Here is a 123,779-nt window from a genome sequence, read left to right as displayed (position 1 = left end):
TCGTCAATTTGCGATTGGTTGGCGCTAATTAGGCAGCCAGGCGTTGAATTTTGTGATTTGAGGGTTCTCTCCTCGAAGGTTGAGACAATCGTTTTGTTAAATGCATTTAAGTGACACATAGGTGCTTTGTTTTATGGCTTAGTTGGTCACCCAAATTGTTGTAATTGGTATATGGGATGTATTAGAACATAAATACGATATAGGTACATACTTTCATTTGCTTTTTAGAAATTAATTTTAGGAATTAGTTAATAATCAATTTAGTAAAATATTTGTATTCTTCATTATAAAATGGTTTCAAATCCTTAAGCACTTAATTATAATGTGATTGTACATCCATTTAGATGGAATGCAACACTTAAATAAATAGGAAGATCAAATCAGTTCATAAATAAATTTGAACTGAATAATTCTTTTAATTTTCTCACTGCTCTAAGGAAATTTCTTAAAATTTTCTCATCAATTTTCTCATACATTCAAATTCCTGCCCATCATCCACTCGTTCAACTCATTCCCATCTCGATAATCTAGTTCATCGGCAAGTTGTTTGCCAATAACTCGAGAAATTACTTGGATTTGGACTTCGTGCAGTTTGCATAGCCCCGATTTGCAGGCTCTCCAGCAGATCTGCCGTGGATCCAATCCCATCGAGTCCAAGCGAAACGAATGACATCGGGTTGATGTACTCTTAAATACAGGCACAATTTTAATTGCTATATTATGGTCGACAACGTTTGACAACATTGCAAGACATGACAAACCGAAAAGCAGCGGATAAAAACAAACATTTTTTCACGATGATTACCAATCCAATCCGCCACAAATCCCGAAGCAGCCTAAGAAATATGGCAAATAAAATAAATGCTTAATTATGGCCCACGATTTGGGGTCTACGTCTCCTGGTTTTTTTCTCTGAGCAGAGCGTTGGCGTCGCGGCAGGTGGAAAAAATAACGCAAGTCAACATGCCACACTCGACACACGGCTGAAGTCGCCTTTGTGGCATTCCAAATGCACATACAGTCACGTACTACAGTGTATCTGCCGCAGCATTTGGCAATTCGACGAAGCGCCGCAAATTGAACAGCAATGCGTTACAATTTTCAGCTCTGATTTGGTGGCATTTCCAAGGAGGGTACATTCAATATGGCTGAAAGCGGAGGGATTTTACTTCGTTTTTCCAAACCACTTTTCATGATAAAAATATCCCAAAACAATATTATAAAAACTGGCGACCTGAAGTCCTTAGCAGCTATAGCTCTGAGTTTTAACTATAATATATAGTAATGTATAAATAAATAGATAAATAAATATGTACTTTTTTGGGTCTGCTTTTTTGGATTATTCCAAAAGCATTTCAAAAACACAAAAAACAAAATTTTTTTTAAATATATTAATCATATTCTTATATGAAACCCATGCAGATAAAGTTAGTTTCTAATTCTTATTGCATCCATTTTTCATGTTACAGTAGAAAGTTTGTGTTGAGAAAGTAACTACCAAAATTATGCCAAATCGAACCTTTTTGAAAGAAAGCAACGCCAATCAATCGAAATATATTTTATAATATAATGCTTTCATTTAGGTTTTCTTTGCCTGGTGATTAAATACACCAAAAAAGGGTTGTATATTGAAGGCTTGTTTCACGTTTACACTACTTGATTAATTAAGTTGTCCTGTGACGCCTTGGACCTCTCCTGGGACGCATTGGTTTGGCGTCCACTAAGGTTGCCGTGCCGAGAAGAGCGATCACCACCAGCCAGATCAGCTTCATGATGAAGAATGTTCATTCTTTCTAAATACCAAAATAGTTAGAAAGGCATAAAACCCATGGAAATAGATTTGCAATGCATTCTTAAGCTAATGCCATAGCTGTGAAATATCAAAGTAAATTAAAAGGCCATTGTGAATATCGTCAGTAATAAGGGTATCCGATTTTTGTTATATTTTTTTTCGCCATTTCCAACATTTTTGTGTGATATGCAACATTTTTCGGTTGATTTCTCTGCTAGTTATCGCCTCGAAAATTTTTATTTTTTGTACGCTGTCGTAGTAATTGCACACAAAATTTTCATTTTGTTTGCTCTCTTGTCGTCCCCTCTCGCTCCCACTCGTTGCCCAGCAGGTGTTAATTTTTTGGTTAGCTATAGTTTAGATTCGCAGCTTTTTTTTGTTTGGTCTGGCTAAAATGTGGCTTACTTTTACCCAGAGCGCTTGGCCACTCAATCAATTCCCACTCACAAAAGTGAAAAGTCAAAACGCGACTCGAATGCGGCGTTTTTGCTGCTTTTGTTGGTTATGCGCATGCGCGCATGTAACAGCTGCAGGTAAGCAGACCAAGCAATTACCTACTAACTCATATTTACCGTTAGACATTTAGTACATGCATTAACTTGGCCAAAAGTAGTTGAAGTGCTCCTGCCGCCGCGGCTAAAGCAAAAGCTATAGCTATTTCTGGTGTACATTTGCGACATCGGCCAAACAAAATAAAACAAAGCAATGGAAAAAGTTTGGTACACTGGGAAAAACTAGTATCTTTAATTATGGTCGTTTGGGTGTTACATTTCACTTAGTATCAAAATGTATACCTTATTCGAAAATTTTAAAATTTCTTTCAACGTTCTTTAGGAATGGAAAAAATTAAATAATTTAGTTTCTCCGCCAAGAAAATCTGTAAGATCAATTGAGCATTTTTGTTAAATTTAGATATGCAAAAAAAAACTTTAATTTTAAATATATAAAATATAATATTATTATCCAATATCCAATAAAATATTGTATTAAATTATTATCCAATATCCAGTTACAACAAATTAAAGTATAGGTTCATTTGAAAAATCGTAAATTTTAAAGAAAGATTCCCTTCTTAATTTAAATTAATTTTTTCATATTGATTTATTTCTTATTGTTAAAATGAAGTGTAAAGTTTTACTTTTGATATTTTGTTTTATGTGTACCCTAAGCGATCGTTTGGCAAACACACAACAACAATGGCTGGCAGTCAACAGCAAACTTTGACTTTTGTCTCATTGTTTCATATTTATTAGAGTCCCGGCTGAAACCTTACAACTCAACAAGCCAGCGACGCGTGCATCTTTCCAAAATTGTTGTGGGAATTGGCTTTGGCTTTAGTTTTTGGCTACTGTGGCTGCCGATGTTGCTCTTTTAATGGTTATCCTTTTATGCGGCTTGAGCTTACGCAACCAAAACGGCAGCGATTGTGGCTGCGGTAATTGAAAATTACATTCGAGGAGCTCCGCTGTGCCAGGGCATCCCAACGCATTCAATTACCGGCAATTTATATTAATTTATTTGAAGGCAATGCGAATAAAACACGATTTTTCTGGAGACTGGTTAACTCGGAGTCCATGTGAAATGTGCGTGTGTGTGGCTAAAAGGAAAATAAGAGAGAAATATACGGCTAATTGCCATCGCACATTGAACTTTAAAGTGAATCAGCAACTGGACAGCAAATTTTTCTCTGTTCGATAGTTTGCTTCAATCCCACAGTGCGTATGGGCAATAAAATATACCTTTAAGTAGCCATCATCACCTGCCCATTTGACACTTTGTCGGGAAATTATTAGGTGTAAAATGCAACGATCATACTTTGCTTACGATAAATATGTTTAAGGAGAGATTATGGACTTTGAATTTGCGTAATCTATTAGCTTAAGTGAAACTGCAAACAGATTTTTCTGCCTTTAACAAGTTTTTAGTTTCTGTTATACAAAAGTAACAAGGAATGGATAGTTTTTCTTTATAATAGTATTTTTTGTGAGATGCTAGATTTATCAAGAATTCGGTAAATAATGATAAATAAATGAATAACGATTTAAATAAATGAAAAGTGCACTGGTTTGATTAATTTATAACTTGTAAACATACTCGCTTATATATATGTTTTCACTTATTAATTAATAATTTAAATAATTTTTATTGTTGCTATTTTATTTCATAGGCTTGCACTTAAACGAATTTTTATTACAAATCATTAAAAATGTTACGAAAAATAGTTTTAACACCAATCAATATTACCCATATTATTGCACAGTTTATACATTGGATACAATTTTGTATTCAATTGTTGAGAAAATAATTTGTCTAAAGTGATATTTAAATGTCTTGTTATCCTCAGAAAATGCAGGATAACCCCTGTCAGCTTCGATTTGCTATTCTTCATTATTCAATCGCATCCAACCGTCATCGCCGTCAGCTTTGATTATGCATTCCGTGATATAACTGGCGTAGAGGCATAATCTGAAAAGCCTTTCAACGGTAACAAATAATATTCACTTGGATTCGGTGCGGTAACAGCCGGAGCAGCAATTGCACCCGCCCCTTCTGGTTCCTCCACCCCCCGCCCCGCGACTTCTGCCGCGGGTCTTGAGCTTCGGCCGCTGCCGTTGACATAATAAATAGCTGAAGAAATTAATTAAATGCAAATTGCCAAATCACATAATCATATCATATGGCAGCTGGGACAGTCGGGCGACACTCAAACTCTCGAGTGTGGAGCAAGACGCGGAAAAAGGCGAGAGTGCCAAGTCTTGTTGGTGGCGCGGCAATTTTCCAATTGATTTTCTCGCAGCTCTAATTGTATCATTGACTAATCAAAATATTTACACTTTGCATTCACAGGTCCGCCGTGGTAATTGTTAAATATTTTAATTTCACTCCGAATTGCCACTGCCATTTTCACACATCGAGTGGGGTTGAGGAAATCGGGCGGCGCGTTTTTCCCATGACGACGACTTCCTTGGACTTTCAGTTTCTTTGCCCGCCCAAAACGAGTGTCTCATTAATTAGGCGCCAATTGAATGTGTCTCCGTCTCTGTCGCTCCGCCACTTCCTACAGTGAAAAGCGCTTTTCCCGAGGGGGAGGAAGAAGGGGTAGTACCAGCGCAAAGTAGGTTAAATACTTTTACCTTATTCCGTAGCCGGCTAATTGCTGTCATTTTTGGCGTAGTTTTGTTTTTCCTGCTGCTGCAGCCGATGCTGCCACAGAGATGCAACAAATTAACAACTTTTCAAGCTCGCCCGAACCGGATATTATGAAATTTTCCAGTTTCGAGTGCCATATCGAGATTATAAAATGGCTAAATTTATGCAACCGCCTGGGGGCCTGGATGGCAGGACCAAGAAAACCGGCTGCAGATCCCCTAATCAAGTTGTCAGCTCGGACATACATATTTCTGCTTTGCCCCGCTCAAATATATTCCGTTTTATTAGTTTATTTATGAGCTTGCCACCGCAGGGACAACGCCCGCGATCTCAATGTTAAGTTGAAGTGCAAGTGCCACTTGAACGGGGCCCACTGTGCGGCTACGTAATGCAGACATTACGTATACGTCACGCCCTATCCGAAAGGAGAAAATCATAAACACTTTCACAGAGCCCCTCAATGGGGTGGTGCTGGTGCAAGCCGATTGCCTCACCAATTAGTTAATGACCGAATATGTATGCCAAAAAGAAAGAAACCCAGCGCAATCAATTGGAATGGAATGGACTGAACGTAGCAGTAGTTTAATTAGCATACAATAAAACAGGCAAATGCATATGAAAGTTACCAGAGTTGGGATAAATAAATCAAATAGGAACTGAGCAATTAACCAAGAAATAAATCACATACATTAGCAATGCTGCTCGCCAAGAACACGACCCAAATTAATTAGATGCCATATCCATTTTCAACTAACTTTTGCCTTTCCCAATCGAAAGAGATTATATTCCAGCCATCCCAGTCAAGCATAAAAGTGAATGTACAAGATACAAATTTGTGGGCAATAAATGCACACAGTAAATAAAAATCAAACTATACAAATGTAAAATGCTAAAACACAACAAATACAATTTAAAGTGTTTGGAGTGGTTTTGGCAACAAAGTTTCGCAATCTACGGCAAGTGTGCGTGCCACAAATAAAAGCTGCAGCAATAATGGAATAATAAATCAGCATAAATATGCATCAGAGAAATGGCGTGGAAAGCGAAAACGATAACAGAAATCAAAATGCAATTCGCATTTCCTTCCGTTTTTTTCGAGTTTACCTGCGCTTGGCTTTTGCCATGGAAACGCATTTGGAAATTTGGAGCAATTAAATAGCAAAACATTTACACTTGACTGTCTTCCTGAATGTTGGGAATATCCATCTGAAAGCGAACCCAATCCCACCCGTTGTGGGCGACACGAATTAACCTACAATGTAGGAAAAAAAAGGTAACTTCAAAGGCGGCAAACGATTTAGATTGGGATCAAGACGCCGAGACTCTGGCTGCTCTATTTTGGCACCCGGAAGATATTTCAAAAATGCCACAGATACCCGCCGCTTTTTATTGCAGCCTCAATTATGGTGTTCAGTGTGTGGAATTCTTTTGTTGCTCTTTTTGTCTTTATGGCCAAATTGTGATCACTTTTTTATGGCCAAGTTATTGGCAAAAGACGTGGCGAATGAAAAGTGAAAGAAGCTTACCTAATAACAAGTGCAGGGTTTGCTCTTGGCTCAACTAATATTAGTTACGTGCACAGAAACAAAACAACTCTAACTATTTATATTGTAAGTAAAAGGAGAATAAATTATTTCTACACAAAATAAACCATTCAAATTGCATCTTAAGTCGTAAACTGCACCCTGTACTTAAATAACCTGTAAAAAGGTTCCATTAAACATTATTAACTAGACAAACTTGCACAAAAAAAAAAATAGTTTTAATATTGATCGCGATAAAATTTGGACTTTATAAAAATTTTTGTTTTTTAAAAATTGTTTTTTTTAAGTCAGAATAGTCAAAAATAGTTTTGTCTAATTCAGAAATTATAAATTAAATTAAACTGTGTTACACAATTTCACCTAATTTGATTGTTTCTTTAAATTTTATATTAAAAAAAAAGTATTTTATTAAAAAATGATATCTTGCTAAAAAGGAATCTTATGGTTACCTTAAAAGAAATTTGAAACAATATATATTAATATTATTATATATATTATGGATGGCAATGTTTTACATTAAAAACTTTAAGCACTTGTTTTTCTAAATTTTTATTTATTTATTTTATTTTTTTTACAAAGAAAAATTAAACAAAATCTTTTCTCTGTGTAAATCGGGTATCAGACTCTTAAGCACTTACTTTGGCCTGCTGAAACGTTTTCGGACATTTACTCTAGCCTGGCCTCACTTAGGTTGGTCAGGAACTCACGGCGATTTGCCTCAATGGTTTGCTGCTGCCAATTTGCATGGCTTAGACTGCTATTGACCAGTGGCCTGGGCGGTGGTAAGCTGGCCTCCGTCTCCTCGACTTGAGGAGCCTTCTCGGCATTGTTGGTTTTGGCCCGATTGTATTTTGAACTTTCGGTTTTCTTGGGTTCTGCAGTGGCGGTGGCCTTGGTGGTTTCTTGATCCGCTGGCAGTTGAAAGGGAACTATGGGAAACTGCTGGGGTATTAAATTCTGAACCGGACGACCCTTAGCTGGGGCCTTGCCCTGGATCACATCGAGCACCGCTGGGTTCAGTACATCCTTGGTCACATCGATGTGGTTCAGATCGAGTCCGTGCTGCTCCTTCAGCTGTTGGGCCACATGATCTGCCACATGGGAGACGCTCACGTTGAGATGGCTCTTGGGATCCCAGGTGACATTCGAAGGGGATTCTGATTTGCTTCTTTCCACAAGGATATCGGGTCTTTCGGTGGGCCAAACTGCTTTCACCCTCTCATCCCCCGCTTTGAAAATTTCAATCTGGGCAGAGTAGCCCCCATCCTCATCCGCTTTATATTTGGTGACCTCAATGCGTCCATCGGGCCTTGCATACCCGTAGCTTCCCTGGATGATGCCATTCACGAAGCGTTTTTCTTCTCGGAACTGAGAGTTCTGTGTCTGCGGATCATCGACCTCGTAGCCAAAGGCATATGTGTTGGGACCTATTAATAATTTGAAGCATTTATTGTGAGGTCTAATCTATTACACAATATTTATTATGGCCTACCGTAGGGCTCGTGCAGAAAATAGTTGCTAACTTTGGCTTTTACACTCTCATTTTTAGCAGCTGTCTTGTTATATACTTCACTTTGTGCTGGCAATGGACTGGCCAACGCGGCGTATACTTTTGTGGCAAATACGAAAATCAGCTGATAAAGAAAAATGGATAGCATACATTAAGGCGTTAAGTTGGTTTAGTGGAAAGCTTATTAAGCTGAAATCGGGAAAACTATGTGCTGTTTATGCAAGGCTCTAAAAAAATATGGAAATAAGTACATTACAAGTATAAAAGTGTTGGTTTTAATTTGAAGAAAAATTGTATTTCTTTTCAATTTTACCAAAACATTTGACTTTATTGATAAAACTCGGTATTTAGATAAAAGTTACAGAAATTTTAAGAACTAAAATATTAATATTATCATTGTTCTTACAAAAGTAATTTATAATTCTTTGAAAAATGGGTTCGACAGAGTAATTTCTGTATTTCCTATTCAGATAAAAATTTGCTCGACCAATATTACCTCAAAAAATAATTGTAATCGACCAAACAAAATGTTTTAAAGTAATAAATGTTTATATTTTTTTTCTTAAAGGCTTAAAAGTATTTCTGCAATTTCAACTAAATTCAAATTTGCTGAAAATGATATATTACTGTATACTAAATTTTGTTTCGCAACTGTTAATAAAATAAAGCAATATATTAATTATGTAACTAAAAACCTGTTGACCTAATCCTATACACGAATGACCATAAATATATGACTTTATGAGCACTCTTTATGGGCTCTGTTAATAAAAATTGCTCAACATTTCGAACAACAATAAGAATTTATTGTTAACTTCATCAGCGGTAACTCAGAAAACTAAACTCAATTTTTAAATTGAACTCAAAGATTGTGTTTATGTCTTTATTAACAAGTAATAAGAAGTTTATGTTTGTTTATTTCAACTCTAAAATGAACGTACTATTAATCATTTTTTTTGCACATTCCTAAGTAGTGAACTAATGTGAAATACATAATTATTTTGTGAGTTGTCACAAAATACAAAAACTTACAAAGAACCAAAACAAATTTGACGAACTTCCCATGCTGAATTTTAATTATTTTCGCCTATAGATAAATATAATTTATTTCGATTTCAATTTTTTGACCGGCGAGTTGTGCGTACTTTCGATGGCGAAGACAGACTGAAGAACCGAGAACCCAAAACGAAATGGAGAGGCCCTCGAAGTGGGTGCGAATCCCCATTAGGAATACTTTGCCGGAATGCTAAGTAATTTTCTTATTCGTTTCTGCTTGGCATAATAAGAGTAATAATTATTACTCCTTCATGCTAATATTCGCGACCTTCGCTGTAAAACCAACCCAAGAAAGAGGAGTACATCTCATACATTTTTTTTAAATATGATTTTTTATTTATTTTTTTTTTTAGTTTTTTTCTTTCTATTTCCATAATAACGTTTTCGCATTTCGTTTGCTGTTTGCTGCTGTTTCTGTTGTTGTTTTTGCATACAAATGTTTATGGGGAATATATAGTACATAAGTGTAAGACTCAAATGAACTTTTGAGACGTGAGAGACATGTGAGAGTTTGTTTTCTTTCGTTTATCCTCCTAATTGAGTACAATGTTTATTTTTTTGTTGTATTTTTTTCGTTTGTTTTTCACTTAGTTTTGTTTGTTTATAATTAAGCTGCATAATTGTTTATAAATACACAATAAATGTGAAAAATACTAAATGCAAAAAATGAAACTAGATACAAAGGTGTCAGACTGAGAGTGAGTAAGTGAGTGAGAGATATCAAAATACAGAGAGAGAGAGGGAGAGAGATAGTGAGTCGGTGAGTGAGTGAGACGGGTGAGAGTGGAAGAAAGAGGCGGAATGAGGTCACGAGGATAACAGCGGGGAATTCTAGAGTACTAGCTACTAATGCACAATGACCGGCCCATCACCGGCAATCTTTTGCCCTCCAAGGACATTTTTCTACAGAGCCTGTCAAACTGTCCGCACATCCCGCAATGGCACACAAGTTAGCACGCCCACCTTTGCTCTCAATGGGGCGTGGCAGTTTAAGGATGCTGGCCACAGTTTGACAGCCATCACAAAGGCTTCTAAAGAAGATAGTGTAGAAAGGGAAAATATAGCATAGAGCAGAGACAGTCATAAATATATTACAAAAGTATAGCTTGGGAAACTGAAAGAACTAGGCATATAAATAAAGTTCTATGTACAGAGTGAGGAGATGTCCTAAGAGAAGCCTTTGTGTGATCCTTGAAGGGGATTTCTCGGGGCACTGCGTGCAAAAGTTTGCCAGGAAAATCGGTTCTGGTTAATCGTACATACATATATACAAACAAATATATAACATATATAGTGTGGAAAAACTTGTCACTCCAATTCCGATTGTTATCCTTAATGGTTTCATCATCCGCGATCAAGTCATTCCGAGTGCCAAGTCGATATGAATTTCTGTTCTGTTTTCTGTTCGTTTTTCCTTCGTCCTTATGCCATGCCAGGATCAGCCGGGTGCCGGGACACGCCCCCTAAGGCGGTCCCGTGTCTACTAAACTCTTAGCTACGCTTACTTACAAAAGAATTTTCATTTTCGTTGTTTGCTTGTTTGTTTGATTATTTTTTTTTTGTGGTTTTTTGTTCGTTTTTCTGTTTGTTGTTCCTATGATGTTTCTGTTGTGGTTGTGGATGGATGAGAGCGAGAGGGAGAGCACCTTGGTGACTAAGTCAGGCTCCCGCTTTTTAGTAGTGGTGCAGCAGGGGGGCGTGGGCCAGCACGGGGGCGGCATGCAGCACGGGCGCATGGGCGATGATCTTGGTGGGGGCGGTCTTGTGGACCACGGCATTGAATCCGTTGTGATCGTCGGCGGTGTAGTCAACGGTGCGCACCGAACCATCGGGCTCCACCAGGGAGTACTGGCCTGGATGGGGATAAAAACGTAGGTGGCTCAATAAATTATAAAAGTTACTTAGTTCAATTTTTCTGATCAAAAAATAAATAACATGCTTTGCATTAAATTTAAATATCTGTTAAGAAAGTGTTTTGTTTATTACCAACAAAAATGCATGGTTTTTTTTATCAATTTCAGAAAAATATACTTTTTTTGCTGAACGTAAAGTGTTAATTTACTTTGCTGATAAACTTAACACTGTTGGGTGGTTTTTACGCATTTAAATGTCTTAATTATGATTAAATTTGGACTGCAAAATATGTGTTTTAAGGAATTAAAATAAACCTCATGTTTTGGAAACTAGTATTTTCTTTTTTTATAAAATATTTATCATGCAGTTTATCAATGTTGTTGCCTACATATTTTAATAAGGATCATCAAAATAGGAACTGATTATTAAACCTTTAACTGAAATAAATTTACCTAAACGATTAAAAAACACTTTAAATTTCAAAACTAAAATAGATTAAATATTTTTTTGAAGTCAAGTTCGTGGCCTAAGTCTTTTATTTGGAAGTAACAACGAGGGATATTAATAAACCATCTAAATTGAACCAAAGCGTGAAATCAAAACCAACTAGCATTTATTAAAGTTCGTTGCCTAAGTCTTTTTGTGTCAGTATAAATATTCAAGTTCGTTGCCTAAGTCTTTTGTATTAATTTTCAAAATGACATTTCTTAAGTTTTTTGCCTAAGTCTTTTGTTTTATCTAGATGAATTTTAGCATTTTTCAGAATTTTGAAAACAGTTAGAACCCTGATTTAATTGTGTAATTGTTAACTGCGTTTGCAGTTCTCACTCACCCTTCACAACATCACCGTCGCGCTCCTCGGCCTGCGATTTGATGTCGCCGGTGTGGGGATCCTTGATGCCGTAGTTGAAGGAGTACTTGGGATAGGCCACCGGCTCGGCGTGGACGGCATGGACGGCGTGCGACAGGATGGGCGCGTGGTGCACCAGCGCAGGGGCGTAGTGGCCCAGCTCGATGGGGACGGCCTGAGCGGCGGCGAACAGCAGAGCGATGGCAACAAAGTACTAGAGAGTGGAGAAGTGAGCATCAGGATCGGGGATTCACTAGGGTTTTATCTATTTTTTTTGTTCTGACTGGGGACAGGGTTCGAGCACACACCTTCATTTTGTTTAGCGAGCACGAACGGCAAACGGACACACGGCGCGAACACGTAGCAAAAAAGGACGAAGGACGACTGGACGCTGATTCCTGTGGAGGAGGCTGTGAGGAGATCTCGAGTGACTGAGGACCGTTAAGAGCACGAAATCGTTAGCTGAACTGATGTCTGCAACGATGACCAAAAGTATTTATATACGCGTCGGCCGACGACGACTGCAACCCGACCAAAGACGACTGGAACGAACGAGCGATGGCGGTGCAGCTGTGCCACCGGTGGGTTGGGGTGGGTGGTGGTGGTGGTGGTGCTGCTGCTGCTGCTGTTGCTGGTTGCCAGATGCCAGTGGTACCCTACCACGCATGTGCCACAACAATGATCCCCAGTTCCCCCCCACCAAACTCTTCGCATAGGTGCGGCATTTGTTTCTCGGCCTGAGAAGGCGTTCGGTGACTTAGTTTCACTGACTGTTTGTCTGCCTCTCGCTGCAATTGAAAGCGACACTTTTGCATTGGCTCTAATGATCTAAGCTCTTTATTTATTGATTTGCCGACATAATTGCGATCGCTTCGGGTCCGCACAACTTGGCCGAAAAATATTATTACCATATATGTGGCAATCAAACGGGGCGTCGTTATAATTACCACGCCAACACCAACGAGACACGATGAAAAAAAAAGCCAACTTGCGTAGTTTTCATGCCACGCAATTTGTTGCCTGACATTTTTGCGCCCGATTTCAGTTTGTTATTTTCATGATCTGGAGAACTGTAAGCGGAATTTCGATGTTGGCAAATAGTTTGACTTGGCTAAGCAAATCTAACGCGGCTCAATCAATTTTTTCCGAAGCATGTGACAAATGTTTGTCGCCAAGATTGAGAGAAATGATAAATATTAGATGGAATTTGGATAAGAGATTGTTGGGGAATGCATATAAATATTGTAGCAAAAATGGTTTCGAAATATTTTTTTAAAAGTTTTTACGGCATTTTTATTCATGAGAATTTGTCGGCAAAGTTTTAAGAAATATTAAATATGGAATGGTATTTACTTAGAGAGCTTGTTAGTAAATGCAGAATATGGTCGATTTATATTTTATCATAACAACTGCCTTCAGACAGCAGCAAGAAATTATGTATTTGCTAACACTGCAGTTTTATTTATAAAACTAAATGAAGAGTTCTCAGAATAAAATTTAAGGTAAAGATTTACATGATAAAAATTGTGATGGATTGTTTTTGAATTAAATGAAATACTTAATTTATCTTTCATATCCATTTGTAAAGAATTTTCAGTACTATATTTTTACCGTATTTAATAAGAAATCTGTAAAGAAGTTCCCTAAATTGTTCAAAGGTTTTTCATACTGCACTTTTCAACATAATTGAACTGAAGAGTATAGCTTCAAGTCCTCCTCAACTTCTCATTCCATGCTTGCTTAACTTTTAAAAATCAGTTTTTTTGACACTTTTTCAGGCAACACCCACAACAAACAGCAACCGCTCTGGCATGACATATCAGAAAATTATGATTGTATCTTATAAAACACACACAAGTGGCCATTAAACGGAGACAAACAGCCGAGGGATGAGGAGTGTAAAGGGGCGACTGAGCAAACGATGGGAAAAAAGCTCAATGTTCGTTTGCTGGGTGCAAAAAAGCTGGCCGAAAAAAAAAAAAAAAAAAAACAAAAACAAAAATCGAGACAAACCAACAGATACTTAGATCGCACTATAAGAGATCACTTTGGCCTGGGCCTGGCCATTAGCATGGAAAGCGGAGACAAAGACACAGAATCGACTTACATAAAACGGCTTTAAAGGCGACACATTTACACGGCTGGCCGAAAATCGCTCGAAACAATTGCCAACAAAAAAGAGTCCGGGCCAAACAAGTTGGCCACGTCACGATCGCACTTTGACAGAGTCAGGAGTTTGCAGGGGTTCGGCTTAGATGGCTGGATGGCTAGATGGTAAGTTGGTAAGTTGGTAAGTTGGTTAGTTGGTCACTGGACAAGACAGTTGGAAAATCGCAATGACTACGACAAGCTTTGTCTTTGTCTGGATCGCCGGTTGCGCAATGGTCCCGCCAAGCGACATTGCTTGATCGATCGAATTGTTTTGCATGCGTTAATTGCACTTGTCCACGCATATCCCCCTCCCCGTCAGCCTATAACCCCCGCCCGTCCCTCTGCGTTTCCACTGAAATCCATATTAGATTTATTATACTTACGGCTCCGTCTGTCGATAACTAGAACAAGCATTTTATCTTGATTTATGTCCGCCGATCTGGCAGTTTGTTTGCCTATGTTTGGACAATGGTTTGATGTGGGCGGGGCCGTGGAGGGTAATGGCTCCATTGAACATTTAAACGCACTTTGCATGGGTCTCGGATAACTGAGCTGTGTTTTTTTGGGTATATTCGGTTTTCTAATCTTACAAAATAATACGAAATTTAATGGAAATATTTTAAGTTAAAAGAAGGGTTTTTTAAATTGACACTAGGGAATCATTAGTTTCAAATAATGCTCTTTATACCCTTGCAGAGGGTATTATAATTTCAGTCAAAAGTTTGCAACGCAGTGAAGGAGACATTTCCGACCCTATAAAGTATATATATTCTTGATCAGCATCACCAGGAGAGTCGATCTAGCCATGTCCGTCTGTCCGTCTGTCCGTCCGTCTGTCCGTCCGTCTGTCCGTCTGTCCGTCTGTCCGTCCGTTTCTACGCAAACTAGTCCCTCAGTTTTAAAGCTATCTGCTTGAAACTTTCCCAAAAGTTGTATTTCTATTGCAGGTAGTATATAAGTCGGAACGAGCCGGATCGGGCCACTATATCATATAGCTGCCATATAACTGAACGATCGGAAAAGCCATAACTTTGGTGTTTTTAAAGTTAGGAAGTTGGGATTTTCTATGGGTTTTATTTTTGGCTAATCAATCCGACCTACCAAATTTCATAAGGATCGGACGACTATATCCTATAGCCGCCATATAACTGATTGATCGGAAAAGCCATAACTTTGGTGTTTTTAAAGTTAGGAAGTTGGGATTTTCTATGGGTTTTATTTTTGGCTAATCAATCCGACCTACCAAATTTCATAAGGATCGGCCGACTATATCTTATAGCTGCCATATAACTGAACGATTGGAAATGACATAACTTTGGTGTTTTTAAAGTTAGGAAGTTGGGACATTTTATGAGTATTAAGAATACATCATATGAATAATTTTGGACAATATAATTTATAAAATATTCTGCAAGGGTATATCAACTTCGGCTCCGCCCGAAGTTAGCTTTCCTTTCTTGTTTTACATTCATATCTTATTGAACCTTAGTACAAAATTAACTTTTGTATACAAATTATTTACTTGCCTTATAAATTTAGTTTAAATTTACTTAAGATCTCCCCCTAATAGTCATCGATTAGTCGACCCATTTGACTTGATTACCTTTTTCTTAAATTTACCCCTTGGCTTAAATGACTTGACAGTTATAGATTTGTGGCTTGATTTATGCAGTAGGCAAAGCGATTTTTTGTTTCATTCGTGATTGAAACCTGAAGGTCTTTCGGCTGGGCATTATCTATAACTGGACAATGGGTTCAATTAGAAAGTGAGTGCAGTGCACATTCCACGCAATGTAATTCAAGGCGTTGCACAACGCTGCGTATGCGTAACGTGCCATATCCGGTAGCTGAGTTCCACAAAGATCACATCCGGTGGATATTACATAATCCCGGCACTTCCGAGACCCTTGGGTCATCCAATTACACCTTGGTATCGTATGGCTTTGGCTAATTAAACCATTTCGATCGGGGGATTCTTGCACGTTTGAAACAGACGCATGCTAACCATGTTTAGTGAGTTTTTGGTCTTTCATTCTATGCCGCAAATGGGGAAGAGGGGAGGGGGGTTTCTGCAACGGGGGTCATTAGTGGACCATAAGTTGGCTGTCAATTAGCCCGATCCGGTTGAAGCCGTCAGCCCAATTTTGTCGCCGGCTCAATTGTGAGATTACCGACGCCAAGTTGGTCAGGCTGCCTGGCATTTCAGCATTATTACCGCATCGCTGCCACAACCAGACGTCGTTTGATCCACTTTCGAGTCTGCAGGTCTACAGGTCTGCAGCTCTGCTCTCTGCATTTCGCACATTTAATGCGATTTTGCGCATTTGCGCGTTTGAAATTAAGCGAGTGACGAAATGGAACCACCAGCCAGACCAAAGTGGATCACGCATACTGGGGGAAAATAGATTTTCCGAGCTTGCAACAAACTTGCCTGTCCATCGGCCCGCTTGATTGAGTCCATGCGAAAATGAAAATCAAAATGAAAAAGAAAACGAGATCGAAATTGAATCAAAGCCGGAGCAGGAGTCGGGCTCCAATGGAGTCCACGTCGGACGCACACGCTTCACCGGCCTGGCCGATATGTGTATATTCACTTGACGTTGATGTTGATGTCGTGGTTGCGTAAAAATCGCCCCCTTGCCCCCCTTAACCCCCTTAACCCCCATGAACCAGCGACATAAGCTCGCCAGATATTTCAATTAGCGTTTTATTTAAATTTCTTACTCTTTCGGCACAGGAGTTTCGGCATTATGCAAAGCTATCCCATTGGAAGCGCCATCACCGTAAGATTTACTATTCTTTCAATGATAAATAATAATATTTTTTAATAATAATAATAATAAAGATAAGAGTTAGTTCATCTATAATTTTTGTTTAATCTTTACGACATACTTCACTGAAAAGTAAATTATTTTGAAAGTCATTTTAATGCCCATTAAATACTTAAATAAAAATAGAATTAGTCTTTAAAAAGGCCAAGGGTTCCAAAATAAGAAACTGTATGTTTTAGTATTTGATGTGGTTTAATTTGGTTTTATCACAATATAGGACATATATTTTATTAATTCATAATACTCTTTAAGTTGTTGTGAGATGCTCATCTAGTAATCCTCGCTGCTGGACTCCTCCTGCTGACTGTGAGCATCGGCTTCGACATATCCTTCCTCGCTGCTGCCCTCGTACTCCTGGTGGTCCCCGTCCTCTTCTCCCTCCTCCCCCTCTTCGTCCTTTTCCCCCTTGCCACCGCCCGCGTCGTAATCCTCGTGCACTTTGTACTGCCCATTTCCCTGGTGAGGAGCTCCATGAGGCGCCTCCTCCTCCTGCTCCTCCTCCTCCTCTTCCTCCCCCGCCGTTCCTTGGGCCTCGGAGCTGTCGTGCCTCACCTGGTTGTCCACCGTACCGCCACCCGCATCCCCCTCCGCTCCATGGCCGTGCAGAGTTTTCACACCGTTCGTAATCACCTCCGCTTGAAAGCCGTTGGCATCGTCGGCCGTGTATTTAACCACACGCAAGGTGCCATCCGGATCGACTACGCTGCGTGGAGGTTATTGAATAAAAATAAATAAAATTAATTCAAAGTGGGAATTAATGCATATGCATAGGTGTGTAATTGGTGTTAAGTTGGTAGTTATTAATAGTCAATTTAAGCAAGTCATACAATAACTTGTTGAAAACATGAAAGTGGTGAAGTGGGAGACCTTATTTAAATCTAAATATATCCATTAAAGTTGTAAAATATTGCATTTTTGACGATGTAACTTTAATTAGTTTTTTACAACTTTTTTTATTGGCGATCTTTCTGTTTCTTATTTTAATGCTTTGCCGGTGTGAGGTCAAGAGTTTTATAGTATTACACTCCCCTTCCCACGTTGCAGATGTATTTAATAGTTTGCCCCAAAGACGGTTGCCAAATAAAGAAATTAAATTTAATACTTTCGGTTTTCAGATGGTACAAAACCCTTGACCTCAATATGTTTGTATATTCTTAATAAAATAACTAATTATCAATAATTATCAATAGCTTAAATATAGGTGAAATACCCACAAGTTACAGTTGTCTTTGTTTATAGCTTCGCGTTTTAATAAACCAAAACTTAACCGGTTAGAAAACCAAAAAATATGTTATATACTTTAAAAGCATTTTGTATTTCACCAATCTTTGAAATCAGATTGAAAATTTTGTTGTTTATTTAAATTATTTTGGGATCTATTATTTTTATTATATTTGTATATTAAGTATACTACTTTAATGAAATTAGCAAAATGTTTCCATATGTTTATTCCCATTATTTTCAGTGGAAGCAGTGCGCTCTCCCCAGTATCTGCTATTAAGTGGTATTAAAGTGCCCCCGATGCCATATCCATTTCAGCTCAGTGTGACGCTAATGAATGCGTTGACAAGTTGTCCCCAGCCCGGCACCCCTCATCCGATCCGATCCCATCCTATCCCAACCACTCCAACGTTGGAAACTCACCTGTAGACGCCGCGCACCTCGTCGCCAAATCGCGTCTCCTTGCGATTCTGCAGCACGCGCGACTTGCCATCCTCGACGCCATAGGCGAAGCTGTACTCGGGCCGGGCCACATAGTCCACGTTTGTGGTGCCTCCCTCGTGGACGGTGACCAGGTGCTCCGGTCCCGCCACCGGACCCTCGAATCTCGTGTAGGAATAGCCGACCGCTGCGCATGCGCCGATCATTCCGAATCCAGCAATTAGCGCCGCCAGTGGCAGCAAATCTTCGACTTGCCGCGCCGCGTGGCAAACGCGTGCTTCTGTTCGCAACGCAATGCGGAAGCCAAAACGAGTTGGGATCTTGGGAACTTCATCTTCATCCATGTCTCCAGCTGAGCTGGTTATGCGTCGCTTCTTCATCGCTCTTTGTTCACTGGATTACTGGTGGCGATTGGAACCCTGCGATCCCCCGATTCTCGCGAACTAAGCGTGAAATGTCGCACTTGTGGGGTATTTATATAGCCATGGATTTTGGGAAGAAATTACTCTGCCTTTGGCCACAAGCATTTCCGCGAAATTATGCGCTTCAATGGATGGCAGCCAAGTGGAACTGCAGTTTTGCAGGGATGTGGTCAACCGATGACGTTGGGATTGGCCACAAATTGCAGCATTCCCGCAACGAGGGTTTACACAATGCCCCACCTGACGTCATCGATTTGCATGGGCCCACTAAAAAGGGGGGTAAGTTGGCGGGTATTGTAAAAGATTACTTAAATGCCACGATCCCTGATTGACCATCGCACATCGAGGCGCAATTTGTTGGGCTTTAAAATCGCTTTAAGTGCGTCTAGTTTGCTTGTTAGTTAGCCACACTTAAAGAAAACTATTAAAAAAGCAGCACTTCTGTGGGAAAACAGATTGTAACTGTGTGAAAAAAGTTATTACTTCATACTTTAAATAGCATCATATAAAATAAGCCACAAAAAAAAACGTTATACCCCATAGTTAGCAAGCAAATAAACTTTCATAAATATTAAATTACAGGTCGTTAGAACCAAAAAATATCAATAAATATTTGCTATAATCTAATACTTAATTTTTTTTTTGTATTCCTTGAATTCTAAACTAATAAAAATATGTTTAATTAATACATTAATTTAGCCTTCAATTAATATTTTCAAATTCCTGTAAACATATCTAACATGAAATTATGATTTAAGGCTTTGTTTAAATCTTTTTAGCTACCTCTTAGATTAGTAATTAAAAAACTGTAGATGGCAACTGATTAGACGTTTTCCCCTGTGCAAGTGGCCAAATAATCGAACATGGAACTACCGCTGATGGCCAAGATAAACCACCTCCGTGGGCCGGCAAACAAGCGCAGCTGCAGCCGTTGAAGCTTTGACCTTTTTCTGAGGGTCTGGCAAAAAGGAGAAAAATATAGTAAAAAAAAAAATAAACAGCGAATAACCAAAACCGGCGAAAAGCAGGCAAAATATGGCTATTATTTCGGCTGCTTCTAATTTATAAGCAAAGCGCGCACAGAGACAGCCATTGTTGGGTACAGCTGAAAAATGCATATATCATTGGCCTCTGGTACTTGGCCGCAGTTTGTTGTGCGCACAGTAGTCGGCCGCTAAGGGGGATCGCATCGGATCGGATCGGATTGGGACTTGAGTGGCCATCGTGGGAAAACACGTTGGGTGCATCGGTGTGCGCAGAAAGCGTCGCTTAATTACCCACATTACACAAATGCTATTTGCCGGAGTTACCAGCTGAGTGACTGTGGCAACAAGAATCGCACATGGATCGGTTTTTTTTTTTATTTGGCTGCCATTAACGTAATTAAGACGCAGCTCGTTTGCCCTTTAGCGGCTGCTTGACACGCAACAAATGTGTCACCGCATTATGACTTGGAAATGGCGCAATGCAAATGCCTGTCGGACGGCGCTATTAAAGCGAAACTAAGCCACATGCCAGCGAGTCATGTTGCTACTGCCTCTGCAAATGCGACTGAATCTGAATCTGAATCTGTTTTTGCTCTTTTTATGCGGCTGACATCGGCCCACTAGCTGGGGTATCCTAGGCAGCCAGGAAAGATCTCTGCGGCCAGATAAATTGCACATGCCACTGTGCTATCACACTCTGAAAAATTAAATGCCCTTGAATAATCAGAAAATTGCGTAAAATTCTTGGAAAGCGAGAAAGCAATTGAGAAATTGGGGGAGCAAAATATAGGTAAGGGATTTGTCAGAAAAACAAAAATTACGGAGTTTAACTGCATACTTTAATAGCTTTATTATTTAATTTCGCAATACCGTTCAGAATTTGGTATTAATATTAGAAAACTTATTAGTTATCAAAAAACATGCATGTTATTTCAGGAGATTGCGTTTAATCTATTTGGGTTTAAATTTTTATTTAAAATTTGGGTTCCATTTTTGGTCATTTTAATGATGTAACCTCTTTTTACATTTTTGAAAATTGGCTTTGCACAAAAGTGTGAAAAACCTGCTCTTTAAGCCCATAACTTTTCTTACAGACATCCGATTTCAAAGTGGCATACTTTAAAGCCTTGGTATACATTTTGTTTCCAATTTTTTGACATTTTCAGACCGTTGCAGAGAGTATTATAATTTCAATCAACACATTTTAAGGCAGTGCTCTTTTATTTTTTTGGAAAATCGTTTTTAAGCATCGAAATCGAAATTAGGAATATTTTTGTTGATAACAGTCGCAACTTCGGCTTGCCAAAGTTTGCTTCCTTTCTAGTTTGTATTCATTAATTGGTCCGTTTATTTTAATGGTATTTTTAATGACCCAAAAAGTTAATACGTATTGAAAACTAACAAGGTAAAAAGGTGTGGAAAATAGTTTTACTACCATGACACTTGTTTTTGTATGTAAATTTTAAGAAATGTAAAATCTTTTAATTTAATCAGGTATCATAAAAAATATAAATAATTATAAGGTAGTCGAAGGCCCCGCAGCTAGCACTATACCACCATATGTTAGTCTTAGTTTTGTAAACTTTACTATTATCTATAATAAATAAATAAATAAAAATAAATAATTATAAGCTGGAGAAAAGCTCTTACTTTTCAATAATCTTTTTAAAGTAATCTGCCAATTAAAATGGCTTTTATTAATATCTTAATAAATTAAGCGTACACAATTTATCTGAGTGCACATGTGTGCTTTTTCTATGGCCGGTTATGTAAGGAATCGCTGTGCCGGCTTCTGCCCCATTTCGAGCGAAACCCGCTTTGGCTTCGTTTTCCATTTCATTTGCACCAACTAAAACGCAGGCGGGGATCGGGATGGAGTTGGAGATGGAGATGGAGACGGGAACGGGGAGCGAGATCTCGATCTGGAACGAGTATGAGCCTGGTCAGCTTCTCTACACTCTCGATTGCAAAACTCACACGCGTTTAATGAAAGCGAAGTGGGAAAAGTTTACTCAATCAGTTGGCTCTAGCATTTTCATTCAGTTTCCCTCTTTTACACACAAGTCAAACACACACGAAAACTGAAACGCAGATTAACGGATAAATTGTGATAAATTGTAATAGTAAATTTTGTATGTTTTATTAGTTTTTTTTGCAATGATTTGCGTATCACGTCTGGTCGTTATAAACTTGCCCAGTGTCTGGCCACCAACACGATCCACGCATTCTGAGAAGATGGATTCGAAAGGCAAGAGTAGGTTTTGAATTGGTTTTAAATAGATTATTTAATTATTTTTAAATTTTTATAGCTTCTGCCCAACAAGCTGGACTGATGGATTTCCAGAGACCTTTGCAGTTCCACACGAAAAGAGGCTACATCAAGTGGTTCAGCAAACTGAGTCGCTGTCAGAGAGCTCGCAATTTTCCGGGTAGAATGCATCCCAGATTTTAGAACCGATTTAAGCCAGGAATTAAAGCTGTTGCTCTTGGTTTGAATTTCACTTATTTTTATGGTGCTCCATCACTTCCATGATGATTGGCAATTAAGATTGCATCTGGTGCATGGATTAGCTCACGTCGGTGACCCATATTCGGAGTGGCTCAGCTGGGAGCCGGTTTGCTGGTCTGCATCGAGGCATAAGTTGGTCAGTGGTGCGATTGCCAGTGGCTGCTACATGCACCGTGACATGGCAAATGGTTAACAGTTGGCCAGATTTGAGCCCCTTTTGCCGCCTTTCTAGAGCCGCTTTCCTTGTTTTTCGCTCGGCTTTCATCTGGCCCGAGGCAAATTAGTCAAATGGTAACAATTATATAATAATCTAGTTATACTTGGCCACCAAGTGGCCGAGTGTCCCGGGTGAGAAGTGGGCGTTGCATGTTTGCCTTTCACTTTTTTCTGGATCGGCCAGCTGTGCCAGGATATATATCAAACGGCACGATTATACAATAGCCCGATCGCCACGTAATTAGTTGCCTTAAACTGCGGCAAACAATTGCAAACAGTCTGAATGTTTGAATGTTCTCCAAAACTCCGCTTCGTTGGCAATTGAGACATTATTCAATTTGTGACAATCGCGAGAAAAACGAGAAACTGTAACAACAAGAGCTCAAAAAACAATTAACTGCATTTTGGCGATTTCCCAAAGCGATGTTCTAATTTTGCAACCAAAAAGCGAAAAAACCAAAAAATGCCTCGCTGGGCCCAAAGTTGTGAACATTTAATGAGCACCAAAATCGTAAATTTAATTTATATCGTTTTCTAAGCTTTTTGTCAGACGACAAATTTCGTAATTTTTTCTTTTTTTTTGCTGGTTTTTTGCTGTTGTTTTGTTGCTGTTGCTATTCGTGTAAACTGTGCCGGCTCGGCATGGAGCTTTGGATTTGGATTCGGAGCCTGGTTGCATGTCAAAGGCGCATGAAACGCCGCCAGCCTGCCACAAGAATCAAATGACACTCGGCCTGGTCCATTTTGGACGGTCAAAAAAGAGCTGCGGTGCAGCAAAAACAAAATTATCCATGCAGCGGGTATGATCTGGTCAAAATACCCAGCACCCAGCAGTGTGTAGCCTTAATTGGCACCTCGACACTTGGCCAGGACCGAATCTCGACTGGCTGTGTAGGTGCACTTGATGGCCGGCTCTGGTGTGAGATTTATGTTCTGGCCAGCTCTGCTTTGGGTATTCATTGCCCAACCGACTTGGCCAAGTGCTCGACGGCTTCTGGGCAGTTGCACATTGGAAGTTGCAAGTTGGCACTTTGGTAGCAGCGGTGCCGCTTTATGATAAAGTATCCCCGCCAATGGTCACGCAATAAATTTTGACACGACTTACGCATGTCTGAAATGGCCGATGGGGGGCAATAGATATGAGTGGTGGCATTATGTAGATCTAAGTGATCACAAAAATCAAATAACACTTATGCAACTTTTATATTGGCAAGCAAAGGCCACACTGCGTATGAGCAATACAGTTAGGCTTACATCTTAGGCTTACAGAGGCCATCTGATTAAACGCTGCTCTGAATTTAGGTTTATATCGTATTAATTTGAATTTGAATATTTTGGTTTTAATCATTCAACACATAAGAAACCTTTCTAATAACTTAGTGAAACAAAAACTAAGCAAATGCGTCTAAGCCAAACGGAATATCTTTAAAAAACCAAAAAAACGTGTTTTTGTTGATAAAAAATAACAAATAAAAATAACTTACTTATTATTTCTTAAAAGAAGAATGTAAGTCTATACTTAATATACCCCATCGTCCTTTCCCTTTCCACGACGCACCTTTACTCGCAGCTTTGCCCCAGAAATGTCAGCGATTAGCCAAGAATTTAATTTGGCTGCACCCTCGCCTCCAACATCAGCCAATTTCCAGCTGCGTAATGGCTTTGCGAAGAACCGCCTACCTTGAAAAGATATGCAAATAATAAAAGTCCAATTTCCAATAACTCAATTACAAATGCACCATGCACTGGCATAAACAATCATAAATCGATTGATTGCAATGGCCGGGCCTAAAGATCGTTATTATCCAGCAGTTAAACAAACGATGGCAATTAAACACAAAATCGTATGAGGCGAGAGCACCAATTATAATTGCAGTTTGTTGAGATTCGACGATTAAAGCCAGTGGTAATTGACATTTAAGGCAATTCATTAACTCGGCAAACACATGGGAGTCAAAGAGCTAAAGTTAAATACTAAATACCAGCAGGTGGACTACCAAAAAAAAATAACATGTCTAATCATGCACTAGATTTCGGGATATGTGTTTTTCACATGCCCGGGTAAAAAATGTTGTCTTGATTTTTTCCAATTTTTCTCCGCGCATTTGCATACAAGTTGCCAACCCGACGGCGCCACAATTCTCTTGGGTTCCCAGCCTCCAGTTAAGTTCGGAGATTTCGGAGACCCGAGTTTTTGGCGGCAATTATTGTAACTTGCGGACGGGCTGCATAAATCAGCTTAATTGCTATATTTAAATTCTAAATTTGGAGCTTTGGCCAAGTGCGCTGTCTAGTTGTGCAAGTGACACGGTCAGCGTCCATTTGGGTCTGCAAATGTAATTTATGCATGGCTTTATTTTTTGGGCAGGAATTGTAATTTATGCAAATTAATATGAAATTGGTGGTGGTCTACTGGATATTGTTGTTAAGTTTTATTACCCATTTTAATTTAAACTAAAGTACATTGGAAAAGGAATGAAACATTTATTGTTGGTGTTTTTTATGTTGAACATAATGAAATGAAATATCAAAATTATTAACTGTAATCGTTAAGAACCAATATATACGTAAGGTTACTTATAAAATCTTAAGCATTTATTCTGTATATTTTACACTTAAAAATGGATAAGAAAAGCAAACTTGTCTTCTGGAACAATTTATAGTAAAACTGCCGTTTTCAAATTCAAAAATGATTAAACAATCGATAGTTCGAAATCGAAAAAAATAGATGCCAGCACAGTTAGCGGAGGCACCAACTACTATCTATTGTTAAAAGTTGAAAAACATCGATGTTACCCCGCCAAACATCGATATCAACGATATTTTGACAACATAGGTGTCATCGATGTTTCCCCACCTCTATGATCGCGCCGATTCGCAAAAACAATGTTTATAATGTGGTAAATTTGTCTGTTATTTTTTGTATCCTTGTCTTTCTGTGTGTCCTGTCCAATGGATGAGAAACGCTACCTGAAGCGCAAGGAAAAGGCGCGCAGCGATGGCAATCGGGATCAGGTGGCGATCAGTTGCCACCAGTTGGGTGATTTCTACAATCAGCAGGGAAAATACAACGAGGCGGTTAGGCAATATGTCCAGGAGGCCCAGATTAATGCCTCCATGGGCAAGGAACTGGAAACGGCCAAGGCCAAGCGGATGGTGGGCGAGATGTACACCCTGCTCTGCGACTACGATGCCGCCAAGGATCATATCAATGATTACCTCAGTGAGTTGATGGAATCCGCTTTTATGAACATCGTTATTAGCCCCAATACTCATCCCCAGAGATTGCCAAGCGCCTGAAGAACCAGGTGGAGGAGCAGAGGGCATATGCCACTCTCGGACGTGTGCATCTGCTCCATGGGCAGGGTCTGGCAGACAGTTCCGCCTCGGGAGCCATGGAGCAGCTCAAGCTGGCGGAAAAAAATTTCATACGCAGCCTTCTGCTGATTAAAGAGTAGGTATCCCAAGGAGTAGACACAATGAATTCCTTGTGGAAGTCAAAGGACTCTCTAACAATTGGTTCCTTCGAAAGCGTTACAATAACATAGTTTCTATACGTTTTATAAAGAATTGATATTCGTATATTTATGGTACAATTTGTATACCCTTGCAGAGGGTATTATAATTTCAGTCAATTCGTCTGTGCAATAATTATCTTTTATGTAACATTTCGACACACCATTCTTAATTTATTACTTCCAAAATTTCAAAACTTTGAAACACAAAATTAGAAATTTATTTTGGCAATATCCCGATTATTTCACAACATGTTTTACTTATTTAAAGATTTATTTAAAGATTTGTTGGCATCAAACCGAGAGATTAAAAACTAACTTTTTAAAAAAAAAAGTTAGTTAAATGTATTTTCAACAGATTTAATATTGCCCTCCTTACTTTGCAGACTTTCGGGTCAGATTTCAAAAATTGAGCAACTCGATATGCAAGCTCGCTGCTACCTGAACATCGGCGTGGTGAAGGAGCACATGGAGGCTTTTCAGGAGTCCATCGAGTACATCGATAAAGCCATAAAAATCAGCAAAACGCACGAACTGTGGGATCTCACCCACTTGTGCTACATTTCGATGAGCTTGCTATTTAATTGCAAAAAGAACGACGCGACTTCGGCGCTCCGCTTCTGCAACATGGCTTTGGAGGTGGCCAAGAGGTTGCCCAATAAGGTTAAAAAGATCTGCGAGACACTGATCACCAAAGCTGAGATCCTGATTAAGGCATGCGACTTTGCCAGCGCCAAGCAAATACTCACCAAGGCTTATAAGAAAAACACGCCGGATGAGAACGATCGAGGGAGTATTGAGAAGCAACTGAGGATTGTGGTCAAAATCTGCCAGACGCTGGATGAACTGGTCCTTACCAGCTCCGTGGACTACGGCAAGTTGAAAAGCTTGTACGAGAAACTGGGCGACGGTTGCTGTCATCTAATGAACTATAAGAAAGCTCTGACGTATTACCAAAAGATGTTGGAGAACGCAGAGCTTAATCAGGAGAGCGGCAAAACCCTGGTGCCCATCTACGTGAGTCTCTATCAGACTTATCGGGATAGTGGGCAGTTTGACAAAGCCTTAGAGTACCTGTGGAAAGAGTTTGAGCTGAATCAGGATGTTCCCTCGGAAGCGTTTACCACTCTCTGTACCATTGCCGAGATATGCGAGCAGCAGTCTCATCCCTTCTGGACGGTTCATGATGTTTACCAAAAGGCCCTCCGGCAAGCCGAAAAGGCTGGGAGCTCCTCTGATAAGCTGGAGAAGATAGCTCTGGTGAGATTAAGACGCTTGATGCTGAAGCACAATATGCAGGTTCTTGTTGAAAATCTGGAGGCGGAAGCCACAGCCAAGGGCATTGATTTGGACCAGGAGGAAAGCCTTGGCGACGAAGATGAGGATTCCGGAGCTGGAGAAACTGCTGTGCAGCAGAATACACCAGACTGGGACGACGATTTTGACCTGGCCACGCTTACCGACTCGGATGCCAGTGATCTGGATGAGAGCGATAAGCCGCGTCCACAGAGAACCACACGGGGAAGCAGATCCCTAGTCATCAAGAAGAACAACAAGGGCGAAACGCAGCTGCATCAGGCGTGTATATCGGGAAATCTGGAGCTGGTCAGACGTCTTATCGACCAGGGCCACACGGTTAATGTACGGGATCACGCCGGTTGGCTGCCTCTTCACGAGGCCTCCAACCATGGCTTTCGGGATATTGTGGAGCTGCTGTTGGACAAGGGAGCCGCATCTGCCATTAATGACAAGGGTGGGACCAGTTGTGATGGAATTACTCCACTCTTTGACGCCTGCTCTAATGGATTCCTGGATGTGGCTGAACTTCTGCTGGACCGTGGAGCGGATGCCACAGTGAGAACGGATTACAATGATACCTGCATTGCCGGACTGGACAAGTGGCGGCAGGGAGCCCAGTTGGTGGATGGAGAGCAGGCGCAGTACGCCCAATTGCGAGAGCGACTCCTTCGCACGCTTTCCAAGGTTGGAATTTGCAGTGACCGAAATGACCGTCCCCTAACCAATGCCAACGTAAAAAGAGCAAGCAGATCAGAGCGGGAAAGCCTATCGGAGGAAGAAGATGAAGAGGAGGCCCTACAAGAGAGTAACCGAAGATCTCTAAGTCACAACCGATCTGGAAGTGAATATGGTGCTAAGAAATCCGGTAGCTCAACTCAACCAAGTGCCAGCAAAGAATACAGGAGTGTTATGGCACAGTTAAAAAGACCCAATCGCCTTAACGATGATTCCCCCAGTACCAGCCATATAAGCAAGCAAAAACGCAACGCCCTCCTGAATGAAGATGAGGTCGATGCGGATGACTGGCTGATTGATGATGTGGGTCCGGAACGCAAACGCAAGCGCATGAACTCAGGAGACCTTAGTAGACTTCCCTCTAAGGAAAACTTTCAAGACTCTGCCTTGTCCCTGCCTGCAAACTGGGAGGACGATTTACTCCGGGCTACTCCTGAATTGGATTATTCGCAGCGGCAGAAGCAAATGCGGAAACTTACCCTCTCCCGCTCATCTAGCATGAGTAGCAACCATAGCAGTTCTGCTGCACCAAGTCGAAAAAAGCATCAGGCTACTTTGATGGACAGTGGCTTCAGTAGGTTCCGAAGCGAGAGTCCTCTGGGCAGTGAGTCTTCGCAGGATGGCGTCGCCTCTGTGATAAGCCTGCGCACCATTGAACCCGACTCCACCACAAGCACTATTCAACTACTCATCTCCCCGTCTAAATCATCGCCCATAAAGGTACAAACTACTCCTGTTTTGGCCACCACTGTGTCATTTAAAGTCAAAGTGCAGGACGAGTTATTATTAGTTCCAATTGAACGCAAGAAATTGCAGGACATCAACATACGTTGGCTGGCTGAGGAAGCCGGAAGGCGCTATAATAAGTATGTACTGGTTAAACAAAGTCTAAACAACCCTTATAACAATTAAAATTTCTAGGTTAACTGGCCTAACACCTCTCCTACGACTCAAGACTGCCGATGGCTTCGCCTATGAGGAAACAGATGCCGTGAGTGTAGCACTTGAGCAAAATATGTTAATGGCCACCATTTTGGATTGGAAAATCTCACCCCTTTCGCAACGATACGAGGAGATGTGCCACCAAATTCAGAAGAGTAAGACAAATCGCCTTATAAATCCTTAGATACTAACAGAGGTGTTCATTAATTTCAGCTGTGGACAACAAGGTAAAGGTGCTTTTGGAGCGTTCACAGAACACTCAGATGTTAGAGCTCTCCGGGTTGTGGATGCGGGCACAGCAAACCGAGCCCATTTTTAAAGCCCTTCTTCATCAAGCGCGTCTCACGGTTTTGGATCTCTCCCGAAATTTTATTGCCAACGAGGGATGTCAACAGTTGGCCAAGTCACTGCCCACATTGCTACAACTCAAGGCGTTGCGACTGCCATGCAATGCGATTGGTTCCCAGGGTTTGGAGGCCCTGCTCTGTGGTCAGGGCATGGATAAACTAGAGCTTTTGGAAGAGCTCAATCTAAGCCAGAATCCTTTGGGAAATGCCAGCCTAAGGATACTACACAAGTTTTGTGCCAGTCCAGCTGGCCGTGCTCTAACTTCTCTACATATTGCTCAATGTGAGCTGACGGAATTGCAGGACTTCGATTTGGGATTCAATCAATTGATAAGCTTCGACATCAGCTTTAATCAACTCACGCAGCAAAGTGTGCGCCGGTTGACAGATCAGCTGAATAGTTGCCGCCTGGAGCAATTGACTCTTAGCTATGTGCGCTGGCCCTTGGACGAGGCCAGTGGATTTGCTTTGGGAGAGAGATTAGTGTCTCTTTTAGAAGGTGGCACTTGCGAACGATTTATCCGAGTAGAACTCGCCGGGTGTGGGTTAAATGATGCCCATCTGTACAAGATTAGCCAACACTTGGCCAAATCTAAGCAACTGCAATGGCTAGATATCAGTGATAATGTGAGGCTAAGTGGAACCGCCCTTGGATATATACTAGATGAACTACCCCAACTGCGCTCCCTGTTGGCCACCAATTGTACAAATCTTCTGGATGACACTCGACTCCAGAAAATCGAACAACAAAAGCAGCTGCCCCGGCGCTTAGACTTAACCGTTGATGAGCAGGTGTTCTCCATGCCCGGTGCCCTGGAGACACTTCAGTCCATTTGGCAGCTTCAGTTTGGCGACAAGGCAAAGATGTTGGCAAGGCAAAGTGGCAGACGATATAAAGGGCTCCTCAAACTTTTAGCTGATGGAAACGATGCGGAATAGTGAAGTGTCATCATGTATAAACCATTTTCATTTTGTTGTCTGTTCCAGAGTATTTTTTTATTATTTGACAATTACATACATATATAGCAAATCTGAGTACACCTCCTATCGTTTAGCTGATACCAGTACGCCAAATTGTAGAACCTAAGTAGGACAAACACTCAGCCCCCACTGGACTAATCTTATCAGTGGATGATTTCTGGCGAAATAATTTGCGGTGGTCTAGACTCTAGACTTTTGGGGATGAGTGTGGCTAAGAGGGGGGAAATTCGAGAGGAAAGAAGAATTTACAAGTAAACTTGATGACTGTTTACTTATTTCTTCAGCTCCATTTAAACTAAAGGTATTTGAAATGTGTTCCAAATTGACAAGTACCCTGTTGTAAAACACGTATTTATGTTTCTTGTAATTATTACTTATTGTACTTTATTAATCGCATTTGTGAATGTGACAACTATGAGCATGACGACGGCTAAGGTGAATGATGATGAGGAATCCTGGTTGGCACTGGCTTAGGCATTACCCTTGGCAGCCTCGTACATGTTACGTGAGATGATAAGACGCTGGATCTGGGAAGTACCTTCATATATCTGGTAGATCTTGGCATCACGCATCAGCTTCTCGACCGGATACTCGCTGTTGAAGCCATTGCCTCCGAAGATTTGGACGGCATCAGAGGCGATCTTGTTGGCCATATCAGCGGCATGGCACTTAGCAATGGAGGCGTAGTAGCTGTTGCGCCTGCCCTGGTCGATTTCCCAGGCGGACAGACGCCACGCCAGACGGGAGGTCTCCACGCCGATGGCCATATCGGCAAGCATGAACTGCACAGCCTGGTGGTGAGCGATGGGCACGCCGAAGGTCTTACGTTCCAGCGCATATTTCAGAGCCTCATCCAGACAACGCTGGGCCAAGCCGACGGCTCCGGCGGCCACTGGAGGACGGGTCTTGTCGAAGGTTCCCATGGCGATCTTGAAGCCTGCTCCCTCGCCAATTAGCACATTCTCTTTGGGCACACGGACATCCTCGAAGGTGATGCCACGCGTATCGGAAGCACGCTGTCCCATATTCAGCTCCTTGCGACCAGGCGTCAGTCCGGGAGAGTCGCGCTCCACAATAAACCCGGTGAAGGCCTTGCTGGGCGGGCACTTGGGATCGGGATTGGTGCGGGCCAGCACGAAGTACCAGTTGGCCACGCCACCGTTGGTGATCCACATCTTCTGGCCGTTGATGATGTACTCGTCGCCCTTCTTCTCGGCGCGCGTCTTGATGCCGGAAACATCGGATCCTGCTCCGGGTTCAGTGACACCATAGGCAGCCACCAGCGGCTCCTCGAGCAGACGGCCCAGGTACTTTTTCTTCTGTTCCTTATTACCGGACAGGATCACAGGAGTTTGCTACGGAAATATAAAGGACTTAGAACATCTGCCGAGAAATGGTAATCAATTGTTAAACGTACGCCCAGACCACTGGCCTCCAGGGCGGTCATGATGCCGGTGCAGCCGTAGGCCAGTTCCTCGGCCGACAGGCAGGTGGTGAACACATCGAGATCCAGGCCACCAATATCAGCGGGAATGTGGTTGTTCATCAGGCCCAGCTCCCAGGCCTTCTTGATGATGGGCCACGGATACTCGCCGCTCTTGTCGTATTGGGCGGCCACTGGAATGATCTCCTCGCGCGTGAACTTGCGGGCCAGTTCCTGCAGCTGCAGCTGATCCTCGGTGAGTGCAAAGGAGGTGCCATTGGGGGAAACGTGGGAGACGGCGGCGTAGGCGCGACTTTGGGTCACCAGCTGGCGCAAGGCGGGCGCAGCAAGCTGAAAAATCAAAATTTTAAAAACAAATTTTAAAAACTATTTATAACTAAACCGAATTTTGGTTTGAGATCAACATGCAATCATTTTTTTGATAACATACTTCATTATATTCTTATAAATCTATAAAACAAATTTGGAAATTTTCGTAAGTCCTTTTTTTTAAACCAATTCTTTTATGTATTAATTTTTTTATATTTTTTACTTTTAAACAATAATTCTTTTATAATTATTTAAATCAATATTCCGTTTATTTAGCGAAGACTGCTTAAAATGAGAAAACCTTGATTTGGCAATTAATTATGAGTTTAACCTACAAATAGACTTCACCGTGAATTAAGTCTAACTTTATCATAAAACATATGTATGTATGTAAATACGTACATAATTTTATAAACTCAGAACATTTGATAATTTGACACTGGCTCTATAAGATCCGACCCTTTATTATGTTTTCGCAAACAAAGTAAAATTAATAAACGTTGTATCAAGCCTGCCAATAAAGTTCGCATTCCAATTTAAATCGAGTGCAAAAACAAGCCGCCATTAGACGCCGCTAATAATAATTTTTCGAGGGGGGCAAAGTACAGATGATTGCTGGCAGATAGGCAACAACAAATATGTTTACGAAACGGAACCCACTTGTATATATGTACATATAAACCTAATTCGCAGACGATCAACAGTTGCTGTCGTCACTAATCTGAGAGAACTTTGAACCCTCCTCTTTTCATTTATTTTATCTGTGCGTTAGGTTTTGTTTTTCACTTTATGCGCGGAATAAATTAACCGATATGCTCACCTTGTTGAGGAACGCCATTGGGTTATGGGTTTATTTTCGTATTTTCCTAAGATTTAACTAGGTCGCCTTGCTAACTCGTCGGTGGCTCGCAGCGAAATGATCCAAACGAGTTGGCCGATGTGCCGGTATAGCGATAAATGTGCATAGCGATATAGCAGCGACGCTTGGACATTGGACTTTGTTGCTCTGGCATCGCAAAAGCTACAGAATCGTGATGACGAACGAGCTACAAACATATGTACCTATATGTAGGAGGGTGAGATAAGGAAAGATGCCCTCGACTTTTATATGCGCTCTTCCAGAGCTCCTGAGAGCGTTTCAAAAAGTACATATCACTTTTTTTATTTACCTACCCAGTAGTATTTCCTGACCCATTTAAAGCTTTTCTTTTACTAAAAAAATAATCCTAATATCGTATACATGTCAAGAAATTTAATTTAAATTTGAAATAATTTAACCATACCTTTAATAACATCTATTGCGTATTTAATATTACAAAAGTAATGTGAGTTTTATAATAGTCCAGGTATAACAACTTTTAACCTTCTAATGACATTTAAATTTTTATGATCCCCATTTTTACTGTTCTAATTCAATTTGTATGCCATGAGACACACCCCCTTTTTTAATCAGCCCATGTACTCTACCAAATACCCTACGGAATAAGCTCAACAGAGCATAGCTTCTACGTAACATTCAACAAACTACGTAAGGGTAAAAGCTTTTAGTTCTCAACGTAACGCAGTGTTTTTTGAATGTACGAGTAACATTATTCAATGGGTATATTAGGCTTTAAAATAAAAAATAATTAGCACTGAAATCTACCTTTTAAATTTAGAACTATTTTGTTGTGCAAAAATTTAAAAGTTTTAATTTTTACTTTTGTACATTTTAAATTTCTGGTCGACAAATCAACAAATTATTGACAATAATATGTTTACTGAAATAAAATAAACTTTGAAATAAACTAAAAAAATAATATTTGAAAAAAAACATTTCATAAGCCAATATACAAACTTTAAAGTGGGTACTTAAATTAAAAATTGTTTTTTAACTTTAATTTTAATTTTAAATCTCTTTATCGTTTTGTACAAACATTTTATTTAAACTATTTGAAGCAGGGATTTATTTTACACAATTGTAAGCCTATTTTACTCTTTTATCAATGTACAGAGTAGAAACTAGTCGAGAGCTCCTCTTGCCACCTGTTAGGCCCTTGAAAATTGGAGCATACTTTCGCGCTTGACACAAATAGACGAAACATGTTCCTCTGGCTGCGTTAAAAATAACAGAGTGATATACACAGAGTGTTTGCCCTTCTCCGCCTCCATCGCCCGAAAAATCTCCAGCGAAACGAATTGGGAGTCCGTGACACAGTTGACAGCCAGATATAAAAAACAGAGCACTACGTGGCCAGGCACGAAGGCATCATTAAATCAGCATCCGCAGCCATCCAAAATCGCAATCAGCCGTGGGAGCGGGGCATCTCTTATCAGCCAGGCGCATAAAACTGGGTCCGGTTAAAGCTCTTCCGACAGGACGACGACGAACATGCACCCGATTTGGAGCCGAAGTGGTTCGGGTGGTGCGACGGCGGGTGGAAAGTCCTGTGGCATCTAAGGCACAACTGGGATAGCTGGTTCTAGGCTGCCTGCCAGTCAGTCATTTGACATTGCTCCTGCGAGAAGGTTGTCCACGCTCCGAACCTAAATCCCCCGTTGCCCACATCGCGTCCGCAAGTCTGCCATAGTGTATGTGTTTTTTGTGCTACCCACTCCCATTTCTGGGATACATATAAAAGTGCCACCCCACCATACCATACCAAGAAAACCCCTCGCGGAGCTGTGAAAAATTAAACAAGTGTTACCTAAGCCCAAACCGCACCAAACACACAAAAAAAGGGAGCAGTAGTTGAAGGTTGCGGCAAGATGGCCCAGTTTGTGACCCACATCCAGCCCACTCTGATGGAGGCGTCCCAAGGTCATGTGCCCCACCACCACGGACATCAGGTGGGTGTGCAGCACTCGTCGCATCTGCCCCACTCTGGTCACAACATGCCCTCGCCGCCCACCCACAATCACCACCACAGTGGCCATGGACATGGTCACCAGCACCACTCCAGTGGTGGTCATCACGGGGGAGCTGGTGGCCATTCGCAAACGACGCAAAAGCAGTCGCATCACACCACCAGCGGCCACGCCCCCAAGGCGCAGCACCACAGTCCGCCCTCGAGGATCCATTCTCCGCCGGCGGAGCACCACCCGGATCATGTGGGCCACTACGAGTACTTCCAGCACCAGCATGAGCAGATCTTCCACCACGAGGGAGCCAATGGTGGTACCAACCAGAAGCAGCAGGGCCACCACCATCCCAACAAGCACGAGCACTGCCCCACAGGACACCAGAGTGCGGTGAGTTGTCCTGTCCAGGATTACATCATTGGGAACATGGGAATGGGTTAGTCGTTCCCAATTATAGATAGTCACGTGAGCAGAAGTCCAAGGGGACGAAATTAGAGGTCATCACGTAGTTGCCTTCCGGAATGGGTTAGTGTCGTTAAAGTTTAAGCCATTTTTATAAGTTTCCATATTTTATTTTCGTTTACACTTAATGTTCAAGAGAAACGTAAATATCATTAAATGATAAGTACATTCTATAAAACTTTATGACTATTTATAATTTGAGGTCATATTCAAAATGCTTGGAGGGATGACTTCCTTGATGTAAATGGGAAATTCGTGTTCCAAAACTAATAAATGTATAGACTATGTTAAAACGAGATCTTAATCTTCATCTCTACGAGGTCAAATTTGGAGGTCAACATACTAAGATAATTTCTGAATATAAGAAATTGTATCATTCTTGTATCATAATTGTATTTGGTTGAGGTCACCTCTAGATTACTCAAGGCAGTAAAAGTGTCTTCAACTTTCGCTCGGAAAAAACTTTAGCATGTTAGCTTAGATAAATCATCCTTGAATGTAACAATGAATCACAACTTTTTGAGGCATCATCTTGGAGCAGAACTTCAGCCCAACCCCAAAACATCCCATCCCAGCGATGACGCAATAGTAATCCTTGGACCGACTGTGTCCAATGCCAAGTGAGTCATCGGTAGTACGCTTCCGTCGTCCTTGCGTGGGCATTAACAACTCCTGCTGGCGCCTGGCATCTCCAAGGCATCAAATCGGGCGGCTAATACCCTGGGGTCGCCAAACAGGCAAAAGCTCTTTTTCGCAATCTTCGCGGTTTGTTTGGCCTTTATAAATAGCCAACATGCTAAACGTTAAACATAGCTAAACGCTCTCTTTATCGCACTCTTTACTTTGGCATGGTCCGATGTCTGGTCTCTGTTCTCGGGTCTATTATATTGCTATCTGTTCTGGGGGCTCTCTACTTCGACGGGGCGCATTCGAAAATAATTCAGAAAACGACTCAAATCGCTCGGTGCGGCTGGCGCGTGAGGCCCTCTAGACAATATTTAGATATATACGCGTATATATTTCATTTTATTGGCCCCCAAAAGTTTGGATAAACTGGGTGATCTGGGCTAATGGAGACGCTAAAGAAACGCTTCCCATCGCTGCAGAGTTTGGGCGTAAGTTTCGCTACACCTTGGATTCAAATTTATATAATGCGGTGGGTAGCTCCGCAAAAAAAAAAATAACCCGCCAAGCATCTGTTTTGGGTCGCCCTATAAAAATAAACACAAATCCGACAGCCAAATTGGCCAGCGAATCGTGCGAGGAATTTTTACATTTTTCATAATTTTGTGCGTGTAACGTTCTCCTTTTCGCCAAACTCCGTCCCTCGGGTGCAGTGAACTGAACACGGTGAAAATGTTTCCATTTTCTGCTCCCGTTCCCCTAAAAATTACCCACGATATGGCGACTTTGGCGTGCCCAATTTGCGTTGCTTTTTTTGAGGTCGAAAGAATTATGGGCAATCAGCTCATCTAGGTGGTAATTTACCGAAGGCATTGCCCCAAAACATTCCTGCCACGATGTTTTTAAAGGGGCTCCGGGGAGGGTCATTGAAATATCATATTCCTGACGACAAGCCACCGCGAGTTCGATGCTAACACAAATATTAACTTAAATGAAGGGAGGTTTAAGCAACTTTTAAACAGTATCGATTTATGAATACTCTTTTACCAGTTTCTACAAAAATTAATATAAAGTGTTCTTGTCTAAAACTACGCCTGTTTTTGCTTACCAATATTTTTAAATCAAAATTTTATTAAACACATTAATGAAATTATTATAATGAATGACACCTCTCATTTTAAAATATGTCTATATGATATGGTCATTAAATTTTTATGAAATTTAATTTTTTCACAAATCTTTAGTTATATGAGTATATGCCAAAAATAATTGGATCCTTACATTTTTCACAAATCTTTAGTTATATGAGTATATGCCAAAAATAATTGGATCCTTACATTTTCAGAACGAAAGAATTCTTTAAATAATATCAAAAAAAATGCAAGGCAATTGTGAGGACTTAAAATTCAATTGAAAATGTTATAATCAATAGTTGTATTTAAACAACCCGTACTCTGGTGCTGTTTTCAAAACAACTCGTGCCATTTTTATTTCCCTTGGGGAAATCTTAAGCTTGCCTAAGGCTAGGAAAAGTAATTAAAAACCTATCAATTGCTTGCGAGCAAAGGCAGAATACCCCTTTAAATTATTAATTGAACCATAAACAAATGACAATAGCCAGGAATTGAGAGTGTATAACGATTGCTGGAGTGCCTTGTGACATGCGAATAAGCCATTTGGTTTCGGGCCAACCCTTCCTTCAGACCAACTCGATGGGCTTTTGGCTTTAAAGTGCGAACAGGAAACCCCTTCGGCCGGCTAAAAAACAAAACAAACAGGCCATTGTTTGGCCAGGCGATAAAGGCCAAGCTAAGGGAAGCTCTTTAATTAAATTCAAAATGTGGCTGCCACCTTGCCGGCCAAGTTGCAACCCCTTTTAGCCCATTTAATTACCTGCAACGTGATTCACGCACACTCATTCCTCTATTTACTGCACAATTTGTCCCGGTCACGATGCAATTTGAAATGCAATTTTATGCAACCCCTCGAAGGGTGGATTATGATGGCAGCAGGGGCTTCTTCCTTCTCGGAAGGGTGGGTTTCCTGTCTAAGAACCCAAATTAATGGCACTGCCTCTGCCTTACTTGGCACAACGTGACCGGGAATGCATACGCATCCGATTGGGATTTTCGACCTTTTTATGTGTTGCCAAAGAGGGTGGGTGATTCGGTGATTCTCGGGGTGTGATTTTCGAATTGAACGTATCCGAACACGAACCCAAGTTCGAAATGGGAAGTAAACAACATCCAGTGGTGCGGTGCGTCTGCGCAAAAGTTAATCCCCAGCTGGAAGGAAACCTACCCATCATCCATCAGCCGTCAACCAACTGTGGATTGTGTGCACTCGGCCCGGCCTTTATTTACTCTCGGTCAACAGAGTTCCGGGCCAGGAGATTATCTAGGGGTAGGACCACAGGGCCATTTCCATGTTTGCCACATGATTTTTCGTGTGTACTTAGCTAATTAGTCTAGTGTGCCAACTGAAACTGTCGGTGGAATTTAATGTCTCGGATTTTATTGTGCGAGAAATGACGGGAAGATTAATGTGGGTATTGTTAGGATAGTAATAGTTACACTCTGGACAGGATGATTACTGCTCGGGTAAATATTTGTGATGCTAGTGGGGTGAATAGGTATCTTATTGCTTGGCAAGACTATATACTTTAAATATAAGCAACAGAGGATGAGTCTAAATATTCACATGTCCCAAAACCAATTCCAGCTGCTTTTAAATTTGAAGTGAATTTAATTTAAAAGGTAGTATTAAAACAAAATCCCATAGTTTATAAATTTAAATTAAATTTAAAAGTTTTATAATATTAACAAATCTAGTAAATGAGTAGACTTTGTGCTTTGTTTTAATAATGGTGATAATAATTCTGCTTTTATATACTTCTTTAATAAAATTGTTTTAATGGATATTGGACGCTTAAAATGGATTAGAACAACTTTCAAACATGAGTTATTTGCCAAACAAAAATAAGAAAGGTGCAGCTTACAAGCTGCAAAACTAGAATGTGAAAAATTTAAAGGGGGATTTTTGAAAGAAGAAAAACTCTCCCTTATAATACAAATAAATTCATTTTTTTAAGGGATTTCTGTACAAAAAAAGCAATACATCTAGGTTTGTCATGTGTACTTTTTCTCAAATTCCTTAAAACCATACAATTATGTTGTGAATTGATTAATATGCACAAAAGAAACCATTTAATCCGTAAAATGGTGTCTAGATTTAATTTAAAGCCATCCATTTAAGTTGACAACAGACCTCTAAAAGGTCTCTTTTCTTCAGTTCCCTTTAAAACACGTGCTGGGTAATATAAAAACGTCAACAATAACAAAGGGCACGTGTCGGTTGGAGGGAGACCCTTCGGTTCTGGGCCCTGCCTCTTTTTCCGGCTTCCGCTGGCACTTCCATTCGAACTCCCGGTTCCAGAGGGCGAACAACAACCCTCCGATTTTGGGGGTGGACCTTCCAATTGGAACGGCCGAGTGCGCAGGTCCTTCGAAGTCCTGCCAGTTGAAGTTTCAACCACTCGGGGCAGGACTTTTACTTGTCGCATCCAGTCTGGAGTTGAACATCGAAGAAAACGGCAGCAAAACGAAAACTGCTCCTCGAACCGTGAGAGCAGCCAGGAATCCAATCAGACACACACACACACAAAGACATTTACACCCATACACCGACACTGACACGCACACAACCGACTCGGTCGCCTGTACGAACACACCCTCTCGCACACCCATGCACTCGTGTACATATAGCTTACATAAAGTCTAAGGAAAAATCGATAGGAGTGCATTAAATATTCAGCATAAGTAGGAAAAGGTCTCGAGCAAAAATCTCGAGCAGTGCGAATTTTCCGCTTTAGCTTACGGCGAAGAAAAGTCCCAGAGCCAGTGAAAAAATATGACTAATCTGCAGTGACGACATACGCCGCTTACACAATTTCTCTACACCAATTAATCGCAGACTTAAACTCGAGGCGGACATTTTCCCATTGGCAATCGTTGAAAAATGGTCACCGAAAATGGAGCTCAGGTAAAATGAATTTTTCATCTCGGTTTTTCACCATGTGGGTTTTTTCATTTTTCGGGCACACAGTGAAGATTCTGGGGGCAGCCATGTTGGCGTCCATTTTGCGGATTATCGATTTTTCATTGTCTGGCTGAAAAAGTGCAGCGAATTTGAGGAAAAATCTGGTAAAAAGGGGTTTCACTGGGAGTTGCAAGAGATAAAACCATGGATTTTATGGAAAACTTAAGGGTAGTAACCCTTTTTTCACTGGCAACGAAGCTTATTGATTTTTCACTCCATTAAAATAACTCATTTATTTGAAGGGCGTTGCAGGCGATTCCCATTTAAGACCAAACAATGGTCTAAAAATAATTGCTTTACTAACTAACGGCCATTGAAGCCAGGTGGTGGCTCACAGTGGCACCACCATCACTACACCACTGTCCTTTTAATCGGAACTGGGTGTGGTGCGTGCGTGTATTGTTGGCAGCAGTGTAAGGTAATCGAGATTTAGGTTAAACCTAATGATGACATGCGACACTCGTGCCAAGATGGGGGAAAAATCCATAATACATGACTCACTTTTTCATCTGAGGGTTCGCTGCTGCATTAAGAGATTATTTGTTGCTCCTGGTAAGGACAGCCACTCGGACTTCGATTAGGCGTTAAGCTCGTTGCCAAGTACCATCTCGGCCACACAAGTTCAAAGCAAACGCTCTTCAAGGCGAAACTCCTTTGGACGAGCACTCAATTTGCCCGAGTTGAGCCCCTCGTTATACAATGACGGAAACGGGGAGCGAGGCCGAGCCCAAGAACCTTTGAACTTTTGGAACACGTCTGGGAATCACCTCGCCCTACAGACAGAGAAAAGTATCCTCGCTTACCATTTTCAACTTTTTATTTACAAAAAGATATTAAAGTCCCTATAACTTTGATACAAATCGTGAAAAGAAATTAAAGTATATACACAGAAAGTTATATCTTATCATTAACCATTAACCATTTATTACTGCGTTTAAAATATTTTGTTCATATTTTGTTCATAAGAGTATACATATACAATTTCATTTTGAAAACAAATTAGCCAATATTGTGAAAAATAAAAACATATAAAAAAAAGCATGATAATGTAAAACACTAATGGTAAAATTAATATTTTGGTTAATCATCTTTGAATATTAAAGTAACATACTTTGTGCCAAAAACTAATTGTTTCTTCAAGAAGTTAATATACTACATATAATCATACTATGGCAAGAAACCAAAATTTTCGTCCAAGTTTGCTGATGTTCTTTTCAATTCTATCGTGGTAATTTGAAAATGGCGAAAATCAGAGACGACAATTAATATTGCTCAAAAATTTTCCCTGTGCAGTCGAGCAAATAGAGTTCAGGAAGCAGTCGGGGCAAACAAGCTCAGCTCCTTTTCAATTCGTATGTATGCCCAGGGCATGTGAAATGAGTTTTCTTTTTGTCCGCTTTTGTATATCCTTCACACACTTCCTTGTTTGCCAAAGGGCGGTGGGTGGATGTGGATAGATGGGTGGGTGTTGGTGGTGCAGTGGATTGGGCGGAAATGGAGGGGACTTAACGCTCAGGAAGCGGGTCTGGCTGGTGTCTGAGCTGCGGTCACTCTCCACCGAGTTTTCGCTCGCTTCCAGTGCGAAAATTTCCGATTTGCCGACTTCCAGTTGCAGTTTGGAAAAGGCGACATGACGTCATTTTCGATTTCGAAAATCCTGGCGAGCATTGGGGGAGAAAAACATAAACAAAACCACCATCGACAGCTAAGCTCCGCTGTGTGGGTGGGTGGTTTTTTTTTTTGTATATTTTTAGTGGGTGGGCGTTGGCCGTTATACCGAATTACTCGTACACCTGCGCCAAAAGCCGGAAAAGCGCCGGTGACCCCTCGCCTTGACCGTCGTGGCGTGAACTTGAGGCAACGAGCAGGTGCATAATAACAATATATAACTTTTCCACTTCTTGTCGGGGCACCAAACTTGGAGTTGCGCAACCAAGCAACGATCAATAAAACTCCATGTGCAAACAATCCCATTATTTTATAACCTCCCACCTGCCAGGTGATGAATACGCATTAAGCACGCAACTATCTGAAAATTTGTTACATTTTCTAGGGCAACGGAAACTTGGCGAAGATATATTGCACTGCGGTTGATAGGCCGTCTGGCAATTTCTTTTTGTTGACCTTTGCCTCGATTACTACCTTTGCCAAGACAAACACAATTTTCAGCAAAAGCTTATTATCTACCTCCGTGAATTTAACTATTATCATTTTCAAAACAAACTCTTTTTAGGGTAATTATAACAATTCAGATAAATCAATGTTCTTTATCTTTAATAAAAATGTATTTTAACTAAAACTCAATTTTTCAAATAAAATATGCCCTTATTAGCTTAAACTAAATTTATTTTTCATTGGTTGTAAAATTAGGACTTAACAATTAATAAAAGTTTATTTTGACTAAGACTTTAAAAAAATAATTATTTTGGCTTAGTACATTTATTGAAAATAATTATTGGGATAAGTGCTATATAAGCATTTTGAATGTTTGTTCATATATTCAAATTTTGTATATAGAAATTTTTTCAGAAAACTTTTTCTATAACATTTTATTAGTTAAACTGAAGATCCTCTGATGATTTCAGATTACCGAAATGGTTTTGATCAGATTTTACTTCATTGAAAACCTTTAACTTTAACTTTAAATTTTAATTTTTTTAAATTTTAACTTTACAATCTATTTTTCTTTTAGGGCGATGGAAACACTTCCTTCCTGCGTGCAGCTCGCGCCGGAAATCTGGAGCGAGTGCTCGAGCATTTGAAGAACAATATTGACATTAACACTAGCAATGCGGTGAGTCATAGTGAATGTAAATGCAAATTGGTGAGCCTTACTAATCCCATGAGTTTCCCCTAGAACGGCCTAAATGCCCTCCACTTGGCCTCCAAGGATGGCCACATTCACGTGGTCTCGGAACTGCTGCGACGTGGGGCGATTGTGGACAGTGCCACCAAGAAGGGCAACACCGCTCTCCACATCGCCTCGCTGGCTGGACAGGAGGAGGTGGTGAAGCTGCTGCTGGAGCACAATGCCTCCGTAAATGTGCAGTCCCAGAATGGATTCACTCCCCTCTACATGGCCGCTCAGGAAAACCACGATGCGGTTGTGCGTCTACTTTTGTCCAATGGCGCCAACCAGAGTCTGGCCACCGAGGATGGATTCACCCCGCTGGCTGTGGCCATGCAGCAGGGGCACGACAAGGTGGTGGCCGTGCTCCTCGAGAGCGACACCCGCGGAAAAGTCAGGCTTCCAGCGCTGCACATTGCGGCCAAAAAGGACGACGTCAAGGCTGCCACTTTGCTCCTGGATGTGAGTATACTGCAAGTAAACCTTTTAAAGGTGTTACTGCCACTTACAAATACTAATAGAAAACATTTTGACCGATGCCGAAATGGATTATTTGAAAAAATGCAATAAATGCAGTTAGCAAATACAAAACGGATTTATTTCCGAGAAAATGTTGAAGTACTAACTTTAAAGATTCAAATCTTTTAGCACTTAAAAGTCGTTTTTTTATCTTTTAACTATTACGCCCTACCCAACGTAATCAATTCGACACACAAAAGATCCAAAAAGTTCATAAAAGAAATCATTTTGGTGACCCGAACTTAGTTTAATCATTCGGAACAGATTCTTCTTTTCAAATGCCTATATTCAGTCAATTTTATTTGGTTCGATTAGGAAATTTCAAGTTATATTTCAATAAAGGGATTATCCCCATTTGTTTTAACATTGCAAAGGTAAAGATAAGAAACCTAAAACTAGCGATGTCTAACCGTCAAGTTGTCAATAATAACGGATTGTTATTTAATTCCGCTGTTTCAGAATGACCACAATCCGGACGTGACTTCCAAGTCGGGCTTCACCCCGCTGCACATCGCATCGCATTATGGCAACCAGAACATCGCCAACCTGCTCATCCAGAAGGGCGCCGATGTCAACTACTCGGCTAAGCACAACATCAGTCCACTGCACGTGGCCGCCAAGTGGGGCAAGACCAATATGGTGTCCCTGCTCCTGGAGAAAGGCGGTAACATCGAGGCAAAGACCCGGGATGGACTCACCCCGCTCCATTGTGCCGCTCGTTCGGGACACGAGCAAGTGGTGGACATGCTGCTCGAACGGGGAGCTCCCATCAGCGCCAAGACCAAAAACGGATTGGCACCCCTCCATATGGCCGCCCAGGGTGAGCATGTGGACGCCGCCCGCATCCTGTTGTACCATCGTGCTCCCGTCGACGAGGTAACCGTGGATTACCTGACCGCCCTTCATGTGGCTGCCCACTGCGGTCACGTGAGGGTGGCCAAGCTTCTCCTGGATCGAAATGCAGACGCAAATGCAAGGGCCTTGAATGGATTCACTCCACTGCACATTGCCTGCAAGAAGAACCGCTTGAAGGTGGTGGAGCTGCTGCTGCGGCATGGGGCCAGTATAAGTGCCACCACGGAGAGTGGACTCACTCCGCTGCATGTGGCCGCCTTCATGGGCTGCATGAACATCGTCATCTATCTACTGCAGCACGATGCCAGTCCGGATGTGCCCACTGTGCGCGGCGAGACGCCACTCCATCTGGCCGCCAGGGCCAACCAGGTGAGTCAGCGGTGTTTATAAGGTTTAATTAAAAATAGCTAAGTAAAACAGAGTCCTTTAATGTAAATTAATAACCAAACAAAGTTGAATGTCTTGCGACTGTATATTTGAGAAGGGAATAATTTAAATAAATATACCAAATCATTTTTTTATCCTCACTTTTCTGATTCATATATTTAATGTAATCCCAAATGTTAAAAAGAAAGGGAAATATTTTGATAAAATTATGACCGCATTGCTGTTATAAAAAAGTGTTTTTTTTTTGTAAATATGTAAACTTATTTCAGAAGATTTATCATATGTTAGAACTATCTTTATAACAGATTCGCTTGAAACCTTTTTAAACATGGGCATCGAACGATTTGATTTAGGATACAAATTTTCGAATTGAATATAATTTCCTATAAATCAGGTCTAATGATTTTTTGGAAATAAATATAGAAATGTAAACATGGAGAGGCCCAATCTTCAAGGTTCGAATTTTTGTTTCTGTACCTGTTTAAGGACGACAATTGAAAAACATAAACACTCTTCAAAGATAAGAAAACCATATATTTAATGAGTATAAACGAATTTGTTCTTACTCCAAAAGACATACCCCTAAGATTTGTGGAAATACAAGTATAACGCTCTTTCTATTCCAATGACCTCTTCCAGACCGACATCATTCGCATCCTGCTGCGCAATGGCGCCCAGGTGGATGCTCGTGCCCGGGAGCAGCAGACGCCGCTGCACATCGCCTCGCGGCTGGGAAACGTGGACATCGTGATGCTATTGCTGCAACATGGAGCCCAGGTGGATGCCACCACGAAGGACATGTACACGGCACTTCATATTGCCGCCAAGGAGGGCCAGGATGAGGTAAAAGACCTGATTGCGAAAAAGATCACCGACCACATCGACACCGTTTACCTGATGCAGTTGTTTTGGATACGCCATCAGGAGTTTTTCATTTGATTTTAAGTTTTTACTCGGCCTTTTGGTTTTTGTACTTGTATCGGTATTATGAGTTGTCTCCTTCGCTCTTGTGTTGTTGTCTTTTTTTGGCGTTTTGTTTTTGAATAAATGTTGCAACTCTTTTTTTTACCATTTTATATTATGATTTTTTTTGAGAAAATTTTGGTCACTTGATTTTTGGCACGTAATTTAGTGGGATTACCTGGTAATCTTATTTATGTATGTGACTTTGTTGTAACCTCCTTTAGGTGGCCGCTGTGCTAATTGATAACGGTGCCGCCTTGGATGCCGCCACCAAGAAGGGATTCACCCCTCTGCATTTGACGGCCAAATATGGACACATCAAGGTGGCCCAGTTGCTGCTCCAGAAGGAGGCGGACGTGGATGCGCAGGGCAAGAATGGGGTAACCCCCTTGCATGTGGCATGCCACTATAACAACCAGCAGGTGGCACTGTTGCTCCTGGAAAAGGGAGCCAGTCCACATGCCACGGCCAAGAATGGACACACACCCCTTCATATTGCAGCAAGGAAGAACCAGATGGATATAGCCACCACCCTGTTGGAATATGGCGCTTTGGCCAATGCCGAGAGCAAGGCCGGATTCACGCCACTCCATTTGAGCAGCCAGGAGGGCCATGCCGAGATCTCCAATCTGCTCATCGAGCACAAGGCCGCCGTCAATCATCCGGCCAAGAATGGTTTGACACCCATGCACCTGTGTGCCCAGGAGGACAATGTGAACGTGGCCGAGATCCTGGAGAAGAATGGCGCCAACATCGACATGGCCACCAAGGCGGGCTACACTCCCTTGCATGTGGCCTCGCACTTCGGCCAGGCGAACATGGTGCGCTTCTTGCTGCAGAATGGAGCCAACGTGGATGCAGCCACCTCGATTGGGTATACACCACTCCATCAGACCGCCCAGCAGGGTCATTGCCACATTGTGAATCTCCTGCTGGAGCACAAGGCCAATGCCAATGCCCAGACGGTCAATGGACAGACGCCTTTGCACATTGCCCGCAAACTGGGCTACATCAGTGTCCTGGACTCGCTGAAAACCATCACCAAGGAGGACGAGGCTGCGGCTGCTCCTGCCCAAGCCGAGGAGAAGTATCGCGTGGTGGCGCCAGAGGCCATGCACGAGTCCTTCATGTCCGACTCCGAGGAAGAGGGCGGTACGTATAGCCAAACACCCTTCGAAAACCCTAACCATAAGCCACAAGATCACAAGATCACTGCCCAGCTAGTCAGCCAGCACACAGACACTTAGCACAACCCATAGATTACATAGATTACGATAGTCTTAAGTGAATCCCCGCTCTTTCATGTGTGTGTCAGGTGACACTAACTGGCAACTGGACGCTGGCTACGAGTTCGGCATTGGCCCGGTCTATCTGCCGTACTACCAGGGCGACAAACTCTGTGTCTCCAGTAAGTGCCCAGGGCCACTTGGAAACCCCCTATCCGTATCCGTATCCGTATCCGTAACCGTATACTCGTATTCGTATTCCTACCTTAAGTGCTGGCCGTTATCAAGTGCACAAATTGGCTGTGATTGGAAAATGATTGGCTTAATGAATTATCCACCAAAGTTTGGCGTTCTCATGGCACTTTATATGGTGCTGAAATGTATAAATGTAAACTATTTCTTGACGTTGTAATTGGGCAATGGAGTGAAGACTCTAAACTACTTACATCTTGTTACTTTTCTTTATATTTTCTTAAAAAATCATGATCTATTAATAGGACAAAGATACTTTCAGGGAATTATTTTAACAAAATGTCGCAATTCTATTAGCGTGTAGATAAATATTTTGATTCCCAATCTAGATTTGCCTTAGTCTGTGCAACCCATTTGTGACAGAAAAATGTATACAAACTTAGAATCCATTAAATATAGTTTAGTATAGAAGATTTTTGGGAAACCATTTTGCAAAAATATTAGGCTAGGAGCCTTGACTTAACCATATAATTCAAGACCTTTAAATATTTGTAAGCAATAGTTCTTAAATATTATACCACTGTCAGGCAGACCTCCATAAACATTAACCAAAATCATAGAGACTTTTGATTGGGTTGTCAAAGTTTAGGCTGAGATAATTAAAACCCGAATTTGCTTGAGGGTGCGGCATGAAAAAATGTACTCTTCTGTGTCTGTATCTATACTACCACCATTATTATCGTATCCATGTAATATGCTCATATTTAATGGTCATGCTAGCTTTATATCACCCTTATATATATATTTATTATACCGATTATAAAATGAAGCATGTATAACTTACGAAATTGTTTAACTAAAATCAAACTCATTTGCATTCTTCTACTTTCAATGCACTGCGCTCTCATCTGCAATTCAACAATACCAACCAACCAACCAACCAACAACAATTCCAACACTTTAACAACAACAATACCACCAAACAACAACAATAATTAAAATATCAACAACAACTACAACGCTATATGGCCAATTGGACTGTCTTGTGCTTAAACAAAATGCAAATGCTGCGGAATGCCCTCGAAACGCATCGAAATCGAATCAAAACTCTAGGCGAAGACAATATGCTATCAGATCAACCATACCGCTATTTGACCGTTGATGAAATGAAATCCCTAGGCGACGACTCGCTTCCAATCGATGTGACCCGTGATGAGCGCATGGACTCCAACCGGATGACCCAGAGCACCGAGTATGCCTCTGGAGTGCCGCCCACAATCGGTGAGGAGGTGATCAGTCCACACAAGGCTCAGGTCTATGGCAGTTCGCCCAAGGCCACTGTGGATGGGGTGTACATTGCCAATGGATCTGGACACGATGAACCGCCTCATGTGGGGTAAGTTTTAGTTGAGGTACCCATAATTGCCAAAGTGTGTTCCATAAGTATTAATATTGGTTCCTTATTTTCATTTTGAAACAATGATGACATTATCAAATATGTTGGAGATTCGAAACCCATTTAAATATTAATTTATAATTTGATATTTATAAAGTTTAAGAACCAAGTGGTAAATAAAAATATTTTATTTGATGAAGTTTGGTCATTCCTTAATGAAATTTTGAAGAAAGTCGTGTTTTTATAAAAAAAATTCTTCTAATAAGTTATGCCCAAATAAATTTTTGAAGATAAGTTGTCGAAAGTTATTGAATCCATAATTTGGATACACTTGTAAATTAAACAAATTCCTTTTTTTAAGGAATTAAAAGAGATTCTTCTAAGTTAGGAAAACATAACGATATAAAATGTTTGTTGGGAATTACCCGAGCAAAAGTTTTTTATTTATATATTTATTTTTTTAGTTAAAAATGTATTTAATTTGTGTTGATCCTTTTTCTTTTTTTATAACATGATATTATTATAATGAAAGCTGTGTTTAAATGGCAATAGTGATTGATATATGAATTTTGTAACAAATCCGTTCCCCAAATAATTGTCGATTCTTTTGCAGCCGTAAACTGAGCTGGAAGAGCTTCCTGGTGTCCTTCCTGGTCGATGCCCGTGGAGGGGCCATGCGTGGCTGTCGGCACAGTGGCGTCCGCATGATCATCCCCTCGCGATCCACCTGTCAGCCGACTCGGGTCACCTGTCGCTACGTGAAGCCGCAGCGCACCATGCATCCGCCTCAACTGATGGAGGGCGAGGCTCTGGCCAGTCGTGTCCTGGAACTGGGTCCTTGCTCCACCAAGTTCATTGGGCCGGTGGTCATGGAGGTGCCACACTTCGCCTCGCTGCGTGGTAAGGAGCGCGAGATTATTATCCTGCGCTCGGACAACGGCGAGACATGGCGGGAGCACACCATTGACAACTCCGAGGAGGTTATCCACGATGTCCTGCAGCAGTGCTTTGAACCGGAGGGTGAGTGAGGATGTGGGTTTTCCTAGCTATTTCGTGGTCCATAACTTGTGATCTTTGTTGCAGAGATCGCCCAACTGGAGGAGCAGGCTGGCAACCATGTCTGCCGCTTCGTCACCTACGACTTCCCTCAGTACTTCGCTGTCGTATCGCGTATACGCCAGGAGGTCCATGCCATTGGGCCGGAGGGCGGCATGGTGTCCAGCACAGTGGTGCCACAGGTGCAGGCCGTCTTCCCACAGGGAGCCCTCACCAAGAAGATCAAAGTCGGCTTACAGGTAAACCTCTTTAAACCGCGCAAGGGCGTTGCGCCTGAGAAATTGCGCAAGATTAGCGTCAATCATGTGCCCAAGAAGAAGCGCTTCTCGCTTATCTGGTAAACTAAATGGGCCACTTATATCTATTCTTAAACGAAAAAACGGAAATTCAAAAAAAACTTTATCGGTCAGCATATATACTCGAGCATTTAATCTACAACTTCCCCAAAGAATATCAAAAAAGAATGCAAAAATGTTTTCCAAAATGAAAATGAGCATTTACAAACAATACTCCTACAACCAGTAACTAATAACCATCTATGTTAACCCGCCCTAAAATCTGTGTAGCGAAAAATGGTAGATAATACATTCCAAAGTTAGTTTACAGTGGCCAGAATGGAATGAATATCCCATTGTAAGCCAACTTTGGAGTTGACTTTTCCAAATGTTATTACTCGTATGAAATATGTGCACTTTGTTTGATTATATTGAGACACACTTTATAACTTTACGGCACTAAGCTTATGGAGCCATTGTTAAATCGGTATCCTCATGCTAACCTAATCACAAATGCTATGCAAAACAGTGACATACAATAATACAATTATATGAACCGATTAGATTTGATCATGGATCAAGCGACGACTGCCCGATCGCAGAATTTCGTCAAGCTTATAAACAGCAAGAGCAAAAACAATTGTCCAACTTAATAAGACATATGAATTACTTATATCGAATATTATACATTTACCTATATGCTAACTACTCTTAACTATTCATACATTATTTATGATTATTATCTACTTATGCATAAGATTATACTTACAAGTTCTCTGAAATGCAGTACTACCCAATAAATTTAGTTCGACAAAAAATTTATGCCAATGAAAATGTTTTAATTAATTTTCATTTGATTACTTTTTCATTCAATTGCTTTTTCAAAAAAGAAATGAGAAGAGGTGAAAATATAAAGAGAGTTACAATTGGGTCCGGTTTGAAGTGCCTAACGAAGTTGTAACATTTTAGCCATGCCGTAAGCAAAAAACGATTTTATAATGGCCCCACTCATGAGTTAAAAGTTTCGCACGTTTTATTTGCATTTACCTGATATCTGTAAACTTCTACATATCAAAATTTTTAATTTATTTTGAGTTTAGTACATTGTATAAAGTTTTGCGTTACCTTTCTAGTTCTTCAGTTGTAGACAAAGTTTTTTTGATAACTAAATTTATTGGGACATAAATGGGCTCGAACATTGTTATGGTTTGTAGTTAACTTATGCTGTAATTTAACTTAAACATGCAATTGCTCAATACAACCAACCATGAAAACGATATGCATATACATCCAACTAATAAGCATTGTACAAAAACACAAAAACTAAAAACGAATTGTAATCGAATCGAGAATGTTCACCATTTAGCCCAAGACTCATTTCATTTTATTTGTTTTATTCGTTTCCTTATGACAGACAAGAAGCGCATATTTCGTATAAATACTTTTGTTTGTACATTTTGGTTAAGTTTCCTTTTGGTTCACCTCATGACTGTGTATTGTGTAAGCGTGGCCGGTAAATCGATTTTTGTCTATAGTGTCACCCGAAATCCGTTACACTCGTTCTAGGCCCAGCCGGTGGATCCCGATCTCACCGCCAAGCTTTTGGGCCGCGGCGTGGCCGTATCCCCCATTGTTACGGTCGAGCCGCGTCGCCGCAAATTCCACAAGGCCATCACCCTCAGCATGCCTGCCCCCAAGGCTCACAGCCAGGGGATGATCAATCAGTACTCGGGCAACACGCCCACCCTGCGACTGCTCTGCTCGATCACAGGTAAGTTGAAGCCGATCCATTAACGATCCGCCAGCTAAGAGCCGGTCTTTTGTGTTGTTTGTACGATGTGATCCAAGCAGTTATTATTACCAATTACCAATTACCAATTACCAATTACCATTATGACTATTACGAGTATATCCACTTACATTTTCATTACGTTAGTTGATGTTTTTTGAGTATTACTGATCCTCCTTGATACCCCCGATCTTCCACATCCTTTCTCTATCTATATCTCTATATATCTCTGTCTCAGGCCTTCATTTACTTCATTCCTGTTTATGATTTCTTGAGTGTAACTATATATGCTTTCGTTGAGTTGAGTTTCGTACGTGCTTCCGTTGTTTGTTTTGGTTGTCTATAACATTTAGAATACAAGTATCTCATGTGCTAAAACGTAGTACTATATATAAACCATACATGCCATATATACTATATCCAAACATGTACAGTGGAAATTGATAAAAATCTAAAGTAAAAAGCAATGGGGAGACATCCCAAATTGAAATTGTATTGACAATGAGATTGAATTGAAAGACATTCGTTTGTAGGTCCCATCCGATCCGATCTGAAACATTGTGCTTGTGTCTGTGTAGTAGATGCGTAAACATAAGTTATATGAACGGGTTGTTCCGGCAGTAGCCCGCATCGTATCGTATCCTATCGTAACTCCTTTGGAACTCTAGCCAGTTGTAGAGCATTCGCCACCCTCACCTCCGATACGCTCATACATCAACGACACCCACACACAACACAGAAAAAGATAAAGATACAGCCACAGATACAGATACTCCACACCTATATACTTCAGCTCGATCCCAACCCAGATCAGTGTCATGTTCAGTGTGTCTCTTCATTGTGCCAAAAACGGTGTTCGTTCCGTTACCCTTTGTTCGATTTGCGTTCGTTACCGCTTTAGTTCGTTCTGATGATTTTCAATGATTTCGATTTGTATTTCGATTTCGTGTTGAGCAAAAACAAACCCAAACAAAACAAACTTCAATTCAATTCTTGATTGAAAACCTATTTAATTGTTCTATAATTTCGTACTAATGCGTCATTGCATACGTGTGCACGCATTCCGTTCTGTTTTCTCAATCCATTGAAGGTGTGTTTCGGAAAAGGTCTCTAAAAGGTAACTAAAACTGACTCAAACGTCACAAATACTAAAATAAATAATACAAAAATTCAGAAATTCACAAACATGTATGAAGTTTCAAATTGAAACTGTTTACAAAATAAAATCGTTATTTGTTCATATTTAGTTGTTTCGTTCTATGCCAAACTAAAACAAAAAAAAATAATAATAATAATAAAAGTGATAATATTATTGTGTTGCAAAATGAGGCAAACCACAAATTCCAAGAAGAAAATTTGACAAAAAAAATTTGAAAATTCTGCATATTTTATTTATGATAAATTCTCTTGTTAAGAAACTATTGCAAATATTTCAAACAATTAATTTTTTCAACTTCTATGCCTTAAGTCCTTGGTTCTTACTGAGTTTCGTTCAGTTATTTGTTTTTAAGTTGCCCCGATGATTTCCTCAGTTCCTTTGAATTCTTTGCTTAAATTCGGGTTGCGCTGCGTCTTTGGGTTTACTGTACCAGATGCTCAGGGCTAACTTTCTGTTTGGTGGGGCCTGCTCAAGACCCCACTCGATTGGCAATGTTCTCTAGGCCAAGATAACGCTTCCAGCTCAAAGCAGCTTAGTTTTTGAAGTAAGCTAACTTTCCAATTTACTTTTACGAACCTTAAGCTTGTCATGCAAACGTCTTTGCCGCCTTCTCTTTCTCTCTGTCTAACCTCTCCCCCTCTAACATACAATAATATGAATTACCTAAGCGACTTTCTGACTGCACGCGGTTTATTGCCAAATATATACCTAAACTGCACAATTTCATTAAAGAGTTTGTAGGTTTTTGTAAGCTAAACTAAACGCCAACTAAAGTTGCTCTTTGGGCCATTGAAACCGTATTTAAAGCGAGGCCACCAGTTTGTGCCAGATTACTTTGATTTACTCAGTTGTTCAGTTACCAATTCGAATCTTATTCTAACTCCATACTTACATATCATACTTGTTAAGGCTCTCAAGCTTTATGTTTCGTTTTTGATTACTTTTTCGGTTGGAATGCCGTGCACCTGATTGTAGTTTGTTTATCTGTTCCTTATTGAGCGTTAACCATTTGTGTTGGTTTTTATTATTTCTTATAAAACAAAGCAGAATATTATTATGTACATCGATTGTTTTTCAAAAAATAACCCAAATGTGAATGATCAATTTTGAATTTCTACTGTTTGTGGCACCAAAGAGAACTTTTCTGAAACCGAATAAATGTCAATTATTGAGGAAGAAACTTAAGTCAAGCGAATGCTATGGCAAGCTCAATAAATCCTATTACAAACGGTGTTTTGTTAATGTACCATACAAATATAAACATATAAAATGTATTTACAAGTTGAAGATTCTTATATACATTCCTCTTTAATTCAGTTCAAGTTTCTATGATTTTATATTTGTTTTGTTGATTCTGTTTCGTTGGGACTTCCGTTGGTTTGAACACATTTACAACAAGAAACACGTGACACGCTCACTTATTTTTCATTCAAGAGAAACCAAAAATTTGTTTTTCCAAAATATTAAGCATGTTGTTTCGAAACGGCTTCAAAGTAAGCGCAACAAGTACCCTAGTACTCGTACCTCTGTAAATGCTACAGCCCTAAAAAACTAACCAAATATATGCTTGAAACCAAAGTGCCTCATAAGCTCACACACTTCACAATACACATTACTATCGACATTCAACAGACGCCACCTACCTCACCACATTCATGCCATGCCACACATAACAACAAGATACTCAATATTTCTAATACTTATCGCTAAATACGATTTTATACTATACCATAAACTATATACAATAATACTTTTCAATCCTATTCCATCTAATTGCTTTGTAATTAACACACACAATCGTAATTCTCTATGCACAAGTTTTGTGTTGAGTTTATGGTTTCGTTTGTGAAATTAGTTTAACAATTTTGGAATTTAATTCAATATTTATCTGCTAATGAGACAACAGTAGAGTTTTTCAAGAGTTTTTACATACATATATGTAGTCTATGCGTAAAGCCCATTGTGCAACCCGTCAGATCCGTAATTGAACGTTTCCCTTTTCCGTCTTCTATCTAACTAATCCATCGCCAGGCGGACCATCCCGTGCTCAATGGGAGGATGTTACCGGTTCCACGCCCCTGACTTTTGTCAACGACTGTGTCTCCTTTACGACCACCGTATCGGCTCGTTTCTGGCTGATGGATTGTCGCAACATTTCGGACGCCACAAAAATGGCCACGGAGCTGTACAAGTGAGTGGTTGGTCTGATAATTTTGAAAGAACCATATTAAATTTATCATTCTCTGAACCCAGGGAAGTAATCCACGTGCCGTTCATTGCCAAGTTTGTGGTGTTCGCCAAGAAGATCGAACCTTTCGAGGCCCGTCTCCGGGTCTTCTGCATGACCGACGATCGCGAGGATAAAACACTCGAGAAGCACGAGCTCTACACAGAGGTGGCCAAGAGCCGAGATGTAGAGGTTCTTGAGGGCAAGCCGCAGTACATCGAAATGGCCGGCAACCTGGTACCCGTCACCAAGTCGGGCGACCAACTCCAACTGCAATTCAAGGCCTTCCGCGAGAACCGCCTGCCCTTCACAGTGCGAGTCAAAGATCAGCATGCTGACATTGTTGGTCGCACACTGTTCATGAAAGAGCCGAAGGTGGCCAAGGGTGAGCCACCGCAACAGCCTATCTGCATCCTGAACATCGTTCTCCCGGAGGCTGTAATCCCAGACTCAACTACCGCCTTCTCGGACCGAGTCACCTCCGCATACAGGACCTCAATGTTCAGTTTGAGCAAACATCAAAACGACCATTACATTGGCGACATCCGCATCGTTGATCTCTCCAACCTTTTGGGCAAAGATTGGATTCAACTGGCCCCCGAAATTGGAATAAATTCGGAGGAAATCGACGAGATTATCAACCATAACACCGACAGTATTGCAAGGCAGGCGCAGAGCATGATCCGCCTCTATAAGGACAAGCCGAACTACGATATCCTGTCTCTAGAAACGGCTCTTAAAAACATTGGGCGAGACGATATTATGAAGAAGTGCAAGAGTGGACGACTATCGCATTCACGAGAGTTCGATGACACGGATATAATGAAGAACTCCGAATCCGTAGAGGAGCTGGTTCGCAGAGAAAGTAAGTAGAATTTGTTAACATAAAATGCCGATGAGCTAAAAAGATCCAAAAATAAATAATAATGTTGGATCTTTTTAACCGTGACGGGCAAGCGGTTTTTGAACATCTTCCCATTGAATAACCCTTTAAGGTCTTCCCCCAGGCAAACGAATCCAGCAAATCAACGAACGCGAGGAAGTCAAATACTCTGCCGAGGAGAAGGAAGTCGAGGAGTCCGAGTCCGATGAGGAAGCTGCGAAACGAACCGTGGCTGAACGTCGTGAGAAGATTGTCAAGCGTCTGTCCGTAGAGCGATCCATCCCTGCCTCGACGCAAAAGAGAGAGATCAACCGTGAAATAACCGAAATCAAGCGGAAGAGTCTTATCGAGGACAAAAAGGCACACCATGAGTCCGAGATACTGATGCAACTGCCCGCCGACAATGTGATCATCAAAACCACAACAGTACCCGATCAAGTCATCAAGATGAAGATGGGCAAGATGGATTCAACCGAAGTGAGCAAGAGCGAGTTTGAAAAAGAACTCACGCACAAGTTCAAGACATCCGGCCGCAGCTCAGAGGAGGAAGACCAGCCATCTTCTCCAGACCAGACTGACAAAATTATCCAGGACATTAGTGCTGCCGAAAAGAAGGAGAAAGATGGAGTAACCTTCAGTCGGGTGACTACCATAACCCGCCAAGAAGCTCGCGACATCACTGAGGATTTCCTAGAGATCGAGAGGAACAGCCAACTCCCTGTCACTTCCACCACCGCAACAGTTCACGAGAAGTTCGTTGAAGAGGTCAAGGAGAAGACAAGCCCTCTGGCTTCAGTGCCTCAGGAAACCATAAAAGAGGTCCAACAAGTCATCAGTGAGGTGACCGAAATAGCTAGCAAGAAGGTTGAGAACATAATTAGCTCCTTCGAGACCAGTAAACCCGTAGAAGCTACTGCAACCTTACCAACTCAGGCGTCTGCCGAATCAACGAAGGTCAGCGAGACGATTAAACACCTGGAGGATGCCAAGACGGTGACCCAGGAGCAAGTAAAAACTATCCAGTTCATTGAGAGCTCAAGTATAGAGGAGACAATTGCCGAATTCGAAGCCAAGAAGGTCAAGTATGATTTTCATGGTGGCGAGCCCAAGACTCAGATCCCCAAGTTTACACGAAAGTCGAGCGAGGACTCGATGAAACCTACTGCAGCCCCACGTGCTACTGTTGAAGCCGATATTGATTCGCTCGTTGAGACTAAATCTGAAAAACCTATCTCAAAGATTCCAGTGAAGACAACACCAGCCGAAGCTCAGAAGGCTGGCGATGTGGATGCACGGAAGATGACTCAAGACTTTTTGCAGGGCGAGAAACTGGCTGCCGAACCAAAAGCAGCCCCAGCAGCCCCAGCAGCCAGCAAGATTCCCAAAGTGGAGCCGAGAAAATCGGTGGATAAGCAGATGGACAGGGAGTCAAAGATCTTGGATGATGTTGTCGCCTCTACTGCTACCATTATGACAGCAGGTCTGGGGCATGAACAGCTGAAGGACAAGCCCGTTGAACAACCAGAAGTTATTGCTAAGGCAGAGACTCTCAACGAAAAGGTCTCCGAGCTGATTAACACATTCCAGAAGATCGAGGAGAAGGTGACCAAGTCGGAGAAGTCCTCGGAAATTGCCAGCAAAGTGGAAGAGTTAGTCAAAATCGAAGATAAGCCTCTAGCTCCTGTTCAACCAAAGGAAGACAAAGTGGCGGAAAAGGTGGCCGAGGTAGTTGAAACATTCTACAAGATCGAAGAGCAGATCACAACAGCCGAGGCCCGCAAGCTCACCCACGATTTCCTTAGCATGGAGCAGCAAAGCCAATTACCGAGCATTCCGCAAGCCGCTGAGAAGCCCCTTGAATCTAGCTTGACCTCCACAAGTGCATCGGAACCGGATTCAATAGTCACTGTGAAATCCTCTCCGCCAGCTAGTAAGATACCTGTGGTGGAGCCCAGAAAGACACTTACCGAAGAAACACCAAAGCCTCTGATTGAAACTGAACCTGTACAGGCCACTGAAAAGAAAGCCCTGAATGAGCGACAGCTTACCGCGGATTTCTTGAGCATGGAGCAGCAAACTCAGCTCGTTTCCGAACCCGCAAAGAAGCTGGTTGAGGAGGTGATGAAGACAGCCGAACAACTGGTGGAACAGCCTAAAGAGCAAAAACCATGGAATGAGCGCCAGCTTACAGAAGATTTCCTAATCATGGAACAGCAGACACAACTGCCTTCAAAGCTAAAAGAAGAGCTGATCGATGGCATTGAGTCAGCGGCCCCAGTTGGGGATGGATCTCCTTTCCACACACCCAAGCTGACCACCACTGTGGTAACTCAAGAGCCACAACATCTGACAAGTGAATATGATAGTGACACCTTTGGCAAAGAAGCCACCGTTCCACTAAGAGACATCATCAAAGAGGAGGGACTTACTGCTCCAGTGTCCGTGGAGCCACGGAAATCGCTGACGGATGCTGAGTTCTGCAAATCGGTGGGCGAAACGATCACCAAAAAGATGAGCGTGGGCGTAATTGAAATATCCGATGAGCTCAAGAAAATAGGTAAATTATCCTAAATTCATTACCATTTCTGTACAAATCATAATTTTGTTTTTATACTTCTTCAGGGAGCGAAATCCCACACTCCCAGACTCCTCCACCAACACCGAGTGACACCAAAACCGACAAGCAGAGCGAGGAACCAGAACTTATCAGCTTAGAACGTGGTAAGTTTCTAAAACTATGGATTGGTCTCAATCTACTGAATATACGAACAATTTTAACACAGATTATCTGGCCGACACTGTGACCACCCTGCACACGACCACAGAGTCGACCTTTGAACGCGTCTCTGCCATTACCAAAATTGGTAAGTGCCAAGTTTGAAATGGGTGGCTGCCTCTATGCTCAATTTCTATGCAATTTGTAACTGTTATGTAAACTTATTTTATATATTTTTTAGTTCTGCCTTTTTCGGTAAAAGAATATAAATCTGAAACCATTATTTTTGTACACCCCTTCTTTTTCATTTATTTATTCCTTTGAACTTTGCCACAATCCGTAGTGTTTCTTGAACTGTTTTTTAAGTTTTGTCCTATTTCGTTTCTCCCACTACTCTTTGTTCCTCTACATTTCGTCTTTATTTAAGTCCAAAGGCTTTTTGTATGCAAAGTACCATTCAACCATTAAACGATTGCGATTTAAGAACTGTTAGATAGTTAAACTGTATCTATAAACTCGAACGGCAAACTGCTACTGTGTGTATCTTAATCAAAAAAGTCTGTAAGTGCGGCAGTAAATGTGCCATAAATTGAAACTAAGAAGGGATTTCCCAATCCTAACATAAAAAACGCCAAGCTGAAGCGCATTGAATGAATGTGACCACGAAATCTCGTAGATACTTACTTGTACCACTGCGAATGTCGCTAAGTTGCCAGATAATCCAATTACGTTAACACTGACGAAAGGTCGTAGAAACATGGCTAATTGTCTGTCTGGCGCCGTTCTGCGTTGTGTCTGCGTAACATTCGGTGGTGTCATTGTCAGTGGGCCAGCCAATCGATAGTTTGAACCTCGAATCGATTCAGCATAAATAACTTCAACTTGTTCTCGAAAGTCTTTCCGATCGGGGATATTTTCCTGTTGACCGGTGAAAGCCTATTAGTCCATTAGCACTCGGAAGGGAATCCACAGTTAATACCAGTAGGTAGTTCTTTATATAATTTGCGGCTGTTCGATCCACCGCAGGGTGGTGAGAAAACCGACTCTTGCGCAGTTATGTCATAGGTTCAGGGGGCAGCAGCTAGCGAAAGCCGAGCGGTGGCGTATACTTAATTTAATTTGCTTCTGGCATTCTTACAGTACAGCTATAGCCGCGCTTTCCGTGCAGATTTAGTCACGATTTTGAATTTCCCAAGTACGCGCGATCCGGAATTTAGACAGATTCGCGTCTCTCTAGTCAAAGTAGCGGCTACTAAGTTTCTCTGCTTTATTCTCCGTAGTAAGAAAATTAACTAAAAACATAGCGACTATAACTTTGAAGACGTGCATTCGCTGAGTGTTGATTTGTGATTGTGGTTCATTCAATGCGCAACGGAATAAACTATTTAAATAAACTTAATCGAACACTAAAGTAACTTTAAGTCTATTGTATTTTAATGGTAAGTTCTCATGTATAATTACAATCAATTTGAAAAGTTGCCTCAGTTTTAGGACCTATGTTTATACATCTATGATGGGTATCGTTTTCTGATAGGTCTCTCTCATTGTTGTCCTTTTAACTCTCATGGTATAACAATTACGTTTGCAATTTTAAACAAATATTTAAGCAATTGAGTTTATGTTTTTCAATTAACTACTGCAAGCTACAATTTAAATAATTCGATTTGTGTTTAACCTATGTAATAACCTTGTTTACTATACTCGTACTCAATCGGCCAATAGACGTGATCTATGGATAAGCCAAAGCATATAATCTACAATACTACTTATATTAACATTCGTTTAGCAATTACTAAGATTTTTTTCATTAAGATAAACACTTTTGGCATACTTTTGGATTTCTAAAATTGAAACAAACCAAATTGAAACTTCACCCATATTGGGATCAGCAAGGAGCTGGGTGACCACCAGCCGTCTTTCGATCTCCATATGAGGATTCATCGAAAAACTCTCGAATGAACCACCATGGCCTTCAGTTTGCAATGTTTATGTTTGATTTGTTTTTCGCAAATAATTATGTGTTCTGTTGCTTTTCGTAACTTTATCAATCCTTAACGAAAAAGCATATACTTACCATATATATAACGATAATAGTGTACTGTAACTGAATGTTAAGTCGAGCCACATCCAGATTCACTGTAGTATCTCTATATAGTATATAGCATATCAAACTCGTATTCGTACTCTTTGTCATTATTTGCGAATTTTAAAACCAACAGCAAAAATTATATTAGCCTCACCATATAATCAACATATTATTTGTTTGCACCCAGAACCACCAACCCAGCGCGCTTCTTAATGTAATTGGTTGTTTATAGATCGCAATTAAATATCGTACGAGTATGTGACATATGATGTCGTGGTTTGTTCTTAATCTCTCAATTCTAGCTTATTTTGCTTTTTGATTTTAAAATCAACATAAACATTGCTTAAATATTTGCAAATCAAAAATATGCAAACGTAATCAGCTCAGCTCAAGAATTTTACTGGAAGCATTGAATTTTGTGCAGCATCCAAGCAGAAATGGGCCCAATATTCCACGACCTCATATGCAGCATCTATTCGTTTGTATCTAAATGAAGCTCAGCTCAGCTTAGCCCAGTTCAGATTGGGATGGTTCAGCTAAGCTCCATCTGGCATCTGTTCAATGCGAAACAGATATTTTGATTTCGCTTCTCAACTAAATACTAAAGCATAAGCAATAAGTGCATGTTTGTGCCTGCTGCTGGGTTTTTGGCGTAAAGCTTGTAGTAAGAACATAAGTACATACCGTTCAGTATGTATGTGTGTCGGCAACATAATTGCACTGTGTACATAGACTAACCCACCATAAAGAACCCATGGTTTGTTTTTATACCCTTGCAGAGGGTATTATAATTTCAGTCAAAAGTTTGCAACGCAGTGAAGGAGACATTTCCGACCCTATAAAGTATATATATTCTTGATCAGCATCACCAGGAGAGTCGATCTAGCCATGTCCGTCTGTCCGTCCGTCTGTCCGTCTGTCCGTCCGTCTGTCCGTCTGTCCGTCTGTCCGTCCGTCCGTTTCTACGCAAACTAGTCCCTCAGTTTTAAAGCTATCTACTTGAAACTTTCCCAAAAGTTGTCTTTCTATTGCAGGTATTATATAAGTCGGAACGAGCCGGATCGGGCAACTATATCATATAGCTGCCATATAACTGAACGATCGGAAATGCCATAACTTTGGTGTTTTTAAAGTTAGGAAGTTGGGATTTTCTAAGAGTTTTATTTTTGGCCAATTAATCCGACCTACCGAATTTCATAAGGATCGGACGACTATATCCTATAGCCGCCATATAATTGATTGATCGGAAATGCCATAACTTTGGTGTTTGTAAAGTTAAGTTGGGATTTTCTATGGGTTTTATTTTTGGCCAATCAATCCGACCTACCAAATTTCATAAGGATCGGCCGACTATATCCTATAGCTGCCATATAACTGAACGATTGGAAATGCCATAACTTTGGTGTTTTTAAAGTTAGGAAGTTAGGACTTTTTATGAGTATTAAGAATACACCATATGAATAATTTTGAAGAATATAATTTACAGAATATTCTGCAAGGGTATATCAACTTCGGCTCCGTCCGAAGTTAGCTTTCCTTTCTTGTTTTTTAATTGGTGTTAACTGTGTTTATATTGCCATGTTTTCTACTCCACTCTACTTCCAACCAAAACCCTATTCTGCCATCCCCGGAATGCCTCAAACAGAGCACTTCAGTGTTCATAATGTAAAACCCGAAACCTTTACAAGAACAGATGAACCTGAAAAGCTGCTTCATAGTGTGGTAGCTTTCCCCGATATTCAGAAATTGTACTCACAAGACACTACCTCATTTACAGAAATGAGTACAAGTAGTCAAACACCGAAGACGACAACAACGACGATCCTGACAGCACAAATTGATCGCACCCAAGTAGACTTAACCATTCCAGAGAAAGATCAGCTGAAGGAGAAGATAAAGGATCAGCCATCAGTAGATGTAGATGCAGATGCAGAGAAAAGTGCCAGTGATAGGGAGTACTTAGAGCAAATTATGGGCTGTGGCGATGTCAGACGCAAGATAATGCGTTTGGAAAGCACTGGCAGCACAGAATCATTGGAGTCAATTGGCAAGCAGGCCGCTGTGACTCCCAAATTCATTGGAGATAATGTACCAGTGGTACGAGAGGTGGTGCAGAGCATTGAGGATAAGATCTGCAGTACAGTGGTGTCGGCCATTCCATTTACTGTCCAAAAACGGCAGCCCGAAGATAGTGATAAGGAACTTGATGTGGTAGAGCTAGAAAAGCAAATACTAACGCCAGCAGACTTGGCCCTGGAAAAGTTAATCAAGTGTGAACCACCCGCTGTGGTGGCAAAGATTTCACCCATCGAGGCCATGGAGCATGTGGGTCTTGGCCTAAAAGAAATAGAGGAAGAAGTTTGTGAAAAAGTTTGTGAGAAGCGGAAGGCCTTTGTGGTGGCTGAAGACTTATGTGAAACGGAAAAGACTTTAACAGAACAGGTAATAGAATTAAATAGACATGTAGAGCAGGTACCTGGCAAGATTTTAACTGAAACTGTTGAGGAGCACTTAGATATAGAAGGTAAGGATGTTAAAGAAGCTTTACCAAAGGTAAGGGAAGTTGTGCAGGACTTTGAACGGCGATATCCTGCATCGAGTTTAGAGGCCAAGCCGTTCAGTGCCCGAAAACGAGTAACCCCGGAACGTAAAGCTGATGTTTCGTCCATAGAGCAGCAGATTTTAAGCGATGCCGATTTGATTTTTGATGTTTTGGGTTCTAAGCACGTACCCGAGCCAAAGGTGCAGTCGCCCGTTTTCTCAATGGAAAACACGAGCGGCAGTACTGAAAACCTCGAAGGCGTATGTGAAAAGAAATGCTCAAAACGGACAATCTCCGATATGGCAAAGGCCTTTGAAAAACAAAAAGACGCAGAAACTCCATCAGTTAAAGACATCAAATCAGCAACAGTCATGTTTCTAGAACATGAGTCCGTAAAACTCGATATCACGGAAAGTATCAAAGAGTTTGAGGCCAAGAGTATTTTAAATGAAGGACTAACAGGTATTGCAGACAGTCAAATTAGATTTTTAACAGAATGTGATAAAAAAGAATTTCCAATAGAATCTATTAAGGATACTAAGCTGGTAGAATTTCCAAAAATTGCACACACCCTCGAACGGTTACATTCCATTTCCAAAACGGATGTCGAGGATACCAAGGAGTTTGCCCACGTAGCTAGTGAACATGAAGCGAAGATGGACAGGCTAGTGGACAACAGAGCACACCTAACAGCACTAAAAGGTAACCAAATCCTAGAAAAGGATATCCAAGTCAAGTTTCCGACGCAAGATAAAACAGATGAGCTTCAAACGTACCAGTGCTTAGCCATCAAGACTTCAGAACTTGTCCAAATGACTGATACACAAAATAAGTTCCCCTCTGAAGTGAAAACCGATTTTGATAAACAACTAATTGAAAGTGATAGTGACGAAGAGATAGACAATCTACAAAAGATAAACAAACTTAAGCATTTATCGAAAACTGAGCAAACATCTATTCTAGATGAAACTAGGATCCTGGAAAGTACTCAAAAAAGTGATATAACCAAGTTTCCAACAACCAACGATATTATTAGTTTCAAAGTCCAAGAACGTTCACCAGCTCTAACCAATATAGAGTCGGTGAGCACAATTATTAAATCAAAAGATAGCAAGATCAGAAAACCATTAGATCTAAATCCCAGTTTGAAAGACGATAAGCTCCCAATCACTTTAGGAGATAAGCCCAAGTCACCAGTTGAGACAGTAACATCTAGTCAAAAAGAGTATTCGGACGATGAAAGCGATGAGGAGTTTGGAATTACTCAGCCCCAAGACAAACACGCTTTCCAGCCCACTTCTTTGGTAACTCCTCTTGTCGAAGCTGGGGATAAATCTTCTGTTAAAGTTGGTGAGAAACCAAAGTCGCTTGAGATGAAAGACGAAAAGCTACCAACTAAGCTAGAAGACAAACCCAAATCACCCATTGAGTCGGTAAAGCCTACTGTAAGGGAGTATTCGGACGATGAAAGTTACGAAGAGTTTGGAATTCCAAAGCCCCATGACAAGCCTGTTAGTGAACCATTACCCTCGGTAATCCCTACTACTAGTGTTCCAGATAAATCGCCTCTTAAGGACGATGTGAAGCCTAAGGAAGTTACTGTATTCAAGGTAGAAGAAGGTTCTACAACAATTCAAACCAACATAAGTTCTTCAAGCACCATTGTTATATCAATAGATAGCAAGATCAGCAAACCATTAGATCCGATTGCAGGTTTGAAAGACGATAAGCTCCCAACTTCTTTAGAAGATAAGCCCAAGTCACCAGTTGAGTCAGTAACATTTAGTCAAAAAGAGTATTCAGACGATGAAAGTGACGAGGAGTTTGGAATTACTCAGCCCCAAGACAAACACGCTTTCCAGCCCACTTCTTTGGTAACTCCTCAAGTCGAAGCTGGGGATAAATCTTCTGTTAAAGTTGATGAGAAACCAAAGTCGCTTGAGCTGAAAGACGAAAAGCTAACAACTAAGCTAGAAGACAAGCCCAAATCACCCATTGAGTCGGTAAAGCCTACGGTAAGCGAGTATTCGGACGATAAAAGTGACGAAGAGTTTGGAATTCCAAAGCCCCATGACAAGCCTGTTAGTGAACCAATACCCTCGGTAGTCCCTACTGCTAGTGTTCCAGATAAATCCCCTCTTAAGGACGATTTAAGGCCCAAGGAAGTTACTGTTTTCAAGGCGGAAGAAAGTTCAACAACAATTCAAAGCAACATAAAATCTTCAAGCACCATTGTTGAATCAATAGATATCAAGATCAGCAAACCATTAGATCCGTTTGCAGGTTTGAAAGACGATAAGCTCCCAACCTCTTTACAAGATAAGCCCAAGTCACCAGTTGAGTCAGTAACATTTAGTCCAAAAGAGTATTCAAATGATGAAAGCGATGAGGAGTTTGGAATTACTCAGCCCCAAGACAAACACGCTTTCCAGCCCACTTCTTTGGTAACTCCTCAAGTCGAGGCTGGGGATAAATCTTCTGTTAAAGTTGATGAGAAACCAAAGTCGCTTGAGCTGAAAGACGAAAAGCTAACAACTAAGCTAGAAGACAAACCCAAATCACCCATTGAGTCAGCAAAGCCTAGTGTAAGGGAGTATTCGGACAATGAAAGTGACGAAGAGTTTGGAATTCCAAAGCCCCATGACAAGCCTGTTAGTGAACCAACACCCTCCGTAATCCCTACTGCTAGTGTTCCAGATAAATCGCCTCCTAAGGACGATTTAAGGCCTAAGGAAGTTACTGTTTTCAAGGCGGAAGAAAGTTCAACAACAATTCAAAGCAACATAAAATCTTCAAGCACCATTGTTGAATCAATAGATAGCAAGATCAGCAAGCCATTAGATCCGTTTGCAGGTTTGAAAGACGATAAGCTCCCAACCTCTTTAGAAGATAAGCCCAAGTTACCAGGTGAGACAGTAACATTAAGTCAAAAAGAGTATTCAGACGATGAAAACGATGAGGAGTTTGGAATTACTCAGCCCCAAGACAAACACGCTTTCCAGCCCACTTCTTTGGTATCTCCTCTAGTAGAAGCTGGGGATAAATCTTCTGTTAAAGTTGATGAGAAAACAAAGTCGCTTGAGCTGAAAGACGAAAAGCTACCAACTAAGCTAGAAGACAAACCCAAATCACCCATTGAGTCGGTAAAGCCTACGGTAAGCGAGTATTCGGACGATAAAAGTGACGAAGAGTTTGGAATTCCAAAGCCCCATGACAAGCCTGTTAGTGAACCAATACCCTCGGTAATTCCTACTGCTAGTGTTCCAGATAAATCCCCTTTTAAGGACGATTTAAGGCCCAAGGAAGTTACTGTTTTCAAGGTAGAAGAAAGTTCTACAACAATTCAAAGCAACATAAAATCTGCAAGCACCATTCTTGAATCAATAGATAGCAAGATCAGCAAACCATTAGATCCGATTGCAGGTTTGAAAGACGATAAGCTCCCAACCTCTTTAGGAGATAAGCCCAAGTCACCAGTTGAGACAGTAACATCTAGTCAAAAAGAGTATTCGAACGATGAAAACGAGAAGGAGTTTGGAATTACTCAGCCCCAAGACAAACACGCTTTCCAGCCCACTTCTTCGGTAACTCCTCTAGTCGAAGCTGGGGATAAATCTTCTGTTAAAGTTGATGAGAAACCAAAGTCGCTTGAGCTGAAAGACGAAAAGCTACCAACTAAGCTAGAAGACAAACCCAAATCACTCATTGAGTCAGTAAAGCCTACTGTAAGGGAGTATTCGGACGATGAAAGTGACGAAGAGTTTGGAATTCCAAAGCCCCATGACAAGCCTGTTAGTGAACCATTACCCTCGGTAATCCCTACTACTAGTGTTCCAGATAAATCGCCTCTTAAGGACGATGTAAAGCCTAAGGAAGTTACTGTTTTCAAGGTAGAAGAAAGTTCTACAACAATTCAAACCAACATAAAATCTGCAAGCACCATTGTTGAATCAATAGATAGCAAGATCAGCAAACCATTAGATCCGATTGCAGGTTTGAAAGACGATAAGCTCCCAACCACTTTAGGAGATAAGCCCAAGTCACCAGTTGAGACAGTAACATCTAGTCAAAAAGAGTATTCGGACGATGAAAGCGATGAGGAGTTTGGATTTACTCAGCCCCAAGACAAACACGCTTTTCAGCCCACTTCTTTGGTATCTCCTCTAGTAGAAGCTGGGGATAAATCTTCTGTTAAAGTTGATTATAAACCAAAGTCGCTTGAGCTGAAAGACGAAAAGCTTCCAACTAAGCTAGAAGACAAACCCAAATCACCCATTGAGTCAGTAAAGCCTACTGTAGTGGGGTATTCGGACGATGAAAGTGACGAAGAGTTTGGAATTCCAAAGCCCCATGACAAGCCTGTTAGTGAACCATTACCCTCGGTAATCCCTACTACTAGTGTTCCGGATAAATCGCCTCTTAAAGACGATGTAAGGCCTAAGGAAGTTATTGTTTTCAAGGCGGAAGAAAGTTCAGCAACAATTCAAAGCAACATAAAATCTGCAAGCACCATTGTTGAATCAATAGATAGCAAGATCAGCAAACCATTAGATCCGTTTGCAGGTTTGAAAGACGATAAGCTCCCAACCTCTTTAGGAGATAAGCCCAAGTCACCAGTTGAGACAGTAACATCTAGTCAAAAAGAGTATTCGGACGATGAAGGCGATGAGGAGTTTGGAATTACTCAGCCCCAAGAAAAACACGCTTTCCAGCCCACTTCTTCGGTAACTCCTCTAGTCGAAGCTGGGGATAAATCTTCTGTTAAAGTTGATGAGAAACCAAAGTCGCTTGGGCTGAAAGACGAAATGCTACCAACTAAGCTAGAAGACAAACCCAAATCACCCATTGAGTCAGTAAAGCCTACTGTAAGGGAGTATTCGGACGATGAAAGTGACGAAGAGTTTGGAATTCCAAAGCCCCATGACAAGCCTGTTAGTGAACCATTACCCTCGGTAATCCCTACTACTAGTGTTCCGGATAAATCGCCTCTTAAAGACGATGTAAGGCCTAAGGAAGTTATTGTTTTCAAGGCGGAAGAAAGTTCAACAACAATTCAAAGCAACATAAAATCTGCAAGCACCATCGTTGAATCAATAGATATCAAGATCAGCAAACCATTAGATCCGTTTGCAGGTTTGAACGACGATAAGCTCCCAACCTCTTTAGGAGATAAGCCCAAGTCACCAGTTGAGACAGTAACATCTAGTCAAAAAGAGTATTCGGACGATGAAAGCGATGAAGAGTTTGGAATTACTCAGCCCCAAGACAAACACGCTTTCCAGCCCACTTCTTCGGTAACTCCTCTAGTCGAAGCTGGGGATAAATCTTCTGTTAAAGTTGATGAGAAACCAAAGTCGCTTGAGCTGAAAGACGAAAAGCTACCAACTAAGCTAGAAGACAAACCCAAATCACCCATTGAGTCAGTAAAGCCTACTGTACGGGAGTATTCGGATGATGAAAGTGACGAAGAGTTTGGAATTCCAAAGCCCCATGACAAGCCTGTTAGTGAACCATTACCCTCGGTAATCCCTACTACTAGTGTTCCAGATAAATCGCCTCTTAAGGACGATGTAAAGCCTAAGGAAGTTACTGTTTTCAAGGTAGAAGAAAGTTCTACAACAATTCAAAGCAACATCAAGTCTGCAAGCACCATTGTTGAATCAATATATAGCAAGATCAGCAAACCATTAGATCCCATTGCAGGTTTGAAAGACGATAAGCTCCCAACCAGTTTAGGATATAAGCCCAAGTCACCAGTTGAGACAATAACATCTAGTCAAAAAGAGTATTCGGACGATGAAAGCGATGAGGAGTTTGGAATTACTCAGCCCCAAGAAAAACACGCTTTCCAGCTCACTTCTTCGGTAACTCCTCTAGTCGAAGCTGGGGATAAATCCTCTGTTAAAGTTGATGAGAAACCAAAGTCGCTTGAGCTGAAAGACGAAAAGCTACCAACTAAGCTAGAAGACAAACCCAAATCACCCATTGAGTCAGTAAAGCCTACTGTAAGGGAGTATTCGGACGATGAAAGTGACGAAGAGTTTGGAATTCCAAAGCCCTATGACAAGCCTGTTAGAGAACCATTACCCTCGGTAATCCCTACTACTAGTGTTCCAGATAAATCGCCTCTTAAGGACGATGTAAAGCCTAAGGAAGTTACTGTTTTCAAAGTAGAAGAAGGTTCTACAACAATTCAAACCAACATAAAATCTGCAAGCACAGTTGTTGAATCAATAGATAGCAGGATCAGCAAGCCATTAGATCCGTTTGCAGGTTTGAAAGACGATAAGCTCCCAACCTCTTTAGGAGATAAGCCCAAGTCACCAGTTGAGTCAGTAACATTTAGTCAAAAAGAGTTTTCAGACGATGAAAGCGATGAGGAGCTTGGAATTACTCAGCCCCAAGACAAACACGCTTTCCAGCCCACTTCTTCGGTAGCTCCTCTAGTCGAAGCTGGGGATAAATCTTCTGTTAAAGTTGATGAGAAACCAAAGTCGCTTGAGCTGAAAGACGAAAAGCTACCAACTAAGCTAGAAGACAAACCCAAATCACCCATTGAGTCAGTAAAGCCTACTGTAAGGGAGTATTCGGACGATGAAAGTGACGAAGAGTTTGGAATTCCAAAGCCCCATGACAAGCCTGTTAGTGAACCATTACCCTCGGTAATCCCAACTACTAGTGTTCCAGATAAATCGCCTCTTAAAGACGATGTAAGGCCTAAGGAAGTTATTGTTTTCAAGGCGGAAGAAAGTTCAACAACAATTCAAAGCAACATAAAATTTGCAAGCACCATTGTTGAATCAATAGATAGCAAGATCAGCAAACCATTAGATCCGTTTGCAGGTTTGAAAGACGATAAGCTCCCAACCTCTTTAGGAGATAAGCCCAAGTTACCAGTTGAGACAGTAACATTTAGTCAAAAAGAGTATTCGGACGATGAAAGCGATGAGGAGTTTGGAATTACTCAGCCCCAAGACAAACACGCTTTCCAGCCCACTTCTTCGGTAACTCCTCTAGTCGAAGCTGGGGATAAATCTTCTGTTAAAGTTGATGAGAAACCAAAGTCGCTTGAGCTGAAAGACGAAAAGCTACCAACTAAGCTAGAAGACAAACCCAAATCACCCATTGAGTCAGTAAAGCCTACTGTAAGGGAGTATTCGGACGATGAAAGTGACGAAGAGTTTGGAATTCCAAAGCCCCATGACAAGCCTGTTAATGAACCATTACCCTCGGTAATCCCTACTACTAGTGTTCCAGATAAATCGCCTCTTAAGGACGATGTAAAGCCTAAGGAAGTTACTGTTTTCAAGGTAGAAGAAAGTTCAACAACAATTCAAACCAACATAAAATCTGCAAGCACCATTGTTGAATCAATAGATAGCAAGATCAGCAAACCATTAGATCCGATTGCAGGTATGAAAGACGATAAGCTCCCAACCAGTTTAGGAGATAAGCCCAAGTCACCAGTTGAGACAGTAACATTTAGTCAAAAAGAGTATTCGGACGATGAAAGCGATGAGGAGTTTGGAATTACTCAGCCCCAAGACAAACACGCTTTCCAGCCCACTTCTTCGGTAACTCCTCTAGTCGAAGCTGGGGATAAATCTTCTGTTAAAGTTGATGAGAAACCAAAGTCGCTTGAGCTGAAAGACGAAAAGCTACCAACTAAGCTAGAAGACAAACCCAAATCACCCATTGAGTCAGTAAAGCCTACTGTAAGGGAGTATTCGGACGATGAAAGTGACGAAGAGTTTGGAATTCCAAAGCCCCATGACAAGCCTGTTAGTGAACCATTACCCTCGGTAATCCCTACTACTAGTGTTCCAGATAAATCGCCTCTTAAGGACGATGTAAAGCCTAAGGAAGTTACTGTTTTCAAGGTAGAAGAAAGTTCAACAACAATTCAAACCAACATAAAATCTGCAAGCACCATTGTTGAATCAATAGATAGCAAGATCAGCAAACCATTAGATCCGATTGCAGGTATGAAAGACGATAAGCTCCCAACCAGTTTAGGAGATAAGCCCAAGTCACCAGTTGAGTCAGTAACATCTGGTCAAAAAGAGTATTCGGACGATGAAAGCGATGAGGAGTTTGGAATTACTCAGCCCCCAGACAAACACGCTTTCCAGCCCACTTCTTCGGTAACTCCTCTAGTCGAAGCTGGGGATAAATCTTCTGTTAAAGTTGATGAAAAACCAAAGTCGCTTGAGCTGAAAGACGAAAAGCTACCAACTAAGCTAGAAGACAAACCCAAATCACCCATTGAGTCAGTAAAGCCTACTGTAAGGGAGTATTCGGACGATGAAAGTGACGAAGAGTTTGGAATTCCAAAGCCCCATGACAAGCCTGTTAGTGAACCATTACCCTCGGTAATCCCTACTACTAGTGTTCCAGATAAATCGCCTCTTAAAGACGATGTAAGGCCTAAGGAAGTTATTGTTTTCAAGGCGGAAGAAAGTTCAACAACAATTCAAAGCAACATAAAATTTGCAAGCACCATTGTTGAATCAATAGATAGCAAGATCAGCAAACCATTAGATCCGTTTGCAGGTTTGAAAGACGATAAGCTCCCAACCTCTTTAGGAGATAAGCCCAAGTCACCAGTTGAGACAGTAACATTTAGTCAAAAAGAGTATTCGGACGATGAAAGCGATGAGGAGTTTGGAATTACTCAGCCCCAAGACAAACACGCTTTCCAGCCCACTTCTTCGGTAACTCCTCTAGTCGAAGCTGGGGATAAATCTTCTGTTAAAGTTGATGAGAAACCAAAGTCGCTTGAGCTGAAAGACGAAAAGCTACCAACTAAGCTAGAAGACAAACCCAAATCACCCATTGAGTCAGTAAAGCCTACTGTAAGGGAGTATTCGGACGATGAAAGTGACGAAGAGTTTGGAATTCCAAAGCCCCATGACAAGCCTGTTAATGAACCATTACCCTCGGTAATCCCTACTACTAGTGTTCCAGATAAATCGCCTCTTAAGGACGATGTAAAGCCTAAGGAAGTTACTGTTTTCAAGGTAGAAGAAAGTTCAACAACAATTCAAACCAACATAAAATCTGCAAGCACCATTGTTGAATCAATAGATAGCAAGATCAGCAAACCATTAGATCCGATTGCAGGTATGAAAGACGATAAGCTCCCAACCAGTTTAGGAGATAAGCCCAAGTCACCAGTTGAGACAGTAACATTTAGTCAAAAAGAGTATTCGGACGATGAAAGCGATGAGGAGTTTGGAATTACTCAGCCCCAAGACAAACACGCTTTCCAGCCCACTTCTTCGGTAACTCCTCTAGTCGAAGCTGGGGATAAATCTTCTGTTAAAGTTGATGAGAAACCAAAGTCGCTTGAGCTGAAAGACGAAAAGCTACCAACTAAGCTAGAAGACAAACCCAAATCACCCATTGAGTCAGTAAAGCCTACTGTAAGGGAGTATTCGGACGATGAAAGTGACGAAGAGTTTGGAATTCCAAAGCCCCATGACAAGCCTGTTAGTGAACCATTACCCTCGGTAATCCCTACTACTAGTGTTCCAGATAAATCGCCTCTTAAGGACGATGTAAAGCCTAAGGAAGTTACTGTTTTCAAGGTAGAAGAAAGTTCAACAACAATTCAAACCAACATAAAATCTGCAAGCACCATTGTTGAATCAATAGATAGCAAGATCAGCAAACCATTAGATCCGATTGCAGGTATGAAAGACGATAAGCTCCCAACCAGTTTAGGAGATAAGCCCAAGTCACCAGTTGAGTCAGTAACATCTGGTCAAAAAGAGTATTCGGACGATGAAAGCGATGAGGAGTTTGGAATTACTCAGCCCCAAGACAAACACGCTTTCCAGCCCACTTCTTCGGTAACTCCTCTAGTCGAAGCTGGGGATAAATCTTCTGTTAAAGTTGATGAGAAACCAAAGTCGCTTGAGCTGAAAGACGAAAAGCTACCAACTAAGCTAGAAGACAAACCCAAATCACCCATTGAGTCAGTAAAGCCTACTGTAAGGGAGTATTCGGACGATGAAAGTGACGAAGAGTTTGGAATTCCAAAGCCCCATGACAAGCCTGTTAGTGAACCATTACCCTCGGTAATCCCTACTACTAGTGTTCCAGATAAATCGCCTCTTAAAGACGATGTAAGGCCTAAGGAAGTTATTGTTTTCAAGGCGGAAGAGAGTTCAACAACAATTCAAAGCAACATAAAATCTGCAAGCACCATTGTTGAATCAATAGATAGCAAGATCAGCAAACCATTAGATCCGTTTGCAGGTTTGAAAGACGATAAGCTCCCAACCTCTTTAGGAGATAAGCCCAAGTCACCAGTTAAGACAGTAACATCTAGTCAAAAAGAGTATTCGGACGATGAAAGCGATGAGGAGTTTGGAATTACTCAGCCCCAAGACAAACACGCTTTCCAGCCCACTTCTTCGGTAACTCCTCTAGTCGAAGCTGGGGATAAATCTTCTGTTAAAGTTGATGAAAAACCAAAGTCGCTTGAGCTGAAAGACGAAAAGCTACCAACTAAGCTAGAAGACAAACCCAAATCACCCATTGAGTCAGTAAAGCCTACTGTAAGGGAGTATTCGGACGATGAAAGTGACGAAGAGTTTGGAATTCCAAAGCCCCATGACAAGCCTGTTAGTGAACCATTACCCTCGGTAATCCCTACTACTAGTGTTCCAGATAAATCGCCTCTTAAGGACGATGTAAAGCCTAAGGAAGTTACTGTTTTCAAGGTAGAAGAAAGTTCTACAACAATTCAAAGCAACATAAAATCTGCAAGCACCATTGTTGAATCAATAGATAGCAAGATCAGCAAACCATTAGATCCCATTGCAGGTTTGAAAGACGATAAGCTCCCAACCAGTTTAGGAGATAAGCCCAAGTCACCAGTTGAGACAGTAACATCTAGTCAAAAAGAGTATTCGGACGATGAAAGCGATGAGGAGTTTGGAATTACTCCGCCCCAAGACAAACACGCTTTCCAGCCCACTTCTTTGGTAACTCCTCTAGTCGAAGCTGGGGATAAATCTTCTGTTAAAGTTGATGAGAAACCAAAGTCGCTTGAGCTGAAAGACGAAAAGCTACCAACTAAGCTAGAAGACAAACCCAAATCACCCATTGAGTCAGTAAAGCCTACTGTAAGGGAGTATTCGGACGATGAAAGTGACGAAGAGTTTGGAATTCCAAAGCCCCATGACAAGCCTGTTAGTGAACCATTGCCCTCAGTAATCCCTACTACTAGTGTTCCAGATAAATCGCCTCTTAAAGACGATGTAAGGCCTAAGGAAGTTATTGTTTTCAAGGCGGAAGAGAGTTCAACAACAATTCAAACCAACATAAAATCTGCAAGCACCATTGTTGAATCAATAGATAGCAAGATCAGCAAACCATTAGATCCGATTGCAGGTTTGAAAGACGATAAGCTCCCAACCACTTTAGGAGATAAGCCCAAGTCACCAGTTGAGTCAGTAACATTTGGTCAAAAAGAGTATTCGGACGATGAAAGCGATGAGGAGTTTGGAATTACTCAGCCCCAAGACAAACACGCTTTCCAGCCCACTTCTTTGGTAACTCCTCTAGTCGAAGCTGGGAATAAATCTTCTGTTAAAGTTGATGAGAAACCAAAGTCGCTTGAGCTGAAAGAAGAAAAGCTACCAACTAAGCTAGAAGACAAACCCAAATCACCCATTGAGTCAGTAAAGCCTACTGTAAGGGAGTATTCGGACGATGAAAGTGACGAAGAGTTTGGAATTCCAAAGCCCCATGACAAGCCTGTTAGTGAACCATTACCCTCGGTAATCCCTACTACTAGTGTTCCAGATAAATCGCCTCTTAAGGACGATGTAAAGCCTAAGGAAGTTACTGTTTGCAAGGTAGAAGAAAGTTCTACAACAATTCAAAGCAACATCAAGTCTGCAAGCACCATTGTTGAATCAATATATAGCAAGATCAGCAAACCATTAGATCCCATTGCAGGTTTGAAATACGATAAGCTCCCAACCAGTTTAGGAGATAAGCCCAAGTCACCAGTTGAGACAGTAACATCTAGTCAAAAAGAGTATTCGGACGATGAAAGCGATGAGGAGTTTGGAATTACTCCGCCCCAAGACAAACACGCTTTCCAGCCCACTTCTTTGGTAACTCCTCTAGTCGAAGCTGGGGATAAATCTTCTGTTAAAGTTGATGAGAAACCAAAGTCGCTTGAGCTGAAAGACGAAAAGCTACCAACTAAGCTAGAAGACAAACCCAAATCACCCATTGAGTCAGTAAAGCCTATTGTAAGGGAGTATTCGGACGATGAAAGTGACGAAGAGTTTGGAATTCCAAAGCCCCATGACAAGCCTGTTAGTGAACCATTGCCCTCAGTAATCCCTACTACTAGTGTTCCAGATAAATCGCCTCTTAAAGACGATGTAAGGCCTAAGGAAGTTATTGTTTTCAAGGCGGAAGAGAGTTCAACAACAATTCAAACCAACATAAAATCTGCAAGCACCATTGTTGAATCAATAGATAGCAAGATCAGCAAACCATTAGATCCGATTGCAGGTTTGAAAGACGATAAGCTCCCAACCACTTTAGGAGATAAGCCCAAGTCACCAGTTGAGTCAGTAACATTTGGTCAAAAAGAGTATTCGGACGATGAAAGCGATGAGGAGTTTGGAATTACTCAGCCCCAAGACAAACACGCTTTCCAGCCCACTTCTTTGGTAACTCCTCTAGTCGAAGCTGGGAATAAATCTTCTGTTAAAGTTGATGAGAAACCAAAGTCGCTTGAGCTGAAAGAAGAAAAGCTACCAACTAAGCTAGAAGACAAACCCAAATCACCCATTGAGTCAGTAAAGCCTACTGTAAGGGAGTATTCGGACGATGAAAGTGACGAAGAGTTTGGAATTCCAAAGCCCTATGACAAGCCTGTTAGTGAACCATTACCCTCGGTAATCCCTACTACTAGTGTTCCAGATAAATCGCCTCTTAAGGACGATGTAAAGCCTAAGGAAGTCACTGTTTTCAAGGTAGAAGAAAGTTCTACAACAATTCAAAGCAACATCAAGTCTGCAAGCACCATTGTTGAATCAATATATAGCAAGATCAGCAAACCATTAGATCCCATTGCAGATTTGAAAGACGATAAGCTCCCAACCAGTTTAGGAGATAAGCCCAAGTCACCAGTTGAGACAGTAACATCTAGTCAAAAAGAGTATTCGGACGATGAAAGCGATGAGGAGTTTGGAATTACTCCGCCCCAAGACAAACACGCTTTCCAGCCCACTTCTTTGGTAACTCCTCTAGTCGAAGCTGGGGATAAATCTTCTGTTAAAGTTGATGAGAAACCAAAGTCGCTGGAGCTAAAAGACGAAAAGCTACCAACTAAGCTAGAAGACAAACCCAAATCACCCATTGAGTCAGTAAAGCCTACTGTAAGGGAGTATTCGGACGATGAAAGTGACGAAGAGTTTGGAATTCCAAGGCCCCATGGCAAGCCTGTTAGTGAACCATTACCCTCGGTACTCCCTACTACTAGTGTTCCAGATAAATCGCCTCTTAAAGACGATGTAAGGCCTAAGGAAGTTATTGTTTTCAAGGCGGAAGATAGTTCAACAACAATTCAAACCAACATAAAATCTGCAAGCACCATTGTTGAATCAATAGATAGCAAGATCAGCAAACCATTAGATCCGATTGCAGGTTTGAAAGACGATAAGCTCCCAACCACTTTAGGAGATAAGCCCAAGTCCCCAGTTGAGACAGTAACATCTAGTCAAAAAGAGTATTCGGACGATGAAGGCGATGAGGAGTTTGGAATTACTCAGCCCCAAGACAAACACGCTTTCCAGCCCACTTCTTCGGTAACTCCTCTAGTCGAAGCTGGGGATAAATCTTCTGTTAAAGTTGATGAAAAACCAAAGTCGCTTGAGCTGAAAGACGAAAAGCTACCAACTAAGCTAGAAGACAAACCCAAATCACCCATTGAGTCAGTAAAGCCTACTGTAAGGGAGTATTCGGACGATGAAAGTGACGAAGAGTTTGGAATTCCAAAGCCCCATGACAAGCCTGTTAGTGAACCATTACCCTCGGTAATCCCTACTACTAGTGTTCCAGATAAATCGCCTCTTAAGGACGATGTAAAGCCTAAGGAAGTTACTGTTTTCAAGGTAGAAGAAAGTTCTACAACAATTCAAACCAACATAAAATCTGCAAGCACCATTGTTGAATCAATAGATAGCAAGATCAACAAACCATTAGATCCGATTGCAGGTTTGAAATACGATAAGCTCCCAACCTCTTTAAGAGATAAGCCCAAGTCACCAGTTGAGTCAGTAACATCTGGTCAAAAAGAGTATTCGGACGATGAAAGCGATGAGGAGTTTGGAATTACTCAGCCCCAAGACAGACACGCTTTCCAGCCCACTTCTTTGGTAACTCCTCTAGTCAAAGCTGGGGATAAATCTTCTGTTAAAGTTGATGAGAAACCAAAGTCGCTTGAGCTGAAAGAAGAAAAGCTACCAACTAAGCTAGAAGACAAACCCAAATCTCCCATTGAGTCAGTAAAGCCTACTGTAAGGGAGTATTCGGACGATGAAAGTGACGAAGAGTTTGGAATTCCAAAGCCCCATGACAAGCCTGTTAGTGAACCATTACCCTCGGTAATCCCTACTACTAGTGTTCCAGATAAATCGCCTCTTAAAGACGATGTAAAGCCTAAGGAAGTTACTGTTTTCAAGGTAGAAGAAAGTTCTACAACAATTCAAAGCAACATCAAGTCTGCAAGCACCATTGTTGAATCAATATATAGCAAGATCAGCAAACCATTAGATCCCATTGTAGGTTTGAAAGACGATAAGCTCCCAACCAGTTTAGGAGATAAGCCCAAGTCACCAGTTGAGACAGTAACATCTAGTCAAAAAGAGTATTCGGACGATGAAAGCGATGAGGAGTTTGGAATTACTCCGCCCCAAGACAAACACGCTTTCCAGCCCACTTCTTTGGTAACTCCTCTAGTCGAAGCTGGGGATAAATCTTCTGTTAAAGTTGATGAGAAACCAAAGTCGCTTGAGCTGAAAGACGAAAAGCTACCAACTAAGCTAGAAGACAAACCCAAATCACCCATTGAGTCAGTAAAGCCTACTGTAAGGGAGTATTCGGACGATGAAAGTGACGAAGAGTTTGGAATTCCAAAGCCCCATGACAAGCCTGTTAGTGAACCATTACCCTCGGTAATCCCTACTACTAGTGTTCCAGATAAATCGCCTCTTAAGGACGATGTAAAGCTTAAGGAAGTTACTGTTTTCAAGGTAGAAGAAAGTTCTACAACAATTCAAACCAACATAAAATCTGCAAGCACCATTCTTGAATCAATAGATAGCAAGATCAGCAAACCATTAGATCCGATTGCAGGTTTGAAAGACGATAAGCTCCCAACTACTTTAGGAGATAAGCTCAAGTCACCAGTTGAGACAGTAACATCTAGTCAAAAAGAGTATTCGGACGATGAAGGCGATGAGGAGTTTGGAATTACTCAGCCCCAAGACAAACACGCTTTCCAGCCCACTTCTTTGGTAACTCCTCTAGTCGAAGCTGGGGATAAATCTTCTGTTAAAGTTGATGAGAAACCAAAGTCGCTTGAGCTGAAAGACGAAAAGCTACCAACTAAGCTAGAAGACAAACCCAAATCACCCATTGAGTCAGTAAGGCCTACTGTAAGGGAGTATTCGGACGATGAAAGTGACGAAGAGTTTGGAATTCCAAAGCCCCATGACAAGCCTGTTAGTGAACCATTACCCTCGGTAATCCCTACTACTAGTGTTCCAGATAAATCGCCTCTTAAGGACGACGTAAAGCCTAAGGAAGTTACTGTTTTCAAGGTAGAAGAAAGTTCTACAACAATTCAAAGCAACATCAAGTCTGCAAGCACCATTGTTGAATCAATATATAGCAAGATCAGCAAACCATTAGATCCCATTGCAGGTTTGAAAGACGATAAGCTCCCAACCAGTTTAGGAGATAAGCCCAAGTCACCAGTTGAGACAGTAACATCTAGTCAAAAAGAGTATTCGGACGATGAAAGCGATGAGGAGTTTGGAATTACTCCGCCCCAAGACAAACACGCTTTCCAGCCCACTTCTTTGGTAACTCCTCTAGTCGAAGCTGGGGATAAATCTTCTGTTAAAGTTGATGAGAAACCAAAGTCGCTTGAGCTGAAAGACGAAAAGCTACCAACTAAGCTAGAAGACAAACCCAAATCACCCATTAAGTCAGTAAAGCCTATTGTAAGGGAGTATTCGGATGATGAAAGTGACGAAGAGTTTGAAATTCCAAAGCCCCATGACAAGCCTGTTAGTGAACCATTACCCTCGGTAATCCCTACTACTAGTGTTCCAGATAAATCGCCTCTTAAGGACGATGTAAAGCCTAAGGAAGTTACTGTTTTCAAGGTAGAAGAAAGTTCTACAACAATTCAAACCAACATAAAATCTGCAAGCACCATTCTTGAATCAATAGATAGCAAGATCAGCAAACCATTAGATCCGATTGCAGGTTTGAAAGACGATAAGCTCCCAACTACTTTAGGAGATAAGCTCAAGTCACCAGTTGAGACAGTAACATCTAGTCAAAAAGAGTATTCGGACGATGAAGGCGATGAGGAGTTTGGAATTACTCAGCCCCAAGACAAACACGCTTTCCAGCCCACTTCTTTGGTAACTCCTCTAGTCGAAGCTGGGGATAAATCTTCTGTTAAAGTTGATGAGAAACCAAAGTCGCTTGAGCTGAAAGACGAAAAGCTACCAACTAAGCTAGAAGACAAACCCAAATCACCCATTGAGTCAGTAAAGCCTACTGTAAGGGAGTATTCGGACGATGAAAGTGACGAAGAGTTTGGAATTCCAAAGCCCCATGACAAGCCTGTTAGTGAACCATTACCCTCGGTAATCCCTACTACTAGTGTTCCAGATAAATCGCCTCTTAAGGACGACGTAAAGCCTAAGGAAGTTACTGTTTTCAAGGTAGAAGAAAGTTCTACAACAATTCAAAGCAACATCAAGTCTGCAAGCACCATTGTTGAATCAATATATAGCAAGATCAGCAAACAATTAGATCCCATTGCAGGTTTGAAAGACGATAAGCTCCCAACCAGTTTAGGAGATAAGCCCAAGTCACCAGTTGAGACAGTAACATCTAGTCAAAAAGAGTATTCGGACGATGAAAGCGATGAGGAGTTTGGAATTACTCTGCCCCAAGACAAACACGCTTTCCAGCCCACTTCTTTGGTAACTCCTCTAGTCGAAGCTGGGGATAAATCTTCTGTTAAAGTTGATGAGAAACCAAAGTCGCTTGAGCTGAAAGACGAAAAGCTACCAACTAAGGTGGAAGACAAACCCAAATCACCCATTGAGTCAGTAAAGCCTACTGTAAGGGAGTATTCGGACGATGAAAGTGACGAAGAGTTTGGAATTCCAAAGCCCCATGACAAGCCTGTTAGTGAACCATTACCCTCGGTAATCCCTACTACTAGTGTTCCAGATAAATCGCCTCTTAAGAACGATGTAAAGCCTAAGGAAGTTACTGTTTTCAAGGTAGAAGAAAGTTCTACAACAATTCAAACCAACATAAAAACTGCAAGCACCATTCTTGAATCAATAGATAGCAAGATCAGCCAACCATTAGATCCGATTGCAGGTTTGAAAGACGATAAGCTCCCAACTACTTTAGGAGATAAGCTCAAGTCACCAGTTGAGACAGTAACATCTAGTCAAAAAGAGTATTCGGACGATGAAAGCGATGAGGAGTTTGGAATTACTCAGCTCCAAGACAAACACGCTTTCCAGCCCACTTCTTTGGTAACTCCTCTAGTCGAAGCTGGGGATAAATCTTCTGTTAAAGTTGATGAGAAACCAAAGTCGCTTGAGCTGAAAGACGAAAAGCTACCAACTAAGCTAGAAGACAAACCCAAATCACCCATTGAGTCAGTAAAGCCTACTCTAAGGGAGTATTCGGACGATGAAAGTGACGAAGAGTTTGGAATTCCAAAGCCCCATGACAAGCCTGTTAGTGAACCATTACCCTCGGTAATCCCTACTACTAGTGTTCCAGATAAATCGCCTCTTAAAGACGATGTAAGGCCCAAGGAAGTTATTGTTTTCAGGGCGGAAGAAAGTTCAACAACAATTCAAACCAACATAAAATCTGCAAGCACCATTGTTGAATCAATAGATAGCAAGATCAGCAAACCATTAGATCCGATTGCAGGTTTGAAAGACGATAAGCTCCCAACCACTTTAGGAGATAAGCCCAAGTCACCAGTTGAGTCAGTAACATCTGGTCAAAAAGAGTGTTCGGTCGATGAAAGCGATGAGGAGTTTGGAATTACTCAGCCCCAAGACAAACACGCTTTCCAGCCCACTTCTTTGGTAACTCCTCTAGTCGAAGCTGGGGACAAATCTTCTGTTAAAGTTGATGACAAACCAAAGTCGCTTGAGCTGAAAGACGAAAAGCTACCAACTAAGCTAGAAGACAAACCCAAATCACCCATTGAGTCAGTAAAGCCTACTGTAAGGGAGTATTCGGACGATGAAAGTGACGAAGAGTTTGGAATTTCAAAGCCCCATGACAAGCCTGTTAGTGAACCATTACCCTCGGTAATCCCTACTACTAGTGTTCCAGATAAATCGCCTCTTAAGGACGACGTAAAGCCTAAGGAAGTTACTGTTTTCAAGGTAGAAGAAAGTTCTACAACAATTCAAAGCAACATTAAGTCTGCAAGCACCATTGTTGAATCAATATATAGCAAGATCAGCAAACAATTAGATCCCATTGTAGGTTTGAAAGACGATAAGCTCCCAACCAGTTTAGGAGATAAGCCCAAGTCACCAGTTGAGACAGTAACATCTAGTCAAAAAGAGTATTCGGACGATGAAAGCGATGAGGAGTTTGGAATTACTCTGCCCCAAGACAAACACGCTTTCCAGCCCACTTCTTTGGTAACTCCTCTAGTCGAAGCTGGGGATAAATCTTCTGTTAAAGTTGATGAGAAACCAAAGTCGCTTGAGCTGAAAGACGAAAAGCTACCAACTAAGCTAGAAGACAAACCCAAATCACCCATTGAGTCAGTAAAGCCTACTGTAAGGGAGTATTCGGACGATGAAAGTGACGAAGAGTTTGGAATTCCAAAGCCCCATGACAAGCCTGTTAGTGAACCATTACCCTCGGTAATCCCTACTACTAGTGTTCCAGATAAATCGCCTCTTAAGGACGATGTAAAGCCTAAGGAAGTTACTGTTTTCAAGGTAGAAGAAAGTTCTACAACAATTCAAACCAACATTAAATCTGCAAGCACCATTCTTGAATCAATAGATAGCAAGATCAGCAAACCATTAGATCCGATTGCAGGTTTGAAAGACGATAACCTCCCAACTACTTTAGGAGATAAGCTCAAGTCACCAGTTGAGACAGTAACATCTAGTCAAAAAGAGTATTCGGACGATGAAAGCGATGAGGAGTTTGGAATTACTCAGCCCCAAGACAAACACGCTTTCCAGCCCACTTCTTTGGTAACTCCTCTAGTCGAAGCTGGGGATAAATCTTCTGTTAAAGTTGATGAGAAACCAAAGTCGCTTGAGCTGAAAGACGAAAAGCTACCAACTAAGCTAGAAGACAAACTCAAATCACCCATTGAGTCAGTAAAGCCTACTGTAAGGGAGTATTCGGACGATGAAAGTGACGAAGAGTTTGGAATTTCAAAGCCCCATGACAAGCCTGTTAGTGAACCATTACCCTCGGTAATCCCTACTACTAGTGTTCCAGATAAATCGCCTCTTAAAGACGATGTAAGGCCTAAGGAAGTTATTGTTTTCAAGGCGGAAGAGAGTTCAACAACAATTCAAACCAACATAAAATCTGCAAGCACCATTGTTGAATCAATAGATAGCAAGATCAGCAAACCATTAGATCCGATTGCAGGTTTGAAAGACGATAAGCTCCCAACCACTTTAGGAGATAAGCCCAAGTCACCAGTTGAGTCAGTAACATCTGGTCAAAAAGAGTATTCGGACGATGAAAGCGATGAGGAGTTTGGAATTACTCAGCCCCAAGACAAACACGCTTTCCAGCCCACTTCTTTGGTAACTCCTCTAGTCGAAGCTGGGGATAAATCTTCTGTTAAAGTTGATGAGAAATCAAAGTCGCTTGAGCTGAAAGACGAAAAGCTACCAACTAAGCTAGAAGACAAACCCAAATCACCCATTGAGTCAGTAAAGCCTACTGTAAGGGAGTATTCGGACGATGAAAGTGACGAAGAGTTTGGAATTCCAAAGCCCCATGACAAGCCTATTAGTGAACCATTACCCTCGGTAATCCCTACTACTAGTGTTCCAGATAAATCGCCTCTTAAGGACGATGTAAAGCCTAAGGAAGTCACTGTTTTCAAGGTAGAAGAAAGTTCTACAACAATTCAAAGCAACATAAAATCTGCAAGCACCATTCTTGAATCAATAGATAGCAAGATCAGCAAACCATTAGATCCGATTGCAGGTTTGAAAGACGATAAGCTCCCAACTACTTTAGGAGATAAGCTCAAGTCACCAGTTGAGACAGTAACATCTAGTCAAAAAGAGTATTCGGACGATGAAAGCGATGAGGAGTTTGAAATTACTCAGCCCCAAGACAAACACGCTTTCCAGCCCACTTCTTTGGTAACTCCTCTAGTCGAAGCTGGGGATAAATCTTCTGTTAAAGTTGATGAGGAATCAAAGTCGCTTGAGCTGAAAGACGAAAAGCTACCAATTAAGCTAGAAGACAAACCCAAATCACCCATTGAGTCAGTAAAGCCTACTGTAAGGGAGTATTCGGACGATGAAAGTGACGAAGAGTTTGGAATTCCAAAGCCCCATGACAAGCCTGTTAGTGAGCCATTACCCTCGGTAATCCCTACTACTAGTGTTCCAGATAAATCGCCTCTTAAAGACGATGTAAGGCCCAAGGAAGTTATTGTTTTCAGGGCGGAAGAAAGTTCAACAACAATTCAAACCAACATAAAATCTGCAAGCACCATTGTTGAATCAATAGATAGCAAGATCAGCAAACCATTAGATCCGTTTGCAGGTTTGAAAGACGATAAGCTCCCAACCACTTTAGGAGATAAGCCCAAGTCACCAGTTGAGACAGTAACATTTAGTCAAAAAGAGTATTCAGACGATGAAAGCGATGAGGAGTTTGGAATTACTCAGCCCACTTCTTTGGTAACTCCTCTAGTCGAAGCTGGGGATAAATCTTCTGTTAAAGTTGATGAGAAACCAAAGTCACTTGAGCTGAAAGACGAAAAGCTACCAACTAAGCTAGAAGACAAACCCACATCACCCATTGAGTCAGTAAAGCCTACTGTAAGGGAGTATTCGGACGATGAAAGTGACGAAGAGTTTGGAATTCCAAAGCCCCATGACAAGCCTGTTAGTGAGCCATTACCCTCGGTAATCCCTACTACTAGTGTTCCAGATAAATCGCCTCTTAAAGACGATGTAAGGCCCAAGGAAGTTATTGTTTTCAGGGCGGAAGAAAGTTCAACAACAATTCAAACCAACATAAAATCTGCAAGCACCATTGTTGAATCAATAGATAGCAAGATCAGCAAACCATTAGATCCGTTTGCAGGTTTGAAAGACGATAAGCTCCCAACTACTTTAGGAGATAAGCTCAAGTCACCAGTTGAGACAGTAACATCTAGTCAAAAAGAGTATTCGGACGATGAAAGCGATGAGGAGTTTGAAATTACTCAGCCCCAAGACAAACACGCTTTCCAGCCCACTTCTTTGGTAACTCCTCTAGTCGAAGCTGGGGATAAATCTTCTGTTAAAGTTGATGAGGAATCAAAGTCGCTTGAGCTGAAAGACGAAAAACTACCAACTAAGCTAGAAGACAAACCCAAATCACCCATTGAGTCAGTAAAGCCTACTGTAAGGGAGTATTCGGACGATGAAAGTGACGAAGAGTTTGGAATTCCAAAGCCCCATGACAAGCCTGTTAGTGAACCATTACCCTCGGTAATCCCTACTACTAGTGTTCCGGATAAATCGCCTCTTAAGGACGATGTAAAGCCTAAGGAAGTTAGTGTTTTCAAGGTAGAAGAAGGTTCTACAACAATTCAAACCAACATAAAATCTGCAAGCACCGTTGTTGAATCAATAGATAGCAAGATCAGCAAGCCATTAGCTCCGTTTGCAGGTTTGAAAGACGATAAGCTCCCAACCACTTTAGGAGATAAGCCCAAGTCACCAGTTGAGACAGTAACATTTAGTCAAAAAGAGTATTCAGACGATGAAAGCGATGAGGAGTTTGGAATTACTCAGCCCACTTCTTTGGTAACTCCTCTAGTCGAAGCTGGGGATAAATCTTCTGTTAAAGTTGATGAGAAACCAAAGTCGCTTGAGCTGAAAGACGAAAAGCTACCAACTAAGCAAGAAGACAAACCCAAATCACCCATTGAGTCAGTAAAGCCTACTGTAAGGGAGTATTCGGACGATGAAAGTGACGAAGAGTTTGGAATTTCAAAGCCCCATGACAAGCCTGTTAGTGAACCATTACCCTCGGTAATCCCTACTACTAGTGTTCCAGATAAATCGCCTCTTAAAGACGATGTAAGGCCTAAGGAAGTTATTGTTTTCAAGGCGGAAGAGAGTTCAACAACAATTCAAACCAACATAAAATCTGCAAGCACCATTGTTGAATCAATAGATAGCAAGATCAGCAAACCATTAGATCCGATTGCAGGTTTGAAAGACGATAAGCTCCCAACCACTTTAGGAGATAAGCCCAAGTCACCAGTTGAGTCAGTAACATTTAGTCAAAAAGAGTATTCAGACGATGAAAGCGATGAGGAGTTTGGAATTACTCAGCCCCAAGACAAACACGCTTTCCAGCCCACTTCTTTGGTAATTCCTCTAGTCAAAGCTGTGGATAAATCTTCTGTTAAAGTTGATGAGAAACCAAAGTCGCTTGAGCTGAAAGATAAAAGGCTACCAACTAAGCTAGAAGATAAGCCCAAGTTACCCATTGAGTCAGTAAAGCCTACTGTAAGGGAGTATTCGGACGATGAAAGTGACGAAGAGTTTGGAATTCCAAAGCCCCATGACAAGCCTGTTAGTGAACCATTACCCTCGGTAATCCCTACTACTTGTGTTCCAGATAAATCGCCTCTTAAAGACGATGTAAGGCCCAAGGAAGTTATTGTTTTCAGGGCGGAAGAAAGTTCAACAACAATTCAAACCAACATAAAATCTGCAAGCACCATTGCTGAATCAATAGATAGCAAGATCAGCAAACCATTAGATCTGTTTGCAAGTTTGAAAGACGATACGCTCCCAATCAACTTAGGAGATAAGCCCAAGTCACCAGTTGAGACAGTAATATCTAGTGAAAAAGAGTATTCGGACGATGAAAGCGATCAGGAGTTTGGAATTACTCAGCCCCAAGACAAACACGCTTTCCAGCCCACTTCTTTGGTAACTCCTCTAGTCGAAGCTGGGGATAAATCTTCTGTTAAAGTTGATGAGAAACCAAAGTCGTTTGAGCTGAAAGACGAAAAGCTAACAACTAAGCTAGAAGACAAACCCAAATCACCCATTGAGTCGGTAAAGCCTACTGTAAGGCAGTATTCGGACGATGAAAGTGACGAAGAGTTTGGAATTCCAACGCCCCATGACAAGCCTGTTAGTGAACTATCACCCTCGGTAATCCCTGTCACTAGTGCTCCAGATAAATCGCCCCTTAAAGACGATGTAAAGCCTAAGGAAGTTACTGTTTTCAAGGCGGAAGAAAGTTCACCAACAATTCAAACCACCATTAAATATGCAAGCGCCGTCGTTGAATCAATAGATAGCAAGATCAGCAAACCATTACATCTGTTTGCAAGTTTGAAAGACGATAAGCTCCGAACCACTTTAGAAGATAAGCCCAAGTCACCAGTTGAGTCAGTCACATCTGGTCAAAAAGAGTATTCGGACGATGAAAACGATGAGGAGTTTGGAATTACTCAGCCCCAAGACAAACGCGCTTTCCAGCCCACTTCTTTGGTAACTCCTCTAGTCGAAGCTGGGGATAAATCTTCTGTTAAAGTTGATGAGAAACCAAAGTCGCTTGGGCTGGAAGATGAAGGGCTACCAACTAGTCTAGAAGATAAGCCCAAGTCACCCATTAAGTCAGTAAAGCCTACTGTAAGGGAGTATTCGGACGATGAAAGTGACGAAGAGTTTGGAATTCCAAAGCCCCATGACAAGCCTGTTAGTGAACCATTACCCTCGGTAATCCCTACTACTTGTGTTCCAGATAAATCGCCTCTTAAAGACGATGTAAGGCCCAAGGAAGTTATTGTTTTCAGGGCGGAAGAAAGTTCAACAACAATTCAAACCAACATAAAATCTGCAAGCACCATTGTTGAATCAATAGATAGCAAGATCAGCAAACCATTAGATCTGTTTGCAAGTTTGAAAGACGATACGCTCCCAATCAACTTAGGAGATAAGCCCAAGTCACCAGTTGAGACAGTAATATCTAGTGAAAAAGAGTATTCGGACGATGAAAGCGATCAGGAGTTTGGAATTACTCAGCCCCAAGACAAACACGCTTTCCAGCCCACTTCTTTGGTAACTCCTCTAGTCGAAGCTGGGGATAAATCTTCTGTTAAAGTTGATGAGAAACCAAAGTCGTTTGAGCTGAAAGACGAAAAGCTAACAACTAAGCTAGAAGACAAACCCAAATCACCCATTGAGTCGGTAAAGCCTACTGTAAGGCAGTATTCGGACGATGAAAGTGACGAAGAGTTTGGAATTCCAAAGCCCCATGACAAGCCTGTTAGTGAACTAACACCCTCGGTAATCCCTGTCACTAGTGCTCCAGATAAATCGCCCCTTAAAGAAGATGTAAAGCCTAAGGAAGTTACTGTTTTCAAGGCGGAAGAAAGTTCACCAACAATTCAAACCACCATTAAATATGCAAGCGCCGTCGTTGAATCAATAGATAGCAAGATCAGCAAACCATTACATCTGTTTGCAAGTTTGAAAGACGATAAGCTCCGAACCACTTTAGAAGATAAGCCCAAGTCACCAGTTGAGTCAGTCACATCTGGTCAAAAAGAGTATTCGGACGATGAAAACGATGAGGAGTTTGGAATTACTCAGCCCCAAGACAAACGCGCTTTCCAGCCCACTTCTTTGGTAACTCCTCTAGTCGAAGCTGGGGATAAATCTTCTGTTAAAGTTGATGAGAAACCAAAGTCGCTTGGGCTGGAAGATGAAGGGCTACCAACTAGTCTAGAAGATAAGCCCAAGTCACCCATTAAGTCAGTAAAGCCTAGTGTAAGTAAATATTCGGACGATGAAAGTGAGGAAGAGTTTGGAATTCCAAAGCCCCATGACAAGCCTGTTAGTCAACTAACACCCTCGGTAATCCCTGTTACTAGTGCTCCAGATAAATCGCCTCTTAAAGAAGATGTAAAGCCTAAGGAAGTTACTGTTTTCAAGGCGGATGAAAGTTCAACAACAATTCAAACCACCATTAAATCTGCAAGCGGCGTCGTTGAATCAATAGATAGTAAGATCACCAAGCCATTAGATCCGTTTGCAAGTTTGAAAGACGATAAGCTCCCAACCACTTTAGGAGATAAGCCCAAATCACCAGTTGAGTCAGTAACAGCTAGTAAAAAAGTGAATTTGGACGATGAACGCGATGAGGAGTCAGCTTCTTTGGTAACTCATCTAATCGATGCTGGGGATAAATCTTCAAGCCAATCTGTTGAAAACGCAAAGGGTCCAGAGCCAAAAGGCGAAAGGTTACTAATTAAGCCAAGTGACAAAAAGTATTCGGACGACGAATGTGAGAAGTTAGGAATTCCTAAGTCCCATGATTTATCTGTTGGTGAACCAACCATAATTGAATTTACTGATTTAGAAGACAAACTTAAGTCACACCCTTCCCACGCTGGTGCCCAAGACATATTAGGATCCATGCCGAAGAAACATCAGATTCGTGATAGCAGGGCCAATTCAATTTCCGATTGCGAAGAAAACAGATCTGTAAAACAGATTGTGGAGGATACTCTAAGAGCTGGTGATGCAGAGGTACAAAAAATTGTGAATGAAACACTTAAATCAGTTCAACATGCTGGAAACTTGGGTAATGTTAATGATCCGATTGCAAATGAAGACCGATCAGTAGAACAAATAGTTGAAGAAACACTAAAGAATGCAAAGCTTAACTCTGATGACAAAGTGTGCCTTACCATGGTAAATAATTCAGAATCAAAAGAAGTTCGACCAGTGGCCTACTTCGTAAATTTAACAAATGAACAGAAGTCGGTAGCTCCGGTTAAAAAACAAGTTATAAAAGCTCAACAGAAAAAGGTAACAAAGACAGATTCAGGAAAATCAGTAAGGGAAGCTAGCTCCGGTGCAATGATTAGGACTACTCTTAGCAAAAGAACAGTGAGGGTTAGGGAAAAGCCTAAGAACGACGTTAAAAGCACACCTGTTCCACAATCAAAAGTAAAAGCAACTACTATAAAACAAACACCAATTCAAAAGACAACAGCTACGGACAAAACCAAACTAATGAACAAAACCGAGTCAAGACGTTCTGTCACAAGCTCAACTTCAACCACAACCAGTTCGGCTTCCGCAGCAAGTCGTGTGATAAGCGAAATACATTTCGAGCGGTCTGCAAGCCCTGCGTCGAGTTCTATTTTCTATGAGAGCCATCCGCAAGGTGAAGGAAGCCGCTCCACAACTCCCAGGCCTAGGGTTAAGACTGACGTCACCCGAATACCCTACAGTCCCCAGCCCAAGACCTCAACGTCTATTAAGTCAACCGTAAGACAAACTAAAACAACTGCCACTCGATCTATCAAAGACCTCACCGGAAAGAGTTCAAAGAATACTGAGAAAATCGGCAGCCAAGAGCACCTTGAGAAGAGGAAAACCCCGACACCATCTGCCACCCACAGATATATGCAGCCCACCCTGGCCCACAGCATGCGATACGGTTTGAGTGGTGATGGCGACATTGGCCAGAGTGTCTTACCGGTACCGCTAAAGTCACCAGCACCTCCTAAATCGCCAGCTCCGGCCCAAACCAAAAGTACTCACAGAACACCTTTTGTAACAAGTGCCTTGACAAAGTCCACATCCCAGCTAACGAAGCAAAAAAACATTATTGCTGAAAAGAAATCAACACAACCCCGCTCCCAGATCAAGAGAGGCTCACAAAGTGATAGCAAGGAGTCCCTAAAAAGCACCGACCGCCTATACAAACGACAAACATCCAAAGAAAATAAGCTAATAAACGTGATAGGCTCCAAGAGCCAAGCAACTAAAAGCATGATTACACAATCAGCTAATTCAGCCAAGACACTTGCCTACAAAACTTCCATAGAAACCGACAACAAGCTTCAAACGAAGTCCACAGCCACTATACAGCGCACCAAAGTTCCGATAAGCGTGTCTTCCAGTGCAAGGACTACAGCTAAGTTAAGCAAGAGTGACACCGACAAGAGACCTCAGGTAGACAATAAGAAAACAGTTAAGAGAACGGTAACCAAAACAAGTGAAGGCAGCGGCACTACGACCACCACCACCTCTACCAGAACTGTGCACAGCTCCATGGAGCCCAAGATGCAAAAGAAGATGAAGGACACCATGAACGAGTCGAGTTCAAACTCGGGAAGCGGCACCACCAGTGCCAGCGGTTCCTCGAACAGTACGCGGCGCAGTGTGCGATCCGTCAGCACAGTAAGCCGCAAGACGGACAAGGACTTGACCAACATCCGACGGGCAGCGGGCGCAGTAGTGTCTACATCGACCGTGCGAGTTCATCGGGAGCCAATTGCAACCACCGGCGCTGTTAGCACCGTGCTTGTTGATGACGACTGTGAGGTGATAACCATACGTTCCATTAAATCAAGCGATAGTACAAAAAGTTCTACCTCATCATCCTCCGGTAGCGGCAGCAACAGTCGCAAGGTGCTAACCAGTGAGGTATTCACTAAGACCTTCGGCCCCGACAAGCCGCTGGAGGTCGTCTACCGACAGCCCGAGTTCGATGTAGAACACCACACCATCATGTCAATGCGTCCGCCCTCAACTACAAGCAGCGATCAGCAGCGATGCATCAACGAGTTCGACGTTAGCTTTATCGACACCACCGACTCCAGTCTCTCGGACTCCGTGGCCTTGCCCATGTTTGGCTCCGGCGATCCGGAGCGTCTGTTAGCCGCCAGTCCCGGCTCGCCCAAGCCCACTCGCAGTCCCCTGGCTCTGATCGAGGAGACCCTGCGCCGCCAGCAACAGCACCACCATCACCATCCGCAGTACCACCACGGTAGCGTTGCTCTATCCGGTGCTGCTGCCCTTGACCCTTCTCTGCCCATGCAAGTGGCTTTTGGAGAGAGTCAACGGGAGGCGGAGGTGGATGTCGAGAAGAGCAGCACTTCAAAAGGTAAATATGGTCACTTGTTGAAGATATCTGTTAGGTCTTGTGCACACTGATACTTAAGATTAGCTTAGCTACGATACCCATCAATTTTAGGGATTAGATAACAAATGCAACTTTTCTTATTGATATGCTTATATATGATATGCTTTTACTTAACCCATTTCTAACTTGTTTTCCACAAATAGCAAACATAAATAACTAAAGCCGTCAAACTAAAGAAACAATACACACAACAACAAACCATCTAAAATAAGCCTAAAACAATGTCAAAAAAACTCCCAACTATATCCGTAACTGCCGACAAGCGTTCCTCACACTCCGATTTATCCTCCTCATCGTCATCCCATGACACCGATAGCAATGACATGGACTATGGGCGCAATGGCGCCGGGGGCGTGACCGATGTCGAAGATTTTGACAGTCAGATGGAGGTACTGAAGCCAAGCTCCCGGCGGAACTCTTGCAACGCGTCCCTGAAACCCAAAAACCATCCTAAGGCGAGTGGGGGCGATAATGATGTGACTGATGTGGAGGACTACGACACAGAATCTGACGATGATGAAAAGAGCACGGCCTACCCAGAACTAAAGCTGTCGCTGAGAGAGTTTCTCCAACAGGGACTCCAGAACCAGGAAGTAGTGGACAACGATGCAAAGGAGAGCTGTGAGATAAAAGCTGGTGATTTCGTGCAAGCACAAAACCTGAATGGTATGGCAGACTATCTGACTGATTGCGAGGATTACGATACCGATTCCGAAGTGGGCTATGGCTGCGAGAAATCCGTCTGCGTTGATCTGGACCATGCGATGGGCGATCAAGGTCGAGTCAATATAGCCGATGGCGAGAAGCACCAGGACGATTCCGATCAGTACGAAGATGTGTCTGTGATCAGTGACATAAGCGATTTGGCCTCGGCCATGTCCGATTGCACCGGCATTGGCGTGCGTGGCATGTCCGAAGATGAGGTTTTGGAGGTGTCCGATAGTGGCCACGAAGAGGTTTGCCAGATTGCCTGCTCGGATAGCGAATCCGAGTCAGAGGGGGCCGCAGCCTGGAGTCGGAGTGTAAGTGAAGATAGTTTTCCGCCTATTGATGTGGCCTTTGTAAGTGCCAGTGGTCAACCGCGACGCAACTCCAAGAGCACTATGCCCACGACGGGACAGAAGAATTTTCTACAACTTGCTTCAAAAAACGAAGAGGTTCTAACTGATGTTGAGGGCATTGACGACTCGGCAGCAGAAGATAGCTTTGATAATGAAGAGGACGATGAGCAGCCCATACCACGCGCCATCATCCTTGCTTCTGGCGATGACGGGACTTGCCTTACTGATGTGGAGGACATGTTCTGCGAGGATACATCATTGTCCAGCGCCGAACCTGAAGTACGATCAATATCTCACCGAGCTCTGCCACTTCCGCATCGCGAAGTGGTGGAATTAAAAGAGGACAAGTACGGGGACACTATTACAAATGTGATGCCCATGGACAGTAACTATGAGTTTGGAATTTACAATCACCTCAAGGACATGATCCACACCGATTCCGAGGACTATTCGTGCGCCGATGAGTGGAGCCTTCAGCATTCTGTGGTCGAAGATGCTGCGTTGGGTGGACCCAGCCTAATCGAAAACGAGGTGATTGTGTCCAATGAACTTTTGAAACAGCAACAGAACAAACGCCTAGAGGTGCAGTCCAATGCAGAATCCGTGACAGATGTCGAGGAGATCTTTGTGGCCGGAACTAATCGCCGCAAGAAGTTGAAGACCCGCACTCCTAGCAAAGGCAAGAATAAATTACTAGAAGCCATAAAAGTCAAAGATGAGGGAGTCACAGATGTCGAGGACATGGATCTGAGTGAATGTGGCTTACCTCCGGGAGTGAAGCGCATTGAGCAACTGAAACAACAGGCTAAGAGCTCAAATGTGGACAAAGTATCTGATTCCGAGGACGCATCCACAGATGACGTCTCCGATATTTCAGAACTCTCCGACGCTCTTCCACCATCGACTGGTGAAAAATATAACTACAAGACAAAGCCACAACCGCTTAATTTCCGTCTGCTTAAGGATGAAATAATAAATCAGCAGCACACCGATATTGAGGATGTTCAGTTGCCGTCGGATGCCGAGGATGCACTGGAGCCACCTGCCATTCCAGTGGCCAATAGCAACAGTAAGGAGCTAAATGATATGTTGAATGAGAGCTACACGGTGGTGCACGAGAAGAGTGGTCGCAGTTTCAACAGTGAGGCCGAGAAGCTGCATACAAAAGGCATTATCCGAGATGCCCATACCGACGTTGAGTATGTTGAGTCCGACGAGTCAGCCGCTAGGGGAGGCAACTAGCGTCCTTCCCGTGTCCTCATACAATCCGACTCGATTCGGTCCCCAGCTGTTGCCAAAATAAATCTCAACAATAGTTAATAAGTGTTCATAGATACGAAAACCCAACACACACACTCAAGCATTTTGTAAGTAAAGCCAACAATTAAAAAACATTTTCGTTAAAGTTCTTACCACTATCAAAGCAGCAAAAAGCCTTAAATCTACTCGCATCGCTCCCATACGCCTAACCTCGAGTCCGTGCCATACTAACAGATTTCTTAACGTCACCTAGGCGTCGTTGTACTAACATTCACTCTCTATTGTTAATCCTAATCGTACTTAATGCTAACAAAAATGTTATTTGGAATTCGTTTCGTTTGTTCTTGTTTCGATTGTCTGTAAATCATTCATTATCATTTCGTTTGTAGAGTAATATAATGTAGTCCTAGGTCACTTTTCTGTTCGTTTTTCACATAATTCGAACCTCTCTTATAATGGTGTTGTTTATTGCAGAAACCCTTCAGGAAAAAAAAGTAGAAATTTCCACTCTGGACACCGCAAACATTCCGGAAGAAATTAGTAAGTTTATAGTAATTAAAAGATATTTACCATCAGCTTTTCATAGTGCTCGTAATCCATATTGCTTCATTAGTATGCCAAATTAATCGTTAGATCTTATTTATTTCTTAAATGCAATTAAAGCTCATTGACAAAATAATTTTATCGGCCTTATACTTAAAATAAACTTTCGTCTAAGTGCGTCAGACCTCGCTCACATCACCAACCAATGTCACCGCCATCAGCTATCACACATAAACTTGCACATACTCCTGCACATACTTCTCGCTTCTCATGCTCTTCATGATTTCCAAGCTTGCCCTTACTTTCTCTCGATTTCTCTCTCTGTTTCAATCTGTCCAATTTCTACCTACCAATGAACTGTGCAATTGTCTTCCAGGTGATGTTAAAGTTGGTGGTGGTGATGATGATGGTGATGGCGATGGCGAAGATCTAGTGGCACGCATTCGCGAGGAAGCCAATATTCTGGTGGATCGCGTGCTCGAAGAGAGTGTCGAGATCATTGAGAGTCACGGCCACCAGGCCAATGGCCACGAGATCGCCAAGCTGGATTACAACTCAGAAAGTGAGAATTATGCCATCACATGCGACGATATCGGCGGCGTCGATGTTATCAAATCGCCCACCATTGAGTCCATGTCGGGCAAGTCGTTTGACGACAACATGAGCTTCACCGACGAGCACATACATTTACCCTTGCATGCCCAGAACACGACCACCACCATGACAACGACAGTTACCACTCAGTTCCAACAGCAGCAGTCCCAGGTGCAGCTGCCGCAAACCAATTCCCAGGCTGCTGCCACAAGTACATCGGCGGCAAAAGGTAACATACCACATAGATTCAAGCTTTGAGGTAGTCCTACGCTAGCCTAGAAATTAGGATTGCAGCTGGAGGCAAAATTAGACTCAATAGTGTTGCTTAGTCCGTTGGCTATAACCAATCTCCTGTATCGTTTGCTTTTTGCTCCCATTTCCCTTGCCATGTGTCATGTACCATCCAGAACCAGTTCCAGTACCTGTTCAAGTAGAGAGTAGTCGAGATCAGGACGAAGACGAGAGTGAGACGCGGGCAAGGCGCATCGATCGAAAGATCGAGAAACTATCCACGGACATGGACGATGTGAGTGCCAAGTTCGATGAGGCGTTTGAGATGTCGGTACCAGAGGACGAGATCAGCGCCTTGCAGGGCGACTTCTCCAAGCTTAGTTGGGATGACAGCGTGTCCCCCACGACCAACACCATGGCCGATATGGCCCAGAACCAAATAACGCCAGATAACGATATTCAAGATCTCATCGCAGGTACCACAAGCAAAAGCGAAGCGTCTAAAAATGAACTATGATTTTGTATTCTTTTGCCTAGTTTTATGACATTGTCAGAGCGAAACGACTCACTCTAGATGTTTGTGCAGTATTGAGTTTGATTTTTGTTGTCTTAGTGCGATGGCAAATCCAAAACGGCGGCCAATAACAACTTTTTGTTTGTTCAAGTTGAGCTCTAATTGCATTTAAAAATTTTAATTCAGTTTGTACTCATATTAATTCATATGTAATATGCATGCCATCCTATATTACCCACCTATCTATCTATATTCTTATCTATCCTATGCTAACCATGTACTCGAATGCATTAACCCTTCTCTTACCTAAGCCCGTTCTGTTTCTATTTCCTGTTTCTATCCTGTTATCATATTTATTCTTCCTCATCTTTTGTTCTCGACTTTCACAACACTTTTAAAACTGCTTTCGTTTTCACACCTATTGTTTTGTAGAAACAGGCGGCGATTTACCAATCTCAAGTGAAACCGAAACCACTCCCGTACCACCGTCGGCAGTTGTGGCCAGCACCACAGCGAATGAATCAGAAACCAAAACCGAAACTGAGCCGACGGTAGAAACCAATGCATTCACTACCACCAGCCACGATACACCCACACCAAAACCACGAGTACTCAAAGCAAGCTCCCCAGTCTCCGAAGGCACCGATAGCACTACCATTCCTGGCCCTGTGCCGAAATCCGAAATACCGATCGATATAAGTTTTGATTCTGCTGCACCGGTTCCAAAGCCACGTGCTCCCATTAAGCACACGGAACCGTTCGAAAACCTGGCTGCCCTAGCTGAGCAGTCCGATAGTATTAGTCTGAGGAGCTTTGAATTTACAGAGGATCTTTCTAAAACGGACGAACCGTCCACAGAGCTCTCCATCCGATCCCAACTTCGTGACATAGTCACAAACACCACCACAGCTTCAGAGGATCACACCGAGAGCTTTGAGCCTACGAGTGAGATTTCGGTGGATGATGCCGACACTGAAAAATCGGAGGGCATTGAGAAGACAACCAGCTTTTACATTGGGGAATCCAGTCGCAATGTAATTATCAAAACCTCGACAAGGTCCGCAAGTGTTACACCGCAAGAAGAAGAAGCCCAGGGCGAAATAGGCATCGATGCCAAGGATGTTTCTTTAATGAAGGAGATGTCTGTCGACTCAGACGAGGCAAACGATGTTTTCAAAGAGTTTGTCACAATGAAACCAGACGATCCCGCATCAGTAGACAGTAAAATAACCAGACAAGGCTCGGAAACTAGAAATGACATTCTCGAATTCGAGAATGCCGATAAAGACAAGGCGGGCGAACCGAAGCTCTCTAAAGTAACCACCGAGGAAAGCTTGACCACGTCCACCGGCTCCAGTGGACGAGCCATTATTGAAATTGCTCCTTCAAGTAGTGAGGATCCCGATGAGTCCAGCAAGGAAATTCCGGAAATAGTAAATACAATCTCCGAAAAGACGGCCTCCACCGATCGTTTTGAATTGCCCTTGGAGAAAAGTGAATGGGAAACATCAGAGAAGGAAATCCCAGCTGCGGGCAAGCCAAAAGTAGTGCACTCACCGCAGCAACCACAAGAGACCGACATTAAGACTTCGATGGATAAGTCTTTCGTAGGTGAAACTCTTGCCGAAGAGCAGGGATTTGGCGATTCCGCTAGCAGTGACGTCAAGAGCTTAAAGGACCACGAAGCTTTAATCGAGGAGTCATCATCAGATTTTGTACTCAGTACCATGCCCCAAGGCTTCACTACAACTGCTGAGAGCGAAGATATATCTTCTTTTATTGGCATACCCGATGAAAGCATGCAAACTTCTACATTGGACAGCACACAGCCGCCAGAAGGTTTGTTCGACACCACAATCAAGGAGACCCTCAACAAGCAAGCAGCAATGGCTCACTATGCACAGGATGTGTTTGGCAGAGGCGATAGACGTGATGATCACGGTTCGCTGGGTTTCATTTCCACCGGCACAGCTGAAGAGTTAAGCTCCATGGAAGAACACATGGCAAAGGAGGAGCAAGCCTCTCTTGGCTTTATCTCCACCGAAACCGCTGAGGATTTTAGCTCTATGGAAGATTACTACTCTGAAAAATTAGCCGTGGCCAGTGTGATTGCAGATGAAGTTGCAACCGACAAATCAATCACTACAAGCACTTTTAAGGAGCTTTCGTCGGATCAGTCAATGAAACCAATCGATGTGGTAGTTCATCGTCTGAAGACCGAGTCCTCGCCGGACTCCATCAACCGTTGGTCGATTCCCGATGTAGACACCTCAAGCTCCAGCGAGAGCTTCCACAAGAGCTTCGACAAGACTCAAAGTCGACCCCTATCCTCTGATTTGGAAAACCTTGTGACTGCCACTGGCACAGGTACCTCAAGTGAGTATCAAACCGCCCGGGAATTTACCTCCACTGGCCGCACTGAGGGAACCGAATATATTAGTGCCGTCAGCACCCTTGGCAGCAGTAGTTTGGATTCTCATTCGGAAACTTCGGCCAATTTGGCTAGCATTGATGTTTCCGAACTGTCGGAGACATTGGTGGCCTCCTCTGCCGAAGCGGATCTCTTCGAGGCAGATGAGATGTCGCGGCTGCGTGATCTTCGAGCTGATGACGAGGACAGCGATGAGAGCATGGAACTGCCAGGAACTGCTTATCCAACTACTGAACAGCAAAGTCTCATGAAACGCTCCCAGGAAATGATTTTCAAGCCCAAGGCTGAGGAGGAGGAGCAACTGCCTGTTGAGGTTGTGCAAATCGAGGAATACCCGAAGCCGAAGGAGGCAGAGCGCACCTGGGGATTGGCCTATCCTCTGGAGGACAGCAAGGCGGAAAGCCCCCGGGAGAGCGAGAAAGGGGAGGACATCCTTTTGTATCACGGAGACCCACGACGATCCATAGACGAGTCCAAATTGGCATCGAGCTTGGACGAAGGCAGCATCCTCTCCGTTAGCATGTCAAGCACATCCAACATTGATACAGTTGTAGAGAACTTTGATGACATTATCGGCTCGGCGGGATCTTCTTCGCTGACCGGCATCGAAGGATTCCAGTATGGACATGATGAGTCGGTTCCATCTGCCTCCGTGCCGGAAGACGCCACCTTTATGCTGGAAATGGAAAGCAAAGAACATTCGCCGCAGGATTCTAATGCCAGTACACCACCAGGGGGAGAGTCTAAGCGACGAGGCCACAAGCGAAATGAAAGCATTTCGGGAGAAGCATTGAAGAACCTTGACAAGGAGGTGGCACTACTGGGCGAGGGCAAGGAATCTGAGAGCGAGTCAGACACGGACCCCTACGAATCGGAATATGCCCGCCAGTTCAGATCTCCTAAGGAACGAAAGAGCAAAAAGAAAAAACAGGCGGCAGCCGAGATGGACCATAGTGGCGAGCTGGAGAAGCGTCCATTTACCCCTTCCCAGCTGGTAGCTGAAATCATCGTGGAGGACAGTGCCACAGAAGAGCTGGAGGCAGAGGCAGCCATGATCGAGGAACGTCGGCCGTCCCAGAACATGCAGGACTACTCAAATATACCCGACATAATGGTTACAGAAGACATCAAGTCTCCAATTTTGGAGGAGGAGACCGACGAGTTCCCCGAAAAGATGCTGTACAAGGTACGCACCGAGGAGGAGCTGCACAAGGCAAGCGATACCTCCACGTACCAGAAGGCCAAGGCCGAGGAGAAGGAGCAGGACTTTCAGCGGAGGGTACAGGAGCAGTACCGACAAAAGCTGGAGGAGCTAAAGAGGGCTGAAGTTGGAGCCGAATACGATGATCACAAGGCACCCGACTCTCCAGACTCTTTTGAAATGGTCGAGCAACCCGACATCTCAGATGAGTTTGTGATCATCGAAGAAGTGGCCAAGGAGGCCAACGAAGTGGATCTTGGCGGCCAGAGCATTAAGATTAAGCCAACCAAATACGAGCAGAAGCACGACGAGGATGTTGAAAAGATCATCATCAAGTCAGCACCCGCGGATCCCAAGCTAGGCTCTCAGCTCTACAAGGACGATCTTAACTTTGAATTTGAGGAAAGTCCGCCGACGGCGGCCAGCAGCAGCAGTGAACAGCAGGAGGAGAGTGACTCCAGCGAAACTGCAGCAGCCAACAAGCGCTGGGTGGAGATGCAGCTGACGGACAACCAGTTGCGATATCCTTACGACCTAGCCGGAGCCGTGCTAGAGGACATTAAGGAGGAGGACGGCGAGTTCGAGGTGGGTAGCAGTCGCATTAGCAGCTTCAAAGACTCCTTCTCCAGCACGCCCGAGTATGATGTGGCAGCTCGCCGCTATCATTCACGTGGCGAACACGACGATGTCTCGATGAGTAGTCTGCAGGAGTTTGAGTCTCTGGAGCAGGCCATTTCCCTGGAAAACCGCAATCGCACACACCAAGGCTCCACGGACTCGAGCAATGGAAGTTTCACCCGACGCTACGTGGTTCGTCACAGTGGAAGTGGAACAGCCCCGGGTGACGATGTGTCTGTCTCCAGTCTCAAGGACTTTGAGGGTCTCGAGAATGCCTGCATTGAAGCCCACCTGATTGAGATCAAGGCCCGAGAGGAGGCGGCACTACTATCGCGGTCAGATGAGTCAAACAAGTCAAATGCCAGCGACAAAGGAGCCAGTGGAAATGTGGTGGTGACCAAGGTTACGCGGACCGTCACCCGCACCGAAGTTGTGCCCTCCAGTCAAGCGGAAAACATCGAAGCCCTGCTCAAACACAAGTTGGAGCGGGAGGAAGGATCCGCTGCAGTGAAAGCCATCGATATAACCACCACTGAGTTGGAACCCAAGTCCAAGATCGACAGCCAGGACTCCGAGAAGGACAGCATCGATAGCATGGAGATCAGCAAAAGCCACGATATGATGACCAGTAGCATAGAGAGCTTTGATATTTCCAAGGATGCCACCACGCGATCCGACATTGACTCATTAGAGATTGACAAGCGACACTCGCGTCAGGAGAGCATTGAGTCCTTTGGCGACGAGCAGCTGGATTTGATGACCAAGTTTGTCAGCGGCGGAGGAGTGACACTGGGTGATGGCCTCACCACCACCACGACCACAACCACCACCAGCACCGATGCCGATGGTCATGAGCACACTGTGACCAGAGTGATAACCACCACAACGAGCGTTGGTGGTGGTGGCATACAGGAGCTGCCAATGGACGAAGCTGGCATGTCAAAGGACGTATCGGTGGACTCCCTAAACCTCTGCATGGAGCAGACGACCAGCTCAGCTGGAACCACGGCTACGTACCAGACAAGCGCCGGAAACTCTCAGATGTCCGGAAGCGTTACGAGTTGCGCCTCCAGTACTCTAATGGAGGACTCGTTCCCTGGTGTGGGTGGCATGTCGTCGTCGCAAATGTCGGCCAGTTTTTGGTCCCACGATGAGTCCACGGTGGTCGAGGATGAAGAACACGATCCCACGAAGAAGCAGCAGCAAGGCCAGTAATCGCTGGATGGGATTGGGAGAGAGAAGTGGGAGAAGTCACACGTAATCCTATATGAAAATGGGGCTTGAACGGTGACATAGAATATTCGGCTAGGTAAGCATCCCAACGGCAAGGCTGCGCGGCTTTTCGTTTTACTTTTGTTTTATGTCTTTACTTGGTCTTCGATTTAGAAGCAGAGCTCAACTTTGACAGAGAAAAGTAATACTCGCCGCCTTACTTAGATCTAATGGCTACTAAACTAGATCCTTCTTCTTTTTTGAATTTTCAGACAAGGCGCTCTTCTAGGCGCAGCACTAAAAATGGAATCTCTGGACGACGAGAAAGCATCTTCACTGGCTCTAGACATCACCGATTTCAAATCGAACAGCGAAAGGGGATTTATTAATTAGCAAATTTGACATTTTCCATCTAAACACATTTTTAATGATATTGAAGGGCATACACGAGTTTTTAAAGGCAAATATATATATTTTATATATTTATAAAAACTATAAAATCGCAAACATGAATACGAATATGAATATGGCAAGCATTAGCTGTTCAACGCATTTTCTTATTGGCTTTAACGTTTAAAAATTAAATAAAATTAAAACATAAACCGAAACCTTTTGTGCTAGAGCGTTGTAATGGAATACACCTTTGCTTTTAATTTGATGTAGTTATTATATATGTAAATGTACGAAGGATATTTATTATTAAATGAATCGCTTATTATTGTAGTTTAATTTAAGCAATTATACAAACGCATGTGAAAAAGGGGACGTAATGAAATAGTCGAAGCCTGGAAAGTGAAATGCTTTTAAAGTCTCATTTTTTTACAAGAACCAAGCAAACTTTTTCGCTTGCATATTTTAACAGTGAAATATACATAAATATACAATCTGAAAAAATAATGCATAGATCAAATTTAAAACATATACAAAAAACGACATGAAATTTATTCACATAAGATCTACCACAAACAGCCATGAAGTGTATCGCTAATTTACCCTACCCCTACTTATCGAAAGGATTTAAGCGTTTTAGCATCACCACTGTAATGGAATATGAATAAAATAATATTTGTGTTAAAAACATACAAGAAATATTACAAAAAAAAAAAACATTATTGTATTGTAAACCCACACGCGTATGAATAACCAAATAAAATGCTTATTAAAATATTCGGTTGGACTTTAACTTACGGAAAATAATACTTTATGGAGAGTGTTTACAGTGGGCCAGATCCAGTTTGATACGGAGTTAAACAAAAACAAGCCTTTGGGAAAAATGTTGGGATGAAAATAGATTAACAGAGAAAACAATTGTTCTGCGCCCAAAGGATAAGCCTTTACAACGAGGTACGGTACCCAGACCATAAAGCAAGGAAGAAGAAAAATAATGGTGGGGGTGCCTTTTTCCGGGCATGGTGTTGTCCCCATAGTCCTTATTATTGGGATATGGACCGATTTCAGTAATTACGATCTTACTTACTTACTTACTACGATTCGCTAAAATCTATGCAAAGTTCGAATATCTGATAAGAAATTTTGTTATTCCGAAAGATACTTAGATGTCAAAAGCTCGTTGAAAGTATAAAAAGAACGAAGAAAGAAGAAAGCTGTTACACGCAACAGCGGAGATCAACAAAATTTTTATACCCTTGCAGAGGGTATTATAATTTCAGTCAAAAGTTTGCAACGCAGTGAAGGAGACATTTCCGACCCTATAAAGTATATATATTCTTGATCAGCATCACCAGGAGAGTCGATCTAGCCATGTCCGTCTGTCCGTCCGTCTGTCCGTCTGTCCGTCCGTCCGTTTCTACGCAAACTAGTCCCTCAGTTTTAAAGCTATCCGCTTGAAACTTTCCCAAAAGTTGTCTTTCTATTGCAGGTAGTATATAAGTCGGAACGAGCCGGATCGGGCTACTATATCATATAGCTGCCATATAACTGAACGATCGGAAATGCCATAACTTTGGTGTTTTTCAAGTTAGCAAGTTAGGAAGTTCTATGGGTTTTAGTTTTGGCTAATCAGTCTGACTTACCAAATTTCATAAGGATCGGACGACTATATCCTATAGCTGCCATATAACTGATTGATCGGAAATGCCATAACTTTGGTGTTTGTAAAGTTAGGAAGTTGCGATTATCTATGGGTTTTATTTTTGGCCAATCAATCCGACCTGCCAAATTTCATAAGGATCGGCCGACTATATCCTATAGCTGTCATATAACTGAACGATTGGAAATGACATAACTTTGGTGTTTTTAAAGTTAGGAAGTTGGGATTTTTTATAAGTATTAAGAATGCATCATATAAATAATTTTGGAGAATATAATTTACAGAATATTCTGCAAGGGTATATCAACTTCGGCTCCGCCCGAAGTTAGCTTTCCTTTCTTGTTGTTTTATAATTTGTGATAATTGTATAACAAGACAGTTGCCTGCAACTTTGAAAGAATTTCTAATAAATACGTTTTGAATATAAACAAGAAAGGAAAGCTAACTTCGGGCGGAGCCGAAGTTGATATACCCTTGCAGAATACTCTGTAAATTATATTCTCCAAAATTATTCATATGATGCATTCTTAATACTCATAAAAAATCCCAACATCCTAACTTTAAAAACACCAAAGTTATAGCATTTCCAATCGTTCAGTTATATGGCAGCTATAAGATATAGTCGGCCGATCCTTATGAACTTTGATAGGTCGGATTGATTGGCTAAAAATAAAACCCATAGAAAATCCCAACTTCCTAACTTTACAAACACCAAAGTTATGGCATTTCCGATCGTTCAGTTATATGGCAGCTATAAGATATAGTCGGCCGATTCTCATGAAATTCGGTAGGTCAGATTGATTGGCCAAAAATAAAACCTATAGAAAATCTCAACTTCCTAACTTTACAAACACCAAAGTTATGGCATTTCCGATCGTTCAGTTATATGACAGCTATAGGATATAGTCGTCCGATCCCGGCCGTTCCGACTTATATACTGCGTCAAAGGAAAGAAGGGTGTGTGCAAAGTTTCAATTCGATATCTTTAAAACTGAGAGACTAGTTCGCGTAGAAACAGACAGACGGACAGACGGACAGACAGACGGACAGACAGACGGACAGACAGACGGACAGACGGACAGACGGACAGACGGACATGGCTATATCAACTCAGGAGGTGATCCTGATCAAGAATATATATACTTTATAGGGTCGGAGATGTCTCCTTCACTGCGTTGCACACTTTTGACCAAAATTATAATACCCTCTGCAAGGGTATAAAAAGTTATGTTTTTATCTTAATTAGTTAGTTAAGACACTAAACTTTTTGTGTGTATACATACTTTTGAATATAACTATCCTTATATTACTAAACAAGAAAGGAAACCAACTTCGGCTTGCCGAAGTTTGTATACCTTTGAAGCAATGTCGATTTTGCGCTGCATTTTGCCTTCGTTTCTATGGCAGCTTTATGATATTTTTGCCCGATTTTGACAAAACTAAAGGGGAAATTCTGATATAGTAAATAATTACTATATCTCATGTTTTGATATATAGAAAAACAGCAAAATACAATTTTTTTATTTTAATGGGAGCTATATGATTTAAATCTAATTAAAACCGTAAATTCCAAAGAACAAAAAAAAATTAGAAACAACAAAGTTATACTTGTGATGCCTATCAAGAATATATCTACTTTATAGGGTCGAAAATGTCTCCTTCACTAATAAGAGTATAAAAATAGAAAAAATGTAAATAAATATAAAATAGATCTTAGAATTGGTACGTAATGACTTAATGGCACTGCTGAATTTAATAATTACATATTACATTAAATATTAATTACATATGCAGTGCAAATTTCGAAAATTATATAGTATGAATATAGGACATTTCAGTAAAATAAATAATAAGACAAATATTTTTTGACTTCGCCTTTGCTTGTGGTAAAAACTATGTCGCTTTCTCGTATAATATGCTAAATTTCGGTTTTTCAAAGTGGAATACATGGTAGCGGTTCTTGAATTAAGGACTAAATGCATCTATCACCTCTGGAGTCAATAGATAATTTAATTAATGATAGTTTCCTAATTATCCTTCTTGGACCCTCGCATGAGTTTTGCCTTATGGCACTATGCCGTTCCATACGTTTACGGTGAAGGACACCACTTCCTTCTTCTGCCTCTTTTGCTCTTGAACCGACCGGTCGTCCCACCGTTGCGCAGATGAATCACATTTGCCATCAGAACCTCGGCCATATCATTACCACTATCGCTGTTGTCCATGTTCGGGAATATGGAAACCTGGCGAGGGATCTGGTATCTGGGGACGATGTTTCTAAGCATCTGACCGACGATTCTCAGAATCCGATAATTGCTCTTCAGGAGCTCATCAATTACGTAGTCAGTCTCATTCAATTCATATCGACACAGCACGTTGGTGCGCACGATGGCTGCATTTAACTCCGCCTGCGCTCTGATAGTCTGTGATTGATACGGAAAATTAGGGGATAAGCCAGCAATATATTAGTCAGATCTACTTACCTGGGTATCGCTCACGGCTAGACCGTTTAGCAGGTTGACAAGCACAATCGTCATAAACAACACAAAGAACAGAAATATCAAGTAGCTGGAGATACTAGTGAACTCAAGGTCTCCAGCATTAAGCTCGCCAGTCATCATCGCAATGGTCTTAGTGAGCGCCACGATGGGTTTGGCAAAGTCAAATTCCTCCTTTCCCTCTTTCAAAGGATCCACATTGTCCTGCACCGGCGGCGTAGGAAAGAGTATGTGGAAGCAGATACTGAAGGTCAGCACGAAGATCGAGTATAAGCCGAAGCTCTTCAAAAAAGTGATTGAGACTTGGCGCAACATGAGCATGTGCGTCGAAATGGAGAGCACTGGCAGAGAGCCCATCAGCAGGCAGAACTCGATGGAGACGAACAAAATGGTAAAGGCGGCCAGGACGCGCTGCGTCTCCTTATCATTGAACTCCAACCAGGTACAGGTCGACATTAGTATCAGAAAGCACTCCATCATGTTGGTTATGGACCAAAAATATCGAAATCCAGACATAAGGAACAACTGGATGGACTCCCGAATAGTGAGATAGCCGATTCCCAGATAGGAAAAAACAGTGGTTAGGGTGATGAGAGCACTGTGATCGCTGTCGTTGATTCTGAGGAGTGTGTTGGTGACAATGGAAACGGTGAATAGCGAGTAGAGAAGTAAGTTTAGGTAGAAGATCTTCGAGAGACGCCGCCACTTGAGGATGAGGAAGCTCGAGATTAGCGGGTGCTGCAGAAGGTGGCGCAACTCCTTGGATTTGGCCATAAAAGCGATTGGGGCCATCTCGTCGTGCCGCGTATTATATGGTTCGGAAATTGGACCATCCTGAGCTCCGTAAAGTAACAGGTTTCTGAAGTCGATGTTGATTTCAAAGATTTGGTTAAAGGGACCATAATTGTTTAATGTGATACAGGAATTGAAGTGCTCCTCGAGCACATCATGTGGAATGTGTTCAATCGGCAACGATTTTGGATGGGTCCGAGAGCCAATATAGGCGCCACGCTTTAAGAGTTTCTGCATCGCTAGCGTGCAGCCGGTCATCCCCGCAAAGCAAAGGGGTGTACGCCATCCTGAGGAAGGCATATTAATATCCACAAGTTTGGAGGCCATCAGCACATCAAAGCAGCGCTGATGTTTGGAACTCTCTACTGACAAATCGATCAGTGCACAGATTTCGTTTGTTTGTAAATGTGCGTGCGGGCAAAAGTTTGGCTCCGCCAGCAGTCGTTCCAGCGCCTTCCAGTTGCCCCAATATATGGCTCTTCCGAGGAAGTCCGACTCTTTGAAGTCGATGCCATTGGCCAGGATGATTTCGATGGCTCTCTGCCTGCCCAACTTAATACTCTCCTTGAGCATATCATGGTACTCCTCTTTCTGATGGGCTAATTCCTTGTACTCGGCGAACTGCTTCTCAAACAAAGCCTCGTCTCCGCCGCGCAGAGTTTTGAGGAGTCTGTTTATATCCATCTCTGTTCTCTGGCGCTCTTCCGGAAGTGGGAGCTCCGGGAAGTGCACCTGCAGCAGTTGGCGCACCTCTCCGTAACGGAGGCTATCGATATCCAGCATTGGCTGGTTCAGGAAGAGCTGAACCAGCTCCTTGTGCTCCCTTACCTTGTTCTTCGACAGAATATAACCCAGGGGGGTAAATTCTCTATCGTCGGGGATGTTCGGCGAGGCGCCGTAGTCTAGCAGCAGCTTCATGCAGGATAGCACCGATGAGGCGTTCTCCTCCGTCAGAATCTTGGCCAGCGAGTTTAGTGGCGTGAGTTGTCTGTCCTTAAAGTCCACGTTATCCGGTCGGAATTTCAGTAGTGCCGTCAAATTGTCGGGATCCAGTGAGCTGGCCGCATGTATGACAGAGTTCTGTGGAGATCCAAAATATGAAAATACATAACTTTGAATCGATCTTTGGTAAGTTACTCACATCGTTAAACAGACCGCCGTGAGCCGCGCAGGCCTCTATAAAGTCCTGGGAACCAGGTGTGGAGAGTATCTTATCGTAATCCCCCGGATCGATTTGGGCACCGCTGCTCAGAACTGCGATGAACAACCGGATGTCTTGGTTGGCCAATGCGGTTTTTAGCTGGGCCTGCGGATCAATAAAGCAGCATTTCCCAAGGTCCATTTTGTGGTCTGCAAATTACTGATGTATCAAATAGAATTAGTCATTTTTATACCCATGCAGAGGGTTTTATAATTTCAGACAAAAAGTTTGCAGCGCAGTGAAGGAGACATTTCCGACCCTGTAAAGTATATATATTCATGATGAGCATCCGTCTGTCCGTTTTAAATTAACGTCGGACGATGGCAAAATGCAGCGCAAAATCGACATAGCTCCATTGTTTTTTGTAATATATGCATAGAAATCAAAATGTAGTCGATTTGTAAAAACGGCAAGGGTATATTAACTTCGGCTTGCCGAAGTTCTCTTTCCTTCTTGTTTTTCATTTGTAATGTCCTTATATCATTTTCTTGGAATTTATATATGTATATAAATTGTTATTGTTTTTGTGTTATGATAACGTATATTGTTTGATTTAATTGATTGATTTAATGTATATATTCATTTCTTGCTGAGGAACAAATTAAAATGATTTTACGAACTGTATAAAACGATAGATTTCTTGAAAACTTTTGTTTTTACATTACAGAATTTATAGAAACAAACAATTAGCCGCCTACATCACTCTGGTCAACACTAAACAACTGATAAGCCAAAAAGAGATTGCACTCACTTGTGAAATTCTAATGGCAGATCAGTTTTTTGTTTTCTTAAATTTGTCGAAACTCACAATAACTTATTTTTATACCACCTTGAAGATCAATTTTTTATTTTGTTATTTCGTTGTTTCCTTTTCTGATTGTAAACAATAGTAACGCTTTGTTGTTCCTCTTTGGCGATCGATTGTTGATAAATTAAGCTTTAAAAGTATCGGTGTATGAGTTATCAACTGAAAATAAAGAGTTGTATGTAATAAGGATATTCAATATACTGTTCAAATTGTTGCTCTTGTTATTTCTTTGTTTCCTTTTCCCAATTAACACAGTAATAACGCTTTGTTTTTTATCTTTGGCGATCGATTGTAGATGATTTTAGCTTTTAATGTATCGGTTTATATATTTATCAACTAAAAACAGAAAAAGAAGCAAACTTCGGCAAACCGACGATTAAATACCCTGGCGACTACTTTTCGATTTATATGCCATCATTTGGCTATGCCGATCCGGCTCGTTGCTACAATAGAAAGACAACTTTTGGGAAAGTTTTAAGCAGATACCTTAAAAACTGAGGGACTAGTTTGCGTAGAAACGAACGGACGGACAGACGGACATGGCTATATCGACTCCCCTATTGATCCTGATCAAGAATATATATACTTTATAGGGTCGGAATTGTCTCCTTCACTGCGTTGCAAACTTTTGACTGAAATTATATGATCTCTGCAAGGGTATAAAAAATCGTTTTTGTCCTAATTAGCTGACAATAACTATAGGCTTAGCTTAGGAAACCAGCGATAGGCAAAAGTGGAGTTAAGTAAAGTTATGGTGAAAAAGGACTTACACATTTTTGTTTTTAGTCTTAAACAAAATTTCTTACGAGGTAAATTTGGAGTTTTTGTAAATTTGGTAATATTTTTAATTTTCCGACTTTTATTCGTAAAAATTGTGTTTCTTCCTTTTAAATGAAAAAGATTTTTAACAGGTTTTTTTATTGGGTAACTATTTATAGCACAGTGCTATCCTTTTTACATATTTTGTATAAAAAAGCGGAAAATGAATTTCCCATAAAATAACCCAGAATTTCCTCGTTGGCAATTCCCAAAGATTCTTCCGCAGTTGATTTGAAAAAAAGCCAGATCTGACGGAAAAAAAGCGGAGTCGCCAGCCCTGGTGCAGACGGTATATTTTTTTGACCAATAAGCGGTCACACTGCTGCTGGGGAATAGGGCAACATCACCGTGAAAAAAATAAAGAATTGGGGAAAATGTGGTTTTCGGTCAAGTGATAGCCGCAACGTAGGTGAGCTGGCCGAGAAAAACGGATTTGGACAAGGACCTACTGGCCGGAAAACTCCTCGGCTGGACTCTATTCAATTGGCTGTCCCTTAAAAGTTGTCGACGTTCGTTGCCGTTGTTGTTGCTGCTGGCTGCGTTTTCGTATTGGCATCGGTTTTTTTTTTGGGGTACATTTAGTGTACATGTAAATCGACGTGAAAATCCGTAACCGATAAACGCATAAAGCCAGATAAAGAAGGGCAGCAGCGAGATATATTGTTCCGCCAGATAGTTCTAATTATACAACCCAACTCGTAGACGTATTCCCCCGAAGATCCGAAACTGGTTATACACACAACGCAAGGAACGGGAGGTTGGAGGAGGGTGAGTAAAAATCGATTTGTTGCACAAAACACACGACGAGTGGGCGAAAATCGGGGGCCGAAAAGTGGGGTGCGGCTATATAGCTATAGATTCTAGGTCGACCTGGGATTATAGTACAATCTACCGATCTTTGCAGGCCCCATGGACAAAATCAAGTTAAAGGTTATTGGCGTGCTGCGCGAACGCGATGGTGGAAATCGCAGTGGCTCTGGAGGATTGGGAGCAGCTGCCGGAGGATCTGGCGGATTGACGGCCACTACAGGTCATCAGTTGGCCAGCACTGGAGTGGGCGTGGCCGCACCGGCGATTGGCGTCGCGCAGGATAATAACAACGAAGGCAACGCCCCAACAATAGAAGCCCAGGCAACGGGAGCAGCTCCTGGTGCCTCAGTGGGAGTGGGTGGTGCCGCTAGAACCTCAGTTCTAGCCCGACCCCAGACCTCCAAGATCAGTGCTCAAGACCTGGCTGGGATACTCAACACGCGGAGACGGCTCGAGTGGACCAAGGAGTGGCTGCGCAAGAACCAGGCCGAGTTCCTCAGCAAGGAGAACCTGCTCAGCGAGCTGCAGTCGCGCAAGGATGAGTGTTATCACTTGAATTACTTCCTAGCCATTACAGAGAGCCAGTTTCGGTATCTAGTGCAAAAACTGGAGCCCATCATTAGCCAGTATGCGCCACAGCGCAAGAAGAAGTCCTTCAGCGCCGAGGAGCGACTGGCCATAACGCTCAAGTATTTGGCAACGGGTGAGTGTTTTGGAACCCTTCTATAACCCCATAAATATGCTTACGTCTACTCCCATCTAAAGGTGAAGTACATTCTTGTCGAAACTACTGCTTCCGTGCCTCGAAATTTGTGATAAACGAAATGATTGCCAATATCTGTCTGGGCTTCTACGAGCACCTCAAGGACCAATACGTGACACTACCAAAGACTGACGATCAGTGGCGCAGCGCCGCCGAGGAGATGGAGCGCAAGCACAACCTGCCCCACTGTGTGGGCAACCTGTTCATGCGCAGCATCCAGCTCCAGGGCTCCGGTTCCGGTTCGGGTTCCGGGGCGGCGGGAAGCGGTTCCGCCGGTGGCGACGATCGCAAGCGGGCGACCGTCATCTTCACGGGCATCGTCGATGCCGACAACAATTTCCAGTACGCAAAGGTGGAACGGGCGGCGAGCAGCCGGCCCAATGACATCTATAACCAGACCACTGCCGTCGAGCTGATCAGGCACAAGATGCACGCCCTCGAGGAGCAACAGTCGGCGGAGATGGACCGGCAGGGCTATTACTTCGCTGGCGACTCAGTACTGCCGGCCACCTCGTATCTGGTGACCACACGGAACCTGCCCAAGGATCGGGCTGTGCTGGAGGCCCTTGAGCAGGTCAATGCCCATGCCGATCAGACGATGCGGATACTCTGCAACATGTTCCCAATTCTGGCGCAGCCTCTGCGCATCAGCGACAAGCACATCCGGGAAGTGGTGCTCGGCTGTGTGGCGCTGTACAATTTCCTGCGCAAGACAGACGACTCCTTTCGGCGCACCAGCGACAGCATTGTGCAACAGCGGGCCGAGCAGCAGCAACTGGCAGCCGCCTATAGCGTCGATAGCGACGAAATCGACGACGACTGCATCATGCTGGCCACCGAGGAGGAGCTGCGCGAGCGGGCCGAGTTCACGCCCAGCGTTGGACTTACCACCTGCTTCCAGCCGCTGTGCACGCAGCGTGGCGAGACGCCCGAAGGTCTGGCCAAGCGGGACTGGCTGCTCCAGCTGGACTTTGGCGGTCAGAGTGGAAACGGCAGAGGAATTGGCCTGGGCATCGGAAACAGCGATGGCAATGGCAGCTTGAGCGGAAATGGAGGACTAGGCGGCAGTACGGACAGTGCAAGCGGCAGCTCAAATGGGAGTTTATATTAGTGCAATTTACCTAAGTACTTTACGAATTTTGTATAGTTCCTTGTTTTATATTTTTTAAATCTGTAATCTGTAACAGCATCTGTTGCCACGTTGCCGACTCTTGTTTACCTCTCGTTTGGCGCATTCTTCTCTGCATACCATTACGATTACGTTCACGTTCGTTCCATCTGCGTTCCGTGCTTCATCTAGGGTTCTGTATAGTTAGCTTAGTTTCTTGCGGAAGTTCCGGTTCGGTGAATGATGCTATGTGATGTCTCAAATCTCTATTGTGGCCCAGTGCACTGCTCCCGGGGAGCAGGCCCCTAAACAGGCCGGGCGAAAAATTGGCAGCTGACAAAATGTGCGAAGTCGACGAAGTACAGCGGAAACAGATCAACAAAATTAAAATTTTAGTATTCGTATTTAAGCAAAACAACAAATTATACATAATTATATTTACAAATAAATGTGTAAGGAGTGGTCTTTACGTGTCGAAACCTTAAAAAGTGTATTATATATGTTACATTTGTTCAGACCAGTTGGGCCACTGTTGTAAAAGTGCATAGAGGGCTTCTCCAGGACTCCTGGTGGCACTGATTTGACGATGACCCAGTAGCTTATAGCTCTCCACCAGCTGAGCCTGCTGTACCGCCTGTTCCAGTAGTTTCTTTGCTGCGTCCAAGGCTTCCTGACTGGGTGGTTGTTCCTCGAAATTACCAATGAAAGCGATGCCCAGGGAACCATCATTGTTGGGTGCAGCGAAGGCTCCTTTCTTGTTCGGACTCCTGCCCTCGTAAACCTTGCCATTTCCTCCAATCAAATAGTGATAGCCTATATCCGAGAACTTCTGCCTGGACATCTGGAAGTTCTGCAAATTGCGCATTTGCTGGGAGCATCCCACATCATCCGTACAACCCCCTCCGGCTGTATGGGCAATCACAGCTCGGGGCAGGGGGGTTTCCATGCTGTCCATAGGTCCACTCGCGGGTCTTGCGTTCCATTCCGCCCTTGTCACTATCGGTACTTCCCCGTGGACAGCAACTGCTGCGAGGTATGCGATGAGCAAAGCGATCCAAGTCATTCCTCCGCCGTGTCTCTCAACTGACTGAGTAAAGACCTCGGACTGGTGCGGCACTTATTGACGCAGATAAAGCATGTGCCCCCTAGGAGATAGCAATTAGACCCCATATATGTAAGTACAATATGAGCTGAGGGGATTTTTAATGGCAATTCTTGCAATCAGTGAGAGGGCTGTTCTATTAACTTCTTTGGGTTACAGATTTTAAGAAGAATACTAATATGCCATCAGAATCTATTAACATCTCGCAATGTGGTCTAAATAAATTGTTTATGACTAACTATTGGGAAAAAAAGTTCCCCTATTAAGGCCCCTGAAAGTATTAATGCTACATCACAAAATTCCTATACCGGGCCAGTTTGAATTTTGGGGATTTCCGATTGACTTCTTTTGGCTAATCCATTTTAAATATTTTTATTTAAGAGTATGGGAAGACCCTCTCTTTATTTTTATTACAGCATTTTTATCCACCAACACTCATAAATTGAACACAAAATAAAATATAATAACAATTTTCCATTACTTGGAATTTAAAGAGCGATGTAAGCCATTGTTACTAAATCACTTTCTGGAAAAAAATTCATTGCTGAGATACAAAAAAATTGAACATTTGGACTTTTTATATGTAAATACAAATGTACATTGGTTTTATATTCAGTATTGAATTTTTCTATTTATCCTATCTTTACAGTAAATAAAATGTAATTTACTTACATTTATAATTTACACACAGATACTATTTCATGAATTTCACAGAATTTTTATTTAAATATTTATTGGTGTTTAATTTTTTCGCTAAATGTCCTGCAAAACTGTCGTTCTTTATGACTTTCCATCACTCTCTTTCTTCCTTTCGCTTCTTTTGTTCTGCTAAAAAATCTCTTTCCTAAAACAAGGTTGCAAAAAAATGGCATTAGAAAATTTAGTTCTATGTATGAATGCATCTTATATATTCTTAGCTAGATATACTTTTTCTTAATTTTGAACAGCAGCAGCATATGAGAAGTCTTTTTGCAAGCGCAAGTCAGTCAGACATTTGACTTCTTGGTGAAAACTAAGCCAAGTTTATTTTTTAATATCTTTGGGAAAGAAAGCTTAAATATAGAAAACACTACTTCGGCATTGAAGCTATGCCATCTACATATATGAATTAGTCATATTGCTAAAATATACCATATTTCATAGTATAGTGATATATGTTGACAAACAGCGAAGTTATAATTTTTCGACTTGGCTGGTGATGCTGATCAACAATATATAGACTTAAAAACTTCCAAACTTTTGACTGAAATTATAATACCCTCTGCAAGGGTAACATGCGTAAAAAAATACTTGTAAATGCTTTAGCTCTTTTTAGAAATTTTAAAGTGTACATAACATAAAACAGATTGTAATATGTATGAACAAATATATATGGAAATAAAATGAATTTTTGTTTTTTTTTCAATTTATGTAATGTAAACGTTTAAGCAATCCCCTAATACTTAGAATAACTGACTATTTCCATAAGTAAAGGTGACAGGACGGGTATTTACTGACGATACCCCCATCCCTTAAGCTCAAGCCCAGCGATTTGTTCATATAGTTCATAAGAGCCCCCGAAAACCTCAACTTGACACAGATGTTCTAGGCAGTGATTTAATTAAAAAAGTTTTGCAATTAAATGCAAAAACAGCAAAAAACAAGAAAGGAAAGCTAACTTCGGGCGGAGCCGAAGTTGATATACCCTTGCAGAATACTCTGTAAATTATATTCTCCAAAATTATTCATATGATGCATTCTTAATACTCATAAAAAATCCCAACTTCCTAACTTTAAAAACACCAAAGTTATGGCATTTCCAATCGTTCACTTATATGGCAGTTATAGAATATAGTCGGCCGATCCTTATGAAATTTGATATGTCGGATTGATTAGGCAAAAATAAAACCCATAGAAAATCCCAACTTCCTAACTTAACAAACACCAAAGTTATGGCATTTCCGATCAATCAGTTATATGGCAGCTATAAGATATAGTCGGCCGATCCTTATGAAATTTGGTACGTCGGATTGATTGGCCAAATATAACACCCATAGAAAATCCCAACTTCCTAACTTTACAAACACCAAAGTTATGGCATTTCCGATCAATCAGTTATATGGCAGCTATAGGATATAGTCGGCCGATCCCGGCCGTTCCGACTTATATACTGCGTGCAAAGGAAAGAAGGGTGTGTGCAAAGTTTGAATTCGATATCTTTAAAACTGAGAGACTAGTTCGCGTAGAAACAGACAGACGGACAGACAGACGGACAGACGGACAGACGGACAGACGGACATGGCTATATCAACTCAGGAGGTGATCCTGATCAAGAATATATATACTTTATAGGGTCGGAGATGTCTCCTTCACTGCGTTGCACACTTTTGACCAAAATTATAATACCCTCTGCAAGGGTATAACAAAGCGGAGTGCAGGCCATTATGCCCCAAAAAGGGCTGAGATGAGGAAATGAAGTGAGGGCTGGAGCGAAGTCGCAAAGTGACAACGAAAATGCAAGTAAGCGCCCTCAATTAAAAGCCAAAATGAATAAAATGAATAAAATGCGATGGAAAAAAAGGAGGCGAGCAAAGCCGCAACAGCCAAAAAGCCGGTCCAAAAAGCGAAGCTGAAACCAGAAACCGAAGCCAAAACTATGCGCGGCTGGAAAAGCCAGCTGCTAGCGGAAAAACTCTTGTCCGTGGCCGTTAACTTGAATTTAAGTGAGTTCTGAGCACCCCAATGACACCCACCCACCCCCGGGGAACTTGTTGTATGGTTATTCGAATTGTTTTCCGCAGCAATTCAACTGTTCGAGAGAAAAACATATTTTTTTTCGCAGAGCCAGAGACTCAATTTAATTCGTCCCGCATTTGGCTGGAAAATGCATTTCGGGCCAAATCCCGGCGCCATGCTGGCTCATTTGCAAAATTGTCAGATTTATTTCGCTAATTGCTGCTCATCCGTTTAATTAAAATTAAAAGAACTTGCACAAGTTTAGGGCGAAAGTTTTTATGCGAATTCTCCAGAATCTCGCATTGGGCACGTTTAGTATTCCGTATTCCTTCGCTTTCCTTGGCCTTCCACTTCGTATTGTTGTTAGCACACAATGGCCATCTGTTAAAGTGCAGGGAAAACTCGAGGAACTCGATGATGAAGTTGCAAGATGGAGTGCCCGCAGGTAGGCTTTCCATTTTCCATTTAACATTTCTGGACAGCGAGCAAATTAAACTGCAAGTCTTGCAGGCTCCGTTAAAGCTGTCGCATTTCCCAAAAGGTGTCAATCGTGCAAGCCCGGAAAGTTGTAGCCAACAACGAGGCAGCAACTCTTGCAGCAACAATTTGCACGCAATTCTGCAACATCTGCTGCCTGCCACTCCCCTATTTTTCCCGCCCCTCCCCCCAAGGCCTTTTGCCACCAACCGGAAAGAGCAAAAGTTGCCTGCAACCACATTGCGGATTTGGATTTTGGGCAACTTTGCAGTGCGGATTGACACCTCTTTTCCACCGCCCCCGCAATCCGATTTGGGGGGGCGTGTCAATGGGGAGCGACATTTTTATGACAACTTGCTTAAATTCCATAACAAGAACTCGCGGAGAAAACGAAAACTTATTTCGTTTACGAGTCGAGCAAGTTGTGTGCTGATATTTTCGAAGGCACCGCCGCCTTGTTCGCTAATGAATAAAGTTCAACTATGAATATGCACCAGGAATTCTCGCCAGAACTTGAACTTAAAGTTTTAAGAAGGCTTGTTGTCACACAATGACTGAATTGGGAACATATAAATTCAAGGTAATTAGCCAAATTCGGTGTCATTAATACTTAGCATCCTTATAATTTTGAACACTTAAGCACATATTTCATTTTGTAATTAAACACACATATTGGTTTAAAATGCCGCAGCCATTTTATACTATTTAAATGGATAAAACCAAATTGGAGTCATAAATTTCCAAACAAAAACTGAATTAATAAGCCTATTATGAGCTTGGTAAAATAAATAAATAGGAGCTTTTGCACACTTTCATTATGGTTTGACACATATTTTAATTTCCAAACTATTTGAGAATGATACAATTTGAATGGTAGATTTTAAAGTAATTGGCTTTATTTTGTGACAGAAACAATAAACAATTAAAATTAATAGGATTAATAAAAATTAAATAAATTTAAAATTTATGAATTGATTAAAGAGGTTTTAAACCCATATATTTTCAGCTTTTATTAGCCAATAAACAAGGTCTTAAAATAATAATTCGATTTTTGGGGCATATAAACCATCGTTTTATTACGTACTTTTATACATTAAATTTATCTTGCAATTTATTATAACTTTATATTATTTTATAAATCAGAAATTGCTGTCTTTTGTGCATACATCAGCTTTTCTGACTCGACACTTTTGGTCGCCACACTATTTTTAATATGCAACGAGAAATATGCGCAACAATATAATGCCATGTTAAAGCCAAACGATGTGCGTGAAGGCAACCTCATCGTCCTCATCATCGTCTTGGTCGCCGCTGCTAGTTTTGCCGGCCAAAAAACTCGACTCCTTCTACTCCTGCTGACATCTTGTCAGAAATTTTCATGCTGCTGTAAGCTGTTTTCATGCACATTTTAAGTCCTTGTGCTCAGCACAAACACTTCAATTTTGGCTTCAAGGATGCGTGGTGTGCATGGCCCGGCTCCAGGCCCCATGCTCCATGCTCCAGTATCCTGGATCCAAGGCAGCAGCCGATCCAAAAATGCAGACAAAAATCAACCAGTACTAGCAGCCAGTCAAAGTGCCGGAAGGAAGTGCGCTGGGGAACCCTGCGACGATATAGGGCCAAACAACGGGCAACTCTTTATCTATAACTTTTGATATATGCTAAGGAAATATTGTGGGAGTGCACTCAATCGTGGTTGCCCTGGCATCGCCATCAAGCGTCATCTGGGTTTTCAGGGGGTGGGGGGGGGGGGTTGGCCATCAACTACTTAGCGTCAAAACGCTTAAAGTTGAATTTGTAACGCTCGAAGTGAGGCGACGGCACAAAGCCAATGGAGTGTGTGAGAGGGACAGCCGCAGCGGGACGAAGGATGAAGGACGCAGGACGAAGGTCCTGTCTAATGCCAGTTTACTCATCTATTTTTATTAAAGCGCCTCGGATGCACACACACACACACACACACACACTCACAATTTGGGGCTTCGTGTCTGTTTTTGTTTCAGCGCCAGCACAACGTTACGTATACGCAGCGTGGGCCCAGAACAATGGAGTAGCCCGGGGCAGCAGTCAGATGGCATCATCAAAAATATTATTTATTGGCTAGCCAAAAGAATTATTCACAATTTAAGGAGCCAACCATTCTCTTTTCCAAACTATTTATTCTGTCCTAAATCAAAATCAGACTTTTAAAGATATTTTAAATATTTTCCTTTTTTTTCGAAAATCCTTTTTTGCACATCGTTGGTTAACTTAAATTTTATTTAGTTTATTTTAGCATTAACACTAAGCCAACATACAATTTTTTTTCGGAAGCAAATGTGGATTAAATCCTATTAATTTTGTCTGATCTTTTATGTATTCCTATAAATTCTGATGCGTATACGCATTAAAAAACGCCACAATCGATATGATCAAACGTTATTTATTAAATCCAGCAAATATTATTTAGTTTCTTACAGAAATAGTTATAATTGGTTAGTAGACTTTTTATTTAGCTTTAGTCTACTTCCATAAAAAAAAAATGTTAATTTAAATTTTATTTAGTGTTATATGCCTAATAACAATTTTTGTACTTTTAAGTTTTAAACTATTAATGTTGAACATAATAACAAACTACAGGAATAAATATGAAGTGAAGGTACTTATTAAAAGCATATCAACTGATTTCCGATTTTCTTTTGATTAAAAAACTTAATGCTGTAATAATCAAAGCAAAACTTCAATTTTGTCGGTGAAATTACCCTCAATGTAAAAAAGGACTCTTGCAATCACAGGTGAATCGAGAATGAGAACTGTTATTGATAAGCGTTTACAACGGACTTCCAAGTAATTTCTTTAAGAACTACTCGAGAGAATGTGGCAAGACCCTTGATGGCAACCAGAAGGGCCGATGACTTTGGAGCCTTGACTGTTGCAGTCGCAGTGGCAGCTGTTCCACCCCCACTCCCCCTCAACTTCACATTGCAGCTTATTTTCGGGGTTTAATTTTGATTTAAACGCTGGCAGACAGCTTGAAGCTTGAAGTCCGCAGCGTGCTGAGGCGGAAGCACAGACATGCTCGTTCACTCGGACATGGCAGCTTTGGGTTCGACTCTCCAGTAAGTTTCCTTCTGGGCCTTATTGAAATTTAAGTTGCAGTTTTTGGGGCGGCACTGGGTGCTTTATGGGTGGCTGGTTGGTGGTGGCATGCAGCAAGCGGAACTGGGCTAATGAAAGGACACTTTAAGGCGGCTGCCCCTCTCAGATCGATGCTCCTTGTCAGCCATTTAATTTTCATTAGATTAAGGTAAGCATTTGAGTGGGCAGACTCTCAAAGATTGAGGGGGCGTACGATGCACACAGAAAATGTGTTGTTTCAAATAAAAAATAAGCACATTACAAAAATAAATTTCTTATTTAGTTCTTAAATCAAGCAATTTATTTATTTATTGAGCACTGGAGTGAAAAGTTGAAAATTTAAGCTACATGGGGATACTGCTATTGCTAAGTTAAATTTTGTCCTGTTATTACTTTATTTACAAGTTAATCTATCTATAATATAAACGTCTGTAATTGAACAGATATTTTTTTTAATACAAACTGGAGCTAAAATGTTAATGATAGCCGTAGATTTTCAAATGTAGATTTTTTAACAGATAATGTCATTTAATTCTGCGAGTTTAAGTAGAGCTTTGTCCAAGAATATAAAATTGTTATATATTTTTATGAAATTGGATTTCCTGTTAAAAAACCTTTAATACTCTCAGTTTTAAAATAAATTATTTTAAAATGCTTCGACTTAAGAAGAGAACTATATTTGTTGTTGTATAATATTTTGAATTTCTCGAAAATACCCTTTTCATCATCGGTTTGATAAATTTTTTTAAATTTATAAAACCCCAGTATGTTTTTTTTATAAATCTTATAGATCTTTTGCACAAGTAGTAGTAGTAGTATATTTAAATGATTTTTTCTCAGTATTCTAACAGCTAGAGGAATAGGGAGCTGTCTAGCTCCCGGCTGGTAGCTGCTGTTGCTATTGCTGTTTGCTCTCGTTCTCGTAAATGTAAAAGTTGCAACTTGTAGCCTCAAAATAACCACAAAGTAAACACCAGAGTGGCGCAGTCCGGAGTCCGTGGTCCGTGGTCCGCAGTCTGAAGTCGGTAGTCCGTAGTCCCCAGTCCGTGGTCCGTAGTCAGTATTCCGTAGTCCGTGGTACGGAGTTCCTGAGTGGCTGTTTGGAAGTGCGAGGGGGATCGACTATTTGAATAGCCGGGGCGAAGACATTGCGTGCTCGCACACTGTTGCAGCCACGGACAAGGACATTGTACGTGAGAACAGGACACGGCGATGGTGCGTCGATGTCCTTCGGGCCAGCTCAACCAAACCGAACTGAGCTGGCCAAAATAAATAAGTGTGTAATTTAATATTTAAGGCTTTGTCAGTAATTATTTCAGCGCAGATGGCGAGACATTTCCTTTGTCGTTGCCAGGGAAATTGTGAAAGAAAGGAGTGGGCGATTGGGTGAGTGGGTCCTTGGGAAATAAGGATAGTCCCGATCGGAAGTGCTCCAACTGCTGCTGCACCACTCATAACTCAGGGATCGCAGCTTGTTCCAGGCACTCTCGTTAAATTGACCCACTTGCCTCACATTTGTCTTTATTAAATGGGGGAAAATTACGAGTTCACGAGCGTATAAATTATAAACCAATTTAATAACCAGCCAGGCACAAAATGTGCTCAAAATGAACTACCAATTTGCGGAGAACAACGGAACGAAACATAATAATGGCTCTGGGTGAGCGTGAACATGAATTACGGGTACTAGTTGGTTCAATGGTTGAAGGGGAGTACTTGGCATTAGATGGCCTGGGAAAAGGGGGGTTTTCCCGGGGGGAACACCTGTGTGAGCTATCCGGTTTCGCCCACTCTTTTATTAGCTGATATGTATGAATTCCCTTAACTTTTCACTCTGAATATGCGCATAGTTTAAGCTTGTAATTATTCCAACATTTAGTTTAACATTTAGCCACGCCCACAAACCTTTTGACCCCGTCACCACCCCCCGTCCATGAAATTGCCATGGAAACGGTGTGCATTTCCCATCTACTTGCCTTGGAAAAACTCCAGTTCGCTGCATGCGCGTGTTAAAGTGAATTTGAAATGATTTATTGCACATCTAACCAGACCACTGATACTACAAATTCTACAATTACAGGGCACACATCCCGTCCCCCCATTCCCCCCTCCATCCACATCCACCCCGTGTTCCTGACCTTACTTCTCGTTCTTTTCCTCCAACGCTTTTCCGGCTTTTTCTCCTGGGCTCGTTAGCATGTTAATTGTAAAGCGTGTCCTAATTGCATTTTAGCTGCAAAAATGAGTGCGATCTTTTTGTTTCGATTTTTAAACGTTAAGTTCGCAGCTTCGGTAATAATATTCTTTTTTTTTTAATTAACAACATTACTATGGTTTCAGTATTTTGCAATGGTTTTTAAAGAAATCTTAGGGGAAGGTTACAGTCTAGAGGAAAACTACCAGTGCTTCACCAAAATCATAATATCTGTTAAATAATACATTTCAAACTAAGCTGTTATAGTTTGCTTGGCTTAATAAGACTTGAATTTCACCGCTCCAAAGCAAGCTACACGACATTTTGTTTTGTTTAATAAATAAATTTTTCATTATCTTAAAAGTAAAATTATATTAACTGATGTTTAAATTCAGACGTCTTGAAATAGTGTTTTTTTTTGTCTTAATATTTAAACAGTTAAACATTGTGTAAGTTAATTTCAAATTTTAAAGAGTATTTCCAACTTATACAGGGATTCAAGCGTTATCACTCAGTTTAAGTTCGAGTAAAAGTAGAAAGTGGATCCCGTTGTGGCAGTTGTGTTGCATCAAACCTGATAAACTCCGTACTCAAACCATGTTCGAAACCTTAACTAAGTCCCCTACAACTCACAACTCCAACTTAATACACGATGTATTCAAACAAGTCTTAGTTGATATCAAACACTACCCTTAAATGAGCTCCGAACTTTGCAGAAATGAGTGAAAAATCAAGTTAAAATTTAAAATGAGAGGGGGTTTTGAGCGATTTTCAGAGCAAACTTTAAACGATGCACGATAATTATTAATTATGTTGCATAATTTGATAAATTAATAAAGCCATTAAAACAAAAAAGCCGCCACCAAGGGTGACCAAAAAGGTAAATAAGACCGAATTAAACAAATTGCCAACTGTAATCGAAAATCGCATCAATCAGGCAGCAGGACAACTATGGTGAGGTGGTATATTTATGGGCCAAATGGGCGGGATGGGTGGTCGATAGAGTGGGTGTAGTCATGGGGTGATGGCATAAAAAAGGTCGTCACCAAAGCATAAAAATAAATTGATATCACAGCGAATTTGAATGAGCAATATGGTGTTCCTGCTATTTTTCATGCCCTGCCACTCCTTCATATATCCGCGCTGCTTTTTTCCCATGAATTATTTTTCCCGCTGCATGTGAAATTTTGGCCAAACAATTGCCAAGCTGAAAGTGCACATAACGAAACTCTTATAACCAAATTTGGTCAATAAAATGGTATAATAAATGACATTTAAATTGAATAAATTTATCTATTTATTTTTAAGTTAAATAAATTTACCTATCTATTTTGTAAGCAAAACAAGTGTTTGCAGTGCATTAGTAACATGAACAATTGTTTTTATTTTCTTCATGATTTTTTGGGAGCCTGATATAAAATAGGTCATGAAAAAGTTTGACCTAAAAGGCAGCATTTTAAGTGATTTTGAATGACAAATGGATTCTAGTACTATGGGTATCTATGCAATTAGATCCCTGCATTTTTTTTCCGTGTATCCATGGAATATAATGCATGAAATAACAATAATGAAATGACAACAAAAGGCACGGATAACAAAAGGATTGCCGGCGAGAAAGAGACGGACTGATGGGAGATAGAGAGAGACAGAGAGACTCCATGACTTTGGCAATTCAAAATCAAATGTGATTTTTGGTCACTTTGAAAATTGTTGATTAGTGACGCCTGAATGCAGCCCAATGAAACCGGAGGCCGCTGCATTAAAGCAATTTCAAGATCTCCGCCCGCCTGTCACTCAACTGCCGGAATCCAAAGGGGAGTCCTTGGAACATGATGGGTGGATGGGTTGATAGGTGGATGGGATGATGGGTGGATGGGTTGATGGGTGGATGCCCAACTGGAC

At 41.9% G+C, this 123,779-nt stretch overlaps 14 protein-coding genes across 18 annotated transcripts; 8 read left to right on the top strand and 6 right to left on the bottom strand.

The window, feature by feature from the left end:
- Positions 1-7,152: 7,152 nt before the first annotated feature.
- On the bottom strand, positions 7,153-9,951 carry LOC108050547. The gene is made up of 3 exons (XM_017132267.1): positions 9,925-9,951; positions 7,979-8,120; positions 7,153-7,913 (listed from the first exon to the last, which is right to left on the bottom strand). Exons 1-3 carry the CDS (start codon positions 9,949-9,951, stop codon positions 7,153-7,155), a joined length of 930 nt encoding a protein of 309 aa, XP_016987756.1.
- A 775-nt stretch (positions 9,952-10,726) lies between these two features.
- On the bottom strand, positions 10,727-12,070 carry LOC108050551 (cuticle protein 8). Its single transcript, XM_017132270.2, has 3 exons — positions 12,065-12,070; positions 11,739-11,970; positions 10,727-10,905 (listed from the first exon to the last, which is right to left on the bottom strand). The coding sequence occupies exons 1-3, from the start codon at positions 12,068-12,070 to the stop codon at positions 10,727-10,729; spliced, it is 417 nt and encodes a 138-aa protein (XP_016987759.1).
- A 4,938-nt stretch (positions 12,071-17,008) lies between these two features.
- LOC108050555 (pro-resilin) lies at positions 17,009-18,780 on the bottom strand. Its single transcript, XM_017132276.1, has 2 exons — positions 18,383-18,780; positions 17,009-17,441 (listed from the first exon to the last, which is right to left on the bottom strand). Exons 1-2 carry the CDS (start codon positions 18,778-18,780, stop codon positions 17,009-17,011), a joined length of 831 nt encoding a protein of 276 aa, XP_016987765.1.
- A 3,074-nt stretch (positions 18,781-21,854) lies between these two features.
- On the top strand, positions 21,855-22,304 carry LOC108050554. Of its 2 annotated transcripts, none has more exons than XM_017132275.2 (2): positions 21,855-22,056; positions 22,118-22,304. In XM_017132275.2, exons 1-2 carry the CDS (start codon positions 21,966-21,968, stop codon positions 22,258-22,260), a joined length of 234 nt encoding a protein of 77 aa, XP_016987764.2. In that variant the 5' UTR covers positions 21,855-21,965; the 3' UTR covers positions 22,261-22,304. The 2 variants fall into 2 exon arrangements, with proteins under 2 accessions (XP_016987764.2, XP_016987763.2); XM_017132274.2 differs by having other exon boundaries at positions 21,855-22,062.
- Positions 22,305-25,382: 3,078 nt separating this feature from the next.
- LOC108050556 (tonsoku-like protein) lies at positions 25,383-30,406 on the top strand. The gene is made up of 5 exons (XM_017132277.2): positions 25,383-25,756; positions 25,816-25,987; positions 26,435-28,948; positions 29,004-29,179; positions 29,238-30,406. Exons 1-5 carry the CDS (start codon positions 25,486-25,488, stop codon positions 30,308-30,310), a joined length of 4,206 nt encoding a protein of 1,401 aa, XP_016987766.1. The 5' UTR covers positions 25,383-25,485; the 3' UTR covers positions 30,311-30,406.
- Positions 30,407-30,703: 297 nt separating this feature from the next.
- LOC108050558 (probable medium-chain specific acyl-CoA dehydrogenase, mitochondrial) lies at positions 30,704-33,060 on the bottom strand. Its single transcript, XM_017132280.2, has 3 exons — positions 32,926-33,060; positions 31,770-32,126; positions 30,704-31,707 (listed from the first exon to the last, which is right to left on the bottom strand). The coding sequence occupies exons 1-3, from the start codon at positions 32,941-32,943 to the stop codon at positions 30,823-30,825; spliced, it is 1,260 nt and encodes a 419-aa protein (XP_016987769.1). The 5' UTR covers positions 32,944-33,060; the 3' UTR covers positions 30,704-30,822.
- Positions 33,061-34,853: 1,793 nt separating this feature from the next.
- On the top strand, positions 34,854-47,234 carry LOC108050557 (ankyrin-3-like). Its single transcript, XM_044456774.1, has 8 exons — positions 34,854-35,336; positions 42,823-42,924; positions 42,988-43,440; positions 43,957-44,721; positions 45,379-45,627; positions 45,927-46,854; positions 47,018-47,110; positions 47,200-47,234. Exons 1-8 carry the CDS (start codon positions 34,854-34,856, stop codon positions 47,232-47,234), a joined length of 3,108 nt encoding a protein of 1,035 aa, XP_044312709.1.
- A 4,098-nt stretch (positions 47,235-51,332) lies between these two features.
- Positions 51,333-91,769, top strand: LOC108050550 (titin-like). The gene is made up of 10 exons (XM_044456773.1): positions 51,333-51,347; positions 51,414-51,618; positions 54,827-54,986; positions 55,049-55,887; positions 56,030-58,462; positions 58,528-58,626; positions 58,689-58,769; positions 62,485-63,711; positions 63,772-68,750; positions 68,814-91,769. The coding sequence occupies exons 1-10, from the start codon at positions 51,333-51,335 to the stop codon at positions 91,767-91,769; spliced, it is 32,994 nt and encodes a 10,997-aa protein (XP_044312708.1).
- On the top strand, positions 59,754-96,443 carry LOC108041482. 3 transcript variants are annotated; one of them, XM_044456782.1, is made up of 4 exons: positions 59,754-60,060; positions 91,902-94,186; positions 94,554-94,619; positions 96,394-96,443. In XM_044456782.1, exon 2 carries the CDS (start codon positions 91,980-91,982, stop codon positions 94,059-94,061), a length of 2,082 nt encoding a protein of 693 aa, XP_044312717.1. In that variant the 5' UTR covers positions 59,754-60,060; positions 91,902-91,979; the 3' UTR covers positions 94,062-94,186; positions 94,554-94,619; positions 96,394-96,443. The 3 variants fall into 3 exon arrangements, with proteins under 3 accessions (XP_044312717.1, XP_044312716.1, XP_016974908.1); XM_044456781.1 differs by lacking the exon at positions 96,394-96,443 and adding an exon at positions 94,999-95,049; XM_017119419.2 differs by lacking the exons at positions 59,754-60,060; positions 96,394-96,443 and adding exons at positions 91,603-91,719; positions 94,999-95,049.
- Positions 91,980-94,061, top strand: LOC123037162. Its single transcript, XM_044456772.1, has one exon. The coding sequence runs from the start codon at positions 91,980-91,982 to the stop codon at positions 94,059-94,061; it is 2,082 nt and encodes a 693-aa protein (XP_044312707.1).
- On the top strand, positions 94,535-101,426 carry LOC108041478. The gene is made up of 4 exons (XM_017119413.1): positions 94,535-94,619; positions 94,999-95,445; positions 95,624-95,923; positions 96,394-101,426. The coding sequence occupies exons 1-4, from the start codon at positions 94,535-94,537 to the stop codon at positions 101,424-101,426; spliced, it is 5,865 nt and encodes a 1,954-aa protein (XP_016974902.1).
- Positions 101,427-104,983: 3,557 nt separating this feature from the next.
- On the bottom strand, positions 104,984-108,878 carry LOC108041481 (transient receptor potential cation channel protein painless-like). Of its 2 annotated transcripts, none has more exons than XM_017119415.1 (4): positions 108,794-108,878; positions 107,905-108,123; positions 105,957-107,843; positions 104,984-105,896 (listed from the first exon to the last, which is right to left on the bottom strand). In XM_017119415.1, the coding sequence occupies exons 2-4, from the start codon at positions 108,103-108,105 to the stop codon at positions 105,564-105,566; spliced, it is 2,421 nt and encodes an 806-aa protein (XP_016974904.1). In that variant the 5' UTR covers positions 108,106-108,123; positions 108,794-108,878; the 3' UTR covers positions 104,984-105,563. The 2 variants fall into 2 exon arrangements, with proteins under 2 accessions (XP_016974904.1, XP_016974905.1); XM_017119416.2 differs by having other exon boundaries at positions 108,773-108,863.
- A 1,016-nt stretch (positions 108,879-109,894) lies between these two features.
- Positions 109,895-112,353, top strand: LOC108041483. The gene is made up of 3 exons (XM_017119420.2): positions 109,895-110,359; positions 110,496-111,104; positions 111,167-112,353. Exons 2-3 carry the CDS (start codon positions 110,501-110,503, stop codon positions 112,273-112,275), a joined length of 1,713 nt encoding a protein of 570 aa, XP_016974909.1. The 5' UTR covers positions 109,895-110,359; positions 110,496-110,500; the 3' UTR covers positions 112,276-112,353.
- A 303-nt stretch (positions 112,354-112,656) lies between these two features.
- On the bottom strand, positions 112,657-113,389 carry LOC108041484 (peptidoglycan-recognition protein SD). Its single transcript, XM_017119421.2, has one exon. It carries the CDS (start codon positions 113,333-113,335, stop codon positions 112,775-112,777), a length of 561 nt encoding a protein of 186 aa, XP_016974910.1. The 5' UTR covers positions 113,336-113,389; the 3' UTR covers positions 112,657-112,774.
- Between the last annotated feature and the right edge of the window lie 10,390 nt (positions 113,390-123,779).

The sequence above is a fragment of the Drosophila rhopaloa genome, unplaced genomic scaffold, assembly GCF_018152115.1.
Source record: "Drosophila rhopaloa isolate 14029-0021.01 unplaced genomic scaffold, ASM1815211v1 contig_150, whole genome shotgun sequence".
NCBI classification, from domain to species: Eukaryota; Metazoa; Arthropoda; class Insecta; order Diptera; family Drosophilidae; genus Drosophila; species Drosophila rhopaloa.
This window is presented reverse-complemented; position numbering and strand designations above follow the sequence as displayed.

Bases quoted from the DNA above. Each gene is read 5' to 3' on its own strand.
- LOC108050547 (XM_017132267.1), bottom strand. From the start codon at position 9,951: ATGTCCTTGGAGGGCAAAAGATTGCCG. The intron at 8,121-9,924 runs GTGATGGGCCGG...TTTCTTTATCAG, and splicing joins TGGAGGGCAAAAGATTGCCG to CTGATTTTCGTATTTGCCAC. The intron at 7,914-7,978 runs GTAGGCCATAAT...AATTATTAATAG, and splicing joins TTTTCTGCACGAGCCCTACG to GTCCCAACACATATGCCTTT.
- LOC108050551 (XM_017132270.2), bottom strand. The intron at 10,906-11,738 runs GTGAGTGAGAAC...ATCCCCATCCAG, and splicing joins CGACGGTGATGTTGTGAAGG to GCCAGTACTCCCTGGTGGAG.
- LOC108050555 (XM_017132276.1), bottom strand. From the start codon at position 18,780: ATGAAGAAGCGACGCATAACCAGCTCAGCTGGAGACATGGATGAAGAT. The intron at 17,442-18,382 runs GTGAGTTTCCAA...ACCTCCACGCAG, and splicing joins GAGGTGCGCGGCGTCTACAG to CGTAGTCGATCCGGATGGCA.
- LOC108050554 (XM_017132274.2), top strand. From the start codon at position 21,966: ATGATTTGCGTATCACGTCTGGTCGTTATAAACTTGCCCAGTGTCTGG. The intron at 22,063-22,117 runs GTAGGTTTTGAA...AAATTTTTATAG, and splicing joins GATGGATTCGAAAGGCAAGA to CTTCTGCCCAACAAGCTGGA.
- LOC108050556 (XM_017132277.2), top strand. From the start codon at position 25,486: ATGGATGAGAAACGCTACCTGAAGCGCAAGGAAAAGGCGCGCAGCGAT. The intron at 25,757-25,815 runs GTGAGTTGATGG...ACTCATCCCCAG, and splicing joins TCATATCAATGATTACCTCA to AGATTGCCAAGCGCCTGAAG. The intron at 25,988-26,434 runs GTAGGTATCCCA...CTTACTTTGCAG, and splicing joins AGCCTTCTGCTGATTAAAGA to ACTTTCGGGTCAGATTTCAA.
- LOC108050558 (XM_017132280.2), bottom strand. The intron at 31,708-31,769 runs GTACGTTTAACA...ATATTTCCGTAG, and splicing joins TGGAGGCCAGTGGTCTGGGC to CAAACTCCTGTGATCCTGTC.
- LOC108050557 (XM_044456774.1), top strand. From the start codon at position 34,854: ATGGCCCAGTTTGTGACCCACATCCAGCCCACTCTGATGGAGGCGTCC. The intron at 35,337-42,822 runs GTGAGTTGTCCT...TTTTTCTTTTAG, and splicing joins CCACAGGACACCAGAGTGCG to GGCGATGGAAACACTTCCTT. The intron at 43,441-43,956 runs GTGAGTATACTG...CCGCTGTTTCAG, and splicing joins CTGCCACTTTGCTCCTGGAT to AATGACCACAATCCGGACGT.
- LOC108050550 (XM_044456773.1), top strand. The intron at 51,619-54,826 runs GTAAGTTGAAGC...ATCCATCGCCAG, and splicing joins ACTGCTCTGCTCGATCACAG to GCGGACCATCCCGTGCTCAA. The intron at 58,463-58,527 runs GTAAATTATCCT...ATACTTCTTCAG, and splicing joins CGATGAGCTCAAGAAAATAG to GGAGCGAAATCCCACACTCC.
- LOC108041482 (XM_044456782.1), top strand. From the start codon at position 91,980: ATGTCAAAAAAACTCCCAACTATATCCGTAACTGCCGACAAGCGTTCC.
- LOC123037162 (XM_044456772.1), top strand. From the start codon at position 91,980: ATGTCAAAAAAACTCCCAACTATATCCGTAACTGCCGACAAGCGTTCC.
- LOC108041478 (XM_017119413.1), top strand. From the start codon at position 94,535: ATGGTGTTGTTTATTGCAGAAACCCTTCAGGAAAAAAAAGTAGAAATT. The intron at 95,446-95,623 runs GTAACATACCAC...TGTACCATCCAG, and splicing joins AAGTACATCGGCGGCAAAAG to AACCAGTTCCAGTACCTGTT. The intron at 95,924-96,393 runs GTACCACAAGCA...ATTGTTTTGTAG, and splicing joins TATTCAAGATCTCATCGCAG to AAACAGGCGGCGATTTACCA.
- LOC108041481 (XM_017119415.1), bottom strand. From the start codon at position 108,105: ATGGACCTTGGGAAATGCTGCTTTATTGATCCGCAGGCCCAGCTAAAA. The intron at 107,844-107,904 runs GTGAGTAACTTA...GGATCTCCACAG, and splicing joins ACGGCGGTCTGTTTAACGAT to AACTCTGTCATACATGCGGC. The intron at 105,897-105,956 runs GTAAGTAGATCT...TATCAATCACAG, and splicing joins TAGCCGTGAGCGATACCCAG to ACTATCAGAGCGCAGGCGGA.
- LOC108041483 (XM_017119420.2), top strand. From the start codon at position 110,501: ATGGACAAAATCAAGTTAAAGGTTATTGGCGTGCTGCGCGAACGCGAT. The intron at 111,105-111,166 runs GTGAGTGTTTTG...TCCCATCTAAAG, and splicing joins GCTCAAGTATTTGGCAACGG to GTGAAGTACATTCTTGTCGA.
- LOC108041484 (XM_017119421.2), bottom strand. From the start codon at position 113,335: ATGACTTGGATCGCTTTGCTCATCGCATACCTCGCAGCAGTTGCTGTC.